The sequence below is a fragment of the Paramormyrops kingsleyae genome, chromosome 5 (assembly GCF_048594095.1).
Source record: "Paramormyrops kingsleyae isolate MSU_618 chromosome 5, PKINGS_0.4, whole genome shotgun sequence".
Lineage (NCBI taxonomy): Eukaryota > Metazoa > Chordata > Actinopteri > Osteoglossiformes > Mormyridae > Paramormyrops > Paramormyrops kingsleyae.
The window spans coordinates 25,949,941-26,075,812 of NC_132801.1; the positions used below are offsets into that span (position 1 = coordinate 25,949,941).

At 45.6% G+C, this 125,872-nt stretch overlaps 1 protein-coding gene across 5 annotated transcripts; it reads left to right on the forward strand.

Annotated features, from left to right (window-relative positions):
• The first annotated feature begins 9,674 nt into the window (after positions 1 to 9,674).
• On the forward strand, positions 9,675 to 112,640 carry thrab (thyroid hormone receptor alpha b). Of its 5 annotated transcripts, none has more exons than XM_023814264.2 (9): positions 9,675 to 10,033; positions 79,589 to 79,851; positions 90,000 to 90,061; positions 92,212 to 92,312; positions 92,986 to 93,133; positions 95,085 to 95,290; positions 99,189 to 99,335; positions 100,292 to 100,550; positions 101,828 to 112,640. In XM_023814264.2, exons 2-9 carry the CDS (start codon positions 79,796 to 79,798, stop codon positions 102,076 to 102,078), a joined length of 1,230 nt encoding a protein of 409 aa, XP_023670032.1. In that variant the 5' UTR covers positions 9,675 to 10,033; positions 79,589 to 79,795; the 3' UTR covers positions 102,079 to 112,640. The 5 variants fall into 5 exon arrangements, with proteins under 5 accessions (XP_023670032.1, XP_023670031.1, XP_023670034.1 ...); XM_023814263.2 differs by having other exon boundaries at positions 9,675 to 10,016; XM_023814266.2 differs by lacking the exon at positions 9,675 to 10,033 and adding an exon at positions 25,789 to 26,007.
• Positions 112,641 to 125,872: the final 13,232 nt, after the last annotated feature.

Sequence of the window (125,872 nt, forward strand, 5' to 3'; positions counted from 1 at the left end):
GGGGTAGAAGTATTGTATTACCTCGGTAAGCATCTTTTGCCAATGTCCAGTGCTTAAGCGGCATCAGCCCCCAGTTGTTTTGCTCTGAGCTTGTAAGGAAAACTGCAGAAGACAGTGGTGCCATTTTTGGAATAGAGCAAAGCTTTATCTGGGGATGCCCTTCACAGGCAAAGGTGAAAAACTGCAGACAGAGGCACAGAGACAGGACAGGCAGGGCAGGCAATGGCCAGGGGGGCCCAGCCTGAGAGGGGGCCCCCGAGGACGGCCGATTACATAGTACGTTACAACGACAAGTCTGCTCTCTTTGTGTATTCTGTTCTTTACGGAATTGAAAATAAAGTCTTGTGTTTATTAAATTCTTTTTGTTGATGTTGCTAATTTACACGTCACAGTAAAATAAAGGGTAATACATTTTACCATGCGAGGGGGTTAGGGGGCCTCACGGAGGTTTTTGCTTATGGCCCCCAGAGTCCCTACAATTACCTCTGACTGCACACTCAAGCAGCTTTCACAATCGATTTTTGGGACAGAGGCACTGGTCACGGGTTCCTGTCAAAGCAAAAGCAAAGCACACAAACACATCTGGACACCGAGACTGGCCAAGAGGCAGAACAGATCCATGCAAGCAGCCCAGTTACCTGAGGGTCTGTCCTGATACGGTCTCAATCTGGGCCCTTTCACACTCTGTTCTCTTATGTAGTTTCAGACTATAATGTGCAATGCATACATTAACTGAGTATTTTATAGCTTGCAACGCCATGACAGTCCTCCCACAGTCTGTGTGATTCTGCAGGTAAATGTGTGTCTGTCTGAATGCCTTAGATTGGGGCCCAGCTGTAGGGAGGACCACAAGATTCCCTGGGGTGGGTGTTTGAGGGAAAACGTTCACACAGCCAGCCATTAAAATAGTCTTCCTTCCCTCCTCTTTACAACAATAATAAAAACGTGATTGGTTGGCACGTGTCCAACCCCAAGAGTGGCTCGGCCTATCCCAGCCTCCCCAAGTCCCTGGGTCTGCTTGTGATGGACTGGAGTCGTGTCTAAGGTGTACCCCCACCATAGAACGTGTGCTGCCAATACCAGTGCAAACATGCGCAGACAAATGGTTCAAGAGAACACAAACCCTCCTCCCTCCCATGATTTCAAAAAGTTCCGAAAGGGTGGATAATTGGTTAAAAAAAAATAAAAATGCAATGCATCAGTTTTTTTATTTAATGAAGGAGTGAAAGTAATGTATTTGTCAGGTGGTATCGGATACTGCTTTGGGTTGCATTAATTTCACTTGATGGTGTCTGCTGACTCATTGACCATATTACTCATACTCATTCTTCAAAAGTATCGTGTACTCTCTTCTGTTTCAAGTACCCGGGATAATACAAAAATAAAACAGAAACAAAATGTTCTTATATGTTCTCAGAACAAAAATGTGTTTCTTTGATCTGTTTCTGATATTTGTAAAATTGCTTAAATACGAAAAATGCACGACCAGCCCCCACAATGATAAACTCCGTCTCTGAACTTTTCATGGACGATTCGCTGATGTTCCAATTAGTGTCTTGAAACAAATCTTAAAATCTGCTTACAGTACAAATATGCAGGTCTGTATTCACTAACGGTAATCAGTTAAACGCTGCAGTTGTAAACAAAATGACAGGAGCTGTAACCTTTTCAGACTTTATCAGGCCCTAACCCACTGAACCTGATCTTCTTCAGCTACACCCAGAACTAGGACTTGAAACCTCAAAATTCTTACCCTCGTATCATTTGTGCACAGCCGGTGATCTGTAAATAATATTTAACATTCACAAACAGGCTAAAATGACTTACTGCCTACTGATTTTCTGTTAACAAATATACAAATACCCCAAATCTCTCCTGAAGTAAGGGAATAACAACACTCTCAACATGGCCCCGAAGATCTCAAGATGGATAAGACATCTGCTTAAAATCTGTGGTTTTATGTTCATGCAGAATAACACATGAATGCTTTTAAAGAAAATCTCCATGCAGGGCAGGGCTTTTACGCTTGTAGTTAACATGATGAAGAGTTAAACAAAGACTTACATATACAACCATATTATTAAACCTGCAGGAAACCAACAGGGTGGCTGCAAATGCTAACAGACAAATTAGCCTAGATGTAGTCTATAGTATCACCAGAGACGGTGTGTATGGTGTATCGGGAAGATACTGCAATCACAGACTATCTGGTTTTCCATCTTCCATAGTCACCTGTTGAGAAGATTGTCAAGGTCTAACTGAAGTCAATTGGGCAGAAAGTAAGTGATATGAGGAAGGGGACAGTTTTATCTGATTTTACCAATACAATAAAAAAAACTCTCTCTCTATATATACTGTACATAGTGTGTGTGTGTATGTGTGAATAGATATAGATATATAGTGACATAATTAAATGGAAATAATGAAATAACTCCATGCATTTTTTTGTTTGTTTCTGCCCTCTATATTGATACAAATGTGATGAAATAAGCATGATATTTATGAGGGGTGAAATCAGGGGTGTTTCGACTGAAGTTGAAGATGAATAATAAAATACTCTGATTTCTGATTGAGGTAGATTGATTTTCCTTTGAAATGTGTTGGAGGAAGAAAAAGCGCTACCATGCTAGTAAGCCTAAGTATCACTATTCAGTGGGGTCAAGGCAATGCACCAGTTTGCCAGTGTTGTTAAAACCATGCAGTTTCGAACTTTGTATAATTTTTTATAGAATTTTTTTTAACCGTCAGGCCAGAATAAATACTGAGATACAAATGTAACAATTAATTTTACTGAAGGAGTACATGCATATAACTGAAAGAAGTGATGAAGAGCTGACCTCACTTCTTCAAACAGGATTGGGGACTTGTGTTGATCAGACAGGAGATTACGCTGAATAAGGTGTATATAAGTAATGAGAAATACATGCTCCTCTCTACTGGAAAAAAACCCTGTGCAGATGCAGAAGTATTCTGCAGACTATAGCTTGGGATTTCATGCACTAAATCTTTGCAATTCCCTTTTGCAATGTTATATTTTATCAGCTTACATTTGGGAGATGTTTGAGAACCTAAGAATTTCTACAGTGTCTTATGCCGGATTAATTCAACTAAATGGAGTATTAAAACTGCAGAAATTCAGCATTTGGGTTAAGACGTCTGTTGAAGAGGTCATCCAACAGTCATCTGTAGCAAGAGAAGTTCATCCTCTCACCATAAAAGGCAAAACAACAGCAGTAGCGAGAGAATAAAACAGGCAATGTAGGGCACAGATGTGGTGAAAAGGGTGAAGAGGAGCGGGTGATACTGTATGTAATTGGGACGGGAGCAGGATTTGTGTTTGGGAGAATGAGTCTCCTTTTCAGCTCTTATGAGGATTGGGTAGGAACACGATAGACAGCATTCAAATACACAAAAACAGGGAGCATGCGAAGAAGACAATGAGGGAGGGACAGGAAAGCTTCTCCATATAGTGTTACTTTTGCAGTAACGTCGGGTCTTTGGGTGACTAGAGGCAGAACTCATCAGTTTATATGCATCATATCGAGTGAAGGAAAGTCTGAACTAATCAACATGCCAAATCGTGGGCACCTGGCCCCCCCTCACAGGACTGCATGCCCCCCAGCTCCTCTCACACTTTGGCATTTTTCGCCGTATCCATTTCCATCTTATAGCACAGGATCTCTTTCCACAATACCTCAAACAACCCAGCTTTAAACAAGTATCAGTTTAGCCTGTCTAAGTATTAATTTGCTATATATCCCTTTCCGCTTCCGACCATCACATCCTCTCCACACTATTGTTTGATCCAGCCACTTTCTAAATACGCAGTTGCTGGTTTGTGCGTTTGTTATTATGACGGGTGAAAACCTGTCAGCAAGTTTATCAGTGGCCTGTACTACGAAGCGGAGTTACTGGTTTATCGGGGTAACTTGTCGGATTTAAGGTACCACAGTTTAAATGGACTTCAAATTCGTTCACTTACATTTTGCCCAGACTACCTTAAATCCGACAAGTTTCCCCGATAAGCCAGTAACCCCGCTTCGTAGTACAGGCCCCTGGTCCTGATCAAGCATAAACATGCATGTATGTGTTTTCCACGAGAGCCGTGTCTCCAGATCTTCCCGGCCAGTTTGCACGATTTCCTAGACCAGCACAGAAATCGGCATCAGAAGCTGCTGGTGACATTGTGCCACTGATAGCCACCAATGAGCAGAAACGTGACGGCCCCCAGCTGAGCAGGAAGTGATTAGGAATAGCCCAGCTTGTGTTCACCATGTGGTATGTGGTTGTCATTGCGTGACCCTCTCAAAGACCATAGTATCTGGATCTGTGACTCAAGATGACTTATCAAAGCGCTGATTCAAGTGCTGCTGTCAGATGGTGATCTTGTGACCAGTGCATGTGCAGGAATGGTGCTGCTTTGGCCCACAGCTAGCCTAGGGGGGGTAAAAGCCCAGATCCAAGCATGAGGGACACTGAAGATGTGCATGTGATGAAGTGTCGTGCTGCTTTGTAACAATATATCTTCTGGAAGGGCAGACCAGAACAACCATAAAAGCTGTGATGCTCTACTGCAACGTACGCTTCTCTGCCTATCCGGTGCCTGAAGAATATGACTGATGTTTACAAACCATCAAAGAGGCGGGGGCTCATTTTCACTAGTGACTATTTTCAGCTCCCACCATGCAAATCAGGGGTGGTGGGGAGGAAAATTCTGCCACTTTGGTCATCACATGATATGTCACAATACGACAGACTTGTCTTTTCATTCTCTGTACATGAGCTGCCAATTCCCAGTAACCCTTTAAACCAGTATTGCTATGCTGCATCATCACCATAGTGGGCTAACTACACACTGAACATAACAATCATCAAGGGATTGTCTGCTGAGAGAGCAGATGAGAAACTGTATGACAATTAGTTACTAACCAACAGCTTAAAAATATTGGCAAGACCGGAAAAAATATGGAGAGCCTTAGATGCCCATTTAACTGGCCTCAGAATGACAATAGCGAGCTTCTGTGAGTTTATGCTGTAGAGCCCAGGTGTCAGACTCCAGTCCTGGGGGGCCGGAGCCCTGCACATTTTTGGGTTTACCCTCGTTTAACACACCTGATTCAACTTCTTGTGCTAATTGCCACATAGCAGTTGAGCTGAATCATTTGTGGTGGAACAGGGAAAGAACTAAGCTACACAGGGCTCCGGCCCCCCAGGACTGCAGTTTGACACCCCTGCTGTAGAGTAATAATTCTGCTGTATGTACGTCTTTTGGGATATTAGTGTGTATGTATAGTGGGTCCCTCCCGCCGGGGCCGGTCCGTCTTGCAGGCGGCGTGGGCGTCCTGTGGGCGCGCCGGGTCCCTCCCGCCGGGGCCGGTCCGTCTTGCAGGCGGCGTGGGCGTCCTGTGGGCGCGCCGGGTCCCTCCTGCCGGGGCCGGTCCGTCTTGCAGGCGGCGTGGGCGTCCTGTGGGCGCGCCGGGTCCCTCCTGCCGGGGCCGGTCAGTCCTACAGTAAGTCCTATAGGCAACAAAAGTGCATACTTAGAGTAAGTTCTGAGGGGACGTTGACTTGCCAGACAATTTCACTTGAACGTCGACAGCGATGCTCAGCTTGGGTGTCACGTGGGCTAGGCCCTGCCTACCAAAGTCCGAAGACATGCGGCCAGTAAAATAATGCCGCAAAACTGGCAGCAATGCGTGTATGTCTGTGGGAAAGTGTGTCTGTGCCCTGTTAGGGTCTGGCATCCCATCTAGGACATTCCCTGCCTTATACCCTGTGTTCATTGTACCCAGGTGATCATTCTGCAAAGTCATCAAAATGTTTATCTTGAAACATGGAGGAAGGTGGCAAAGGGGCAGTGGTTTAAAATACGCCTCATTCTATAGCTGCGTTAATAAATGGCCAACTTGTTCTGTTGTGTGGTATAATAATCAGGGATTGACATAACTGGTATTCAAGTATGCATTTGCGGTTTACATGAGTAAATGTGTGGTCATTTCTTGTCATAAAAATGCAAATACGAGTAAAATAAGTACATATTTGCATTTTTATGATGAAAGATTACTGTACATTTAATCTTTTATACCACAAATGTGTACTTGCGTACTGGTTATGTCAATCCCTGGTAATAATAATTAATTCTGCTACATTACGTGTCCTATGATTACCATATCCCCGATTATTTTAATAGGAATACTGACACCTTAAGTCGTTTCTATGTATATGAAATCTGCAATCTTTAGTCAATATGAGGTCATAGCTAGCAATTCAGGTACTGTAGTGCTTTTTGTTATATACATATATATATATATAAACAAATCAGCTTTTTTTGCTTGAGTCTTCTGTGGGATTTGGACAGATTTTTCTTGCAAGAAATATGAGCAATGTGCTTTGAAGCAGTAAGAACTCTGTAATGCGGGGATCTGGATTGTATCATGGCAGAATAGAACATCGAGTACATTTTAATTTCATTCAAGTGTTGCTTATGCTTATGTTATATTGTGTGGTAAATGTAATACTGCTCTGTAAAGGGTCTTTATCTCACTTACTGTATTCCACGTACAACTGCAGTCTAAAATCAGTTATACGTCCTCATCCAACTGTTAAAACTTTAACAGAGGGCAAATGGCTAGTGACTGCACCTATTATGTATAATTACATGCTGATGAAATGCAGGTGTCTGAGAATGACCAACAGCATATTACCGATGTCTCACATGACTTTCTATATGAAAATTTTAAATCTCAGGTTTATAAATTATATGAATTCTGAAATTGTGGCCTAATGCCTTGAGGGCCGCGGCTTCGGATTCTGCCCCAGCCCCAAGTGCAGTTTGCATATACTGCCTGCGCGTGTCCTGTGATGGACTGACATCCAGCCCAAGGCTCTGTGCTTACTGGGATAGGCCTACATTGAATAAGCAGGTCAAGGAAAACGCATGGATGGATTATCGACAGGCCGCAAGCCTTTATGGCTTTGTTATGGAGTTTTCGAAAGAGACTTTTGCTATAAAACTGTCAAAACAAAGCTGAACAATGCAAAAAGCCCTGGCTTACAGCCGACGAAAGCTATGTTTGCTCTTTGCACTGAGAACATTTCATAAAGGACTTGTGCTACGTTGGTACAGGGGGGTGATTTTTAGACTTCAAAAAAAATCTAAGTGCTAGCTACTGTTCCTACAAACTAGATATTCTATCTATCTACTGTATCTATCTATCTATCTATCTATCTATCTAGCTGGGGAAGCATTCCAGGTGGCTACATCTGGAAGCTGTCTGAAAGAATGCCAAGAGTCTGCAATGTTGTCATAGCAGCAAAAGGAGGGTATTGTGAATAGTCTACAATTTGAGAAAATTTTAAGATGTTGAACACTTCTTTTGGTCATTACACTGCCTCAAAGCCTTTCATAAAGTGTTCATTTATATATACTGTATATACATATTGGAATTACTGACCTAAAAGGCTGTGTTGTGTACAAAGTGGTACCCCTCACACATACATGAATATGATATATGTGACATACTGTATAGTTATGAGCAGACATTTGGTCACATCCTCCGGCCTCAATGACTGCAGCAGTGTGACTTTTCACTAACATGCTGCAGAAAGGTGGTGGTTTCCTGCTCTAATGCGGCTTCAAGGCTTTTTGTTAGCTCCTCACACTCTGTGATAAATCCAAAAGACAACAAAGACAACACACGTGAGCCACCAACTGGGACTTCCAGTGAAGCAGCCCAGCTGCAACTCTGAGCAGTACTTTTTGTTTTTCCTGTGCTGAACATGTGCATCCCCCCCCCCCCCCCCCATTTACTGTAAGATTAGCCACATTTAGGGCATTTTGCTGGCTGGTTTCTTTGTGTATCTGTAGCCTGGCTTTCCCGGTGGCACACTGGAGACATGAGTCTGCTAAGGACAGTGATTCTGTTACAGGGTCACAGGGATTCAAAAGCTAATGGAGAAAGCTGTTTTTGAATGGAGAGAGAGAGAGAGAGAGAGAGAGAGAGAGTTGGACTGGACTGCATACGTCAGACATAATTCACACATCTCATGTACTCATAATTTCTAAATTTATTTAATAATTGCATCCATATATTCCCATCATCCTCTCAGCAATTTTAGCCTTCTCCATATTTCACGGAAAAGGTTTGTCATTCTCCTTTTGCCATGACTACAGCCAAAGAGACGACGTACAGGCATGTACTCAGCGGCAGAGCTGCTGCTAATGTTAGTGCCTTTATGGCGAAATGAAAATGTTTCTCATTCATTGCACTGAATGAATCAAGGAAATCCATTAGTAAATATATATACGGAATACATGGGAGCTTCCTGTTAATGTGACTACACTAACCTTAAAGAGCATTTAAGGGGAAAGTTCAGAAAATGGTAATGATGAAGGACCCTAAGTGTGTTTACATCCTGGTACTGAGTGGCATTTCTTGTGCTTAGAGCCCCACACTGAAGCTGTTAGTGTGCTTAGAGCCCCACACTGAAGCTGTTAGTGTGCTTAGAGCCCCACACTGAAGCTGTTAGTGTGCTTCGTGAGCCTCCGTCATTCATAGCTGACCACTTCTCGCTGAAAGGAAACCCAGGAGAACTTCACCACAAGCGCAATTTGGGGCATCAGTTCCAAATAAGACAGCAAAGGCATCTCATCTTCGGTGTTCAGGGAGCACTAACTTACATGCAACCCCCCCCCCCCCAGTCATACTACCCCCCAAATCAATACACCAGCACCATATCCAAGATGCAATTGTAGGACCTGCAGCCAGTGTGGCCTCCTGCCCACTGAGGCCTGTGTCTGGTACCTTAGGTGGGTGTGGCAGAAAGAGTCTAATCTTCGGGTTTGAGGGCGTTGATGACTATAAAACTACGCTGAACTAAAATAATCTTGCCTTTAAGTAAAAGGTGATTAAATATTTATAAGAAAAAGTGTTTAAGATATCTTTAATGAGAGTTAAATAGCTCACAGTCTTAGCCTTTTATTTTCATTTAGGCAGTTAAGATTATTAACTTGCTCAAGGGTACAACAGTGTTACTTCTCTCACACGAAAGCACTTGGGTCATAACTCCAGCTATTGCATTCCCTGCTGCCCATTAAAATGTACACAACTGAGAAACCAATGGATGTAAAATGATAATACAAAACGAGAGGTGTAAATAGGCTCTTAAAAGTGTTCGGTTTATGACAAAAAAACCCATTTAACATATATCTTTACAACCCAATTCATCTTTAAAACAGCGCTAACTATTTTGGCAGGTCTTAAGATTTTCTCAGAGGGCAACTGTAACCAAAAAGAAAAAAAAATCACGACATATATTTCTTCTTTTTTTTTTTAATTTTGTTTAACATATGAACAAGTATACACTAAAGAGGAACCACTCAGCCAGGATTTGGGGAAAAAAAATGAAAAATCTACAAATCAGAACAATCTAAATACAATGACATATAACATATAATGGTTGCACAGACCAATCATAGAAAATAAGATAAGTAATGATCAGGACACATATGCAGTCGTGACATGTTACAGTGCGTCCGTCATAGGCGGCCAGGGTACAGTAAGCGCTTTACGGTGTCGTCCTGTAGAGTGCAGTAGATAGTTTGATTAAATTCTTTTATACAGGCCTCTAGCTGTACGCGCCCACATACTGTACATAGGCGATGGGAGGGAGGGAGGAGCGTTCGTAGTATTTTGTTGATTTCCATTTCCCTGTCGTGGCAGGCGAAGAACACGGCCGGAGAGCATTTTTATTTTTCCCAGAGATATAGAATAAAGCCGCATGGTGTGCGACTCGCCTAAAACGCCATCGCGAAGCATTAATTTGACTGCAAGTCGCGGCCGGCGGAGGATTTTCGCTCGAATATACCTTACTGTGCAGTGTACGTAACTATTGCGCTTAGCGTGGATACGGCCGCTGCCTGGACTTTTTGCCCTTCTTTCTGTTTTTTTTTTTATCGCCTTTAATTGCGATAAAAAGCAGCAGATCGCGGCGATCGCGGACGCAGGGACCGCACGGTGAGTGCCGCTGCAAAGTACGTACTTTGGACATATCTATCTCAGCGGGGGCATTCTGCGTTTTGTGTGCTGGGATCTGTCCGAGGAAAGCGCCGCCAGTTTGCATCAGATAGCTAAGTGGTTTTGACAGATCCAGTGCGCTACATTGTGACATTAGTTTTGGATCGGCTGCGACACAGCCCGTATGCGGCGTTACTTTTGCATTCTGGCCATGTTCATGCACCGATATTTATAATTTTCTGAATTATTGACCTACATTTAGCGGCGTTTTTAGCCAGGATCATAAAATGTAGAATCACGCCGTGTCGCCCAGTTTTGAGCTAGTGAGCGAACTATTTGCACGAATGTGCATTAAGTAAGGATATATTTCTGCACTTCTTTCTGTATACTGTCTGCTTAACGAAAATGTGTTTTTGGTTTGCGCAGTTACTGTAAAGATTCCTTTTCAATGACATATTCTCCCTGTAGCTTTCACTGCTGAGTTTGTAAACATCGTAAAAATTTTCTGCTGCATCCGGACGGGCCACTGTAAAATGCCTGCGTCCACCATAACTGAATTACCAATTAGAAATGTAACTAATGCATCTATTAACGTTGATCCCACACTCTGGTTTTTATATATTAATCCAGAAATCGTAGTCATCTGTGTAAAATGTAATAAGGGAGGAATGGTTGTGCAAAAATTATTTGGGGGTCTGCAGCAGAGTTTCGTAATTCGCTGTTTTTAGTTTTAATTCCCATGCGTATTGCTCTGCAGAAAGCCATGATTGCACAGTTAAACAATAACATTGCTCAATTGATACTCTGATGCACAATATTTTCTAAATTATTCAGGAAGGGGAGTGCATTTGGAAAATTGCGTGCTCGTTTGTCCTGGTTTGTGTACATTTAATTCAATAGGCTGCACTAGAGAAAGTTTATATCGGGTCTCCCGCTTTCTGTAGGTGGGGAGACGAAGCTGAACAGGTGCGTCCCGTTAGCTTTCCTGAAACGCTTCATACTTGTGCCTCGACAACAGATTTATGAACGAAATCTTGGGCCCATTTCATATGCCCAGCCAACATTATTATCTCCTTCTCGTATGAAAACAGTTGAATGAATATTTTGTTAAAATATTAAAATATGTAAATGGCATGAAGGCTGTAGTTTGGCATTTGATGTGTACGTGGTTATTTGTAAATGATTATTAAATGCAAACAGTAGTTTTCAAAACATCACTGCAGGAATCAACAACAAACAGATCTCTTGTTCCAGATTGTAGTTTACAACTGATATCTGAATGAGCTCATGGAAAATCAATTTCAGGAGCTGCTTAAAAATCAGCCGGTCTCTTCCTTAATCATTATCTGCTATTTTGTTGCTTAACGCTGTATGGCCTATACTTTTTGTTTATAACTTAGTCTTGTTATTGGTTATGAGTTAGCAGCTCAGAGTATCCCTTGAGTTAGGGAATCCCCTGGTGCATAATATGAATGAAGCTGGTAGAAGCGGAGGGTAACTTGGTGTAAAAGAGCCTCTTGTCATTAGTGGACTAATGAGCAGCTGAATGAATGGGACACAAAGGGTGCCGTTGTCATCAGCGGCGTTTGTGTCCTCGATACCGCCGTGGGAGGTAGCCCGGTGCGCTCTCCTCGCTTTGGCCGGACCCACGTCCGCTTCTGCCAAGTTTTTGGAATGGCTGAACTCCTTTGGAAGGAAACCGGTGCCATTCTCTGGCTTTTTCTCCTGGTCCCTCCCTGCCGTCCTGCCCTGGGATTGCAGCATGGCTTGACGTTTGAAGAATGCGAGTTTGGTTATATAACCTGGCAATGCAGCTGATGTCTTGCTCCGAATTCACTGTATTATGATGTCACAGGCTGGAAGGAGCAGGCCTGATATTTAACCCTGCATCATCCCTGCATGACTGTGGGGGACACTTTGCACTGTAAGTCTTGGGTGGTCCTCACTCTGTGTTTTATGAATGACTTTTCCTTGAGCTTACCACTGCAAAAATTAATACACTTTTGCTACAAACAGCAATTCAGTTCTGCCTGTTAAATAAGTAAGGGAAAAGTGATACCAACAAAATATTACATTTGCATTAGTTTAAGCAGCCAGTACTTTTATCTGAAGTGCTGTATCACTCTGCAGAGTTATTCGTGCAAATAAATAAAAAGCGTATTACACATATACAGAGTACTTGTAAGTGTGGTAAAAATAATAATTAATATTCCCTAATTTGTACTTCACTCTTAGTACAGTAGTTGTGATTCATTTCATTTTTGGTTTTCTGACAGTAATTGAAAAACCGTTTCAGTGGTTGCTTTATATTTCCCTTTTGTTCTTCTTGGGACACTCCCAGTTCATAATAAAAGAACAAGTGGAAAGTGTATACATCAGAAATCCCATTTAAAGAATCATGCGGTTTTAATAAGATTCCCTGCCACATCGGGTGTCTATGTCTTTCGGAAGCGATATGGCTGACATTAAAGGCCTGAGGGCCTACCAAGGGCACCCTGCTAATACGTTAACTGTAGCTGAAGAACTATTAAAAAGCACTTTTCGCAGCTGCTTAAGGAAGTTTTACCTGTTAATTGCAGATTCTGGGAGTGAGGTCATCTGTGCTCAAGCCAAAGTCATTTTCTGTTGCGGCTCATTCAGTTAATTCTTCAATTTTAAGTGGTTTTCAATGAAAAAAAAAACTATTTTGACAATTGACTTTAATATTATTTTCACCTCACATAAAAAAAAAACTACTTTTTGCTTGATGTTTTTGCTTTAATGTATCTGGAATGTATGACATCATTTATTAACATATAGCTTAATGCTGGAATTCAATGGGTTCCCTTAGAACACGTTCTTTAGATGAAATGGAGCATATTAAAATAAGCAGTCAGTCAGACGGTAAGGCAGTGGTGCTGGTTTGCATGCCATTCTGCTGAACAACGCTGTATTTATCGCCAGCCGTTTGATCCCCTCATCTCCAGCGACCTGCTCTCTTAAAGATAACACAACTGCTTTCACACAGACCTTTCTCTCATGCCACACTCTGCAACTTTCCCATAATGGGTTTCTGCAGCCCCACAAGTGCTGTATGCTTCTCTATCCATCTTGGATATCCGTAGTTAGGCTTGTGGTTTTTCTACCCAGATTGTTCTCAGCACCTGTCTTCAGCTGTGATCAGAGCTGCTGAGAGCCAACGTTGGTCCTTTAAGCTGGAATCAAGGTCAAAAAGCATAAAAAAAAAAAATCTATTTTTGTCTGTGTATGAACACAGACAAGGCAGGACTTTGCCTGTTCAGGTCCTCCTTATTCATGCAAAAACATCTAATAGCGCTGTCCTGCACACAGGGGATTTTCCCTAATGGTCTAACGGTTCTGACTGTGCTTGGCATCCCTAACGTGAATGTTTTCTCCGGGCCTGATGTGCAGCATGTATTGCGGTGCTTGGCGGTTAGGAGCTGTCGTTATGCTCACTGTCAGCATGAAGAGGTGCTCAGGGGATTGTTTATGTGGCAGAGTGAAAACGAATTTGCACCACCAGTTAAATATCATTCATTTACGTTATACCATATACAAAAGTCCCTTTTTTCCCCCCAAATTTTATTGACTGCATAGGTGAAAAGTGAAATCAAACCTGCATTTATTCCAGATGCATCTTCAGTACAGAAGTAAAAATTAAGCGCACTGTCAACTGGAAACAGTTTGTCCTGTGGATTTAAACCTATATTTAGAGCTATTTAAATAAATGCAGGGATCTGCAGCATGACAAGCCTAGGAGTAAAGCTGCATGCAGTTTTAAAAGTAGTGAACTGCAGGCTCTTTTATGCACAATTTTCCGTGATATTTTCAAGTTTTATCTGTCTTTCATTTCACTCATGTATACAGTAAGATCTATAACGGCTTGCCATGATTGATGTAATAATGTCTCTTAGTATATGTTTTACCATCTTGCAGTTTTTACAGTTTATTCAGTAACAAACACACAAATTTACATGTAAATATATCCATTTTTTAACTGAAGCAGTTTCTGGATATCTGCCCTGGTCGATAGATTTTTTTGGATTCAAGAGCAGAGATGCTGGTGGGAGTTAAACAGAAACTGCTGAAGTTTACTGTAATTTTCAATTCCCCAGTAAAAAAAAAAAGAAAAAGAAAAGTTGTATTACAAACCGTTTGACGTGTAAAACATTTTTATTTGGCATTCCTAAATTGTTATTGTTTGTTTAAGCTGTTTGAGGAAACACATGGCCTCGTGACACATTTTAGGAAATTGTTGGACGAATTTCAGGATTGTGAAAGATCCCAGTTTTTTTTTTCTTTGAGCCAGCCCTTAACATTACCACAGACTGTTTTTTAAGACGATGGCTGAAGTTTCAAGGGTAAAAGACGTGCACGTTGGCTGGGCTTGCATGAAATCGAACAGCGTTGCATAAGAATATTTTGACGACCTGAATCAGTCCAAAACAGGAGTGGAAGAACATGACGCAGTTTGTAGACAGTGTGGTTATGCTAATTCTGGTGGGGAAATGGTCACTGTACTTCTGAAAGCCTTAAAGATTCCCTGAATAGCACATTCCTCTGCTGGTGTGTTCCTACTTCAGGCACTCATTGACAAACTCAAAGGTGGTCACCACCGTGAAGTAACAAGTAAGGACCTGTTTGCATCTGAGGTGCTAATTCATAGCAGTGGTTGTACACCTGCTTCACCTGCACAATTACTCAAGTGAGTGGTTGATTCAACGTTAGAAATTTCAGTTCAAATTTGAACAAATGGAGTACAAGAAAAAAAATAACGATCTGCTTTGAATCAATGCAGCACGTTGATAAAGCTTGATATTTTAAGTCTAATTATCACATCCAAAATATAGACTGACAATTAAATGTTAATTAAGCATTAGGGGGCTGCATGCTGATATGGCTTCTAATTCTGAAGGACAACGAGATGCTTTACATTGGTGGGCAATCTAAAGTATCCATGGCCCTCATGCTAGCCTGCTGCTCCAAGAAATCCCGCCACCGTTGGCGATGCAGCCCCCCCCCCCCCCCCCGGTCTGAGGGTTATGTGTCGGTCCCTAATGACCCTGTCGGAGGTTGCTGTGATAATCTCTCCGCCTACTTTCTTTTCTCAGGGGCGGCTGATGGCAGGCCTCTCTGATCCTGTTTGCGTTCTTATAGCCGCTAATGTTTTTTCCTATGTTATTTATCCTCGCCAGTGCTTTTTTGGCTAACAGCTAATAGCTCCGTCGCGCCAAACTCCGCAATGCAAGTCAGCATAAATCCTGCAAGATCCCACACCAGCAGTCAAATTAAGTATTTTGTTTGTGTATGTAAAACAGGAGCATGTTCAGTGAGACTTCCCAAAACAGATTTGCATGAAATGCTAGAAGTACTTCCCCCGATTTGTGATTACAGTTGCCCTCCTGGTTTTGCAAATTTAAATGTTTGTCGTTTTGGTTATTCGTGAGTTGGCTGTGAACAATTAAATGGGGATATTTTTGGAGCTTTCTGGAAGATCGAAGGAATTTGCCCACGATCAATTAACCGAAAACAATACAAAAAATTATTCAAATCACATAAAATATGTAAATGCTACAGACATTACATGCACATTACATACATGTAATATATAAATATTACTCTTACGTAATATTTGTTAGTTTTAGTGCACGCGGTAGCTTAAATATTAAAAGTTATTTTTGGTAATAAAAAATGTAAAAGAATCATCCTGGGATATGTGCATGTTGGCTTGGCTACACTGCATACACTCGTGTAGTAGCTGTGTCTGTGGCTTGGGAATGTCATGCTTCTTGTAGTAAGTTTTAAACTGATTGTGCTGCTAATTTTGCATTTTTAATAACTGGCCCAAGTATTATTTTTGAAGTTTCACATTTGCGTGCATCTTCCGCCCCTGACCCTCATGAATGCGCTTGGGTGACTGTATTTGTTTTGTATGGTAGCTACTGTTTTAATAATGTTAATAACCTTTTTCTGGTTAACCGGTGGAATGGTGTAAATGATATCTGCAGTATATCCAGACTGAAACCGTGAAGCTGCGATAAATTAATGAAGATATAAGAACTTGGTGCTGGATTCTGAATTTTAGCCTAGTTGAAGGTTTCCTTGCTTGGGATCCTGGCATTGAATGGATTAGTGCCACTCGAACCACGTTCATGCAATAGGAAGAGCGTCGTCATCGCTTCAGGTGCACAGCGCATGCTCATCTACACTTGTCATCGCGTGCTGATTGTTATCTTCCTTTGCACACCTGTATGGTCTATCTCCCCTCCCCCTTATACCCCCAACCCCAGCCTGGGCGAGAAAATTACCTTGGAGTTCTGCGTACATGTCACACAGAGTTACAATGTGATATTTAGACGCCATGTGGTGGAATCACTGCTAGCTGGGTAAGGGGGCATTATAATTTACACACGCCCAACCCTATTGACGTCAATGCAATTAGAAATTTTTTACGCTCAAGTTCAAAATAGCGATGCGTGTAATGAATTTTATAAAAGCAGAAGCAGGTTACTGTCTGTAATATTTTTGGGTAGATGCCATCCCAAAAAAAAAAAGAAATGAAAAGCGTTATAAAGGCGTAGAGACACCCTCCGGCTGTAATCAGATAGACGAGAGACTGATGACATGCATGCATTTAAATCAGGGTTGAGCAGGAACCTGTAGTTTCAGATTAAATCCACATCCCAACGGGTGTGACATGTCGGAAGCCATTTGGCTGTGCTCCTCCGCGGACGACAGTGACGTGGTCACGTGCTGTGACCTTGGTTTTTCTCTGACACATTTTCCGAATATCAGACCTGTTGAGCAAGCTGTTGGTTCAATTTTCTGCTGAAACGGTTTCCACTCTGTGAGCGAATGAATGAGATGCAGGCGACTAGGGGGTCTTTAAGCAGCTGGAAAGGAATTTCTGTTTGTGCGCTTGACTTCTGACGGTGTTCTATGGGAAATATTGGGGTTAACAGCTTAATCCTGGAAAAGGTCACCCTTTTTGGCCGATCTCACCGTTTTTTTTGTTTTTTTGTGAGAATGTGGGTTTTTGTCCATATGCGCTGGAAATTCCTTCACTGATTGTAAGATTTTTCATCTTTACACATCTGGCCCCCCAAGCCTATCCCTGTTCACCATTCAAGTGACGTGCTTGTGATCGATACTGAGAGTCTCTCAGATGTGAAGGCAGCAACGTATGTGCAGTGTTATGTACAGTAACAGTCACAAGGCTGGACGTTATCTTACCCATAGAGAGGTTTATTTGTACTATTCTCTGCATTTTAGAATAATTATAAAGACATTGAAACTATAAAATAACATACATGGATTGGGTGCTAACCAAAAAATATAAAACAAATGTAAAAAAATGTTAGGGGAGGGGTGAGGCTGCTCTGTGGGTTGGGAATCAGAAGGTTGCTGGTTCAAATCCTGGGTCAGCTGAATGATCCCACCATTGGGCCCTTGAGCAAGACCCTTAGCCCCAATTCCTCCAGGAACTGACTGACCCTACAGTCTCCCCTACTCCAGTTCCTTGAGAAGGCCTCCTGAGATGCTTTTCCAGCTGTCCTGAAGGTCACACTTATATGCTGAGCACTAATTGGCCGGTTTTCCTTCACTCTCTGGTCAACCTTCTCCAAAACCATCTCTACTGTGTTTAGCTCATGTGGCCAGGTCATGTGATGTGACACTCTATCACTGTTTTTCCAGGCGGTTTGGTGTGTCCCAACTTTTAACTGGTGCCATACTTCTCATAAAAGGGTAGTACTACAGTTTATGTCCTTACAGGTTTTTAAAAATTTCATTAAAGTACAATAGATGACAGTAAGCTGGTCTTTTAAGTATGGGAAAGCTGGGGTGAATCAGTGAGGGAATCCATGCGAGAGGGAGAGGTCCGGACTAACAGAGCCGTGATTAGCGGGCTCCCCGTTTGCAGCCTCTATGGTGGAACACAAATGGGTCTAATAAACAAGAATGATACTTCACAAGTAAGTGTCTCCTCTACTGGAAATTTGGGTCCGACAAAAAATGAGGCCTCTGTTCCAGTGTTACTGTCAAACCAAAAGACAACATACAGTAATACATGCCGTCACTGGGAATTGGGAAAAGGTGAAATGAATCACACAAATAGCTATGGGCCTCCTGATTCACCTTCCCTTCTTCTCCGTACCTAATAAAAAATAAACTGGCATAAAACAATGAATCAGGAGTGAGCTGGAAATTTATGGCTGATTTCGAGGTTTTAAAATAACATCACGGTCCTCAGTTCAGATCATAACTTGCACGAGTGACTGTTCTTTGGCCCTGTAAAATGGTGTGGTGGAAAAAACCTACACTATATAGAATGTAAAGTAAATATTGGACATAGCTTTTTCAACCATTTTTCAGACCACCTGTGATAGAACATTTCTAGCCGGGTATATTTTCGTAGAACCTGTGGATGTTTCGCTTGCAGTCCTGTGTTGTCTGAGTCTTTGCTGTACACTGCGATGTGACATTTGTTTGGAGGATTGATGTGAATTGTTTTGCCCTCATTGGGGCTTCACTACGCGAGTCCTCCTGCTGTCTCCGTACTCTGTGGGCACCATCAGTCTGTTCCTGCCCTCCTCTGCGAATGCATCAGCCCAGTCTTTTAATGCAGTCAGCAGAGTGGTGCTGCGGGTGGGGGTTCCACATATTCTGTATATTCTGTATATTATTCTGTACTGCACTGCATATTATTCTATACTTCTCCATATTACGTATGTATTTTAGTTAGTATTGTAACTTTGGTTATTCTAACTGTTTTGCATAACTGAAATTCTGTTTTTTTTCCTCGCACAGTCTAAGGGTCGTTCAGGGTACATTTCACTACATGTTGTACTTGTATAACCATGTATGTGACAAATGCAGTATCTTGTATCTTGTATCTTGTATCTTGCAGTGCCTCTAGCAACTGTACCTTTAGTTAAAAAAAAAAAAAGTGATGAGTCATGGGGCCGCCTGGTTTAATGTCACCGTAAAGCAGGCAGACATGCTAGGCGCCACGACCACGAGAGGATAGAGCGAGGGCCGTGGGGGAGGATGCTGAGAGCGATATCACTTACATCAAAAAGAACAAGAACAAGGAGCTGCGTTGTTTTTCGGTGCCATGATCACATATGATTTTATGTGATCTGATATCACATACAGCTAAACTCCTTGCTTCTCTCTATTGCTATGCTATGGAAATGTAGCGCCCATCTGTGCCGACCGCCGGCCCCTCTGCTGGGCAGCGCGGAAGCACCGCACTGTGATTTGCAGGCCTCCCAGGTCCTGCCGAAAAGGCAGGAAGGCAAGAAGCTGACGTGCGGGGGAATTGGGGGGCAGTGAAAGCAGCGATAATCTATGCCACTGCCGGGCAAGAAGTACAAACTGATTTTCTCCATTGGTGACACACGTAAAACTATGGCATACAATTCAGTATGTAGCTTTTTACGCCAAAAGCAATCGCTTAAGCGATCACTGCTTTTCTGGTTTTGGTCTGGAGAACACCAATAACACAAGAGATAATAAGTATTACAGAGCCACCATTAATCAGCAGATCGTCCCGTAACCGCAGAAAGAGCAACGTCGTTGACTTTGATTTTGGAGGGAGGGAGGCATAACTTAATAATTCTAATACAAAAGTCAGTTTTTGTGGGGGATGAATGAATCCAAAATTAACTGTGAAATTCTGTGAGTTAAAAGAAACTGTACCATCAGCCATCAGAGGCACACGTTAAAACTACAATGTCTATACCTACTGCACAACGCTGAAGACTGAAGAGCTGTATGAACGTTATGAAAAGGCAGCTGTGTCAGTTGGTAGCCAAGACTATAAAAGACCATAAGCAGTGCCTTACAACGAGGATGGTGATGTTCTTCAGCCTGTTTACCCTGCGTGTTGGGATGTACTGTATATGGCTGTCCGGACGCCGGAGGCCTGCCTGGCTATATTAGGGCAGGCCCACCCTAAGGTAACCTCAGTGTGACCTCGCATGGCTCCTCGCCGCTCTCCACGTCACAGCGTTTACCCCTCGGTCACTGCTCTACGTCAGGCTGGCCTCAGAGCCTCACCACACGTGACTCCAGCCTAAAATTCCCCTGGGGGTCTCCAGCTGACAAGCATGCTTGTGAGTCTCTGGGGAGGTTGTCTGAATTGGACATTCCTGCACCCCCCCCCCTCCACCCCCTGGGACTAATTTACTGTTAGAGGGTTTAACCAGGCCCGCCCCCAGAACAGCCTACCGTCTCTACTTAATCCTTTATGATTTTTGTTTTTTAAAAAAAGCGTCATTGTTTCATATATGACTACGTGTTTGCCATGCCGGTCGAAGGCGCGATATATAAATAAATTGAACTGAATCAAGCTTTTTGTTATTGAAGTTTGGAAGCAGAAGGCCTTTATTCTTTCATATCCTGTGCTGCCGAGAGCGTCCTGTAGGCGTGGTTCCCGATCAAACAGCAGCGTCCGCGGCTTCGCCCTCTGTGCTTGGGCTGTCGTTCACCAGCTGCCTCACCGAAGGCTTCTGAGGGCTGCATTCCTGCTGCATGTCCTGCCCCCCCCCCCACCGCATGCAAACCCAGATATGTAGCCATGCTGGGGCAGAGTCGGCCAGATGGAGGGCTCTTTGGGAATAGGTCACCCCGGGTGGGACGAAAGCAGGCGGAGAGCAGAGAAGGACAGAGCCGGTCCCTCCTCGCGGTGCCACGCTACCATCGCGCTGCTTTAACATTTCCCTGAAAGTCAGAAGTGCTGCGAATCCCTGCAGTTGCCATGGAATTGTTTAGTTACGCCCCTTTACAACCGTGGGAATGGGGAGTTTGACCGAAAGGTAAACTGAGTGGATTTGCATGCCCATGCAGGGCCCACCTAGAGTTAAAATGGTCTTTTATTTCTGCTGTAGAACATGGAGTACAGAAAGAGTGAATTTTTCCAGGTTTGAGCCAAGAAGGGGCCCATCTTGGCTTACAGCCAGTTGATCAATCCACATATTGGCTCAGTTAGTGTGTGCAGGAGTCTATTACGAGCCCCACTGTAAGAGCCTGTCTGATGTTTATCAGTATAACTGGATCGAAGAAGGACTATTTTTCAGGAGAAAAGTAACGCTGGTGTCCTGCTCTGAGGAATTAGTCCCCGCACAGCATCACGCAGTACATCTCTCTCTCCCCCCCAGTTAGTAATAACAACATTATGAATCAGAAACTCCTAGAAGTTAATGCCTGGAGAGAACCGAAAATTTGTTTAATCTCTGATTTTAAATTGTTTCATCTTAAAACAAATTATTTTGACTTCAGCTTTAGAAAGCAGATGTGACTGGCGTAAAATCGAGCATGACACAGTGGTACCGTCCACATGTCTTTGGCTGACAGTGTGCAGTGTGCAGTGTGCAGTGGGGGCTGTGTGTTGTACACAGGGCTCCAGTTGTCATGGCGTGCATGTGGATAGTCTGCCCCTCCCCCTGTGGGAGAAAATGACAAAAACTAACCTCTTTGAAAATATCACCCCCCCCATCTCCCTAAGTTGTTTTGTCTAATTGTCACACGGAAAGGTAAATCTCAACCAGTGGACTCCACAACACAATTTAACCTGGACCACACGACCCCCCCCCCCTTTGCGACTTTGCGAGCCTCAGCAAATTTTATCGTGCCCCCATCCCCCTTGACCCCCACCATCCCCCTTGAAATATTTTTACAACTCGACGCCTGGTTGTACATTTATACCTCGACCGCACCCCTCCCTCGGGCTCCTGTGAAGCGTTTCACCAGATAGGCCCCTGTACAGTTCTCACTGTTAGGTTCCAGTGCTAAGAAAAGTACTAATTAAAACACCGAATATATATTAAACTCTCTGCGGCCACTTTATTAGATATACCTGCTCATTAGCGCAAACAGCCTGCTCCTACAGACAGGGAATTTCGCTAAAGCTAAAGCAGACGGGGTCAAGAGGTTCAGTTACTGTTTGGCTGAGCGTTACGACGGCTAAGACGTGTGATCTAAGCAGTTTTTAAACGTGGTGCCATTATTGGTGGCAGACGTAGCGGTCCAGTGTGTTCCAAACAGCCGCCCTGCAGTGATTTCCACATACTGCACAGTCTAGGTTTTACGGTACCGTGAACAAAAAAGCAAACAAACAAATAATTGTCCGCATTTCTGTGGCCGAAAACGGATTGTTAATGAGGGACGTCAGAGGTGAACGACCAGACTTGTTAAAACTGACAAGATGGCCACAAGTGCAAAAATAACAGCCCAGTACAACCAGTGGTGTGTAGGGCGGCATTTCTGGAACCACACCTCGGCCTGCGGAGTTCTTCTGATGCTACGTGGGGTTACCTAAAGCAGTGGCCAATGAGGATATGTTGACATGATGCTCTGGTCATGTGACTTTCCTTTGACGTGTGTGCTAGCATGAAGTGTTAGTGAGAAGCTTGCACCCGCTGCTTCATTTGTGGTCGGATCCTGTACTGAAGGGAAGCGGACGCTGTTTATCTCTGCATCGGCAAGATGGTTGTGGTGGGGCCTCTTGTCTCCGCGCCCCTCTCATGCTCAGGTACGAATCCCCGCTGTCAGCCGGTCTCCCGAAGCGCCGAGCGGCGGAAGATGCTAGTGGTACGGTACAGACTTGCGGTTACACTGTCCCTCGACCCCCTGCTCCTTGTGTGCGCTGCAGCACGGATGCACAGGCTGCGTTTCTGATTGGCTCCCAGCAATGAATGACACGGCATCACCAGCCAACAGGAGCGCCGCACTGTCCTGGGTCCTGCTGAGGGTGGGTCTAACAGCAATGGCTCCATTCATTAGGACGGCTTGTTCACCTCTGGCCGCTGTGACCCTGTTTCCTATGCACGCCGTACCACAGGAAGCACGTTACTCAAGTAGCCAGCAGCCTGGGAGTATGGCGTAAGTGTCGTACTGCTGTCAGGTTTGGTAGATGTCTGTGTGTGTGTGTGTGTGTGTGTGTGTGGGTGGGGGGGGGGTGCTTACCATATTTGTTTATATAGTCCTGGCTCTTGCTATAGTCTTGGTAGAGTCACTTGTTTTGAAATCTTTTCCTGTTGCTACAACTATATAAAATTATTACTTAGTTGTTAATGAGGAGTTCATTGTTCATGCTGTCAGAAAATCCCCAATTAAAATGACCTGTATGGTAGAATTTCCTGTGGGGAAACAGGATGTGGTGATCTTAGGCATGCATGGTTCACTGCGATGGTCATTTTCTGTTTTTTTTTCTGCTCACATGACAGCAACACCGATCGTCAAGCTGCCAGCTCTCTGCAGAAAGTGTAAATGTCACCGCGTGTTTTCAGTAATGCCTCTGCGATTAACTTGATTGATATCAAAGTGTTACCCTTCTGTCTTCCTGCTCTGCCGGCGGTGCTGAGATAACTGGCTCCTGACCACACGGTGCCGTCGCGTCGCCATGCTCGGAGCGCTGCACCCTGGCGGCTCTCACGACTACACGCTTCAGGTTGCAGGTTTGATGCGTGGGTGGGACTCTGCCTCTCTGCTTCTGGTAAACACGTGCACGCATTCGCTGCAGCCAGAAGCCAGGCACGCAGATATGGCCTTTTAAAGCATTCCAGCCAAATGGCTTTTTCAAAGATTCTGGGGGAGTCAGAGTTAGCGGCAGGAGAAGTGTGCCGCTATCATGTTGTTATAGCCTCTGGGGAGCGTCGTTAATGTCAGACTGAAGGCCAGAGAAGCAAAATCAATGTTTTCCAGGTGTGTCCTGTGGTTTAAAGCCTTCAGGAGCTAAAGACTGTCAGTTTTGACCAGCAGAGTTAAGAAAAAAAAAAACCAAGAAGTTAATGGCCATATTGTCCATCAGGAACGCCTTCAGCCATCAGGAAAGGTCTTCATCAGAATATCATGCATCTCAAAGCGCGAGATGCTGAAAGTAGAGAATGTCGTCCCCTATTATCCCGTCAAATGCTGCTTCATACTCAGCTAAATTACCCTATTTAATTGCATTATATAATTTATTTAGCTGCCACCTTGGTGGTTTAAGCAGAGACCTTCAGCAATGCGCCGTTACGTCGCAGAACTAGACAGCAGGCCGTTTGGCCTCGTAGGTTACCGCCATGTCCAACAACGCATTACCGCGGCGCTCGGGAAATGAGATGTTTTTGCACATGAACGTCTAATTTTTCCAGAGATTGGATGGTGTTGCGCCTATATGTTGCCTTCAAACTAAGCGCTGCATTGCGTGTGAGTCAGGGCTTGTTCCTGGAGGAGCTTGACCGCTATGTGTGCAAATCTCCCCACCTTGCTCTGCCATTGGCTGATCCCGCCCTCGCCAGCTTTGTGAATGGCAGAGGAAATGCCGTACGCGTCCTAGTGCAGTGTGGGTCATCTTACTCACAGGGGCACGAGCAAACCCACTGGCACTGCTGTCAGAGACCCAGACCTGAGTTAATGTTGTCTGGCTTTGAGTGCAGGGCAGCTCCTGCACTGACTAAAATACTGTACGATATCGAGTAAGAATTCTTTGTGCGCGGTTGGCAGTTTTGGCTTAGTTATTGACATGGGTGCAGACCTGTAGGGAGGGCCTGCTTACGTGTGTTTGAAGAGCCAGGCGATTGCATCACTGTGGTAATTGCTGAAACCGCTGAGCTCAGGGATTTCACTTTTTAAAGAGCTGTATCACTCGAGACTCATGTAATATTCACTGACAAAACATTATCACGCTCCATAAAAACGGCTTTCGTAAAGTAAACAGATTACTACCCTTCAGTTTATATTGTGGTACTGCCATCCTCAGTTGGTTAGCAGCATCCATCGCCACCTAATTTGCCATGTAAATTAGGCTCTGTTGCCTCTTCTGAAGTCCTTAGTTACTAATTTCTTTAACCGTGTTGTGATTTGTTTTAATGATTTCCTCTGAAACTCATTCTGGATCTTCTGTAACGTGTTTTTATTCTCATGCCTGAGAAATCCAGTTAGGACCTTGACCCTTTTGCCAGGAATTATCTAGGACAACTGGGATGGCGCGGGCTGGTAATCAGCCGCAGGATTTATTCCCGCTGGGTGTGGGGAGCGGTGTGCACTGAGAATGTGCGAGGCGGAAGCCAGCAGACAACAGAAACACTGTGTGCCCTGCTCTCATGGCAGTGTGTGGCTAAATACTGAGCCCAGACGCTGAATCTCTGCAAGCTTTCTGTCCTAAGAAAGACACATCCCGCCCTTTTTATTCTGCGAACGCCCAAAATGCACCAGATATCATATGCATTGTTTCAGCAACGAGGAACAGGCACCAGTCGCAGAAGGACTTTTATTTTGCAGCTTTTCACTCACTTTGATGCGGGAGGAGAAGTATTTTCTGGGTATTTAACTCCAGCTCTGGAAAAAACTTATGAACTGTGCTACCTTTTCTTTCTGAACTTGTGATTTATCTGCTAATGGTGATTTACTGATTCCGGAGCTTACAGTTTTCTCGACACAGAAGGAAACAGGAGATCTGACAATGGTGCGAGAAACCATGCTAATTGTGGAGGCGTTAAGGAGACTAATTAGAAAAGTACAGATGAAAGTGTGGAGTAACTTCCCAACATTGATTTCATAATTATTTTAATAAAGGTTCTTCGAAGGGCGGTTGGGAAAAAAGGCCTTGCCTTGTCTCGTCTTGTCCCATTCAGCCACGGCCTGCTTTTGCTTCACTTCTTTATTTGACTGTTGCCCCAGGTATATAATTTAGGAGTCAGCAGCATCCACATAGTGCTTTACTGTGCTGAAGTTTCCAACTTCAGTCAGAAGTTCCTTTGAAGTATGTCTGACTCAACTCTGGGGTCCCCAGAACACTATGTTCTCTGATTATTACAACACGTGGTTTCATATAATTCTGTATTCCTTCCTGTACGACAGCAGTTCCTGTTTAGGTTTAGCATGAGAGGTCAAAGCCAGAGAGAATCGCTGCTTCCTGAGAGTGTTGCTTTGTGACGTAATGAGAGTAGAAACAGCCACGGCAGCTCAGATGGTTCAGGACCCTCAGTAAAGGTGCTGAAGGCAGGTAAGGTCAGTTCACTTTACTTTAACGTTGACAGAAGTCATATCCATGCCTGTTTATTTCTAGTCTGAAGTGGCAAATTGCCTTCGGTGAGGCAGCTGCTTTGGAGTTTAGTGCCTTCTGAGTGACCAAAACAAAAGCACACTCATCACCGTCAGCCCAATAGCCACTGTTTCTTTTATACAGTGCCTGATTAAAATGGCACTAACGTCATTGTGTGTCGATCTAATTGTTCAAAAGCAGTTTAATTTCGGAAAACGATGGCGACTTTTGTCGTTACCGTACTGTGTTCCGTCCGTACTGAATATTAACATGTAAACAGACACCGGTTTAGACTGGTCTTTTAACATTTTTGGTGCATTTATTCAAGTGACAGATGTTACAGCCCATACCAATCTGCAACGTATTCAAGGAAAACGTACAGTAATACAAAACAAAATGCCTAACGTCTCTATAAAACTATTTAAAATTAATTTTGTTATGCTAAAACCAGACCTCAAACTAACTCAAACTTAACTCAAACTAACTCAAACTTAACGTTCTTCAGGTGTTTTAAATTTCTTATAAAGTTGATGTTAAACTGAGGAACAGGAACTGGGGTTAAGGCCAAACCAGCAAAAGCAGACGGAGAAACTGGAATTGATGCTGATGCTTTTGGTAAAAGTGTCCAGTAAATAAAATGATTGATGATAGTTAACATTGGCCCCCCTAGATCTATCTGAAGGTAACATGAGCAGTCAGGCAAAGTGATACCAGACTGTGCCACGAGAGCGTTTTATTGAGCTCCTTGAAATACAGGATTGCTTTGTTTCTCCTTGGCATTTATCCTCAAGTTTATCATTGTTACAGAGTTCTGGATTTCATCTTTGATTGTACGCATTATAAAAGCAACATACAGAATACATAGCTGGGTAGGTTGTCTGACAGCTTAATTTTATTTTTTTTTACTTTGTCATTTTGCCATTAGCTGTACTTAATTACAATGGACTAGTTTAAATTGAATAGTACAATACTCAGTGTGTTCAGTTGTCTGTTGATTGCAGTTGTTGTCTGATTGAAGATCATATGTTGAGCAAACATTAGTATTGTTTGTGTGCAAAACAATGGTGGAAAACAATTCTGTATTACAAAACAAACACTGATTAATGTAACTTTCCCAGTTTCTGTATTCTGAAAATATGTCAGAGCTGAACCCTGGAATAAAATAACATAATTGCAAGATTGTATTCATGACACACTATTCTTAACATTCTTTTTACAGTATACATTTGTTGTCCTGGAAAACAATTTTACTATCTGTCTATATGATTATTTTTCTAGAATATAAGCTTACTCACAGATTTTGACTTTCATGCCTCACTTCAGCACGCGTCAAATCATGATTGTAGCTGCCAACGAGATACATTGTGAAAAGTCAAATGTGTAAGCTGTCCGGAGACAGAGAAACTGCTCAGAAGTGGGTTTGGGTGATCTGTCACGTTACTGTGGGGACTGATTACCAACCCCATTCGTACAGACACTTCAGGTAATAAAACCCATCTGGGCCCGATTGGACTAAGTGCCTTGTTAGGGTTTAAATGGGGTCACCTGGATGGACGGGGGGGAGTCCGCAAGGTGTGCCTCGGGAAGAAGCTAATGTGAGTGTGTGCTTGGAGACAAGTGCTTTTTTTGCCCCTTATAGTTTCTGTTTCATTAGCTTCCCAACAATAGCCGGTGTTAATCTTTACAGGGGCTTTGTTCCTCATTGCGATCATTTTTGGTGAATATCGATGACATAATTAGTCCGTACTTACAAAGATCTGATACCAGTTGTAGTGCTTGAAATCAATCCAGTGATTGATGCCATGGTTAAGATCAAGTGAGGGTCATTTAAAGAAACGAGGACAGTTCGGGTCAGGTCACACACTGTGGGAAAGTACTTGAGCTCCTAAATATCCTGCGATGAAAGGCATGATCTGGACCATGCTTGGTTTGGTTCACCAGACTTTTTAAATATTCGGTAAGGCGTTGAAATCACCATTGATTTCCCCTGTTACTTACAGGAAGAGTCTGATATTTTTGTATTTTTAGTTAGGCTGCATGATACCGCATGTGTTGGGTTGCTGTCCCTGCCAGCGCGTTATGTTCTCCATGCCCTATTCGTGCGCTGGTAGGCTGTAATCTCACTATGCCTTGCTTTGTATATGTGATTATAATGGCTGGAACGATACATGACACTGAAAAACACACAGTCTCTTTATGCACTGGCCACATGGAGTTATACATAATGGAAAATGCAAAGAACAAAGCAGACACGAGGTTAGAAGGATGTTTATGTGCGGGCCCTGCTACACATACATGACCGGAGTGCAGACTGTGTCTGGCGGCCTGTCAGGCGGCAGTGGGTGTAACATGATAGCTCGGTGGCCTTGGGTTGACTGATGTGCTGCTGTCAGGCATTTCAGTGACTTCGGGACTTTGCTTTTGCAGAGATATCAGAAGGAGCTGTGTAAAAAGCGATGGCAGGAAGGGTAGGTCACGGAAGCGTGTCATTATCAAACGAGGGTTCTGAGCACACCAACACTCAAAAAGAAAAAAAAAAACATATGCTGGTATGGCAAAATCGCCGACTTGAATTGCATGCTCCACATTTCCAAAATGAATCGTGGTCTTATTTCCTCCCATAGACCAGCAGGGTTGCCAACTCTCACGCATCCGGTGTGACGCTCACGCTTTCAGGCTCCCACGCTCACGCAAGAAATCTTATGGCGAATCTATATTATTCCATTGTAGACCTAAAATTAGCTACGTGAAAAGTGTTGGGTAGTTTGGAAACACCTACAGACTAAGGCAATTAACTTATTACATACACGTAAATGCGTGTGCAGACTTGTCTTGAATTGAAAATCTCATGCCAGCCAGTGCCAGAGACATACAATCAGATGAATTTGTGTACCAAAAGAATATTTTCCAGATAAATAATTCACATTTGGGACTCTCCCAGTCATTTATGGTAGCATTTCGATTGCTATACTATTAAGGAATTTATCGGTTTCTTGAAAAGTGAGCGTGTACCTTACTTGCAGTGTGTCTCTTGGGAAGAAGGAGTGAAACCCATAATGTGTCTTGGGATTTCTGAGAAAACCAGCCCCCTCTTTCCTGAGCAGGTCTTGCATTGGCGATGAGCAACACCTCATACTATGTAGCAAGAACCTCAGAATTGTGTCATTTCTTTATGGGCAGCAGTTCATTTTCTTTAGGTCTTTGCTTTCTGCACCTCCCTGCTTTATGTTTGAGTTTAGTACATCCTGGATGCACTATGGCTCTGCAGTGTAGGGTAACCTCACGAGGTCTTTAGAAGTGCACTCCACATAAACCCCGATTACGTTCATGCTGGGCACTCTGGCGGCTTTTGGGTGTTTCGTCGTTCATATCAGATCAATTCTGCCTCATAGGTGCCAGAGACTGCATTAGACTGTCATTATTTCAAGGCACGATTATGGGTTGTCACATGTCTTTAGGAGGCTAGACAGCAAGCCTGAATCTTATGAATTAATTGATGTGTGAAAGTCAAGTAATTACTTGCACAATTTTATATTCTATAGCTTTTAATGCTTCGGTAATTTTACATTCTCAGAACCCCCCCGGACCTCATGTTAAATAGTAACATGGAACATGTCTTATTAAAAGGACTTCAGTAAAAGTAACTGTGTAGTTAGATGGCGTGTTTCGTTATTGTAATTTCTGTTGTCATTTATTGTAATTTTAAATGCTTGAGTGATTGCAAAATTAAACCCTATTTAACCCTTTTGTTGGGATGACAGACATGGTATGCCAATTCATACAATGTGATACTGTGCGTTGTTGGTTCATTGGGTAAATAATTTTGGAAATTACATTCAAATTAATTTCAATATAAGACATAATGGCTGTTTTAGAGCAGTGTCCCACCTGTTTGTGTGACAAAATGACAAAAATCCTCAATTAATTTGCTTTTTGCGAACCACCCAAATGCAACACTGCGCCAATATGCATGGATATGATGTGAATGGTGATGCTAGACATTGTCTGGGGGCAGGTCAGGTGCAATTCGCTTATTTAATCGAGGATAGTTTGGAATTATATTTTTGTATTAGTTCCTGTAATTGCTGTCACTTTGATATTAATTTAGTCTAACAACAAACTGCTCTCTTCTGAAAAATGAAACTCACTTAAAACAGTGAACTCAGCTAAATGAAGAGTCTGTTTTTTTGGCTGAGTCTGTTCAAGTGTGAAGCAGAAAGTCAGATTGACTCGAAACCTGCTTCAGATAATTAATGAGCCATGATTCCATCATTTTGAATTTTATTTTTCTGCACTTGACTGGAATGGGAAGTGTCCTTATGTTGCAGCTCCTCAGCGTACCAGTCTACAGATAACAGACCCAATTACACCAGGACTCAATGTGTCTTGTTGCTGAGTGCTAGTAATGCTTAATAAACAACTGAGCCCTTTGCATTTTCGCCTCCTTTATGACTTTCATATCTAAGGCAAAACATTTGAAAGACTGTGTTTGATACACACTTTCTTCCAGTGTTAATTATAAAGGCAATCAGTGACTGAGGAGAAGTGAACATGGGAAATTTTATAGAAAGGCCTGCTTTAGCGATGACACATGTTTGCAGTTGCACTCTTAAGTCCTGTGATAGGTTCAGAGAGAGCCGGTCGGCTTTGGTAGAATCCACCCCAGAATAACTGGCTATTAATCAATTCCAGACATCCTTTTTAACAGACTAAAGATAGGGATTGAAGCGAGTGTAAGGACACTGGGGAAATGCTGAGGGGGCTGGAATGGGACCCGTCTTTCCTTGTTGACCACAAATATTTGGATCCCTGGGCCCTCATTTATAATCGTCCAAGAACGTGTCAGAGTTAAAACGTACACATGTTCGCACAAATGAAAAAATCCAATGCCACGTGTAGCTTCAGTCGTGTCAGTGTTTGTTCAGGTCTAAGTACAGCACAGGCTGCAGGGTATGGAGGCCGCTGCTTTCCTTTTGCACAATATAAGAGGAAGAAGTGAGTCCCGGCAGCGCGACGACTCACCCGTCCAACGGCACTATTCAGACGCAATTACGTGCGCCACACCTCCTTCTGTGTCCTTACACCTTAGTAATCGGATTTCTTATCTCCTCCTCCACCGTGTTTTTGGCTACTGGAGTGTAATCTCCATTGCATAACACGGCAGCTATAAAAAGTGTCTGGGTGCCGATTGGCAAAGCGCTGTTTTGATCTCCAGCTAAGGTTAGCCGAGAATAATCGGTGCAGAGGCCAAAATCATGGCGTGTCCTCATGCGCAGGCAGGCTGTCAGTCCCATGCTGGTCAGCCGCTGACTTCTCTAACGCCGCGTCCATTCTGTCCGGCGGATCTCTGACCCGCATACCACACATGCATCCGCTACACACCCTTTCTCCCTCTTGATTTCCCCACAGCGTCCTGCGCTGTGAGCTTTTTGAGCAATCCCCCCAAGGTCACCTCTGGTCAGAGTTGCGCTCCCCAGTGCAATCCGTTACCGCCGTTTGGTTGCGCAGCCTGCGCAGACTGGGACAGGTGCAGTGAGCGCGGCGATGGCAGGTGCAGTCACGTCAATCACACGTGGAAGGTGCTATTAATAGATACTGCTGAAAAAGCAAGTAGAGGCCCTTTGTAGATCTAGCTGGGCAGGTTTTGTGAATGGATAAATGGATTCCGGTGTAACTGGGCACATGTGACTTTAGACGCGGCTGCCGCCATTGGCTTGGGATGTCTCTGTCGTCGCGCCTCTATGAGGTCAGCATTGCAGCCGCAGCGGTATCGATCTGTCAGAGGTCTATGGGGCGGCCAGGCCGCTGTCCACAGCTCCAAAGTAAAAGTCCTCCGGCGTGAGGAAGCGGCGGACAGCATGATGGTGGCAGCCGGGCGTGGGTGAGTCGGCACTGGTTGCGTTCGCTGTTTGGTTTCCTTTTTCTTTCAGCCATTTCCAGCCAAGCATGGTTACTGCTGGAGAGGCCCAGACCTTTGGCTGACATCCAGGTCCTTTTAACTGCACTCTAATCCCATTTTATGATCGCGTTTCCCTATTTTCCTTTTCCCCTTCTCTCTCTCTCCCTCCCTCCCTCCCTCCCTCTCTTTCTCACTGTCCTTTTCTACCTTTCCTCTGTCTGTTTTTGTTTCTCTGCCTTCAGGAGTTCTAGTGAATTGTCTTTCGACATACTTCCAGTGTTTTAGATTGGAATTTGCTGAAACACAGCGCCTAATACCGGTCTTTAACACACACACACACACACACACACACACATTTGTATTCATAGCTGTGTGGGGATCGTGCACCTTAACCCCTACCCAGTCCTAACCGTAACCATATGTAACCAAACAATATACAAGACTTTTGGCATTTCTAGGTTTTTGATTGCATTCACAGATTTTTATATATTTGGTCCCCACAATTTGATATAGCCCCAACCACACACACACACACACACACACACACACACACACAAACACAGGTTTGTAATTATATCTTTGTGGGGACTCCCCATTCATTTCTATGGGGAAAACTGTAACCACAACATGACAACCTTAACCATAAGTAACCAAACAAAATACGAGACTTTTGGCATTTTTGGTTTTTTTTTTTATCATATTCACTTATTTTTCAATTTTCCCCGTAGGTACCAAAAAATTATCCCCACAACATCAAAAAATCAGGTTTTTATTACATTGTGGGCAACATTTGGTTCCCCACAATGATAAATAAACCTATTCCACACACACACACGCACAGACACACACAGGCATCTTTCTCCTTTTTCCCCTTCTGCATAGAGCTTTATGGCACGCTTTTGTGTTCACCTCAGGAATTTTTGGCCAAAGTTCAAAAACTCCTAAATCAGCCCCAGTGCGCACAGGCTTGCTGGTTCCCCCCTCTTTGTGCCCGTCGCTAAGGAGATGTGAGCTGAAACGCTGCTGGGGCCGACCCTCGGGCGAGCGGGGCCTTCCCTAAACCCCTTCTCTCACCGGCTCGCTGCCGTTAGCGCCTAGGCGGCTCTGTCCCTGCCGCCGCCCGCTCCTGTGGCTCCCGCTCTCATCCGATCGTACCCTTTCCTCCATGGCACTCCGTCTTGTCCATTTACAGCCGGTCGTCCTTCCGTCTCTCCCTTCCTCTCACTTACTGCCTTTGAAATGGGATCTGTTTTTGTTTCTCTTCACTTCAGGCCTCCCCCATCATGTCTCGGCCCCCCCTCCCTCTTTCCCTGGCTTGGTACGGCTCGCCTTCCCGCCTTTACCCTCAGCTAACCTTGAGTGAGAGGCCCAGGTCAGGGTTGCACGCAGTTTGTGTGCTTCTTGGGGGCCAGCCTTACTGTATCACCATGTGGAGGAGGAGAAATAGAAAAGACTAACAAAAATAAACTTGTTTTTTGTACTTATGCCTTTTTTATTGGAGTGTTCTCTCTTCTTCGAGTTTAAGTGACGCTGACGAACTGCAATGGATGTGGGTAATACCCTTCAGGCATGCCAGGAATCAGCATCAGGGCAATGGGTTACAAGACGCACAGACGTACATATACACCAATCAGCCATGACGTTAAAATCACTGACAGGTGAAGTGAATAACATTTATTATCTCATACAAAGGCACCTGTCATGGGTGTCATTATATATTAAACAAGTGAACAGTCAGTTCTTGAGGTTGATGTGCTGAAAGCAGGAAAAATGGGCAAGTGTAAGGATCTGAGAGACTTTGTCAAGGGGCAAATTGTGGTGACTAGATGACTGGGTCAGAGCATCTCCAAAATGGCAAGTCTTGTGGGGTGTGCCTGGTATGCAGTAGTCAATACCTACCAAAAGAGGCCTAATGAAGGCCAATCGGTGAACTAGCGACGGGGTCATGTGTGCCCAAGGCTGATTGATGTGTGTGCGGTGCAAAGGCTAGCCTGTTTGGTCCAATCCCACAAGAGAGCTACTGTAGCACAAACTGCTGAAAAAGTTAATGCTGGCTATGATAGAAAGATGTCGGAACACACAGTGCAGTGCAGTGCAGCTTGCTGCGTATGCGGCTGCGTAGCTGCAGACTGGTCAGAGGGTCCATGCTGACCCCACCACCGAAAGTACCTACAATGGGCATGTGAGAATCAGTGCTGGACCATGGAGCAATGGAAGTCTGTGGCCTAGTCTGAAGAGTCACCTTTTCTGTTACATCTGGTGGACAGTCTGGTGCATGTGCGTTGTTTACCTGGGGAAGAGATGCCACCATTTTAGGGCGATATGACCTAAAATTATTATCATGGTATTTTTCACTTTTTGGACGGTGACGGTATTATATCACGATATTACTTTTTTCCTAGTCCTGTCCCTTTATGTAGCTACATTTTTTAAATATTTTTTATACGTACACTTCAATTGCTATTACAGTTGGGTATGAGTGGTGTAACTTTGAAAAGATATAAGAAGTGACATAACTAATGTTTTTTCATATTCATTGCATAATTGTCAGAGTAACAGTGAATGATAAGCCGTTTCAGCCGAAAACAGTGTACAGTAAAACCTCGGATTGTGAGTATAATTCGTTCCGGAAACATGCTCGTAATCCAAAGCACTCGTATATCAAAGTGAATTTTCCCATTAGAAATAATGGAAACTCAGATGATTCGTTGCACAACCCAAAAATATTCATATAAAACTGTTTAATACAAAATATAAAGTAAAAATACATATCCAATGACAGCAGCTTTTGCCTGCTTTTCAATTTAGAAATGTGGACATTGCATTGTTGTTAAACAGATTAATCGCTTGCACTGCTACGCCCTTATTCGGGTGGTGCTTTTCTACTAAATATTGACTATATGAGTGAGGCACGCCGACTGAGACCGAGCATGGAAAACAATTACCCACATCAGCTCAGTTGTGATCACGGGAAGCTCGGCAGACAAAACGTATACGTAATACTCGTATTGCAAGACCTCGCTCGTTTATCAAGTTAAAATTTATTTAAAAATTTTACTCGTCTTGCTAAAACACTTGCAAACCAAGTTACTCGTAATCCGAGGTTTGACTGTATTTTATAGTTCATTTCAAATAAAATGCAGGGTTGCTAACATTAGTCATCTGGCTGGAATGAAACTGTACACACATGCACATGCATTTACATGTATGTAACAGTTTTAGTACCTTGTAAATAATCTGTAGGGTTTGCAAACTGTCACAATGTTTTTTATGTAGCTAATGTTAGGATTACAGTGGAATAATATAGATTTGCTGTAAGATTTTTTGCGTGAGCATGGGAATCTGAAAGCGTGTGTCACGCCAGATGCATGACAGTTGGCAACCTTGAAAACGTCCATTTTTTGTTTCACCGGAATTGGTTTGTATTAAAAATATCATTACTTTATACAGTTGTTTAAAAAACATAAACTTTGATGAACATGACATCACCAAAAACTATGTCTATTTATCCAAAACTTTATAAACTACTGTTATCAGGACACGGCATCAGAGTATTTTTAACAGAAAATTTACACAATGCAGATAAACCGGTTATATGTACTATATAAGAACAAATATTCAGATTATAACTGAAGCTTGGAAGAAAATAAAATGCTTTATATTTATTAATAGGCTATTGTATAATTGGGCTGTTGACTTCTCGCAGTGTTAACAGTGTTGTGCAAATCCATATCGTAATGTACAATCACACCGGTAATAACTATGATACTGGTCTACCACCCACCCCTACCAGGATGCATTGTGGGAAGATGGCAAGCCAGTGCAGGCAGTGTGCGGCTCTGGGCAATGTTCTGCTGAGAAACCTTGAGTCCTGGCATTAATGTGGATGTACCACATGTCAAAGTGGCTTCATTCAGCAATGGGAGTGGCTTCCTTCAGCAATGGGAGTGGCTTCATTCAGCAATGGGAGTGGCTTCATTCAGCAATGGGAGTGGCTTCATTCAGCAATGGGAGTGGCTTCCTTCAGCAGTATAATGCACTCTGCCACACTGCAAAAATTGCTCAGGAATGGTTTGAGGAACATGAAAATGAGTTCAAGGTGTTGATTTGGCCTCCCAATTCCCCATATTTGAATTCGATCAAGTATCTGTAGGATGTGGTGGGCAACAAGTCTGGTCCCTGAAGGTGCCACCTTGCATCGTATAGGACTTATAGGGTCTGCTGCTAACGTCTTGGTGTCAGATACCACAGGACACCTTCAGAGGTCTTGTGGAGTCCAGGTCAGAGCTGCTTTGGTGACACAAGTTGCTTTTTATGTTATGGCTGACTGGTGTATATGCAGTACCAGTCAAAGGACTGGACACACCTGTTTATAGTACATGTGTCTCTCATTTAGCTGTTATTCACCTTATAGTAAAAGGCCTCAAGGCAGTGAAGTAATACATATCAAATATTGCGACGACCAAGAGAAGTGTTCAACATCTCAAAATTTACTCAAATTGTAGACTTGTCAAAATAGCTCCCTTTTGCTTTGGTGACAGCATTGCAGACTCTTGACATTCTTTCAATCAGCTTCCAAATGTAGCCACCTGGAATGCTTCTTCAGCAGTCCTGAAGGAGTTTCTACAAGTTCTGGCCACAAGTTGGCTACCTTGCACTTACTCTTGAATCCAACTCATCTCAAAACAGCTGTGTATGATTTCGGTTAGGGGATTGTGGGGACCAGGTCATCTATCGCAATACTGCATCTTTTTCCTCGTGCACAAGATGATATTGAGTGGCTCTTCAGGCTAAGTCTCTGTACTCATGATCTATACGTGGCCGGTTTGAGCCCTGACCATGACAGAACAGTCACATGTCTGTGGGCCCTTGGGAAACAGCCTTAACTCTGAGCCACACAATGGTTGACCTTGTGCTGTGACCCTGAGCTACGAAGAGCAAGATGAGGTAGCTGAAGAGATGAATTCCTATATACCTGTCCTCATACTTGTGCAATGACTAGTAAAGGGTTATTCATACTACATAATCTTGAGGTGTGCTTAGGGTCGATTGCTTGTTGAAAAACACATGATTTCCAGTAAGTGTTTCCAGACTTTTTATTAGTACTGTATGTGGGTACATATATCTATGAGAACAAAGATTTGTTCCGAATATAGCTTTTTCTGTGACTCTTTATGGTTTTTAACGATAGACAGTGAAGCAGCAGGACAGGAAGAGTATTGATGCCTTTGTACTTCAGTGCTGGCATGGAGCACAATCATCACAACAAAGGAAATGCCAATGGGAGGCCTGAAGAGGCAGATGGAACATTCTGAACAGTGTAGCGGGGTGTATGTATGGTATCGTCAAAATTGTATAGTTACTTCTTGCTGTCATGAAAGAACTAACTCAACTCTGTTGGCGTCCTCCTTTGTTAATGCATGGATTTCCCTGCAGCACTAGACCCAGACTCCGTACCCAAGATATTATCAAACGCCATTTTGCAGCAGTCCACTTTGTTTAATATTTTAGCGATTTCCAGTGTTACAAATCAGGAACATATGCCTGGCCATCAGCCTCGAACTCAGTGCACCATTTTTCTACTTCTTTGTCAGCTTAGGACAGCAGTTGAATATGCCCCTTTGGTAAACATATCCAAAAAAATTAGGAATGAAGGTTTAACAATGTGTGTACCTGAGGGTGTATTTTCTCATTTGACGTATCCACTCATTCAACACTCTCCAACCGGGTCAAATTAAGGTTTTGCCCCTAGTTGGCATGGTGATTTGGCACTCTGAAAAAAGCAAAGTACAGGTGGAAACCAGTTGTGTCGGGTATCAGCAAAGAACCTCTAAATGACAGCTGCCTGAAATGTTTGCTTTTATTGCTTTGGAAGAAAGTAGCTAGTCAGATTGGCAATGCGGAGCCATTAGTTGTGATAGCTATCGGAGTGTTGTCATCTCTGCGTTTGTCCCTGAAATGTTGTCACGGCAAGTGGTGGAGGATGCCTGTGGAGAGCGGTTGTTGTGTCTGGTGGACCTGAGTGCGAACGGCGCCAAAGGTACTTCCTTTAAAACTGTGATGAAGCTGGCCATTGTTAGCAACAGTGACTGAGCGATTCAACATTGTTTGTTGTTTTTAATTGTAAACAAAGCATTGTTTGTAGCTTATGATTGCCCACATAGCCCCTGCGTCTGTATGTTCGGTTCATTAGGTGCAGGGATGTATCATTGAGAAGAATAGAGGAGCAATCATTCCTTGAGGTCATGACACATGTCTCCCATGCTCCTTTGTGGAGTAGCTACAAAAAAACCCTACTGTACACATAAGGCTCTGGGTGAAACTGCCCTCATTATTCAGATTGTCTTTTTTGGTCAGCCTGGCTGGCTGGTGTGCGTTATAATCTCTGTGGCTTGGTTTTGGAGAGAGCACCCACACGTGTATAGTCGGGAGTATCTGGCATTGAGATCGTGGGAGAGGGCCAATGTTGACGTTGTGCTGCCGGGCGTGTGTTTGTTCTCCTGCCAACCTACTTGACTGTTGTTGTGGTTATATAGTGGGGGGGCTGTGTGTGAAGGCTGTGTCTTCTCTTTGATTAAGCCCGTTCAGATCTACTATAAAAAGTTGGCTGCCGTGGCTTCGCTGAGGCCAAATTGCATACTGTAGTAACCCAAACTGGGAGTCACCGCTGCCTGGAGATAAGGGCCCTGATCTGCCCCCCCCCCTTATAACTACATGGTTAAGTGTATCATGTGTTACTGGTAGGTTGCATTCTCAGGATGCGCAGTTATCCACTATGTAGTTGTGTTAGTTATTGTTACATAGAACCGATAACAGTGCTTCCCTAAAGTAGTCATTTCATTTGCTGGAAAAATTAAGTGAGTAATGCTCGCAAGGGAGTCTAGATGTGTTAGCCTCAAGTGGTCTGGAGGAAATTAAAAATACTGAAGATTAAGGAAAGAACAACATAGACTTTATTTCCCACTTGAAATATGGCAGGGAACCAAAAACCCAACAGTAAAACCTTCCGAATGTGGTGGAACCATATTCAACCAAACTGTTGCTATGGCAGCCCAGTTAAGCCACTGCGTTCTCATGTCTCATCATCAGTTATTGCTTGCCTGAACCCCAGGGCAGTCGTTTCTTAGGTTGTTGTTACAGCTCCTCAAGATTCAAACGTAAAGTATCCATGAAATTAGCCAGTCACACGTCTAAGGAGTCAGCCATCATCGAAACCAGGTAAGGAGGTCTGTAAACGGGCAGTTTCAGCTTAATGCTATTATGCTCAAATTGTTGGCTCCATATCAAACCACACCTCCCCGGCCTCACAGCCAGTACAGCTAAACAGGCTTGAACCCGGAAAACAAAGAGAGTCTTGTAATGGGACACGGTAGGATGCTCCCCTTCATTTGCGTTACACATCCAATGGTGTGGCTTCTCTTCCAGGCCCATATATTATAAGTAATATACGCACAAACACGGAAATTAGGTTATGTTTATGCTTGTCTTCTGAATCACAGGAATATGGCAGTTGACCATATGGCTAAACGTCATGGAATTGTATGTTATGCTTGTGCAAAGTAAATGAGATGAATGCATCAATAAATAATAAAACTTACATCAGTATAGTCGCTGCTACTTCTGAGAATGTGTACCTCTCATAAACTGCAATTACACAGTAAAAGCAGCATTTTGTATTTTTCCTATCTGGCTTCAAGGGCAGTAGGTATAATGCTTTGTTTCCTGAAGTGCAGCTGTTCCTGTCGCTGTCCCCCCACCACGCTTGACAGAAAGGGACCACCCCCCCCCCCCCACCTTCCAAAATGGCCATGTTTATGGGGAAGGGGAGACACTGTGAGGACATTTCTCTCTCCTTGCCTGTCGATTACTCGAGGGGTAGGTCATGTGGGACGGCACGGGGCCGATCACTCGCCCGCTCTCTCTGTCTGTGAGCGACATGTGACTGGTCTGTCACGTTGCAGAGCAGCGGAGCTGCTGACACGCGGAGGGCGATGCGACTCGGTGTGCATGCATGCACACACACGCGCATGCACATACATGCACACGCATGCAAACTCCATGTCCATACAGCCTCTGTGGTGTGGGGGCTACAATTTCTGTTCACTTTCCTGCTCTTTTGGGCACCAGTTGGAGGGGGGGGGGGGGCGGGGGTGGGCACCACGCATAAGGAGGGGGTGTCTTCCACGCATCCCAGGTAGTCATTCATCCATTTGCCTGGTTTAAAGTTGCAGATGGAGATGTTGCTGTTTTCGCTGTTTGAACTTCTGCAGTGCCTGAGAAAGGCTTGGGGTGAAGGGAATATGCCCTCTGACCCCCGGGCAAAGCAGAGAGAATATGCCCTCTGACCCCCGGGCAAAGCAGAGAGAATATACCCCGACCCCCGGGCAGAAATGAGAGAATATACCCCGACCCCCGGGCAGAAACGAAAGAATATGCCCCGACCCCTGGGCAGAAATGAGAGAATATGCCCCGACCCCCGGGCAAAGTCGAGAGAATATGCCCCGACCCCTGGGCAGAAATGAGAGAATATACCCCGACCCCCGGGCAAAACCGAGAGAATATACCCCGACTCCCAGGCAGAAACGAAAGAATATGCCCCGACCCCTGGGCAGAAATGAGAGAATATGCCCCGACCCCCGGGCAAAGTCGAGAGAATATGCCCCAACCCCTGGGCAGAAATGAGAGAATATACCCCGATCCCCGGGCAAAGCCGAGTGAATATGCCCCGACCCCTGGGCAGAAATGAAAGAATATGCCCCGACCCCCGGGCAAAGCCGAGAGAATATGCCCCGACCTCCGGGCATGCAGGACAGCCCCCATGACACTCCCACCTGAACGTTACTCGTCTCTGGACCACGCTGCAGGATGCCAGGCTTTGGGTCTAGATTTTGAGTATTTGGCAGCCATTTTGGTGATCTCTTCCATGCTGTACACCACGTACCTTTATTTAATCTTGCAGTGCTCGGAAAGTGCCTGGTCCAATTCACTGTGCCCCCCCACAGTCGGTGCAGTGCCTCTTTTCCTTTTTTTCGGCATGGGGATTTTTCAAGCTGCGCTAACATCTCCAGTGGGCCGTGGTCCAAAGCCCTTAGCTGTGTAGTGAGTCCTGGGGAGTGAGGGCTTGTTTTAATGGCATGACTGCACACAGCAGCCATCTGTTTTAATTATGTAAGAATGCTGCCCCGGAATGCTGGACTGCTCCGTTTTGCTCTTTGATTTAGCCCCCCTCCCCCCCACACATTTGAGGGCTGACTTCAGAGGAGCTTCGATTCGATTTTCTGTTTGGCCACTGAGTGATCCACCTTTCGTTCTTGTCACCTCCGTTAAGCACCAGGCCATGGTAGACGAAGGCTTTGGTTTAGATGCATCTTAGTTCAGATGCATCCAGAGCCAACCGGTGTAGTGCTTTCTAGGATTTTTTTGAGGTTGGGGGCATAAGAAGGGCTAGAATTTATACAGAGGGACCAGCTATATCATCAGCTGATGGTTTGAAATTGGTGAGGTGGGGCACTCTGGGAGCCAACCAGCTTTCAGCTGGGGCCAGTGGCCCCGCCCCTTTTTGCCCCTACCTTCAAGCCCGTGTACAGGGAGCATGTTGTCGTCGGCCTTGCTGGTTGGGGGTGTGGCCTGTATGGGCTTCTGGCAGCCTCCTGCATCATCACATTCCCAGTTAGAAAATGATATGTAGCAGCCATATTGGTGTGTCAGGACTCTGGTGTCACCTCCGTGAGCACGGGGAAATCCCCGTGGAGAGGAATATTAGGCATGGCTAAAGGTGTCATTGCCTTACATTCCCCTTGGTATTTATTATCCGGTGCCAAAGTGGCGGCCGAAATGGCCCCCATAGTGTGGGATCATGTAACCGCACATGCGTGTTTTCGCCGGGTGCTTCAGGAGGGGAGGGGGTGGCAGCTGGGGCATGGCTGTGAGCCGCTCCGATGGACCGTCCAGCTGCATGACGCTTGTTTTGGAAAAGCCTCTTCCTCGGTTACACAACAAAAATAAGAACCACGAAAGGGTCCCTCTGCTCCCCGCACTACGGTTTCGAATCCGACGCGTGTAGGCAGCGGGGAATTCCCGTCTGTGCGTCTGCCGGCGGGAAACGGACACAACTGCATGCCGCATCAGGATGCCCTGCCGTCCCTCAGAAGATGGATGCTTGGAGGTGTCCTTAATGACCGTGCTCGGTTATTATGGGCTGTCGTCACAATGGTGGATAGCTGAGATGCCCCGCCCGTTGTTGCACGCTGCTTATTGAATATCTTCGCTAAATCATAAGCCTTGATAATCCCAAGAACTCCATTGAGTGTTTGTGCAGTAATTCAGCGTGTGAGCTTTCGGCTGCAGGAATTAGGTTCGGCTGCACCGAGCAGGTTCACTCGTGAGTCAGGCTTATAAGGATTTATTTCGTCAGATACATCCGGCCCTAAAAGAAACTTGATCAAGGCCTTAACTCAAACCCCGTATGTGAGCCAATGGGATATTCAAACCATTAAAACTTTCAAAAATCACAAGCCCATTATTGTTAAGAGAAGCTGAAAGGCATCAAACTTTGATCTAATGGTGCTTCTAAGCCTTTTCTCTGCCTTGGAATGTCTTTATCTCTTTTGATGTAGTCGTGTATTTAAGGTTAGCAGATATGCGCAGCCCACACTGGGGGCCTTCTAAGATACGTGTACAAATCGTTCTGGCTCAGCCAACACTGTTGCATGGAGCCACACTTGCTGCATCCTCAAATCGATTCAACAATTGGTGCATTTCAAAATAAGTTGACCCGGGTGCTTCCTCTCTAACAAACCATCTGCAGACTGGCGAGCTCTTCTGGTGTTTCACTGCTGGACTGGCAATAAATTCTGAGTTTTGACAAGGCCCGCCGCATTGTTTTCTGGGTGCTGAGCTGAGGGTGTCGCACAGCTGTGCTGTATATTATCAGCCTGGCCTTGTCCTAACCCCCCCACCAGGACAGGGCTGCTCTCTGTGCGCTGAACTTCGCGCCCTACCCTGTCAAGGGAATCGCCCATTTTGCTCTGCAAAAACGGCACCGCGGTAAGAACAACACTCCCAATATGCTTTCTACATGGCGACCTGAGGGCCTTGCCTGTTGCTTTTGGGCATGCTATATGATTTCAAAACCTGTTCTCTTAACTATCACCTGGGGAGGGTTGGTGGGGGGGGTAGAAGAAAAGGCTTCTTTTGTGTACTGGGGGGTGTGACCGCGATCGAAGGCCGACAGATTGAAGATTTAGTGGGCTCTGACGCATTCCAGCTGCGAAGATCGGACAGGACGGGAATTACTGCTGTGGCGCCATGATGCCCAACACACATCATCCGGCACGGTGAATTCTTTACAGCTCGATGTAGGGGGCCCTAGACTTCGTTGGTCTTCTTAAAACCCTCTTCAATGTCTTTGTCCTCATGCAAAGGGGTTCTGGGTATCTTTGGAAGCAGATGATGTCATCTCAGCAGGGAGGTACTGCTCTGCACCAACACCGAACCTGCACTCCTACCCACCACAGATAATACAAGTGCCGGGGCTTTTCGCCGAGCCCCCCAGAATACTCAGCGAGACTCGCACTGAAGTTTTGCACCCAATTGCTAGGGCACACAGCGGCCATTAATCATCCAGAGCCGGCCTCAGTTTTATTTACACCCCGTCTCTACATCGGGGCAGGGCTAGATTCAGGCCTCTATATTAAATCTCTGCAGTCTGTATATAGATGGGGCACAGACTGACTGATTGCACTCTCCTGTTTACGGTATGCCAGAACAGTCCGGTTAGTCGTTCAAGGTCATCCGTCGCTCTGACAAAAGAGACCGGTAAACCGGCACTTCTCACGTCTGTGAAAACGTACGCGCGCTTGTATTTGTGGAAACTGGGAAATATTTCTTTTCCGAGTCTCGAGGTGCCAGTGCGGAGCATCATCTGTGTCGTTCCTGTTTGTGGGTGTATGCAGTGTCCTATTTTATAATCTAAATAATCAGGCTACTATAACTGGCAGTGCCGGCCTAGCGTGTGCGTGTGAGCGTGTGCGTGTGAGCGCGTGCGTGTGTGGTTCTGTATACAGTAATGTCTAACGGGCTTGTTGCTGCGGGTGCCAAGGTGGCAGATGGGGACGCTGTGCTCACGCACGTGTGCTCACACGTGAGGCCGCTACGGCCGCCATCGCTAGCAGCGTGGGTCAGAACGGCGCTGCTGGGAAGGGTGAAGATGGGGGCAGTGGAGGCTTCCCCTCTCTTTCTGTCCTGCCCCCCCCACCACTTCTCCCCCTCCTAGTGGCACCTTCCCCGCTAACTTTGCCCCTCTACTAGTCACCGGTATTTACTACCCCCGAGTGCCGCGTCCCCACAGCGTAGCTGCAAATAACCGTTAAGGGCTGATTCGGGGTGAGGGGTGATTATAGCCCCCCCGTGTGAAATAATATGCAGCAGTGGTGGGAGGGGGCGGCTTCCCATCTGTCCATCGGCGGGGCAGTTATGGGAAGGGGGCAGGTTTTCCTTCGCCGGAGTGTTGGGCCTCTTCCTGATAGGGATTTCTTGCCTTCTCTTGTGTTTCTAACCTTAACTGACCTGTTGGGAAGTGGAAACATAGAACAGACCGGCACTATAATTTCTTTCAGCTTATATATTTGTGTGTATACAAGAGGAGCCCCGATTGTCATGAGGGAGCAGGTTTTTCTACAGTTTGCTGGTATATAATGTGACTAAACGGCACGTGACAGTGGCAGTGACTGTCACACGCGTCTCAGTGACGTGTAAAGCTGTCCTTATCTCACAGGGACCTTGGTGTGGATCTCGTAACTCCTCAAATCAAAATGGGGAGAGACTCAAAGCTAATAACAGTAATAACTGATCAGGGTCTGCTTGGTGTGGCTGCGGAGGATCGTCAGGGGACTGACAGAGGCGTCTGCACCCCCACTGTCCCCCGGGCGTCATTCCCCCGACGCTGCAGGCAGTTTCATTTCTCGTAGTTGTTGATTTGCAGCACATAGCAGCAGAGCCAGGGTCCCGTTCCAGTCTTACCTTCTTTCTGTGTTGGGGACACCAGTTTGTCCATTTCATAGCCTAGCGGCCCCTCACCAGCATTATCACCCCAGTGCGGAAATGCCAAGCAGGGGCTGGAATCTTGAGCTGCACCAGAGTCTCCTTGGAGGTGTCCTCTGGCCTTCGCGTTTCCTGCTGTCTGGTCATTTCACACGTGCCGTGGACAGGGGAAAGTGGGGGTCCTCTTACCGCTCACATGAATGGCTGCTTTACTCCTGTGTCATTGCTGTGAACGGGGTCCTCCGCGTGGTCGAGCTAAGCTGCAAGCCGTACAGTGTGGGAAGTCTCTGAGAGCACTGCTGCACTCCATCATCTTTTCAGGCATTTCTCTGCTCTTTCAGTTGCCACCCATGTCCTGATTTCATCACAAATTAGGGCCACAGATGATTTTGTGCGGAGGAATCTGTTATTGTTTGCTGCCAGGCCTGGGGCCTGCTAATGGTTAGTGTAGTTAGCACAGTTTGCGCAGTTATCACAGACAGTTAGCACAGTTATCACAGACAGTTAGCATGGTTAGCACAGACAGTTAGCATGGTTAGCACAATTATCACAAACAGCACGGTTAGCTAATGCAGTTATCACAGACAGTTAGCACAGTTATCACAGACAGTTAGCATGGTTAGCACAGACAGTTAGCATGGTTAGCACAGACAGTTAGCACAGTTATCACAGACAGTTAGCACAGTTATCACAGACAGTTAGCATGGTTAGCACAGTTTCCACGATTAGCACGGTGAGCACACTTATCATAGTTAGTGCAGTTATCAGGTTAGCGCAGTTAACACAGCTTGCACGAATAGCACAGTTAGCGAATGAGCTTGCTTCGGCTCTCTGGCTGAGAGCTCAGTCCTCAGCGGCAGCGTCGGCTTGTGACAGGAAGCCTGGTCACAGCCAGGGAGACCTTGTAAATGTATTAGCACTGCTCTGACCCCGAGCAGTCATAATTTACATTGTTATGTGCTTTCGGGGAGGGAGGGCGGCTGGGGAGGGTGTTGGTTACTCTCTTTTGTGGAAGAGCTGGGGGCTGCTTTTGATTCAGTCCCTGGCGTTTCATCGAATCGTGGGATTAGCTAAGCGGGATATGGGGGCGGGGGGCCGGCCGGGGGGATGGCGCGCTTCAGAGCAGATCTCTGTATGATCCGTCTCGTGTTGCACAATGACTCAGAGCAGAAGACTGATTGCCTGTGGATGGGGCGTCTTGCCCGACCGCACTGTCCTGTGGATTCTGATTGGCTTACCTGGCACACATCCTGCAGCCTCGCTTATCCCTGGAACGGTGACCAAGGAAAGTGATCCAATCTAATCCCGTTCGAGTTTCCATCTGATCTCTTGTAGGTGTCCCTGCCCCTGTCGTCGTGTTCCTTTATGTCTCGCGGTAGAACAGGCTTCTCGCAGTGCGTGAGCCGCTGCACCGGGGCCGCTGTCCGGCTCGCAGGGCCCAGAATTAGCAAGCGTCTGGAACGTTCCTGTCTATTCCTGTTTTGTTCCCTGATGCAAGCACTAAATCCGGCAGTATGGCTACTGAGGGGGGAGGGGCTTCCTTGTTTATGAACTGAGGAGGCAGGGGAGGGCGTCTGTCGCTTAGGACGGCGGGGGCCGTGGGCGGCAGCGCCAGCCGTCTTTGGCGTGGGCATGTGAGCGGTGGCCCGTGTCTCCGTGACCCCACAGAGGAATCCCGCTCCCCACTCTTACGCCACACTGGCTCTGAGAGGCAGCGCCCTCTTTGGTCATAACAACCAATTGCAGGCATGAACCCCATGGCCATGGGTGGGGGGGGGGTTTAATCATTTGTGCTTCTGAAGATGCTTCTCTCCTCTTTCCCTACCCTCCCCCACTCCCCCAACATGAGTTATTGCTGGAAAAAAAAACAATACATAGTGCTAAAAATACAAATCAAAAACTCTGAACATAAAAGAGTCAAATATATAATAGGTATAATTTACTCCAATTGTAATGAAAACTTACCCCTATTGGGCAAGATTTTTTTTTTTACCTGTTTCCTTCTTAATTGCACTATGGCAAGTTCAAAGCATGTACATTAGGGCCTGTAATCAAAGAGCCACTAGCCTGCGCTACACATTTTAGCTGCAGGCAGTCTTTAGGGACTCCTAAATTAGCCCGATGAAAGACCTACATGGTTCACATCACGCAGAAGACAGGTGTCAGCCTTGAGTGGCCTGCTGGCTCCGCGTGCCTTGCCGTTGTTGTGGTTTGATGCCGTCGTTGCCCGTCGCTTGGGGGCAGAACCATTTTTGTATCCCCTTACTCCATGTCTGAAACCCCCCCCCCCGCCCAGTTGCGTAAATAACTCAGGCAGTACAGAGGCAAAGGAAGCAGTGGTTTGCGCTCTAGAGGTGAGGCACTCTGCAAAGATTGCAAAGATTTTGGGCACTGCATACATATATGGTGAAAATATTATATAATGAACCTAGAAAGCAGTGGTGCTACTTTAAACTGGCTAGCAATGGATATGCAAGTAAACGGTTGCCTGCTGTGTATTATCCCTTTGTTTTTATTATTCCGGATGATTATCAAGAAAAACACATGTTGTATTAGTTGTGGCCTGCTTGGGGAAATCAAATGCCAAGCTGTTAGTCGAGTGTTACTAAATGGTTAGATTGTCTGAAACTTTGACTTGGAAATAGCCACATATGAGGAGTGTAGCAGCTTGTCCCCTGATCCCTGGCAGCACAGGACATGAGGCAAGGGACAGCCTGGAAGTGATGTCAGCATCACAGGGCATAAGCGCACACGCACACATACACACGCACACGCACACATACACACGCACAAACAAATGCATGCAAGCGCGCACACACAATGGGCAGTTTAGACACATCAGTTTGCTTTTTTTGAGCCTGGGAAGAATAACAGAACAGCCAGAGGAAGCCGATATGAACAGAGAGAACATTCACACACGCAGAACTGGGGACAGGAATGGAACCCGCTGAGGTTCCACACTACTACTCAATAATACTTTGCATAAATTATTTCTCTCATCCTTTATTAATAAAGCCTCTTTATGTATTGCTGTTAGAAGGTTTTAGAAAGAAAACGAATGAAGAGGTTAATTCTCTCTTTAGAGCTCCAAAGGTTTCACCAATGAAGTATGTCATATGTAAAGAATGTTAGCAAGCGGAATTGCAAGAAATATGCGTTTAGGGGTCAGCCAGGGGTCAGAAATGCATTGCGAGGATTCTGGTCTATCCAGACTCCATTGCTTTCCGGAAGTTCTGCGAACATGCTGGTGGCGTATCTGGGCATCAGATAGGCTGTTCCATCTCATTACACAGATGCTTGGCTGGTTTGAGGTCTGTCGATCATGCAGGCCTCCACAGGATCCCAAATTCACGGCCATGTTCCAGGAGCTGCCCTTGGACAGTCCTGTGCTGAATAAGCTTTCGGAGAATGGAAGGAAGGACCAATCGCAGAGCCATTTTGTTGATATTTTGTTTTGCGTCAAAATTCCTTATTGTTGCTCAAGCGGCAAGCAACAGTATCTCAAATACTGTCAGAAAAAGCCTCTTTTCGGTTCCGTTCAGCACCATGGCCCCCACTCACATCCTCCATCTGAACACATACTGAAAGCTAAAATTTATTAGCGTAATCTGCTTACAACCAGTAACGTTTTAAAAAAAATGTTTACATTTTTACAGCCGGGCTTGCCTTTCCCTTTAAGAGCTGAAATACAGGAAAGGAATTTCCTCTTTGAAAGTCCTCAACAGGAAGTGTGAGCCCCAGAGAGGGCTGTCCTAAGCAGTGCCTGTCTGTACCATCTGCTTATGTTACTGTACCTTTGGCAGACAGTATAACATGTTCATGCAAACCCCGTCTTTCATATGAACGCAAATGTAAAATACATGTGTGCGTCCACCAGCTTTCATTACCGTAATTTGCTTTTTATCCTCAGTCCTTTGTTGCTTTGAGTACATTTGAGTGCATTAACATTTGTGGCGATTTGCCCATGAATGATCCACAGTGAGCAAACCTATATGAATGCACTCAAAATGCCGACACACAAGGATGATGTAGTAATTACAGGGCATGAGCCTCAGTATAAACTTGATTCAATATGGCATCACTTTGCGTGTTTGAAATGCACTGCTTGCATGTTTGAGTAATTTTTGGCAACAATCCTGGCCACAAAGGAAATAATAACCTAAAACAGAAGTATTTATGATAACTGGCTTTAGTAGTGCTGTAATATAAGGTATAAATTATGTAGCAGGTGACAGGCCATGTATTAATGATTTAATTGATAATGACAAACACACATGCACATAAATTCTGGCAGGCTCTAAGGGTGGTGGCTGGCTGCTGATTTGCAGAGAGGGTGAATCCCGGGACAGTAATATGGATAGCACACATGAAAGTGTAGGTTTTTGGAAACAGACGAGCCTGTGGAAATCCACCTCCTCCTTCTTAAATGCGTTGCAGATTCAAGCCGAACTTAAGGAATACGGCTGAGAGGAAACGGAATACTTCACAGGGTCCTCGTTTCTTACATGTGGATCATCTGTGGTTATTATTCTGAGAGAGCGTCCCAGATTTTTTTTTTTTTCATGCTTTTTACAATGCCTGCAAGGGAAGAACATTCAATTTAATCATTGTAGAGATAATTTGGCAGTAGGATTTCTGTGACAAGACACAAAGAGACTCATTCACCCACTACCCACCAGGGCTGGAAACCTTCCTAAATATAATGCATCTGGAATCTGCTGAGCATGATCTCTGTTAAAAAATATCCCTTGCATCTAACAATTTAGCTAGAAAAACAAATAAGACTAATTTGAAAGTTAGGCTGATTTAATAAAGTCTCTGAGTGGTATGTGAAATGAGAAGGAGCTTTTGATCATTACAAACACGTGCCTCTGAAGGAAAGACCGGCAAGTCTTTATTCTGTGGAGAAGAACAGCCACTATTATCTTGCTTAAGACGTGATGATTCTTTTCTACAATATCTTCTTGCAATCATTATCCAAGCTAACTCTAATTCCATGTTTCTGTTGGTGCGGCAAGGGTCGGAGTTTGCTTTGGATTTTCCCAAGAGAAGAAGTACACATGTAATCCGGGATCAGCCCCCAAAAGCTGCCTCGTGACACCCCATGTACAAACTGTGAGTCCCACAGGAACGAGTTGGTCTTTGACCCGGCCTGACCAGGCACATGCTAACACACCCCTAGTGGCTCAAATGTGCGTTTGCTTAGCATTTCAGCACATCGTGTTTGCCCAGGGGTCCCATCTCCGCCTACACTCTGACCCCCTTCACACTCCCCCGACCCCACCCCCCCTTATGGAAAGATAACTTCATTACTGGCTCCTTGTGTGAGCACATCTCAGTTTTACAAGAGAGGAAATTGTTTCATTAACTTGCCGAACAGAAAAAGAAAATTACAAAGGCCCGCTGAGAGTTGATTAGATAACTAGTTTAACCCTGTCCATTACCATCTAGTTGCTGGCCAGACTCTTGCAGTTCATAGCCACACAAAAGCAGACAGGAATGTCTGTATTTTGGTTTTGCGAGGCAGCCGTGCGCGGCCGCGATGTTACTTCTTCCTCAGAGCAGCCGTGCTTGAAGAACTTTGAGAGGATTCAGGTGGTAGAATTCAAATATAGCTAGATGGGGTGATCTCTGCAGGCAAAGGAACAGCAAACAAGCAGGTTTTAACCTGCTGCCGATTTTGGAATGTTTCAGCCACAGGATGCCTCACTGACAAGGCATCTTCTGGAGGAACCCTGAGGGCGACGTGCGGGACTAGCGATTCGTGTTTGTAAGAAGTGCGCCCGCGATCACAGGGGCGTCAGGAATTGCCCTGTAGCTGCCCCAGTTCTCCTTGCCGATGTCTCATTCTCTGGATGATCCTCTGTTTGTTCCCCGTTGGCCAGGGTTCAGCCGGGGCTGTCAGTAGGAGACCTGGGAAATCATTAACGAGAAGCAGAGTACAGGACACCAGCAACGTACTCCAGTTTCTCTTTTTCTTCTGTATGTACAGTAGGCACCATAGCCCAAAGCCCTCCGCAGGGAGGATTGTGTCCCTATTAAAGTATATAGGTGACCACAAGGACGAATCCGCATCTGCTCTCTTGGAATAAATGCTCCTAAAGTGGGTCTTATCCCACACCCAACTGCGGAAATATGCTTCTCCCTTCTTTCTATTTGTCTGTTTTTCTTTCCTTTTTTTGTCTGTCGGTCATGCTCTGTCTGGCAGTGAAGCAGGCCAGCACTATTAGGGCCGCGCTTCCCGTCGGCGCAGAGCAGGAAATCAGAGACGCACATTCCCAGCATTCCAGTCTGTGTCCCTGAGCGAGGCCTTGTGTCTGACATTCAGTTGTCTTGATCTACAGTCCATGATCCATGGATCTATATTAGGGGTATGAAAACTGCTCGTGTAAAGAACAAATCTCAGATCTCATGGTCGGCTGGCCATCCCACCATTGGTGCAGACGGAGTGAGTGGACAGTTTGTTGTGATCACTCGAGACAAAGGGCATCCATCGGGTTGTCATGGGGACCATTTTGCTTGCACACATCCCATTTCCATCTCATCCTTTTAATTGGTCCTTCTTCTCCTCTATCCTTTTTCTTGTGCCTGTCTGAAGCCTCTTAAGGACAGAGACTGTGATTAAACCCCAATCAGAGGCAATACCAGAAAAGGCAATGTTGGTCATAGCTAAACACAGCACTCAGTGGGAGAAGATATGCGAAATACTAAGAATGTAGCAGAAAATAACGCTTGTGTTATCCTCATTTTCTGAAAGATTCCTGAATGTCTGGATGTAGCAAAGTAGCATTAAAGGGTGAGTAATGCGTAGAGGATTCTTAATAGTAACATATATTTTTTCTTGCTATTCAGTGCCACATAATTTTTTCCACCAGGCCTAGAATCTTTGACGCCAAGCCAAAAGTTGAGAACTCAGCTAATGCATTACAAGCTGCTTTATTTTAACATTATATAGTGTGCCTTTTTATACTCCTTGTTGTGGTTGTGTTGATCTGCTCATAGAGAAGCAAGCTACAAGGATTACCACTATTAAAAGATACAGTTTCACTAGGCCTGCAGTTATTACGTACAAAGTATGTTGTAAATAACAGCACGCACATTTCCCAACAGTCAAATTACTTGTACTCATTAACCTCATTAACATAAATTTTATTAGCGTTGTAGTGAATATTGTACATGTAGAGTATTTCTTGTTAACTGCTGTTCAGATTTGTTGTTGTTTACACGGTGCATATACGTTTAGTCATTATTAAGTTTAGTTTTAAGTTAGTCTTTTTGACCAATAAAATGACAGAATTGCATCTGAAATTGTTTCGTGTCTAAAAGAGGAGGAGCCCTGAAACATTACCTGAGCTCTTGTGAAGCTTAGTAGGTTACGGGCCACTATCAGGACTGTTTTACAGCTTTACATTTACAGCTAGCTGGCTAACGGTGAGTAGCTGAGGAGGGAAACTCCGCCAGCAACATCCGGGGCACGGAAACCGCCGAACGATCAAGCTGAAAACTGGTCAAGCTGTTTGTCCCCAAAATAGGAATAGCTATTGCGGCCCGTGAAGCTGTCAGTGTCAGTCCAGCGTATCGGAATAATCAGTAGCTTATAGTAATTAATTAAGAATGCCCACCCACACAGACACACACACTCACACACACACACACCAAAGGAGATTAAATAGATTAGTCTAGCTGTGAAAAGTTAAATGCCCAGAACAAGTGCTGCCATTATGGCGCTAAGCTAAAGGTCATTCCTCTGCAGTGACCCAAGAGTGCTCTTCAAGATGAAGGACAATTAAAAACTCGTTAAGTCTGGCCATGAGGCTGAAGGAAACGGTTTTTCTGATAAGGCCAGAAGAGGCAGTGACTCTATGCCATTGTTGTCTGATGTCATGCGAGCAGTCGTACGATCCAAAAGGGGCGAGAAGGTGCCGGACTGCTAATCAGCTTAATACGTGATGGTACAACGTCAACACTGAACTGGAGCATCACAAATTTGGTAATAAAAATCTGCTGTGTAAAATCTTTCTGAAACACAGAATTTTTTTTTTATGTTAATAAAGTTATAAGAAATGTGGCTCATTCTAGATGTTAATGAGCGTTAATTATATAAGCAATTTGACACAACGGCTAAGCTGCGTATTCATGCATATGCCACGCATGACCCCGTCCCGCCCGCACGCTGCACTGAACCTCAGCGGCGCAGTGTTCTGTTAATTAATATTCTCGTGAAGTCCTGTCCGGGCAAACGAGCCACAGTCGCCGTTGTTCCTGAGCTGTATTTTCAGTTGGGGCCGGAGGCCCAAGCCAGTGTGTATGGGAAAGAGTTTCGGAAGCGGGGATGTCTGGTGGGACCCGTCTGGCAGTTTAAGTATCAGAGACCCTTGTGATTTAGTTTGAGCGGGGGGCAGGATGTAGACACAGGCTACCTCATGCGGACACGCATTTACAGCACTTCATAAAGCCCACCTGGTGTAGCATTGATGAGGTCTGTTCACCCCCCTGCCAGTCACTGGACACGTCCTTTCTGTATCGTGATATGATTCATGTTACATTTCAGATTGATACTGTATAACACTGGGCTTTCTGCCTGAGTGCAGCTGGACGATAGGTGCACATTAAATGAGGCAGAGCGGGTAAATGACCGGGGACCGAGCTGTCAGCTCGCTGTAGAAGACGCGATGGTCACGGAAAAGGCGAGTTTCTCATTTTAATGGATGGCTGAGTATTAGCTGTCGCTGTCACCGGCTCCACTGAAGTGTTCCATCTTTCGTTGTTATCGTTGTTAGTTTGGAAGTAAAAAATAAAAAAAGACAAATGCAAGGAAGGCAGTGATGGCATCTTGGCAGAAATGTTGCTGGTTTATGGCCAAGAAATTTCCGGTAACCCATGTCATTTCTTGGGCGAGTGCAGCAGCGGTGTAATAAATGGCTGACTGTTTAAAGACATAAATACCCTTCATCCATCTAGCAGTATTCAAAAGGTGGAACATTATTTTGTATCCGGTTCTTTCCTCCCCATTTTTCTCAAAGTTCAGAAATTACTTTTGAAATAATTTCAAAGGTCAAGCTGTTCTCAGTATTTGTGTTTATCACCCTGAAGAAGCAGATAAATGTTTTGAAAATATTGTGATTGCTTCATGTGGAGCCTCTGAGAGAGTTTAGATAATATTGCGGTGAAACGAGTGTCTTGTCCCACCCACCTGATTGATTTGCCATGTCTCTTCTGCTCAAACCACTCCTCGAGAGATGAACTCTTTATTACAGTACATTCACTTATTTTGTGACTGTGGCCTATTTATTTTACCAATTGGTCTAATTCTCCACCCCATTTGGCCACTTCAGGGTCACAGTGACTAATTGAAATATAAAATGTCAGTTGATGTCCAAATATTGTCCATTTTTGGATTTCCATTTCGATTTCCGTTCTCATTTATTCAACCATGCAGTTGCAGAGACTCTTAAAGACCAGGCAACATTTGATCCAGAATAAGAACTGCGGGCTGGGTTATAGTTCTTAAGAATATGCCGGAAATTGCTGTCCTCCCTGTGACTCCGCTGCATGGTAGCGAGCTTCATTCATGCTGTCTAACCGCTAACCATTTCATTGGATGTAACCTACGAAAAGCATAGCGAGTGTGTTACAAATGGGATTTAATCTCAGTTTTTGCTTGCTAAGCATATGTAGAGTCCAGAACAAGGCCAAAGTGATATAACTTATTACATTCATTTTGCTGCTACATCACAATCTTGTGGGTTTAGAAAGATAAAAAAGCAGTAATTGATTCAGCCGTTCTGACAGACTCTGGAAGCCGGTATCCGCAGTGGGGGGCTCTGCCAAGATGGGCTCTACATGGCCAGTTATGTGGGCTTCCGGATATTAAATGCCGGGCAGTTGCTGAGATGAGCTGCGATCTGCATACTGACTTCCTGCGGACAGCAAGGCTTTGCTGCCGCCCCGTGTGGCAGCGCCTCACGGTCTCGAGTCACAGGGCGAGATGTGCATGCAGGTGCCCTGGGACGGCAAGCGTGTTTATCAAAGACGAGCTGTGACTCCTGGTGAGCAGAGAGTCAGGGCGTGCGATGGTGAAAAACCACGGCCTAAGAGGCACAACTCTACTGTGAAAAGCAGGCCGGCCCGACCCAAAGGATTCCTCCGCAGTCACGACGTCGTGTTTGTATTACGTATTACGTTACAATTCCCAGAGCTTACGATTTCAAAGGTATTTTATTTGCGATGCTCTTAGACGAGAAGTAGGACTCGGCAGTGCGAATTTCACGTGGGCCGCTCTAAAATTAATTTCCCGTTCTTATTCCGAGCAACGCTTCATCTTCACTGCCGGTAAGGGCTTTGCGGCTTTTACTGCAGCCTCTTCCATAAGTGATCGACTCATTGGTTAGTGGCTTCATGCCAGACCAGACTCGCCCTGAAAGCCTGACGTTCACCGCCTGTCACATCCAGCTCTGGTCGGGCTCACATCCCTGCCGGACCGTTTCTATACCCCTCGAATGTTCCTGTTAGTCGGCGGGTCTGCCACTGCCCCCTCCGCAGTCCATCACTGCCTGATGGTGTGACACCCTGTGACAGGCAGTCCAAGTTTTTGCTCCTGGCAGGGAGCTGGGAGGGAGCAAAAATATGGACCGGCTGTGAGTCCCAGAGGACCGGATTGGGCTAAAAGCTCACGTAGGGACACTCCCCCCACCCAGGGCCGGGTGTCTGGGCAGGGAAGCTCGCCTCTCCCCCTTTGCTCATCCTCCCTACCTGTCTGGGAGGTGCTCCAGAAAGAGAGCGCTGTCCTCAGCCCATTGTCGTTGGCATTTTTTTAGGTCGTGGGGGAAAGGCGCAAGTCTCTGGGAGGAATGCAGGTATAAAGAGATGAAGAGTCGGCAGACAAACTCCCGCATTCTGCCTTCGTGCTTCCAAGGTGACGCAGAAGCGGCTGCAGGAGACGCCCTCGTCCTTTTGTTTTGCATGTAGCTCTGCAGCTTTCAGGGAGGGTTTATGAGTCTGTGGTCCATGGGGAGGGACTGTGTGTGTGTGTGTGCGCGCTTGGATTATGTTAATATTACTGTATGTTGTGGGGACCAAATGTTCCCAACAATGTAATAAAAACCTGTTACTTTGACTTTGTGGTAGCCATTTTTCAGGTCCCCACAGAGATCTGAAATCAAAAAACTGCCAAAAGTCTCATATTTTATTTGTTTACTTATGGTTAAGGTTAGGGCTGGGTAGGGGTTAAGGTCATGTTGAGATTAGAGTTTTCCCCATAGAAATGAATGGAGAGTCCCCACAAAGACTGTGTTTGTGTGTATGTGTGAGAGAGAGAGAGAGTGTGAGGTCATTTTCAAGGTCCATCTTAGCGCCTGTGCGCTGACCCCCACATTCTGCCGTAGAAGCTCTCCATGATCATGCCTGTAGATGCCTCCTACAGTGAGCGAGATCATCATCGCCGTGCCGATAGACCGCGGTTGTGGTGTCACCCTGGGAGATGATTCATCTCCCCACTACGTGTGGCGAGAGGCAGCCGATGCGATAGGCTGGAATGGCTTCTAGCAGTGGTTTGCACGGTTTGTGTAAAAACATCCACCAAGCGAGGGCTTTATCAATGGTGGAATTGCGTGTCAGATGGATGAGAGGATGTCGATCTCAGATTAAATGCAGTATTCTTTATCGAGGGGGCCACATTGCTCGCTGGTGTTCGGAATTTAACGCAGCGTCACGCCTGGGGAGTGAGTTTGCGCCAGGTGACAGAGGTGCGGCAGCCAGGGAGTGTTTGCCTTCACACCTCCCCCCCCCCCCACCCAGCCTGCTACATTTCCACGGTTTCGCTTCTGTAACTAACAGCCACCCCTTAAACTCCATGAATTTGAGTCATGGTTCCCATTAATCAAAGTCTGTCTGCTGCCATTACCTATTTCTCATTGTGAAGCCATCCATCCATCCATCCATCTATCCATCCATCCATCCATCCATCCATCCATCTATCCATCCATCCATCCATCCATCTATCCATCCATCCATCCATCCATCCATCAGCCTATCCACCCATCCATTTTAGTGGAATGTGGAAGATTAGCACAATGACGTAAAAATAATTTTTTAATTCTGTTGAGAACAAAAGATTGATCTGTAGGCCACATTTAATAAGGAATTATAAACATTTTGATGGCCGGTACTTGGAGCTCTTATAAGTGGTGAATAAGCTTAATAATCCCTTGTCCTTCACTAAAGCAAAGGGCTGACTGTCACACGCAATAATCCCCATTATTTTAGTAGTTATGTCTTTAGTCTTTAGTGATTTTTAACCAATTTCAGCGGTTATCAGTATGTTAAACAATATATTGTGCGTCTCATTGTACAGAAATTTGAAAAAAATTAAATTTGTATGTGTATTTTATACATATAGGCTTATAATATTTTACAGCATTTTAGAATCCTGTGAAAGAAAGGGATTCGACAAAAACTCAAACGGTCCATTTCTACAACAACTGTTAGCAATGTGGGTAATAAGCATCCCACACTGCACGCTGTCGCACGACCAAACCACGGGGGGGGGGGGGGGGGGGGGGGCTAATGCCACCTTATTCCCCAGGCCCTGACTCCCTCCCCAGGCTCCCCGGGAGACCGTATTCATATGAATAATCACTGTAAATGTCAGGCTGACCGTGGCGATGAGTCCGATAAGACGGGCGCTCGGGTTCCGTAGGCCGGGTGGCCGTCGAGCCGCTGGAGCCGAGCTTAGCCCCGGATCCCCGGCCTGTTAGCGGCGCGATTAGCTTCCCTGGCGCTGCCAGGTGGGCGCCACCCTTCTGTTGCTACAGCAGATAATCACAGGGATTAAAGTTAGCCTAGCCTCCCCTTATCAGTCACATTAAAAGTCTATTTCTCTAATCAGGTAATTACAGTGATTACGGCCTCCTTCCCACACGCTGTGGCAGAGGCAGCCTGAATCAAACCATCCGCACCCCCGACCCCCACAACCCCCCCATGTTCTGCTTTCAAATTAGGAACACATTTCCTTTCTAATTACTGTAATCAATGACTACAGCTGCTCTGTTACCAATGTACTCCCAGCATGCACTGTGGCCCCATCTGAGTGAAATAAAAGTTTACAGTTTGCTAAACTGAATTGTTACTCGTAGGAAGGATTCACTTCCATTGTGGTTGTAAATATTAGCACAAAACAATTATTTGTGACAATTATTTGTTCAGTTATCACTGTCTAGTTTTACTTGTTCGTCTTTAACAGCCCAAACAGTTAAAACTTGCAATATTAGTTCAGATTTCTCTCAAAATTCACTTCACATATGCCTAAATGCAGGATATTTTTTTTTATTGATTTAGAACATTCTTCAGTTTCAAAGGAGGTCACATGTTCACAATATGTTACTCATTTTTTAACTTCCAGATTTGCTACAGTGGAGATTCCACAGAGAACACCGTGTACTGCTCTCCGCCGAGCGTTTAATGTGAGCAGAGCCCCGTTTCTCACTAAACTGCCATGATGGAGCTTTCAGGACTGTAGTATTTAATAATTAACTCAGATACCAAATGCATTACAGAATTGCAGAACTCGATTCTGCTTTTTCAGCCATCTTCCATAGGCAGTTATCTGGTGTATCAGTCGTTAGATGCGGTGGCAGTTTGGGGTTTCACTCGATGTGAGTCATTTGGAAATATCATTTCTGTGTGTTTTCGGAGAATGCGAGGGGCACACAGAGCTGGGTGGAAATGAGGACCACAGCCCTGGGAAGTGTGAGGCGGCTCTGACACCCTATTCTGTCCTTTCCCTTAATTTGCGTGACTGAGGCGGAGGTTACTGGGAACTGCTGATGGCAGACTGGGCTTGTGGAGCATCATAGTCCTTCTGGGTAATCCTCGCCAGGGCGAATGGGACCCCCCTTCATCCTCCGGGGCCCCTGCTGTCGCTCGTCAGCGGAGCGCCCTCCCATCGGCTGCGTGCTGGGACACAGCCGGCTGCTCCTTCCCAGGGAGAGTCGCCTTTGGGAGGAGCAGCGGTCGACCTGTGAGGAGCAGGATCTGGGAGTCAAAGCCCGGTGCCGCAGCGTCACTCGAGCCTCTGGATCCTGCTCCCTTTTTAATCGATTACGTAAGAGGAGATTACAAGCAGCTTTGCCAGGGAGGAAGAGCGTTATCTTACAGACTGCAATATCCCGAAACAGCATTAATATAGCGGGCAGCTTGTCGTCTGGAGGGCCACCGCACGGTCGCTATGTTTTGGAAAAGCTTTTGCAGCTACACCTTGACACCCACTGCCCGCTTCGCTGCCGTTTATCAGAGCCTCTCACCTCCGCTGTGCCAGAACAGTCTGTTCTCTTCAATGTCCTGAGTCATACCGCAGCTACGTGACGTGTTTGTGTACAAGTCGCTCTGTTTTGGTTTGCCTCGGCAGTGCCGGCGATGCTTATCTGCCCGTGCCTGTTTCTGAATGGTCCTGCGCCGGAAGGAGCTGCGACAGCAGCCCATCTGTCACTGCAGCAGCGATTGTGGGAAAGCATGCATGTTTCAGAGGCCGGGGCGGGGTTCTGGCAGCACCCGTGCATTCCTGAGCACGTCGATGGTGCTTCTGCTAAGTGTGCGTGGCGGCGATGGCCTGTTGGCATGCGGGACAGCCGAAAGGTGAGCCACGCTGAACCCAGCCGGGCAGTGACTGTACTTGTACTGCAGCTGCGCTCTGGGCGGTTACTGTCTTTCATTTTCATGTAAATAATGTAGATAATGTTGTGACTTAAGGAAATGGCACCGGGTCCTGAACCTGTGCATGAACTTCTGGACAGAAAATGGATATTTAGTCGAATTAAATTGTTTATATGGATTCAACAGCTACTCGTGCTGGTACAAGCATTATCACCCTGTCACCACTGGAAAGGCCCTGGGTGCTGCCGCTGTCCTGGCTGTGTGTGTGTGTGTGTGTGTGTGTGTGTGTGTGTTTGTGGACATATATTACATTGTGTGGACCAAATGTCATGTATTTTGTTTGGTTTGTTTGTTTGGTCATGTTGTGATAAGAGTTTTCCCCATAGAAATGAATGGACCGTCCCCACAAAGATATTTACAAACCTGTGTGTGTGTGTGTGTGTGTGTTGGGCCTCAGGTAAAGTGAAACGACCTAGCAGGGCAGACAGAGGTCAGCTGGAGTGGGGCGTTGTGGGGGGGGGGGGGGGGGAGTCCGATGCTCTGAGGCTATTCCTGCCTCACACTACTCTGATATGGAGCCAGGGCTCCCCCCCTCCCCAAACCCCTTCCGCGCCTCTCCCCCAAAGCGAAGTCTCCCGGCTTATCAGATTCTCCTCGGCCCTGGCTTTGCATGTGGCCACAAAGGCCGCCTTTCTCCTGGGCCCTGGCCGCCTCTGGTATTTCCTGCTCTGTGCCAGCTCTGCCCTGATTAGAGGAAATTGAGTTAATGGGCTCGCCTCTGAGGCTCGAGAGGCGATGCCTAGGCTGCCGTGGCTCTGCAGCCGAAAGGCGGGATCGGTGGGGGGGTACAGAACGTCTGCTCTGATGCCCAACATCCATCCTTCTGTTCATCCAGTGCAGGAAGCACAGTGTGTAAGGTGGGGGACAACCTGGCCTGGGTGTCTGTCCATCTCAGGGCGCAAGGCGGGGGACAGCCTGGCCTGGGTGTCTGTCCATCTCAGGGCACAAGGCGGGGGACAGCCTGGCCTGGGCGTCTGTCCATCTCAGGGCACAAGGCGGGGGACAGCCTGGCCTGGGTGTCTGTCCATCTCAGGGCACAAGGCGGGGGACAGCCTGGCCTGGGTGTCTGTCCATCTCAGGGCACAAGGCGGGGGACAGCCTGGCCTGGGCATCTGTCCATCTCAGGGCACAAGGCAGGGGACAGCCTGGCCTGGGCGTCTGTCCATCTCAGGGCACTAGGCGGGGGACAGCCTGGCCTGGGCGTCTGTCCATCTCAGGGCACAAGGCGGGGGACAGCCTGGCCTGGGCGTCTGTCCATCTCAGGGCACAAGGCGGGGGACAGCCTGGCCTGGGCGTCTGTCCATCTCAGGGCACAAGGCGGGGGACAGCCTGGCCTGGGCGTCTGTCCATCTCAGGGCACAAGGCGGGGGACAGCCTGGCCTGGGTATCTGTCCATCTCAGGGCACTAGGCGGGGGACAGCCTGGCCTGGGCGTCTGTCCATCTCAGGGCACAAGGCGGGGGACAGCCTGGCCTGGGCGTCTGTCCATCTCAGGGCACAAGGCGGGGGACAGCCTGGCCTGGGCGTCTGTCCATCTCAGGGCAAATTCCACTTCCATACCTCATATAGTGTCACTTAGATGTTTCTTATACTTTTGTAAGCAGGGATGTCCATTCAGTTTTCAGACTGACTGACTGCTGGATAATGAGCATAGTCCTCTGGGTAGCCTCACTATGGACCTGCACCTCCACGACACACCAGTCAGTAGACAGCTTAGAGGCACTAACTTGACCAGAGAGGAGCCAAACTGATTGGGATTCTGTCTGGACAGCCCTTGGTTTCTGGACATGTGCTTCCTGGGTGAACTTGCTGATGCCCCTAGATTCAGACGTCTCCTTGGGCAGCTCGGTGTTGGCACCTTGGGTGGCGAGACTCAGTGTGGGCGACGGTATGTGAAATACAGGTGGTATGTCAGCTTGTGTGGACGCTGAAAACAGCTGATCTGACAGCTGCTGCAGCTCCAGCGCGATGCATTTAAATGTGATTGGTGGAGAAATGCAAAGGGCTGGCGGAGGGAAATGAAATCATTTTTGCCACTTTAAATCAAGAACATTTCAAAGTATGGAGAAACATATGTCAGCATATGTCATCAGCAAATATATATGCTATGTATGTAAATGTGCATTATAGACAGATGGATGGATGGATGATGAAAGGATGGATGGATGGATGGATGGATGGATGGATGGATGGATGGATGGAAGATTTCCCAAGGGAAAATTAAAATGCAGAAAGTGGGTGCATAAAGCATCCAATTATGCAGTTACAAAATGAAAGCCAAGTACCACAAGGTCAGAAGTGAATAAAGGATAAACAATGCAGATATGAGAATGCATTTTCCTGTAATGTTAGAGTGTTACAGAACATTATAATGTCATATTTTGAATGTCTTTGGCATTTTGTGATTGCATTTCCCTGCATTAAGTGACCAAATTGCATGTATTCATCCATCTAACCATCCATCCATCCTTTCATCATCCATCATCCATCGAGCTGTCTATCATGCTCACCTAGAGCCTGTCTCAGGCAGCATAGAGCACAGACCCCTCCCCCAATGGACAGATACACCACAGATGGGAGGGAAATGCATTGTGGGGCACATACAGGCACCCACCCGCACACCGTGGCCTTGTTTGAGGCACCACATAGCTGAACTGCATGTTTTTGGAGCATAGGTGGAGATGGGGCGGCAGTTACCCCATTCGCCACAGTGCCACCCTTTGTCTGTGCCTTAATGTGCGGTATATATAAATTAAATATTAATAACATTACTGAAACACATACGCTGAAGCTAAAACAGTGGAGCACCTTAAATTTCAGCTGTTAGCTGTCAGGTTGTTTAACTGTGACTCCCATGCTGGTGACAAGAATACTACTGGTTGTTAGGGGATGATGTTTCTATCTCCTTATAAACCGTCACGTTCAGCTTACCCATCTCGCTGACGGTTACTTATGCATGTGTACGTCCGCGCGTTTTAAATATGTTTTATCTATGTATAGATGTTATTGAGCTGTTGACTGCGAAGTGATCTTTTTATCGTTAGCGTCAGTAGCATTTAGGATCTGGCAGTACAGACGGGCTGCCGCTTTGTCAGACGTGGGAAATTTCAAATGCTTCAGGGCTCAGTGCCAGCCACCGGCTGCCCTGAACAGCCCCCTGAACGACGGGCTGTGAGGAAGGAACAGAGTCACTTAGACTATCAGGTCTGATACTTCCAGCACCTGCTCAGCACCCCTGCCCCTGACTAGGCTGATTAAGTCAGCCATCTCGAATGATTTGCAGTGTTTTCATTTAGGATTCTTATTGCGTTAGGATACTGATATTCTAATATGGTTGCATGTGAGCAAAACGAGAAGCACCATTGTGAAAATGTATTCAGTAGCGTTCTGCTTTAATATAATTTGTTGGCCAGGGTAGGTGTGCGTGTGTGAGTGAATGGTGTGTGAGTGAATGGTGTGTGAGTTTGCCATGTGATGGGTTTGGTGACACATCCTGGGTTGTTCCCTGCCTTGTGCCTATAGCCACCGAGATAGGATCCCCCCCCCCCCCCACTACCCTGAATAGGACAAGCAGGAGGTTCAGAAAAAGTCTGGATAGATGGATGGATGGATGGACGGATGGATGGATGGATGGATGTTTCCCAGGGTGGCTTTATGATGCCATCCAAGGTGTCCCCTGCCTCGTGCCACCTGCAGGAGGCTTGTGGCCCCATATTGAATAGACAGTCAGAAGATCAATGAATAGGTGCATAGATGGATGCATGGATGGATGGATTTTTTACTAGCAATGGCAATGCTTATTGGGGCTTGGTCATCCTGCACAGGATAAGTGGTTAGAAGATGAATGGAAAGTTTATTGCGGGTGTTTAATTCTTCACCATTAAATGGTGTCAGTTATTATACGTCTGGTATACGGCATTGCCTTGTGCGTCTCTCGCATGTGCATTAATCGTGACACTTGTAAAAGCCATATCGCCACAAAACAAAATTATGTGACAGGTCTATAAAGCTCCATTTCAAGGCAGCCTTGCAGAGTCGTCCTTCAGCCTGTTGTGGGAGGAGAGTAGCATTAACATGAGATTGCACATGCTGCTGTATTTTTATGTACACACTGGTACTGCATAACGGAACCTTCTTAGGTGTTAGTTTTTTAAATGTTTTCCCTCTTTAAAAACTGTAACACTTTCAAAAGCAGCTGCAATTTAGTGATTTCTACGAGCGTTATGTACGTAGATGGCGCTGTGTCTTTAGTTTTGTAACAATGTTTTAAGTGGCATCTGGTATCATGAGAATGGGGTGGTCTGTTACCGCTCAGTGAAAAATACAGACGCTCCTCTACTTGCGAACGAGATACGTTTCCGAACGGCCATTCGTAACTTGAAATGTTCCTAAGTCGTTATTCAACATTTTAAGGGCATACGCAAGTACAAAGAGCTAGGATGCTGGGAGTACGCACGCTACGCTGCTGCGCGGGTGTGATTTTTATTATATTCCTGAAGCTGTACTGATTTAGTTCTGTGGTTTCTCAGTGTACGGTACATGTCTTTAAGGAAGCTCCACCTCGATGTCGTCAATCTAACGACTTTTACCTGAAAGTTACCTGAAACTCTTTAGATGCAGCGAGCCGTACGTGCCCAGCCAATGGGATCTGCTCTTGTCCCGGAGGAGGGAGGAACGGCTTAGGGTGTGGAGCATGTGTTTACCAGTGGTACCCCCCTCCCTCGGTGGGGGTGCCCGAGGCCTGTGGCGACTCCTTAGGGATGCCATGCGTCGAGTGTTGTCATGGCAGTAGCTGGGGGATGCTAGGCAGTGGGTGCCCTGCTGGCACGAAGCGGCATCGCTGCCAGCGCTGGAATATCCTCCCACCGAAAAGAATTATGTTTCGCTATCAGACTGATTCTGTTTGCTCATGGCGTTCTTTAAAGGGGACGGATGATCATGCAGGATGATAAGGAGAATGACGGTACCTGCATGCTCTCTAACTATGGGATGGGTAGTGTTTGCTGGATCTCACTGCCGTAGCTTTTAATTGCTGTAATTTATAGTATTGTTTTTTACTGAAGTCACTACGCCTGGTCGTGTCGTCACGTCACCGTGGGTCCCTGTGACCTTGTGTCGGCGGCCCCCGGCCGATGTGGCGCCGTGACGCGCAGCTCGGAGTGTGTGGCACTCCGGTGCCCAGGCGATGGATAAACCACAGCGCTGGTGTCGCTGTCCCAGCCGTGGACCTGCTCCGGAGGCCGCCGAGAAGCCAGGGCCGGCCCTCAGCCAAGCTTTCCGCCTGGTTCTGGGCGACTGTACAAAGGCAGGGATGTGAGGCCGAGGGCCCGTCCTTCCTCTGCCCCCGCTGCCTTTATTCTGCGGCCAAGCTTCGGCCCCCTCCCAAACTCCGGCTTCCCATGTTCTGCCACCTGTTGGGGGGGGGAGGGGGTCAGACAAGGTCACAAAAAAGACAAAGGCCTAAATAAATATCTTTCCATAAATATCTCTTGGACGGGAGTCGATGGGCGACACGTCTGCTCGTCCCACGTTGGGGGGGGGAATGAAGATCTGCCGGCGTCACCACAGCCTGGCGTGTTTCAGTGGTATTTTAGGCGTGAAGGTGTGAAACGCGTGAAGGTGTGAAACGCCATGCTGTGTCGCGACACTCTCCGCGTCGGCTGCTTAATGAAGGACAAGGTGGGGGCCATGTTGGAACAGGGTGGGTGTCACATGGTGTTTAGGGCCGACGCTCATTCTGGGCTGGACAGCGTTTTAGGATGGACCACAACACCGCTGTCCGTGTATCTGAGCGTAATGGAGAATGAACTCACCCAGTCCAACCCCCCCCCACCAGGTTTGTGGTGAGCCAGCACTTTGCATGGCAATTAAGGAGCTGGCCAGATAAAAACAGGCAGATTTTTGGGAGGGGGGGCATGATCTCCACGGTGACTGAAGGGGGGGAGGGTGTCTACGTCAGAGAAGCAAACGATAACCTCCCCGGCCTTGTCGGTAAGCCTCCGTCAGCGCGCTCTTTTCCCAGCTGCCCCGTGGCAGTGCTCGGGATTTAAATGCGATTTCCCTGCCGGCAGCTACATGCACCTCATTGAAGCCTCATGCCTGTGCCATTAGTGGCATTACCCCAGGCTGCCACAAATCTGAGCAGAGGAATCATCTCCTAACGGCATTTATCTATAAAGAGGTACCAGTGCCTCTTTACAAATGTTTATTCATCACGATTACAGGCAACTGGTAGCTGCTTTAGGTTATTATGAGATTTGCTTATTAAAATGCCCATTCGTTTTCAGTGTAAGAGCGTTTCATGTGTTTCACAGTGGGATGTGTGCCCCCCCTCTGCCCCTGACACCCCAAAGGTGCGTACTTCTGGGACACTGTGCCGTACCCGCCATGCCCACTGGTAGTCACCATTTCCCCTCCGGTCGTCCCAACGCTCTCCACCTCACAATGAACTGCACATGTGATTGACAGCTGAGCTCCCCCTGAGCTGCAGTGACCCCTACTGGTCAGGTCGAGGTATGGCACTTACACAGCTGGAGTCCTGGTGGCTTCTTCCCCCTCATTCCTGACAAAACGGCACCATCGTGGCCACCGTGCAGCTGAGACATCGAGGGAGAGCGTGTGTCGGCTCGGCGATAACTCATGTAGTCCGCTGTCCTTTCGACAGCTTCTTCCTCGCCTGACAAATCTGCGATTTAGCTTAGCCTTTAGCTGTGATCTGTACTAAGGGGATTGGTTGTTTTGGCCCTAAGCCCGAGTCTGTCTCTCTGGCTCTGTCTTTGTGCTATATCAGCCCACTAAGAGCTCAAACAGTGAAACCAGCACAGTCAATATGAAAAATGTATTAATGGGAAGGAACTGGAGAGGGCATGACTTCCTAGCTTCCTGCACTGCTCTTTCGATTGGACGTGTTTTATACTGAACATCCAGCTTGTGTTGGCCTCTGAGTGTCGTGTTCAGTGCTCATGCGTGTTTTCCTAACCTTGTGTGAATTACCCACGTGGAACAGACATTACGGGGTGGGGGAGGAGGTGGAATGAATACTGCCGTGTGAAGGGAAGGCCAGGCGTGTGGGTGTTTGGCTGTGACCGTCTCCTTCAATAGCTCAGCTGGCACAGCAGAAGACTGTAGTGGAATATGAGCTGTGATGATCCTTAGGTTGTCGGTTCAAATCCGGCTTGAAGGTTGTAGGTTTTGGGGGCCTGGTGTGTGACTCGGTAGGTTAGGATGCTGGGGTCAGAAGGTTGCTGGTTTAAATCCCAGGTTTGGCAGAGTGACTTCACTGTTGTGAGAAAGGCCCTTAGTTGCTCCAAGGACTTGCTGATCCTGCCAACTCAATTGCACGTACGGTATCTTTGGACGTAAGCATCTGCAAGATAAATGTGACGTGACCGTGTTCATGTGTGGTGACACTGGCGTGGCCCTCAGACAGCTGCCTCAGCGTGTGGTGGGAACCAGCATCTCTTATCGATCGATGATGAGTGCTGCTTCTCGTTAACGCTGACAGACTCTCTACGGAGACCAGCCCAACATCCTTAAAGCTTCCCCAGTGCTTAAAAGACCTCCCCCCCGACTCACGGAAAGGGGTTTTAAGCTGAGGGAGGTACAGCGTGGTGGTGAGCTGGTGCACATTTGGTTTTTCACGGCGGACCTTTCTAGCACTCTTTGGCTCCCCAAAGAGCCCCTCTGGGTTATTCACGTCACTGAATTGAGGACCGCGGCCGGTAGCCAAATCATTGATTTCTGCTGAGATTCCTCCTGGTACAGCTGTAAGGAAGATCCCGTGCCAATCTTTTACCTTCTCATGGCAGAGAGCAGCCGAAGTGTGCTTCGGCACGCTGAGTTCAAAGGTCATGCCGAGGACTTTGGCACGGTCAAAGTCACAGGTTTTGTCCCCACTCTGAAGGGACCTATAGGGGCTGTGGTGGGAGAGAGAGGGCCTGAAAACACATACGATTACCTGAAATTGCTGCACAACTGGTGCAGAGATGATTACCCCCAGAATCTGTGGCTGTTCAGGATTTGCACCCTAGGATTTGTGCCAAAGGTCTCACTGCAGTTTCACCATGGTTCCATCCTCCTGCTGCAAAGGCTGCACCTGCATTTCAGCTGCTGTGTGAAGGTGTGGCCCGGCACAATGGCGGAGGAGTAAGAGCCAATCAGAGGAGCCAGTCAAAGGAGGAGGTACAGCCCAGCCTTGCACCCTGAACCTGAAAGCAGCCTCTTCATCAAGAGACCCGCAGGGGAGGGACTGCACTTCAACATGCCGCACTTCTTATCGCAGGGAGACCGCAGAGCCGGCGCAGGGAGGCCGAGCAAACAGCCAGCGCTGCACATATGCCCAGCACATGCGCGTATGTCTCCCCCCCCCCCCCCACCACAGGCACACCGGAGGGGCCCCCACTGAGGCGGGGGCTGGCCTGGCCCTCATTCCTGCTCCGGAGCTCACAGTGCAGAGTGGGGGGGGGGGAGTCTGGAGGAAGAACATGAAATGAAAACAAGAAAAAAAAGTTTAAGGAGCTATTCGATGTTACAGTTGGGGGTGGCTCGCCATGCGGATACATCCTGAACCCCCCTCCCCCCTATCTGTCTGCTCTCCCCTCCTTTCTTCTCACCCATCCCCTCCAAACCTCCCCTCCTCTCCTCTTCCTTCTCCTTTATCCCCTCTCCTCCCCTTCTCTCCTCCACTTTATTTTCTCCCTTCCTGTTTTATCTTCCCGTCGCCATATTATTCAGTTGAAGACGTTCTCGACCGGCCCGTGGGGGAACACAGAGGGTAGGGGCGGACCGGAGATAGGCTGGAGTAGGGGGGGTTTGCAGACTTGGGGGCCCATAATTGGATCCAGGACCACACAGGCGCCTGGGATTGGTCCGCCCCAGTCCAGGCCAGTGCCAAGAAAATCACCTACCTTCTACTGATGCTCTCTGCCAAGTCGGTCCTGCATCTCCACTTTCGCTGCACGCAATGTGTGCCCTGGGGAGGACAGGAGCCCTACCCACGGATCCCGAAACATGGGAGCTCTGGGGAGGACGGGAGCCCGACTGTGTGTCACAGAACATGGGAACTCCGAGGAGAACAAAAACTTCACCTGCTAGCAGAAGAACATGGGAACTCTGGTGAGGACAGGAACCAGATCCATGGGCTGCAGAACATTTGAGTTCCAGGGAGGACAGGAGTTCCACCCACGGGCCTCGGAACATGGAAGCTCTGGGGAGGCCAGGAACCCGACCTATGGGCCTTGAAACATGGGAGCGCAGGGGAGGATGGCAGCCTGACCTGCCGGCCGTGGAACATGGAAGCTCTGGGCAGGACAGGAACCTGAGTCATGGGCCTCGAAACATGGGACCTCTTCAGATTTTCCATCTCTGATGCCCAAGCTACTCTGAGTAGAGTGAATGCATGCAAGGCTGCTGACCCTGAAGGCATCCCCGGGCATGTGCTTAAGGTATGCGCTGGACAATTGTCCAACGTCTCTACTGACATCTTCAACCTTTCATTGGCCCTGGCTATTGTTTCGATGTGTCTCAAAACTACAAGCATTGTGCCCATGTCTCAGCTATCCGCTCCAGGGCGCCTGAATGACGCCGGCCAGTAGCACTCACCCCCATCATCACCAAGTGCTTTAAAAGTTTTCACTCACCTCAAGTCCAACCGACGTTCCTCACTAGTTCACTACCAGTTTGCCTACTGTTCCAACAGGTTGACTGAGGACGCTGTATCCACAGCTCTGCCCTGACCCTTCTGGACAAGAACAACTCAGAATGTCAGAATGTTATTTATTGATTTTAGCTTTGGGTTTAGTACAGCCATCCGCATTAACCTGATCAACAAACTCAAGGACCTGAGCATCAACAGCTCCTTCTGCAACTGGACAATTGACTTTCTGACTAACAGACCCCAGTCTGTTCGATAAAAACAGCATCACTTCATTCACTCTGACCCTGAACACTGGTGTCCCATAGACCTATGTGCTCAGCCCTCTTCTCTGTTCCCTTTTCACCCATGACTGCGTTCCCATACATGGATCAAATACCATCATCATATTCGTGGTAGGTGGTAGGAATGGTGGTAGGACTGATAAATGATAACGATGAATCTGCCTACAGGGAGGAAGTCCAACATCTGGCAGTATGGTGTACCGACAACGAGCTTGTCCTAAACACCAAGAATACCAAAGAGCTCATTGTGAATTACTGGAAGAACAAAAGCAGTGGACATATCCCCATTGACATTAATGGTACTGAGGTGGACCATGTTCACATCTCTGAGGATCTTTCTTGGTCCCTTAATTCTTCCAGCCTGGCTAAAAAGGGGCAGAAGTGCCTTTATTTTCTGAGGAGGCTAAAGAAAGCCTGCCTGTCTCCTCAGGTCCTGGTGAACTTCTACAGATGCACTATTGAAAGCATCCTGACCTCCTGCATTGCAGTATGGATTGGCAGGTTCTCCAAAGGTGACAGGGAGGCTCTGCAACAGGTGGTGAAAACTGCCCAACACGTAATCAGCACCCTGCTCTGACCTCCGATCTGTGCGCTGTCTGAGATCGGAGATCCTTCACACCCCAACCATGGACTGTTTGCTCTCCTCCTATCAGGAAGACGGTACAGGACTCTGAAGTCTCATACCAACAGGTTCAGGAGCAACTTTTAACTTATACCATCACCATGCTTAACTCTGAAACCCATCTCAAGCAGCAAATAATTTTTTGTCCGTACGTACTTCATGTTGCATAAAAAATGGATATCATCCTAGACACTCCTACATGTAAATATTGTCTCAGCAACACTTTTTTTTACTTTGTAAATTGTGAATGTTGCCTTGCCAGCCATTTTCTTCCAGTCTGTATGTATTTTGTGTTTCTGGATGACTGTGCCTCAGTGCACAAAGCAAGGTCCGTAAAGACATACTTGGGTGAGTTTGCTGTGGTAGAACTTGACTGGCCTGCACAGAGTCCTGACCTCAACCCCATCAAACGCCTTTGGGATGAGCTAAAAAGGAGATTGTGAGCCAGGCCTTCACATCCAACATAAGTGCCCGACCTCACAAATGCTCTTCTGCATGAATGGGCAAAAATTGTCACAGACACTCTCCAAAGTCTTGTGGAAAGCCTCCCCAGTAGAGTGGCAGCTATTATATCTGCAATGTGGGGAGCAGCTCCATATTGATGCCAAATGGATTTAGAACGTGATGTCGTAAAGGTTCCCGTGGGTGTAACGGCCAGCTGTCCAAATACTTTTGTCCATGTTGTGTATTTTACTACATATATAATTTACCTTAAGACAGTTTGCACCAAGGCAGTGTCTTTCCTCTGAAAATGGGAAAATTAAGTTCACAAATAAAATTGCATATTTTACTAAGTATTTTAAATATTTTAAATACATATGTGTACTTTAAATACATATGTGTATTTTGTTACAAATGACATCATGTTTTTTTTCTCGATAAGTAAATTAAATAAACTAAACGGAATAAAATAGCAAAATACAAAATACTCAAAAGTAATGAAATATGCATTTTAAATAGATTTTATTGAGATTCTGCCCATCTGTGCAGGTGGGCAAGCAGAGGAAGTTGAATCACAGTGCATGCTTTAGGCGCGCTGTTTTACTAAAGGAGAGGAACAGCAGTGGTGGTCCGACCGGCAGTCCAGCCAGACCCCCCCGCTGCCGATTCCGAGCACTTGGTCGTGATTGAGCCGGAGCCGGGGAGCAGACGGTGCGGGTCCCGTGCGCGAGGAAGTGCTGCGCCTCCCCGGGCTGGAGTGCGGCCAGGCCAAACCCGGTGAACCCGGCCTCTTCCCCCCTTTTCTGCATAAACATGCCTCTCCTTATTTCCGCGCCTGCGTTTGCCAGCATGCTTGTGCGTCTGCCAGGCTGTGCTTTGGTTTGTTTGTGCCGCCGCCCTCAGCCCTTGGCACTGGCACTGCGACTGATAACTTGACGACGCGGGCAGGGATGGATGTGTGTGTGTGTGTGTGTGTGTGTGTGTGTGTGGTTACGTGTTGGTTATGTATTTATTACATTGTGGGAACCAAATGTCCCCCACGTTGTGATAAAAACCTCCTTTTTTCCCTGGTCTGTGATTGTCATCAATAAACTAAAAGTCAATAAACTAAAAGAAGTCTTGTATTTTGTTTGGTTACTTAAGGTTAAGGTTCGAGCTGGATAGGGGTTAGTTGTTGGGATTAGGGTTATGCCAGTAGAAATGAATGGAGAGTCCCCACTAAGATATGAATACATGGATTCTGTGTGTGTGTGTGTGTCTGTCTGTCAGAGCAAAGAGGGTTTGGTCATCATCAGCCCCAGGCTCTCCCGCTCGCACTTTCTGGGGGGGGGTGGGGTGAGGTGTCACTTGAGAGAGCTGAGCCACCCAGGCTCTGATGTTAGCGAGGGCCTCCCCCATCTGTGACATCACAGCACAGCTGGGGATTCCCTCGCCTTTGTCCGCACAGCTGTGTGGCTTGGCGGCTGCTGCAGTAATCATAGTGTACCTGGCAGCCTGAGCCTCTGCCAAGGCTCCCCCCCCCCCCCCCCCCCCAGGGAGGGCAGGGCTAAATCACTCATTCCCCGCCCCCCATAGAGCCACACGGCCAAGACTCTATGCTCGCTGCAAGTGACGCCTCCCCTCACCAAAATGGAGACGTACTTTTCATAAGCTTTTAGCTTTTCATAATCAGTCGAGGAAGGCAGAAGTGGAGATCTGCATGTCTTGCGGGGGGGGGGCGGGGGGGGCATCCAGTGGGGCCCAAATGTGAGGCTGAACACGACCCAGTTCCCCCCCCCCCCCACACCCCCGCCTGATCCCAACCCACATTCTTCCCCCTCCATCTTCCTTCATGAGCTTCTCTCAGAATTTTTTTTTTTTGCCTGAACTTCCCAGATACCTCCCAGTGGGGGGGACTTTTATATATGTGGGGGACGGACAGCTGTGTCCTCTGGGGGGCACTGGTGCAAGCTCCTGGTGCCGTATCAGCATGCGTATGCTGCAGATATGCCGCTTCTGTCAGCACCCTGCGCACGTGCTGGTGGCAGGTGATGCCTGTTCGCAGTCAGACAGGAAGGAGCGTCGGGAGGACGGAAGGAGCGTCTGGAGGACGGAAGGAGCGTCGGGAGGACGGAAGGAGCGTCGGGAGGACGGCGTCTCCAGAGCCAATGGCGAGGAGCATGACCTGCTGCCTAAGGAGGGCCGCGGGGGGGAGCCTGGGCTCCCGGATCACGCCGGAGACCGCCGGCGCTCGGTGTGCCAGGGAAGGATAGCTGTTATACCTTTTGAGAGGGAGGGGGGACCAGCACAGCCGAGAGGGGCCTAATTTGTTTTTCAGACACGGTCACATTCTTGGCACTGTCTAAGCTTGCCTTTGCCAGGGGGGGTTGAATGGGGGGGGGGGGGGAGCTTCACTCGGGTTTTGACAAATACGCTCAGTGTTTTGAGGCTGACCTTTCCCCTCTATGTTAACCTATTCACCCCCCCCCCCCCCCACACACACACCTTTTTATTATTGCCCCCCATGGCCCTATCACTAGTCTTCCTTTTCTGCTTGTGCCAGCTTCAGGATGTGGAATGCATGCGTCCCATGATGCCTTGCAGATGAACTCCACACGGCCTTGACACCCACGACGGGAGCGTCATGGATCAATAGCCCTGGCTTATGTTTAGGCTGCTTTCGCTCTCTGGATCTTGTGGGGGCTGGGGGGGGCGGGGGGGGAATGCAGACTTTGCTTTTAGTTTCTGGCCTAGCGTGGAGTGGCTCCAGTTTATTTGATCACACACATCAGCACTTCTTCAAGGATGGGCAACGTAAGCTGGTGGCAACGTAAACGTGAGATGCCGGCAGCCCCCCCATCCCCAGAATAATCCCACAAAAGCGGAGTTTGTGTTGCAGTCCATCCCACGCGGCCCTGTCTCCCCACGACAAAACTGGCTCATATTTTCAGAGCAACTGGCATATCTGGGGAGGTCAGGACGGGGTTAGCCCCGAGCGTTCCCTTGCAGCCGCTGTCTGACCGCCTGCTAGCTGGCCGGCGGAGCGCAGGATGGTGCGAATGGTGTGAAGAGACGCTTGTGGCCTCCACATGGAGAAGCAGTGCTGCTTGACAGTCCGCTGTTGCAACGTCTGGGTCTAACCTCCATATGGGGGAATCGATAAAGAGGCAGACTAAAGCTTGGTATGTGATAGCTGCATAAAAATAAACAAAAATAAACACATCGCTTTCTTGCTGCTCTATACAAGTAAACATGTGAAATCTTTTACAGCAGTAGTGGTTGTGTGAGCTGTGTCTGCCTGTCCGGTCATGGGTTGGCTCCCCATCCTGGGTTATACCATGCCTGGTGCCCATAGCTTATGGGATAGGCTCTGGACCCCTGCAATCGTGCAAAGGACAAGGGGGTGTAGAAAATTGATGTATGGATGGATGGATGGATGGATGGCTGTTTGTGTGCAATACTCACCAACTCACCAATAATAACACATGAAAAAGCAACATAAATTTCTATTTGGTATGTTTAAATCCAGTCATGTGGGTGTTTCTGTTTTATTGCAAGAATGTGGTAGTTATAGAATATTTCTGGTGATAAATAGTGAGTTTTTGGCAGATGCATACAGTTGGGGTTAGATGTATATATCCACCATAATTATTGCCTTCGGACCAGGTGCAGTTGGAATACGGCATTCGATATTGCATAAGTTTTTAATTAAATTTCCTGGCCATCAGGTTGGAGAGTTTCTGATTTTTTTAGAGGAATTTGTAGAAGTTCAGCAGAGGCTACTGGCACTGCCCACTTCCTGCTGGAGAGGCATGTTTAATTCACTGCAGAGCCACACTGCCGAGCCACACCGCAGAGCCACACCGCAGAGCGCCACGCACGAGGTGCCACTTCCCTCTATGCATTTTTAAAAATGCAATTAAGCAGCGCTTCGACGGAGGGAAGCAGAGCTATTTAAGAGTGCGGAGTGAACCAAGTGGCGGCGGAGCAGGGGGGTGATGTGTTGTGGCCCTGGGCGTGTTCGGACGCTGGCTTTGCAGGATGTTTTGGTTGTAGATTTCTGCATTGTTAGACCTCGGAAATGACCCCCCCCCCCCGGCAGGGTTCAGCAGTTAGCAGGGAATCTCTACGTTTTTCACATTCTGCCCTTCACCTTCCTATTTACTTTCTGTTCCTAATGAGACACAAATGAGCTCTGTTCTCCAGCGAGCAGGGGCTACCTGACGAGGGCTACCTGACGAGGGCTACCTGACGGGGGCTACCTGACAGCTGCACCTGCCCCCGCTGGGGTTCTTGTGGACGCCGCCAGTCAGGCCAGCTCATCCGGCTCTGCTTACCCACATGTGTTGGCTCTGGTGTTCATTTTTGCCGACTTAATTTTGTTAAGGATTTTCATGCCTCGCTTACGTTCGGCATCTCTTATCTCCATCCTCCTTCCGTGATTCCTATCCTACTCTGGGCAGCAGGGTCCCGTTAACCCGCCTGACCAAGGCTGCAGCTGTCAGCCGCTGTCTTCCCAGGGCTGTTTCAGTACCTGCGTGTGATTGGCCGCTCCTGTTCATGCCCCGCCCCTGACTTCGACTTGGCCGCTCCTGTACCGCCATGCCCGTTCACAATATGCGCGCTTTATCTGGGTCCCTGGAAAGGCAAGGCTGCAGTCACAGAGCTGCTCGGGTGTGTGTGTGGGGTGGGAGGGGGGTATTTTATAGCATCCTGGGGGAGTGGGACATTCTATCTCCTTCACAGATGGCGCTTTGTCACGACGCGAAACAAAGGTTTCACTCAAAATGGCAGATAAAAGGGGGGCATTTGTTAGGAGTTAGTCGCCCCTTTGCCTCGCCGATGGCGAGCTCTGGTCAGGGGCGGTAGAACACGCTCTTCTTTGATCAGGGAGTCTTCGTTACCCCGGGTTACTCCTCTCCTGCTGGGTGTCACAGTAACACAAACCCCCAGATGCGCCGATGATGCCGTGTGAGTAACGGCACAGTACTCAGTAAACGCTTGGGCCCCGAAAGGGGGGCGGGAGCCACTTAAATTCAGGCCCACACATCTGTGGCTGTGAATGGAAGGGGATCAAAGTTTGCTGGAGACATTCATAAGAGCGCAAGAGTAGGGCTGAGCCGTACTTGGCTCTCGGAGTCGCCCACAGGCCATTTGAAAAACCTCAGAGAGGACGATAGAAAGCCATGATTATTTTAATCATTTGCCACCAAAAAAAACCAATAAAAAAAAAATCTGCATTGTGTAATTTGACTTTTTGGAGCCATTATAATATTTAAATATTTTTTGAATTATAAATATCTTTATACATTTCAATATTTAAATACATGTGAGAAGAACCTACAATATATGGAGGTTATAATTGTAATAGTCTAAAAGCATAATTAGTTAAAACATCATTAGTAAAAAGAAATCATTGACTAACCCACTGCTTTGGCTAGGACCTCCACCAAAAAGTTTGTTTGAAGGCATGTTGCTTTCAGACTGGGTTTTATGAAGTAAGCTGTGATGGACACGTGAGGGTCTAAACCACCTGTCCATCTTTGGTAATAAATAGTCTGCCTTCCTGCTAGCCGTCTGTACCTCTGAACACAGCTGGGGACGGTAATTTCGCAGAGTACTTTGTAGCCTCACGTGTCACATGATGCTCAAATGTGCCAAAGCTCGACATTGTGCGAACTTGCGATTTTTATTGCAGTCTTGTGTCTCGTAATCGCATTTGTGCATTCCTTCTATCTTAAACACTCGTGTTCTCTGTCGGTGCTTTAATGGTTAAAGGTTTAATGGCTGGCTGACCTGAGTACTGGTCACTGTAACGTAGGCTTACTTATTCATGTGAAATGAGATGGGTTATGAGAGTAAAGGCTTGTGCTGTCACCCTCTTTCTTTATGTACTTTATGCACATTGTGGCTTGTTACTTTAGCTGGCTCCTAAGCTTGGGCGGTGTCTGATTTTTCGTACCATCATACCCATCCAGGCATCGTGCGGCATTTTGACCGTATCTTCAAAAGCAACTCACTCCCAGTATTTAGAAATCTTAGCGATAAACATTTGCTGAGCGGAGGGGCATATGACACTGTTTGTTGCCAAGATTTCAAAATACCGCAGTATATCGTGTTACCATGACAGCGCCCAAGCCTACTGCCGGAAACCAAAAAACCGTCACGTGACTGCAGTAGTCTACTTCTCCTTAACCAGGTCACTCATCTTCGCTGTAGAAATTAAGCTAATTGCTTCACTAATTAATGAAGTGAATGTGAGCTCCACTAGGTCTAGATGTAGGGTGCCTTTTCTTCACATGGCGGGATTTTTTTAGTGCCATTACATACAGAAGTGTAGTTTAATGGTGGAGTAATCAATTATCGTTTTGAAGCAACAAAGGGGTAAATATTGCAGTGTTCTCTTGGAATCGCCTGAGCCTAGTGGGGGGTCCATACCATGTGCAATTACGACCTCCCAAATCAAGCAGGATTACGGCAGGGGAAGCTTCTTCACAGCTGTAGTGATTGGGCGCCATTTTGCCACATTCTTTGTTGGTCTCTGTGGTTTTTCTCTCATTAGCAATATGAAAGTATCCAAACACCCAGAACTAGACGTTTCAATAAAAACTTGTGTGGTGGCTGGATCGTGTGGGTCTATGTTCTCCATGACACTCCTACCTTTATGTTTTAATGCCATGTACCAAGACAGAGCACTGATGACATAATCGCCTCCATTGTTTCTGGAAAGATCCACAGTGAACTGCATCGAGCAATGAATGCAGACTTAAGAACTTAAGAGGCATGCAGAAATACTGACTGCATTTATCATGAGTAAATAAAGGTAACATTTGTAGATCACCAGAACTATAAACAGCGCGGATAACTGTACAGACGTCGTAAAGCTCGCACCAGTGCATCAGTCTGCCAAGTCCTAGAAAAGTTCTGCTGCTGGGGCTGTGCAGCTGAATCCCTTCTTTGATGACCTCGGGAAGGTCAGCGAGGTTGTTACCCATGGAGGCATAAAAGCCTTATTTTTAGCAAGTCACTGACAAATTTCTCCACTTTAGTATTTGTGCAGCACCACAGGGAATCCAAAACATCACCACCCCCCACCCCCCCATTCACTCGCCTTGACTTTTAAGACAGACGGTGCCCTTGTAAACCTCACACAAAGAAAGAACGTCTGGCAGACTTTGCCTCTGCTATCCAAGTGTGATTCCTCCCTCAAAGTCAGGGAATCAGGTTGTGTTCAGGGTTGCCCCCCCACCGCCAGGATGGGAGATACGCAGTCTAAGCAGCCTTATCACCAGCACATGCTCCGGGAACATCCTGCTGCCTGCTGGAGTCGCTCCCCCAGCGGCCATGACGGGAGCCGACACTCTTGGCGGTGTCGCGTCTCCCTGAGCAGCACCATGGCCTCACACCTCTGGGGCTCTGGCTTTGATTCCCACCTCCGGCTCTGCGTGTGTGATGCCTGCATGTTGCCGGCACTCATGTCTTCCCACGGTGAACCGGTGTCTCTGAACTGGTATTTTTTGTGCGTGAGTGTGTGCCCTGTGGCAGACTGGCATGCTGCGCAGGATGTCCCCTGCCCGACGCCTCTCCTGGGACAGCCTCCTGGCTGGGGATGTCATGACACCAGACGTTTAGTAGTTGGTATCGATACGACTGAAATCTTTCAATTCTCAATACCTAATTCCATGCCATAACAAAAACTAATTTTCCATTCAACATACATTTCTTTATTAAAACTAAGAGAATCAACAGAAGAATATAAATAAGAAATTAACAATAAAAGAAGTAAAGATATTTACATGGATGGATGGATGGTCTGTCTTTCATGTTCTTAGTGAGGTTTGACGTATCATTTGCTTTAGTTTGAAAAGAATGCTGACATCTTTTGCAAACAGGATTTTAGTGACTATGATTCGTCCCTGAAGTATTTCCAAATGTAACTTTTGATGTTTATCAAACAAATGTTTTTTATCAACAAATGTTTGTTGTGGTGCAGCTGCTGAATCTCTGCTATTTTGAAAGTTTGTTTATCTTTAGGTGTCGGTGGGCGTCCACAAATTTGTTTGCAACATGCAGTGGCTGCTCAGAGTCTTAAATCACAAACTAGATGTAGTCTTCTGCTAAAGATTATTATTTTAAACAGCATGAAATTTGGTAAACACACCCTGTAATCTTTTTTTTTCCTGTAATCTAGCACGGAAACAGTGTGATCTAGTGTGGTAACAGTGTAATCTAGTGTGATCTAGTTCGGTAACAGTGTAAACCAGTGTGATCTAGTGTGGTAACAATGTGATCTAGTGTGATCTAGTGTGGTAACAGTGTAATCTAGTGTAATCTAGTACGGTAACAGGTACCAACTTTTGATTGGATACTACTGACACTAGGGAAAAACTGGTACATTTTGTGTGCTTTGATTCTGATTTGGTACCGAAAATATCAGTTTTGGTGACATGATGACTCCAGGCAAACCACAAAGCTGTGCTGCATAAGCACTTCTGGAGAATGGATGGTTGTCTGAGAAATTTTTAAACCTGTTATGAATAAGCATCTCAGCATCGTCTAGCCATCCAGAGTTTTCAAAACTACCCTCAGTTACTCTGTTTTTTTTCCTGTACACTACAATACGACTAAGAGGGCAACCTGTCATTGAATTTCAAAAATATTCAACCATTCATATAAAGCATAAAATAAAGAAAACTAATTTAAAAAGAGTCATAGCCATCTACAGTACCAGACAAAACTCCTCTAAGACCATTTCTACTGGATTTTGCTCAGATGGCCAGGTCATGTGATGCAACATTATCACGCTCCTATGTAGACGGCTTGACGTATCCAGACTTTTGCCTGGTACTATATGTTCACCTACAGAAGTCTTGCCATGACATTTCAGTACACTAACATCAGTTACTTCTATTTCAGGTGCCTCTCCATTCTCTCTGAATCCCTGAGCACTAGAAGTCAGAGTCAAAGCATCCGTCTGATGTCACCGGGAAGGGTTGCCGCGGAGACCTTGGCCGCTGCGTGATGGCCGACTGACTCGGCGCAACCTGCGAATGCCAAGTACGCATCCGAGGGTGGGGCCTGCCTCAGTCTCGAACGATTGGCTGCTGGATGGAATTGAGGTGAATGGAACACATGCCCAAGGAGCAGGACCCTAACTTATCAGAGGGGGAAGAAAAACGGTATGTCCTGCCTATTGCCTGTCCAAAAAACAAAAAGAATCAGCTGGCTTGTGGATATGATTAGTTAACCCTGTCCATCATTAGTCTGATTTGTCTGTCGTCTTCATTTGATCAGCCTCAGTGTTCACCTTCACCCTGCTCGCTTTTAGCTAATGACTGCATTAACCGCTACTGCATAATTCATTTGCTTTTTCAGCATTACCAGGCACATATTTCATTCAGATGGTAGCCACATCCGTTTTTTGCATAGCTTGGCCTAACTGAGGAACATGACAACAGCGGCTCCTATTCAGGACACGATCAAGATCACGTGGGATCAGCCTCTTTCCCACTGGCCAGTCATAATTCCTGACGCAGACATGATAAACCTCACTGCAGTGAGAACGGTGATATGGGAGATTTTAAAAACCTGCACGATGAGGTGGGAACAGTAAGCCATCAAAGGAAAATGGTGGGGTCCTTAACCTTGTCACCTGGGGGTCAGATCATGGTCAAAGTCGTTGACCGGTGGGAGGGGAGGTTGCAACGGTGAAACTTGCCGACTTGATTGATTCTCCTTTCATGTCCACTCAACAGCATGTCGTCATTTTGTCTTTGTATGGTTTGGGCTCCTGGCAACCCATGATATTTACCTCACAGAGCTACGAGTGTTGAAAGACATGAGCCTCAGGGGTAAATCATGAGACTTGACACCCATGCCGACAAGTAACCAATGATGACTTCCAAGCACCCGCTCCCACTCCCGCTGGCCTGATGGACTGGCTGTCCATCCAAGCAGTTACTGCTGTGGACCATACCCCAGTCAGCACATTCACAATGGCAGTCAGTCTGTTCAGCAACAACTAGACTCCATTTGCTGTTCCCCTGTATAGTCATTTGGATGTGAGACAGTGTTTTCCTTTATGTTTGTCGCCGCATAGAATCAATGATGGCACTGATGAGGGCCGACCCACACATGCAGACTTAAGCCAACTTGAGCCACTATACTGCCTTGGTCCTATCGTACTTGTCAAAATCCTTGTCATATATTGTTCATGGGTAGCTGCTTCATTAAGGAGTTTGAGCACTCTTTGAGTAGACCATCAACCCCCCCTCCCCCAACTTCATCTCCTCTCTCCTTTCTTCTTCTTGCATATTCTTTCTTATCTCCTCCTTTCATCTCCCTCCCATTCCCTTTTCTAACCGCTCCACTGCCAGCTCTCTCAGGGTGTCTCACCCTCCTTGTCTCATCACCATAGCATCTCTGTTTCTCTCTTATCTCTGTTTTCTACTGGCCCCATTTTTGCACTTAAGGAGATGTTTGGATGCTCCCAATTTGTCCCAGCATTGTGCGGTACCTGTTCCCACCCTCTTCAACCCCCCCCTCCCCAACATTTGACTGATGGGTCTTTTTCTTCTAAAACTCCTCAATTTAGCCCTTGCTAGGTTCTCCACACAGGAGATAAGCCCTACCTTATAATTCATGTTGCATGTCAGCTTCTTCTGAATAGCCTGTAGTTTTCTTGAAAGCTGATGTTAAAACCCGTTTTCTTGGAACGTTCTTTGATCACAAAGCTGGAGATGGGGTTGCTTGATTGAACGGGTGAAAATGCTTGTTGCATAATAATTTCCGGGCTCTCCCTGCAGAAAAGCTCTTCACTGCCTCATGTAAGCAGCGTCTGGCAAAGCAGAGTCTTAGGAGAGCTTATAGGTCTTGGTGAGCACCATGGGGTCAGTCACCTCCTCAAGTCTGGAGAAGACGCATGCAGGCCACCTGCTCTACAGAGGCTTCATTAGCATAGTATTTGTTGGCAGCACGTCCCTCAGGCTGGAGGGCTGGACGATTAATGGTGCTGATTTGGTAGGTGTGGTTTATCCTGTAGGTATGGGGAGTCCCATATTTTGCTCTATGACTTGGTCCTTTGCCAAGGCATTGACAAGTACTTTCCGGAATGTAGAGTCAAACTCTGTCAGCACTGACCAACCAACCAGGATGAAAGCAGATCTGCTGAGGCTTACTTTGATTACGCTGCAGCAACAGACACCTGCCACCAGATCAGCGGTGCCCCCGCGGGATCGGTGACTGGAACGAGTCTCCTGAATCAAGCACACTGTCATCCGATGGCACCACGCGCAGTAACTTCTTCCTGCTGATCATTCAGGGGTTACCAAGCAGTAATTAATCCACGCTGTCTGCACTCAACTAGACTCAGGAACCACATTTTTTTATTTGTTGCCTTGATGGCAATCAAAATGACATAAAAGATAAATGAGTTTTAAAAATTACTCCGAATTCCTATATATATATATATATATATATATATATATATATATATATATATATATATATACATATATATATATATACACTGTACAGTATATATATATATATATGCACAGACACAATACTGTGCAAAATTCTGAAGCAGTCAAAGAAAATGATGCTTAAATGGTCTTCCTGTTGGAAAAAAGTATATTACATCTGTCAAAAAAGTGAGTCTGATTAGTCACTTCAAGACCACTCCTGAAATCACACAAGTACGTGCAGAAACCGTCCGATATTCAAACCCGTGTATTTGTTGACTCGACTGCTAGCACACTGTGTTTGGCTAATCAGTACTTCATCAAATAATTTAACTGATTGATTTAATTAATTCAGAGAGCTGGTGGTGATATTTAACAAATACGTGGAATGGTTAGCGCGCATCTGAGAGGAAGTTTGGGAGCTGAAGTATTGGTAACATTTTGAGGAACAGAAGAAATTTATATTTTTTGTTGGGCTCAGAATATATACTCTAATGTTTATGAGCAAATATACAGTACTCTTAATTATCCATGCAGATAAATGGCTTTCTGCATTTAATTTGACTGCCTAAGACAGCATTGTGTATATAGGTTAGTTGATCACTGAGGGCTTCTGCACTGTGCAGTGGTGCTGATCCTCTGCTGCATGGCGGTAGGACCTAATGGACAGGGAGGTGAGGGATGGAGAGAGGATCACAGGCGACTGTGATCAGTGCGGCTTTGGCCTCTTCCCTGCGGTGAGGCACGTGTTCCCGCCGGGCGCCTGAGACCAGTGCGTATGGAGGCTGGCAGAGGCTCCAGTCTGAATCTGTGACTTTGTCCCAAACAGATTTCCTAGTTTACAAGGCAACAGCGGACAGGGAGGGGGACTTGGAGAAAGCCTGGCTGTTCAGCGCAGGCGAGTGGTTCTTTTGAACCACATGCCGGACATCACCATCCCCCAATTAGCTTTAAAAACCGAAAACAGAAATAAATCTCAGATGAAGCAGCTTGCGAAAGCCATACTCAGAGTCTGTTTTCATATATCTTCATATATGTTTAGCTTTTTCTTGAAGTTGAAAGCAGCCCCACCAGCACATAAATACAGTGGGCATGTCGAATATTGAAGTTCAGATGTTTTCATCCTCAGCATCAGGTTAGTGTTCCTGAGAGATCAACACCCGTGGACATCTGAGCATTTGCTGTGGACGCTGAGAGTGCAGAGAGGGGACCTCTGCTGTCCGACGGATCCTCCGTGACACTCGATATCCAGGCGGCCCCCTCTTATCGGCGGGAAGCAGGTGTAAAACCGGCGCAGCTGCCATCCGGGGGGCAGCTCTGTTTCTTATCCGGCGAATCCATCTCTGGGAATGACGTCTGCTAATTATATGTCAGGGAGCAGGGAGACGGCTCAGCCTCCGCGGCGAGGCCTTTGTGTGCGGCCCTCTGCTCCCAGGGCTATAAACACAGGAGATATATCGAGGCCTCATGGAGTTATATGATAATATCATAAATAGATAAATTAAAAAATTTGTTAAAATGTATTGACTCTTTGCAACAAGCGTAAAATTAAGAAGTCCGTCCATCCATCCGTCTGTCCGTCCATCCATCCATCCATCCCAACATTTTCTATATCAGATTGTCCTATGCAGGGTCACAGGTGTCTGGAAACTATATTAAAAAGTCATGTTTTATATTACATATTATAGAAATGTAATATAAAAATGTATATTGTATATTTTAAGCTCTGGACCCCCCGTGACCCTGAATAAGATGAGTGGTTTCAGAAAATGGATGGATGGATATTTTATATTTGATAAAGTTTAACGTATTTTTAAATTCTAACAGAACCTGGTCCTTTGCATAAGTCATACAGATATGGTTGGGTCATGGGTGGTGGTGCTGCCGCTGATCCTGCTTCTACCCCGTGAACTGTGTGCTGACAGTGAAAGCAGGCCTGCCCAGTGAAAGCAGGCCTGCCCGTTTCCGGTCTTGGCCAGCCCAGGCAGCACACGGTCCATGATGTCATGGCAGCTGTGTGCAGGATTTAGCCCAAGCCTGAAGTGGGACATTTAGAGCAGGGAAAAAAAACTCCAGCGGGCAACTCTCTGGTGAAATTAATTCATTGCAGGCTGATCTGTTTATTCAATTCATCAAATTTAATTAATAAATCCGAGCTCTAATAATCAGGATGCTGTTATACAAGATCTTCCAGCAACGCAGATGCAGTGAAATACTTTAAAGCATTCTTAGATTTACTTCAATTTCTGGGGTCACCTGGGGATAAGGCTGTCATTGCTGGGATTAGGGTTTTTCCCATAGAAATGAATGGACAGTCCCCACAAAGATATGATTACAGGTGTGTGTGTGTGTAGGGGAGGGGGGTAGGAGGTTATGTTTATGTTACATTCTGGGGACCAAATGTAATAAAAACCTGTTATTTTGATGGGATGGGGACCATTTTTAGGTCCCCACAAAGATCTGTGATTGCAATTGAAAAACTAAAAATGCCAAAAGGCTCATATTCAGTTTGGTTATATATATATATATATATTCTCCTCCACTTCCTCTCAGCCAACCTCAGCAGCATTCAAACACCACGCCAGCCTGAATGTCAGCTCTCAGCAGCGACCCAGCGCTGCTTTAAAATCACCAGCTAACTCTCACGATGACCGTCTGTCCCCACCCACAAATATGTGTGTGTGTATATTTACACCCATACATACACACACACACACACACATATATATATATATATATATGTGTGAGTGTGTGTATATATATATATATATATATATATATATATACACACACACACAGACATACACACACACATATTTGTGGGTGGGGACAGACGGTCATCGTGAGAGTTAGCTGGTGATTTTAAAGCAGCGCAGGGTCGCTGCTGAGAGCTGACATTCAGGCTGGCGTGGTGTTTGAATGCTGCTGAGGTTGGGTGAGAGGAAGTGGAGGAGAAGACAGAGAAGAAATCAGGGGGTAAAGATGAGAGTGAGAGAGAGCGGTACGGGGATGGTTTTTATGGACAAGGGGGGCGATTGGAGGAGGGACCAGAGCGGGATAGAGAGATCGGTGATGAGGGAGGGAGAGAGAGAGTGAGAGGCTCAGAACAAAAGCCGCCCGACTCTGGAGGAGCTGTCAGAGAACACGGCGGGCGCGAGAACTCAGGGCGATTGGAGAGGCGTGGGCGACTGACCTCAGCATGCACATCCTCCAGTCCCACTGCGTCATCAGGTCAGCATCCCTGCGCCATCCAGAGCGTCCTCCTGTCCTGTCCCGTCCTGTTCTGCACACGTGTCCGTCTGTGTTTCTGTGGGTCTGTCTGTGCTTCTGTGGGTCTGTCTGTGTTTCTGTGGGTCTGTCTGTGCTTCTGTGGGTCTGTCTGTGTTTCTGTGGGTCTGTCTGTGCATATTTTGTCATGAAGACGAACCTTACGATGCTTTGCTGTGCCATGTGTGTTTCTCGTGTGCCACCAGGAGTCAGGTGACCTCGCTCTTCCTGTTGACCCTGTGGAATTGCATGCTAACAAAAGCCAGGATGATTAACAAAATGTTAACTTTTTTCTAGAAATTATGGCATGTAGGGCATTCAAGCTGCTAGCAATTAAATTGATGTAAATGAAGCATCCTTTCTTATTATATATTGAACACAGTTTTTAAACAAAATTTAGCAAAAAAATATTATTTTGTCCTCTGTCAATAATAATGCTATTATTACTACCATTCAAGCATTATTTTGATTCGTGAAATAAAATGCTCAAATAAAAACAAAAAGTGTTTATTCCCGCCGGAAATACTGTTTGGATCACTTGATCTTAATGAGCAGGACAGAATGTCTGTTTTGTTCACTATTTAGAATCACCAACCTGTAAAGAATTATATAGTTTCCTAACGTAAACCCTAAATAGCATCCACAGATAGCTGCTTGCTAATAAAAAAATAAGACTGTATAATTCATACCTCAGCACCGTGTGTGAGTCTGATATAACGCTGCCCTAACCTTAAACGCTATGCTCCTTCGCTTTTCAATTACACTGCAATCCAGGGCAAGCAGCCACACAGGGCATAAGCACAAAACAGCCGGCTTGGCCAATTTTAAAATGACTGTCTTAGAAAAGGCAGGGCAGACACCGGCTGAATCCTCACACCCGAGGTGGCGGGGTGAGACCTGCCCCCCCGTTGTCGCCCACCCCCCTACATGTAGATTTGCTCACACTCTAATTTTCACAAACCTGATGCCGCTGCACATATCGCAGTTAATTTTAATATTGTTAATCAGATGTTACACTGGTTAAATGCTTTGCATCTGATGCGACAGTGCTGCTGCAGACCGGTACGTATATTGGAGCACAGCAGTGGCACGTGAAGCCGGTCTGCACGCCTCCCTCGAACCCGACCTCCTGCCATAGCACAGAAGTGAGGCGCTACCGCCTCCTAATGTCGGTCTTCTGTAGCTGGTCCGTCCCTGTGAGGAATAATTGATGCTTCGGAGAGCAGGGATTGGCTGCTCTGCCCTGCTGTCTCTTCAGCGGCCGTCTCCCATGGTGGGGGGGGGTTGGGGGTCATAATGCAGATCGGCCCCTTATTTCCTCGCTTCTTCGTTAATTACCTGGACGCGCTGTAGTTTAGCGCGCCGTGGCTCCCCTGGGAGCCCCGGCTGGAGCTGGTATGAAGGCGACGCTCATTTAAGACGCCTGTGTTACGTCAGGGGCTGGTCGGGGTCGCTTCCCCGTCACACAGCCGCTGTGTTTCCATTAAGCCATGCTCCGCTAACTCAATTAGGGGGTGGCGTGGCTCGTGTCCCGAGATTAAAGTGTGACAGATAATACAGCTGATAACTGACCCAGTGAGCCCCCCCCCCCACCCCCATGGATAGGTCTATGTCCCCTCCATTCTGGTCTAGGTAGCAGAATACACAGTGGTGCTTAAAAGTACCTAGGAGCTTGAAACACATTACAGAGATTCCTAGGGAGGTTGATCGGAATGTGTTTGATGTGACACCAGCTCTTTCCCCCATCCGCCGTGGGGAGGGGGGGGGGGGTGGCTGGCTTCGCCTGTGTCCCCTGAATGGTGGACAGCTGCCATACAGCTCCGATGGCCAGGAGGCGAGATCCCGGGCGCTGATCCGGCCTGAGCCTCCTTCTGAGAGCTGTCTGAGGTGCTGAAGCAGACGCGTGGGAGCTGGGCTCTCGTAGGGCTGCGGCGCTGACCTGGCACTCCCCAGCCGACATAGGAGCGACAGAGGCGTCCTGTTATTACAGCAGTAGCTATAACTGCAGCACTGTCAACTGTCATGTGGCCTTGAGTTGGTTCAGTCGTCTGCTCGACTTGATTGTGATTCAATGTGCCGTTTATGAGACTGCAGTGCAGCACAATCAGTCTGGCTAATCTAGGATGCTGCATCTGTTTGCAATTTGCATTTAGTTGCAATTTGTTTTGACAGTAAGCCTCAAACTTCTTATCAAGCTTGACCCACGTGAGCTGATTGTGCAATTTAACCCTTAAATCAGGGTTGTCAAACTCCAGTCCTGGGGGGCCGGAGCCCTGTGTAGCTTAGTTCTTTCCCTGTTCCACCACCAATGATTCAGCTCAAGAGCTGTGTGGTAATTAGCACAAGGAGTTGAATCAGGTGTGTTAAATGAGGGGAAACTCAAAAATGTGCAGGGCTCCGGCCCCCCAGGACTGGAGTTTGACACCCCTGCCTTAAATGGACTGTAATTGATATAATCTTATTGCATAAAAGGGCATGAAAACAAAGGTTGCTGTCATATAGAGATGCACTGCATCCAAAATCGAGTCTGTGTGTCTGCATTCTCTCTCTGTGACAATGTAGGTCTCTTTTGGGCATTCCTCTTGTACCCACAGTCAAAAAAAAATGCAGTTAGATGACTTGTTGTCTTGTGTGCCGTGCGATAGGCTGGCAGCCTCATGCCCTGTGCGTCCTGGAAGAAGCTGCAGGCTCACCCTGGTCCTGTATTAGGCTGGCACTGATGGAAAATGAAAGTCCACTGTTACGGAAGAACTTCCAAGCACTCAGGAGATTTACTGCTTTTGTCTGAATTTGATGGAAAATAGATGGCTGATTGTATCTGTCTAACTGCCTGTGACATCACACCCTTTTGTTTTTCAATTCATTGTGCCACTGGCTATGCTCAGAATAGTTTATTTATTTAAAAATCTGCTTACTTTTGTAAACAAAAATGCTGTTATGCCATCTATTTTCTGAGCAGTGACTTGTTAACAGACATCACGTTCTCACTAAAGTGTGGTATACGTGGAGCATCACAGTGTACATCTGTACCCTATGATTTGCACTGCATTGTGGGTATTTTGTAGTGCACTTTATAATGCACTTAGATTGGCTCTTGATATTATGAACAACACGACAAAACGACTGATGCTCCTTATAGTGCCCTATTTTTGTTATAGGGTGCAATCTCAATAACAATCGTAATAAACATTCATTAATCAGTATTTATTTTGAGCTTTGTGTCAATTTGCGATGAGAAACCAGTGAACAAGGGCGATTCTCTCGAGGAATTATATTTAGTGCGTGGTGAATTTTTAGGACGCTTTCTGTTACGTAAAGGTTGCTTGCAGCCATCCCCAAGGACTAAAGAGCTAGCAAACTACTTTTAGCGGCATGCTAGCTAAAGGCTTATCACTCTCACAGAACCAGTGTCCCCATTTGCCTTTTGTCGCCCTCCCCCCCCCATACTGAGACCCCCATTGGGTGACACAGTACTTGTGGAGCACTTAGCTAGCCTCCTGCTTTTCAAAATCACAGTGAAAGGCTGTGTATCATTACATCACTTACTTACTGTGGGATACAGTGTCTGGTAGTGATGGGGACAAGACCACATATATCCAATAGAAGACTAATACAGGACTAAGACTTTGAGAGTCCAAGTCAAGACCGAGACTTTGGGGAGGTCGAGATTGATGCTTTGGGGGATGTGAGACCGAAAAAAATCAAATCCATTTTCAAGAATATGGTTTAATTACACTCATTTACTATCAGCATCACCCCTGGCAATATTTGTAAGTAAAGGCATAGTCAGTAGGGTTGCCATTTTCAGTCTAAAGAAATAACACACACTACTGACTACCAGGATCCCCCCCCTACTCTGTGTCCCTGACAATAAAATGTGCTGGGGGGCTGAGGGTTACGAAATGTGTGCGAAAATACAGGGCAAATTGCATCCTGTATTGTTTCAAAAGCTGTCACAGCTTTTTATTTATTTACACTCTTTCTTTTTGGTGCTGTAATATATGGGAGGGGTGGCAACTCTAATGGTGGTAAAGACTGTCAGGAGAAACGCTTCAATAAATGACGGAAGGAAGGCGATCCTTTGATCTGAAACATAAGTATTTTATCACAAATACCCAACCCGATACCGATGCTAATCTGATCAAATATTCATGTGAGTCACTCATATCTAAAAGTTCTCATACAAATAAATCAAAGAAAGTTTTCATTGGTTGTACTGATTGTTTTGTGATTAACGTACCCAAACCTATTATTGAATGAATTAACTGATATGTTGTCTGTTCTGAGGAAATTTGTTGCACTATGGGACAGTCTTTTCAAAAACAAATAAAATAACATCACTACACAGTTAATAACAGAAGTAGTAGATGAAGGAGTAGAAGAAATCAGAAAGTTTATCACTATGGTGGGAAAAAGAGATCTTGCATCTCCTTCTAAAATTAAGTCCAAATCATAGATACTCTTGTTGGAGACCGATTCAAGATTGAGTAGAAATGCTTTCAATTTCTAGACACTACAGAATAAGTGAAAATGGGGCCCTCAGTGATGATATACATAACTTCCTGTTTTGTCTCTTCTATCTGTTTCTCCTACTGCAGGTGGCTCGATGGCCCAAAAAGGAAGAGGAAAAACAGCCAGTGTTCGGTGAAGGGCATGTCTGGTAAGAGTCCACGTGGCATTCTCACAGACAGCAGGAAGAGAGATGGGAAGTCTTACAACATCCTTGAGTTACGTGACACCAACTAGAAGCTCATTGTTGGGTGCTCGAGATCATTTTGAGGCCTTCGACAAGATCTCTTTGTGGCCCAAACAAGATTTTTGAAGGGCGATGATTTGTGGAGGATGACAAAAGAAAGTAAAATGAGTTCAAGGAAGAGGCTGTCTGCTTAGTGACTGTAAGACGTCTCAAAAGTGTGGCAGCCGAGGACCATTTGGACTTGATTGCATCTAGAGGCTTCACTTATACAGGAAAATGTGTATTTTGGTGTTTAAGATGGAATACATAAGGTATTCCCTAGTGCCATATTGTAGCCTAATTTCGTGTTGCGGTTGCCAGCAGGGCAGATAAGTGTCATAATCTTGTTGAGCAGGTCCAGAAGTCGATATGTAGAGGCAGGGTGCTGAGTTTTGTTTATCAGGCGAAAGTAGAATGGTGCTGGAAGAGTGCTGATGTTCTCCAGAAGCCCTCAGAGTTCATTATTAAAGTGATACAGACGATAACGAGCAACAACTGTTCGCAAAATATTAGGGAGCCTTTGCTCTACTTGAAGACCAACGAGGCAAAATCCCAGCAGGGTGAAGGATGAGTTTGTGCTCATTTTACAGCCAGAAATATAATCCTATCTCATTAGTATCAGCTCGGTTTTTTTGTTCTGTGACATCTCTGTCTTTGTAATCTGCCTCGCTTTTGATTGATTCTACATATTACACTCAATAAGAGGGTCAATGCGTCCTTCATGTTTTCTACCTCAGATGGAGAAATTGTGGGTTTAGTTTTTTTTTTTTGTACCTTAACCTGCAAACGTAAAACTGTCTTCAAGGTCTCCTGATGCTCTCTTTTAATGGTATAAAGAGGAAAGACAGATTGCTCTAAATAGAGAAGACACACACTTACTTTCTGTATCCCAAGTCTCTATTTGCACTCTAGTTGATTGCTTTAGGTTTGCTCACTTTTCTTAATCATAGTCTAGTGCTGTTTCTCCATCGGATGATCGGCTGTTCGTTTTATGAGCCCTGGTGGAGCTGGAATGAGGCTCCAGCCCCCAGTTTCCAGTAAGGGGGCCTTTACTTGTTCTGTAGGAGATGTGCTGAGGTGTCTGCCAGTGAAGGAACATTGGCCACGGCCTTGAAAGTGCACCAAAGTCCACTGTCATGAGAGAACGTGGGAGAAGAAGTTTGTAATAAGTTTGCTGAGTTTCTGGGTTTGCTGCGTAGCCATGGACCGAGGACAGTGAGGGCGGTACGTGCTGGCCAGTTATACAGCTGCACATGTGGCATCTGGCCAGCAAGGTGTCACCGCTGTGCATGGGTGCCCCTGTCATTGGGGGCATGGGAATGTGCTGTGGGTGGCACACTGTTAGTGTAGCACGTATCCATGGCTACACACACGTCTGTATTGCTGGTGGGAAGGTGTAGGGGGCGCTCTGTGTTGACCTTCTGCTTGCACTGGCGTTCCCATGGCTGTGCACACATTAGGGGGCGGCAGACTGCCCGCCGTGTGCCGTGTCGGCCGCGTGCTTCCTGTACGTGCGCCCCACGTGCTCCTGAGGAAACGTGTGAATGTAAGCGATCGCCGATTTGGAGACCACACGCTCATTTCACATCAGGATGCCGTCATTCCCTTCGCCTGAGGAATTTTTCTGCTGCGGAATTTCGAAATGGCGTCTGTTTTGATTCGCAAGATGTATGTAACCCCTCAAGTCCCTCCTTATGTGACCTTAATTTGTTCCACCAACACTTGCTCCTAAGTTTTTACATTTACATTACATGTTGATTATATTACCTATTTCATCCCATGACAGAAGAGGTCAGACACTTCTTCCCATATAACCGGATTGCACAGTAAACAATGGGAAATTAATGTATATATATGATATGATATGATATGATATGATATGATATGATATAAATGCAGTTTATTGGTAGATTTCAAATGTGGGTTTGTGCACTAGCAGTGCAGCGTGTGCAGGGCAAAATCTTCGGTCCTATGTCACATGACCACAGACAGCCATATTGGTGCATGGAAGCCCCTCCTTTCTGAGCTGTCTGTCAGATGCAGCCACCCACTAGCGCTGAGCCTCTCTGTTGCAGGGTACATCCCCAGTTACCTGGAGAAGGATGAGCCATGCGTGGTATGTGGGGACAAGGCCACTGGGTACCACTACCGCTGCATCACCTGCGAGGGCTGCAAGGTGGGTCACTCCCTGCACAGACAGACAATCTGGGGGTGAGGTAATGGCTGGGAAGAGCAGCCTGGTGCACTAGCGCTCATCTCTGAGTGCCTCTGGTTTTCGAGATGGGGCGACTCACCACAGGAAGCGGAGGATGTGGCTGGTCCATTTAGAAACCAGTACAGTAGATCTGGAGATTCGTTCTCCGGGGAACGTACTGTATGGTGAGAGCCGAGTCTGGGAAGGCAAAAACGCGGAGAGCTCCATATGAAGTGAGGACTGTTTTACCATCTCCAACATCAAGCCCCATCTCTGCTCCATCAAGCCGTCGAGGCAGAAGCAGTCAGACAGCCCCTGCCGCTTGCTCTCTGACATGTCTGCACATATCGCCGACCGCCTCTGCTTCCCACCGTCGCTCTCTGGCCCTTAATCGCCCCTCACCGCCAGCTCTCCTTCTGTAGCTCTAACTGTGCTGCTAGATGGCATGTAAAACAAACCCAAAAATATGCAGCGTTCCCTGAAAAGAAGGTATCAGCCGGAAAACCAGAAAACAGAGACGTTGCGTAGTTCCCCCGTGTGAAGTGCTGGTCTGTGTCACTGTGCCCAAACTCTGACTGGCTGCAGCGCTCACTTCCCCTCGCTCTCTCTCATCTCGCTTTAATCCTCCCTTCTTCTCCTCTTTCTTGGCCTCTAGGGCTTCTTCCGCCGCACCATCCAGAAGAACCTGCACCCCTCTTACTCCTGCAAGTATGACGGCTGCTGCATCATCGATAAGATCACGCGGAACCAGTGCCAGCTGTGCCGCTTCAAGAAGTGCATCGGAGTGGGCATGGCCATGGACCGTGAGTCGCCTCACCCGCGCATGGGTGCCTGCCCTGGCATCGACGGGAACGGCGGCAGCTCTCGCACATCCGTCCAACACGCGAGCATATCAGCGCAGCACAGATGCAGCAGCCTGACCCATGCTCTTTATCCCCGGTGCCATGTGATGAGTCCTCCGCCTTTGTAATCCCGACCGTACAGACCCACGTGTGGCCACACTGCACTGTAAAATGCTGTGGTGCCGCAGCCAAAAGCCCAACTCCCACTGCATTGTCATAGATAACGGGAAAGTAAAACAGTTTTTTTGACTAAAACCAAAAATACTTGGTAATACTTGATAGTACACAAATGCTTAGTAGTTACTCAGTTACTACTGAAGTACAAATTATGAACAAATCATGAACAAATATAGTTCCTACTTGAGATAAGATGCGTCACGATTCATCAATGATGAACAAACATGAGGTCAGTATTTCACTTGTTATTCATTACTTATTCATTCAGTAGTTTCTTCAGTAGCTCAGAAAGGTTTGCAGAATTAACAGTATCACATAGTAACTGCTTGCGATGATGCACGATTCACAATTCATTAATGATGAATTAACATAAGATCAGTATGTAACTAAGACTTAGTCTGTGGTTAATTAATACATAAGTAATTGCTTAATACTACATTATTCGGCCCTTCCCAAGTAAAGTCTTACCAAATACTTTTAGAATTAACCAAGTTATTTTTATTTGATTACTAATCAGAATACAGGGCACAGTCAGAGAGTCTGTATTTGGGCAGGATGGATTTTGCTCCTTGAATTTCCATTATCTTTTGGTATATTATAGTGACATAGACTGCTTAGAAATTTTGTTGCATTGTGCCAGTGTTTCACATTTTGATTTAGTCACAATTCTATTTTCTGGATATCATTCTTGATTTACATTTTCCATTTACAGGTAAAGCAAAGAATCAAATATCGTTAATTTATATGGGAAAAAATAAGCTACGGAATCATACCAAATAACACATAAAACCTAAAATTACACTAACATATAGTAAAAGCAGGAATGATATGATAACTACAGAGCCTATCTAACATGCAAATAATGTATGTGCAGTGCAGTTTCACGTACCAGAATCAATACAGTAATGCACAGCTTAAAAACAGGGATATGTTCTAAGAAATGCGTTATTGGGCGATTTCACCGTTGTGAGTACAGAATCGAGCATACTTACAAAGCTAGGTAGTATAGCCTACTACACACATAGCCTATATAATAATGATTAAAAATCACATTATAATAAATACGTAAAGCAGTAACATTTTTGTTTATTATCATTATTATGTGCTGTACATAAATGTGCACTACTTTTATATAACTGGCAGAGCAGTAGCTTTGTTTACACCAGTGTCACCACAAACAAACACATGTGTGTTTTGTTATGACATTACGGTGCCAACGATGTCACTCCATTATAATCTTATGGGACCACTGTCGTATATGTGGTCCATCCTTGACCAAAATGTCAATTTGTGGCGCATGACTGTATATTTTTAATGGGTTCGCTGATAAACAAATGGTAAACGTTTTTTTTTGCTATTCTCCATTTTCATAAAAGTGAAAATCCTGTTTGGATTTTTTTCGGTTAGCAAAACCAGGTGCTAATGTGGGCCTTTCGTAAAAGCGAAGTGACGTAATGCAAAAATCTGTAACGAACGGGGGATACCTGTACATTTATCTTCAAAATGTCCATTTTGGCATATTGCAATAATATGCATTGGGTTATTATTGTCCATTGATTCAAAGAATCTTGCCAGGGCTGCATTAAGCAGAACCTCCATTAGAAGTGCAACACACACTCTTTCTGAAACATTTGATTTCCGGGTGATACCTGCAGCCTACTGTACGCACCAAATCTGTCTCCGCATAAGACGATTCAGGCAGGGCTTTAATAAGTTTTCTCTGTCTCTGTCACAGTGGTGCTGGATGACTCCAAGAGAGTGGCTAAGCGGCGGCTCATCGAGGAGAACAGGGAGCGCCGGAGGAAGGAGGAGATGGTGAAGAACCTGCAGAACCGACCTGAGCCCTCCAGCACCGAGTGGGAACTGATCCGCTTGGTAACAGAGGCCCATCGCCACACCAACGCCCAGGGTTCCCACTGGAAACAGAAACGCAAGTTCCTGGTGAGCAGGGACTCCTGTCCATATTTCTGTCATCCCCTGATTAGCTGATTTAGGGAACGTTTACCTGTCTCAATTGAAGTATTGAGGCTTGCTGTTTCTCTACTGTGAACTTGGGTAGGTTTTGTGAACTTGGGTAGGTCTAGGGAACTTGGGTAGGTTTAGGAAACTTGGGTTGGTTTGGTGAACTTGAGTAGGTTTAGGGAACTTGGGTATGTTTGGTGAACTTGGGTAGGTTTAGGGAACTTGGGTATGTTTGATGAACTCGGGTAGGTTTAAGGAACTTGGGTAGGTTTAGGGAACTTGGGTAGATTTTGTGAACTTGGGTAGGTCTAGGGAACTTGGGTAGGTTTAGGAAACTTGGGTAGGTTTGGTGAACTTGGGTAGGTTTAGGGAACTTGGGTAGGTTTGGTGAACTTGGGTAGGTTTAGGGAACTTGGGTATGTTTGATGAACTCGGGTAGGTTTAAGGAACTTTGGTAGGTTTAGGGAACTTGGGTAGGTTTTGTGAACTTGGGTATGTTTGATGAACTCGGGTAGGTTTAAGGAACTTTGGTAGGTTTAGGGAACTTGGGTAGGTTTTGTGAACTTGGGTATGTTTGATGAACTCAGGTAGGTTTAAGGAACTTGGGTAGGTGTAGAGAGCTCAGGCAAGTCTGAAGACCTTGGATGGCTTACTTATAGATAGCTTCAGTACTTTTTTGGAATAATTCCAATTTAAATGTGCTACAGTAAATAACATCTAATGATCTAAATGACCATTTGTGTACTTCGGTTCATTCATTTCGTTTTTTTTCCTATTACTTTTCTTCTTAGTAAGGTTACTAATACTGTACATAGTTGTATTGAAACAAAGACTGATATATATAACAAAGACTCATATTTTGTATAACTTTTAACACAATCCCATGTTCTATATTTCGTCTTTTTGGTTGATGTTTTAGCTGAGTTGTTACATTTGATTAGTAGGACTTCAGTTTACAGACCTGAATTTATTTTCCTGGGCATTTTGCATTTCCTTATTAACGTTTTGTATAAAGCATAGCTACACAGACACGACTGCATAAAGCGATGGAGTTTTAGCTGAAGGTTAATTAATACAGGCTGTCAAAATTGTGCTGGCTAATTAAACATTGTAATGCTCTCGTTTGCATTTAAGTGGCATTTAACATTCTGGGACCATTAACAAATGCCACTTGAAGTTCTGATCTTCCTTCTGTCTTTTAAATTACATAAAGCTAAATGAGTAACTGATACTGATAGATACTTTATTAATCCTAAAGGAAATTGCAGGCTTACACATATTTAGACAGAAAAAACACATTAAGGTATCAATGTAGCACGGTACTGGAGGCAAATACGATAAATAATTATGAGATATGGCATCCAGTACATCTGGTTTCTATGTGTGTGTGTGTGTGTGTGTCTGGTCCAGGTATACCTTACCTTGTGGGGACCTAATGACCTAAATGACTATTTATATACTTCAGTTCAGTCAAATGTCCCCACAATGTGATGAATACCCATTTCCTGGTCCCCATATCGGAAAACTGTATTTTATAAAAATCCGTGACTGCAATGAAAAAACTAAAAATGTAAAAACTCTTGTATTTTGTTTGGTTACTTATGGTTATGGTTAGGACTGGATAGGGTTAAAGTTGTCATAGATAGCATTAGCATTTTTCCCAAAGAAATGAATGAGTGGTCCCCAAAAAGATATGATTACACGACTGTGTGTGTGTGTGTGTGTGTGTGTGTGTGTGTGTCTCTATGTGTGTGTATTTTTAAAGACATTCACAAACACACTATGGCAAGAAGTTTTGTCATAGGCTTGACATTTGGGTGGTGATGCTATGGACAGAGAGACCTTAAAGTAACTTGAAGTTTTATAATTAGATGGGAAATAAGCTCCTTTTCAGCAGAGGACACCAGTATGCCGAGTGACCTGAATACTGGCATCACTGCCCGGCACCTTGGGCCAGCAATCCGTTTCGATTTAAATAAAGCCATGAGCTGCTAGACGTTTCAAGATCAGCTGTGTCAGGCAAGAATGTCAATGAGGTAACTCTGCAGCACGCATTGTGTTTGCAGCAAAGCACTCCATGGTAGTAAGGTAATAACGGCCCAGAATGTTGTGATGTAGGAAGTGGTGGAGGAATGGTCAGCGTTACCATGGTAACAAAAAAAGTATGAGTCAACGACTAATGTGTAGCCAGACCGTCGGTTTCAACAGACGTGGGGAAGCCTCATTGGCCGATCCTGCAGTTTTAAAGTGCCGACTGCCTATGCTTCTCGAATGTCACGAGTCTGCCGGAGCTCAGGCAGAAGCAAACACCTGCACTGAGCTCTCTCACCTGTCCTGTCCACTTTCGCAGAAACACAGACAGCCTCTCCAGACTCATATAAACCAGTGGGTGAAAAATCATCTTCAGCTGTGCACTTATGCTCCAGAAGGAGATAAACAAAACAACAGCAACCCTCAGCACAAAGCCACAGTCCATGTGCTTATTTAAATGGTCATGACCATTTAGGTTGTATCTAAGCACCCAAAACCATAAACCAAATATTTGCAATAGGCTTCTCTAATTAGGTCGGCCAGTGCCGCAATAACAGCTCCATAAATCAATAAATAGTCTAAAAAGTACCGTAAATACCTTGCTTGACAATGCAAACCTGCAGCAGTGTGATATGCTGGCTGGCCTTAATGTGCTGTGTTGTTATGAGGGAAGGCCCAAAGGTTACATTTTGCAGTTTTTTTTCAAAATTCTAGTAGTCCGTTCACCCCAAGAAGCCCCAGGAAGTGGCAGGTGTGAGTGCCTGCTGCATTTGTGACATCAGAGGAAGGGGTTGGGAATTCTTCGCCAGCCAATGAGAGCGCAGGAGTGCAGAGATCCTGCAGCGACCCACAGTACATGCATTGCAGCTTCTGCCCAAATACTTAGATACCCTTGGAAATGTCTGGTTTGCTGCACGGTTTGATACATTTAGTCCTGCTCTAAATGCTCAAATGCCCTTTCAAAACCATTCTCTTGATGTTTACCAGAACTGCTTAATGAATTCAGCTTACAGAATTGCAGTGACCATACGGCAGGATGCGCTTGACGCGGGACGGCGGTCCTTCACAGTGCTCTGACGCATAAACACAGTCATATGAGGCATTTTATCACTAATTCAGTTGAAACCCCTGCCTTTTGACTGGGGAAACCCCAGTGCCCAGGAGAAAGCCTATGGAAACACAGCCGGAAAGTGCTAACTGAACACCCAAAGCAGACTGAGCGCAACCCCTGCCTTTAACTGGGCCATGTGACGCCCCTTCCACTACGTCATCTGTTACTCCGCCCCGTATGATGAGTTCCAGTCAAGGCACCTACATCTGGCATATTCAACTATATGTAAACATTTACATTTCAATTACATTCCAGGCTGTTTTGTCCAAAGTGACGTAGATTACAATCATGCAGCACAATACAAACAAAAGTGGATTAGAAATTTATTATAGCCATCTGTGCTACACTTTTTTCCACTCATATAGACATTTTAAAATCAGACTGCATTTGAGACGGTATTCGGTCATTTTTTCCTAATTCCAGTCAGTTATTTAAGCTGATGGTTAAATGACGCTAAATTTTCATTAATACTAAGGCAGTGTATAACATTTAATGCAGGTTGATAAGGTACCACCTCCTTCAGCGGAGTTAAAAATGTTGGAGTCATTAAAGTCATTAAGCGGCATTTCTGTCAGGGAGAGCTTCCCAAAGTCTGCCACAGCCTCACTGCTTATTGCTGCGGTATACAGTACTTCAGTCCTTCCATCCCTTTCTGCTGCTTTATTATCCTTTAAAAATGTTCTGTTTTGAATTGGCAGCCCTGCCGACCCATGACCACTGTCTCGCTTTGTGTAGCCGGAAGATATCGGCCAGTCCCCCGTGGCCCCCACGTCCGACGGGGATAAGGTGGACCTGGAGGCCTTCAGCGAGTTCACCAAGATCATCACCCCCGCCATCACCCGCGTTGTCGATTTTGCCAAAAAGCTGCCCATGTTCTCTGAGGTACGCCTGTGCTGGACCGCAGAGCCGCATGTGGGTGGTTTTTCGTCGGCCGTTGGTTTTAGCGAGGCTGTGTAAATCCGGAGAAGTTTATCATTCATTGCTGGCATGTGCTTGTTTCAGTCCGTCAGCATACCTCCCTGAGCCTAATTGACTAATTACTGTTTGCTTTGATTTCATATTGTAATCATCTTGATGGTTTCATATCTTTCTGGGCCTGTAATTACTCTTCTTCCGGAGCTCTAATACCTCAGCAAGGACGGCTCTGCTTTCCTGAGTGGAGCGAATGAGAGGCTCAGACTCAGTCTGCTGGAATCATTTCACAGTTCATGACGCTGAGGACCCAATGCATAGTCTTACAGTGTCGTTTGTTTATATAGGTGCTTTACACATTTTCCTAGCAGATGTTTTCATCCAAAGCAGCTGGAACACTTTATGGTTTCATTGTTTTTTGTGAAGTGGCACAGAGGCTCGGTGGATTGAGGATTGAGGTTTTGAATCCTGCCCGCAACTTTGTGTGCGTGTGTGTGGAATCTGCATATTCCCTGCATGTCCCTTTCCATGACCCAGCAACATGAGGCTAGCTGGTGTCTCTAAGTTTCCTGTAGAATGTGATTGTGCCCCCTGTTGGAGTGGCATCCCATCCAGGGTGTCTCCCTGGAACATGGCATAAGCTTCAAGCAGTTGTTGGGCAATTCAGGTCCATAAGCTACAAATCCAGACCAGGATTTTGTTTCTGCCAACCAGATGAGTAACTGTGATTCTTTATGCTCAACTGGTTGGTAGAAACAAAATCTCGGTCTGGATTTGTAGCTTCTGGACCTGAAATGTCCAACGCTGGCTTCAGGTTCCCCATGACCTTGCACTAGAAGATTAGCTAGGGAAGGTGGGTGGATAGGTAGATGTACATTGTTGGTGTGCTTTCTTCAGCTATTCATCTCTCTTGCCGTGTCTCCTAGCTGCCTTGTGAAGACCAGATCATCCTGCTCAAAGGCTGCTGCATGGAGATCATGTCCCTGCGGGCGGCTGTACGCTACGACCCCGAGAGCGAGACGCTGACCCTCAGTGGCGAGATGGCGGTCAAGCGCGAGCAGCTGAAGAACGGCGGCCTGGGCGTGGTGTCTGATGCCATCTTTGACCTGGGCAAGAGCCTGGCGCAGTTCAACCTGGACGACACGGAGGTGGCTCTGCTGCAGGCTGTACTGCTCATGAGTTCCGGTGAGGGCTCTCGTATGGGGGGGCGTGCGGGCTGTCCGGAAATGGTAGGGCTGTGGAAGACCCGTCTGTAGTTTGGAGCCAGCAGTGATGTGATCAGGCCAGGAGATGCCTAAAAAATCAAAGATGTGTACTCTCTGTAACCCCCACACATCATTGCATGCTTTTAATAAGATAAGGTAATATATACTTCATAGTTCCCGGGGGGAAATTCCTTTGCAAGTAGCAGTGAGGAACATTCGTGTGTGGGGATTATGTATATATTACATTGTGGGGACTAAATGTGATAAAGCCCTGTTAATTTTTTTTTTTTTTAGTCCCCACAAGGAGAAACTCAATTTTATAAAAATGTGTGACTGCAATCAAAAAACTTGTTGTTTGGTTACTTATGCTTAAAGTTAGGCCTGGGTAGGGGTTATGGTTGTCATGTTGGGATTAGAGTTTTCCCCATAGAAATTAATGGAGAGTCCCCACAAAGATATAATTTGCTTTATCTAGCTATCTACCCCTACATCTTTTTCTGTTTGCATTGTTTACTATAACACAGTGCTGCATAGTGATAGCAAAAAAATGTTAGCTTTGACAGTTGATACTGTTAGTCCGATAGCTCAAAAACTATTTGAAGGATCTTTTTCAAACTTTGCAGACTTATTGTATGGATGAACAACTGGTACTGATAAAATTTTGAGACAAATCACCCCAAATGTTGGCCAGGGTAATTGATCCAACCTTTGACCTTGTGCATGTGCTAAGTTCAAAAGTATTTTATGGATCTTATTCTATTTATTGTGTTACTGCACATGTACCTTAACTTACACTTTCACCTTAATCTATACTTCTGATCTGATTTTATGTGTTAATTTGTGTTCCACAGGAGGACACGTAGAGTAAGATTTTCTTAACATAGTGGAACCCATGTTTACTGTGCACGTGACGAGTAAACTCTTGAATTTTGAATACAATTTTAAAAACACAGACAAAGTTAAAAGACAGTATGCATAGTGCAAACAGATTTGGAAGGTATATACAGAATATTCTGAGCATATGAACATAAATAAATATTAATTATTTCCTTCTCACTCTCAGCCATCAGTAGGCTTTCACCTCTCCTCAGGCCATTCCTACCCTCACCCCAATGCTCCCCAATGCCCTTCTGCCCCATTGCCCCCCAACCCCAATGCCTCCCCATGCTGATCCCCCCACCCCAATGCCCTCCCTTGGCAGAGCCTTTCTGCATTATCTGTTCTATCAGTTCATTGATGATTGACGCCTCCCCCCAGATCGCTCTGGCCTCACCTGCACAGAGAAGATCGAGAAATGCCAGGAGACGTACCTGCTGGCTTTCGAACACTACATCAACTACCGCAAGCACAACATTCCTCACTTCTGGCCCAAGCTGCTGATGAAGGTGACGGACCTGCGCATGATTGGGGCCTGTCACGCCAGCCGCTTCCTGCACATGAAGGTGGAGTGCCCCACCGAGCTCTTCCCCCCACTCTTCCTGGAGGTCTTTGAGGACCAGGAGGTCTGAACCAGGGAAGCTGGGGGCGGGACGTGGGTGGCAGAGGGGGTGGAGTCCGAGGGGATCGGGGAGAACTCACCCCTTGAACATCAGATGTCAAAACACACCAGCAGCAGTGCTCATCGGGATAAAAACGGCCTCTTATTATTCGATTCAGTCAGGCTGCCCTTCTGTCTTAAAGTTTCACCTCAGTCCAAGCCAGCCAACCCCACTCAGACACACACACACACACACACACACACATACCCACTATGGCCTCAATTCTCAATTCAGCATGCTCATCCCATTCATATGTATTTCATTGTAACCAGCTGTAGATCACTGCAGCTTTGAAGTCGTTTCTCCATTACAACGCCCCTGTCATTTCCCAGAAGCGTAGTGCTCCGGTTTCAAAGCTGAACATTAATAACATCCCGGGAAGTGTATTGGGTCCTATAGATACGTACACCCTACAGATGTGAAGACACGACATAGCCCCGTCGGCGGGCCCCCCAGCGTGGCGGTACAGCGGAGCTCTCAGCACTTACGCCCCCTCATGGAGACCAAGTGCGTTGACACACCTGCTAATGTCATCCCGCTATTTTTTAATTAACATGACACTCGACTGGGGATGCAGGGTTTTTTAAAGACAGGTCTAGAGTGGAGTTTACAGAAAGCCAATCCCGCGAGCCGTTCCTCAGGTTTGGTGGTTTGGGTCCCGAACCTGTACGCTCTCAGTCTCACGGCGAGGACACCTGACAAGTGACCGTGTGCGTGGCAAATGAGACAAACTCGCTCGGAATGTTTGTCTTCACCCGCCGCTTTCGCTTACTCGCCCGCGCTCATTGGCATCACCCCCATCGGCAGTGGCGAGGGTGGCGGCTCCAGAATGCCAGTGAGCGGGATTTTGCTGCGAGAGAACCAGACGGGGGGGGGCACAGGTCCCCTTCGAGGGGGCTGCTCCGGCATCGTCCTCTGGTCTCAAAGGGAAGGCTGTGCACACCCAGCAGTCTCTCTGCTCCCGACCTGCGTGAGTCCATGTTATCTTTAGCTTAGACACGCCCCCTTCTGAAAATTGGGCGGGGAATACCGTGATGGCTGTCGTTTACCTCGGTGTGGGCGCCTCAGGCTGTGGTTCGAGGACTGCCGCTTTACTGACAGACTCTACCTCACCTCTGGTCACAGGGCAGCTGCCCACAGCCCTCATCCCACACACACACACACACACACACACACACACCTAAACACATACACACTCATACATATTCAGTGCTGAGACCTTCAAACCTTTCAGACATAATACCACTGAAGGCAGAGGGGCCTCCTCACTCGATTTGTCTTTTGTGGATGTTCTTTCTTTACCAGACTATTTGGGGGGAGGGGCGGGTATTGATTAAGGTTGATTTTTGTAAAAAAACAAAGAAAGTAAAAAAACAAAAAAAGTAAAAATGAATATGGGATTGAGTGTCACTTTGGTGATGAGCAATTAAAAGGATGTGGTTTTGAACCTGAGAACCAGCACCAGATGGGCTTCGAGCACTGTTTTTGAGGAGAAAACGTAAAAGACAGCCTCACTTTGAATGCTATGCAGTCGGCGGTAAGATGGTTGGGGGGGTCCCCATCCAATGGCTGGAGAGAATCAGAGGCGGGCCTCACTCAGAGCCCCACCCGCTCACTCGTTGGTGGCCGCGGGGCCCCCACATGAAGATGCCCTCGCTCCCTGGCTCTGCTCTCCCACCCTGGATGCTCCGGCCCCCGTTTCTCCGTGAGGCATGGAGCAGAGATGCCAGCTCCTAGCTCGCCCAGCACGCAGCCAGCCATCGGTGCCACCTGCCCTCACCGGGCTGCGACTGCACCTGGGTGGCGGAGCCCGCCTGTCAGTATTAAGCATACAGGAAACGGCCGCTGCCACCACACCTTGCAGTTCTCACTTTCACCACGAGCGCGGTTAGCACTAACGCTAACGGGGATCCCAGCTCTGGTGGCGGCAGTGACGGCAACTCGTCCCCAAGCTGGTGTGTGGCAGCCCACCTTTCCCCACACACTACTCCGCCCTCCTCGTTAGACGAGACCGGTTGGCCGCGCCCTTATATGGAGAGGTGTCACCCAATGAATGTAGACAAGACATGGAAGCCTAGGTCTGAAAGAGAGAGAGAGAGAGTGACTTTCCGGAAGACGGGGAGGGGCACGTCGGGGAGGAAACTGCGTTTACTAATAACACGAGGTTGGACTAGGGCAGCTGGAGGGGGTTAAAAACCCTGCAGGCCGTCCCAGCATATCAAGTGCAGGCACTCGATTGGCATGCCCCCCCCGCCTCGCCCAACCCCCACCCCTCGACCCCCCCTGGCCGCACTTGCCTGGATCTCCCCACCGTCGGCACCTCCCTCGCCTTCCTCCGGAGAGAAAATGACATTTCACCTGACTGTCGATAGAGCAAGAATCGAGATGGCATTCCATTGATGCGGGTACGGAACTTCTTAACGGGAGATTTAAAAACCAGAAATGTAAGAGTTTTAAAAAGAAAAAAAAAAACAACAAAAAAAAAACAAAAAGATCTTACAGTGGTGTTATTGTGAGCTGATTGGGTGCGTATGTGACACTAGGGGCTACAATGCTGCTTTACCTTATGAGTCTAATTTTATTTTATTTGAGAAAAAAAGAAATATTATAATGAAAAAATTAAAAACCCAAAAACAAAAATGAAAAGATGACTTTAAAGACTCCAGAACAAAGTTGAGAACTTGGAGATTGAGCTGTTTTAATTTTATTGTTTTTTTTTGTTGTTGTTTGTTTTATAAGTTTCAGTTTATTTCAGTGTTTTTTTTTTTTGTTGATGCTTAACTGCTCTGTGTACAAAAACAAGACGAAAAAAAAATGGCCGTAGTCACCTTTTGACCATGCGTGCAGTGTAACCTAGACAAGAAAACTCATCTCTTCTTCACCTCACCCCTAGTTTGTGTTAATAAGACGACTGATATTTCGTCTGTGTCTGTCCTATTGTCCGTCTCTTATATGAGGAGGAATTTACAAGAAGCGTAAACAGAAATATTTTCTCTTTTCATTTTGTTTCCTTTTTTTAAAAAAAGACTATAAAAACACAAACAAGAAAAAATAATGCAACAGTAACTGAAAATACAAAAAAATAAATAAACCTGACTGAGACACAATCTACTCATACCTCACACAACACAAAACTCAAATGGACTTGGGAAAGAGTTGTGATACGCATGCACGCATGACGCCTGTGTCTGCATGCACGTACGTAAAGGTTCCTCCAGCGTACGTGGGCGTACGGCACATGCGTTTCCAGCCACTACAAAAATAACTGTCCACAAGCTGGGTGCCTTTTTGGAGCAGCAATAACATATCTGTTACTCATAGCAACAGTGGCCTCTCCCATCTGGGATACTTGTGTTTAACATTTATGAACAGTATTAAAGGCAGTGGATTCACTTCAGCGTCTTCAACATGAATCTCACCCTCTGTACCTTGATACATCCCTCGGCCCTCCAATGAAGAGAGTGCAGGCTTCCCACAGCCCTCCAATAAAACAAGAGCAAACCTCCCAAAGCCATCCAATGAAATGAAAGCAGGCTTGCTTCCTCCCTCAAATGAAACAAGAGCAAGCTTCCCACAGCCCTCCAATGAAATGAGAGCGGGCTTCCCACAGCTTAGGCTGGTTATTTTTGTAAAGGCTGTGTGCTTTGTGGTGTTGAATGTAGCTGATGGTACCGGGCTAAATCTGAGCCCGGCACTCAGAACCTCACTTCGGGTCACCAGCAGAGTGCAGTGGACAGTGCTGTCAAACTGACATTACATGCAACAAACTGAGAATATTGCCCAACTGCAAGGTGCAATACTTTTGTTTTTCTGTTTTTATTCTTTTGTGCTTTTATTATTAATTGTTTTATTTTCTTTTTGTTTTGGCCATAACCAAGGATGTATAGAAAAAACTATTAAAAACATAACAGCTAGGAACATACATGGATACATTTATACATTCTGGTTCTGGTTCATTGACTCTCTACATATTTAAAATCAGCCATGTTTACACACATACACACATGTACATACGACCATATTTGAAAGCGTTCCAACAGGTTAACAATCACCTGACTCCTTCTGGTAATTTCATTTTTTTCCTGAAGCCTGCACCCCCTCCCTGAATAACATGCCACATACATGCACACACGCACACACATGTTGTTCACTAATAGTGCGGTGTCCCGATTCGGGACTAATGGATGGCATATAGTGATATGTGAGTGGTTCTACTTGCAGGTTTCTTTGTTAGTGTGTGAGGCGGAGTGGGAGTCGGAAGGGGGTAGAGGATTTTGATAAGGATTTCAAGAGTTCCAACTGCCAGAGGACACATGTTCATGACTGCAAAAGAAAAACAATCGATGCAAGAAATATGTTCACAGTTTACTCTGAGGCGGGAGCGTCCAGTCATGGCCACCGCACACAAGCAGACACAGAAAGGGTGACATCATATGTGTCTCCTCATTTTTTGTATTTCATTTACAACCGGATGCCAAATGTGGAGTTTGTTTGCAGACCAAGTCCTCTTCGACACTTTGGCAGTGCCCCCCCCCCCCACACACATTACAAGTGGGCCATTCCAGTAGCCATTTTGAAATGCAGTCGCTGCTTTTTTATGGATCCTTTTGGTGTTTGTATGGCGTGAATGATTCCCAGTGTTCCCTGCTTGCCTGAGAGCTGAGGCCTGACGACTGACAGAGTCTGAGACGAGGAGGGCAGTGAGCTATTTGTTGAGGGAGGTCCATGGGTCTGCTATGTCATTTGTAAGGGATTGGTCCCCGAATCGCACTCAGCTTGGCAGCTCGCCCCACCATTGGCCAAGGCCCACCCTTCGTACATCCATTGGGGACACAGAGTGGCAGGAGGGAGGTTCCGAAAGGGTATGAGGAGAACTGAATAGAGCCTAACAGTTGTGCTCACTCTCACTGGGTGTGTGAAACAATGGAGAGGTTGTAGACACTGACTGGGAAGGTGACGTGCACATGTGTGTGGTTTGTGTGTCTTATTGATGGAGTGCTCTCGCTTTGTCAAATTGATGCTCTCTACGTTGCTTAGTGGGGAAGACGGCAAATTTGTTTTGAATAAATATAAGGAAACCACTCCCTGGGATTACCAGTAAAAAACAAATTCTAATATATACTGTATATTACATTTTTTTAAAGGGTTAGTAAGTAAATAAAATGTTAGGGCAAGTTTGCATATTTCCAAGACCGCTGAGCTCCTGTGAGTGCCCGGTTTTGATCTTGCCCCCCGACACCTGTTTATTGCAAACTGAAGCACTTAGCTAACTAAGGAGCAGACATATTTATGGGGGTGTCCCACCTGTGCGCACTGGAGCAGAATTTCTGCTGCGTAGACCAGGAGTCTGTCGATTTTCCTTAACGTGAAAATGAGTGTAATTGCAGTCAGAAGACACAAGCGCGCATGTGACTTTTAAAATCCTGTTTGTTGGATATAAGAGCTTCTGTGATGGAAATGGGTCCATTTCAAATATGGCCACAGTTATAGTAGGATTTTGGCTGACGTTTAGTGCCTGTTCAGACACTGATTGTTTTCATGATGATGTTTACCAAGCCTGTTCTGTCCCGCTCATCCATCGAGGAAACCATCTTAGGCAAACGGGGTACAGAGCAAACATCTGAAAGGTCAGTCACCGTGTGTACACGCTGTGCATATCGCCTTGCGTCTCGTCAGTGTAGGATGTTTGCTAAGGATAGTACTTAAGGAAGTGGGCGTGGCTTCAGACTCACCAGTTCCTTTATTCTCCCCGGCATCTCCATGTCATACGTCTGTTTGGTCGTCTGGTTGTTTCCACAAGCACAGCAGCTCAATGCATTATTTATTCAGTATGAGGCACTAAGAGGAACTGCCGCTGTACTTTAGCATTGACAAATATCAGATTGAGGCAGCTGAGTTGCTGAGTGGGGGGGGAATCAGACGTGCCTGTATGTGGCCCCCTGGATTAAAGCCATGAGCATCAATTCTTGAAAACTGACATAAGAACACATGTAACACCTGTGCAACCTGATTGAAAGTTACTGAAGGAATATCTCAGGTAAAAGTTTTTTTTATTATTATTGTTTTTTTTTTTTATATAAAACACGACTATACAACCAATGTTAACTCATGCTTCTTTCCTGGCACTGGAGTATGCGTCATACTTTTCTATGCGGTCTTGCTTTAGCGCACTTTGACCTTTCACCTTCACTCCTCTACTACCGGGTTCTACTTTCATGAGTTGTGATTGGTTCAGAGAGGGGTGTGGCGGTATGATTTCCGTTTATCCATTTTTTACAAGCTATTTGTTAAATTGCTTAGCAAACTATTTTATGTGGATCAACTTACCTGCATTACAAAGTCAGTGATTCAGGTTACGCACTTTTTTTACCAAGGGTACAACAGTAGAGAGATGCACAGCCCTGCTCTTAAGAAAGTCTGAGCAAAACCCGCTTGCATCTTCACTGGTCTAATACAGAACATGTTAAAGGTTGCTTAAGCTGGAAGCCCCTTATCGTTTAAAATACAATAGCCCTGGATACCATTTTTGGAGCTTGTGTTGATAAGATGTAGAATATCTCACAATGTAAGACAGATGTTTATTTTCCTTTTTAAGTTCTGTTTCCATGTCCAGATTTTAAAGCAGAAATTGACACCATTTTCGTTAGATATACTCTGTGCTCACAAGGACCTTGGTATCCCATGTAGCCTAAGAGGCAAGTTGTGTGTGATCTCATATTGCCACACCCTCGTCTGTATCTGTGAGTGAAAAAATTTAAGCAAATCCAATGAGCAAAGATGTATATATTTACAATTGTATGTAAACACAATAAATGGACAGTGGATTTTATTTTTTATCTCCTGTTTTTGGCAGTTTGCTTTCCTCAAAAATCTTTTGTGATGATGAAAGAGACCCCAGCACCTTGGACTGATCTGTGTTGTGTCTGTAGGGGGCGCCGCCTAGTCCCAAAGAGCAAAAGAAAGGCATGTCCCTTTACTCAAAGATGTTAACTTGGGGGTTCTCCTTTTGCCTTCCTGCATTTTTGTTGTTTCAGTTTGGGCCTCTGAGATCCTTCCTCCCTGCCTGTTGCGATGACAGTGTGTCTTGCATGTGTTTGTGTCCAGTGGGTCCAGACGGGACTGAGTCTGGGCCGTCCGATGTCCTTTACAACCCAAAGCACCTTTTGAGGCTGGGCGACGAGAGATCACTCTGAGAGCGGGGGCTTTTCAATGCAAGTCCCCTCCTCCTGCCTCTCCCTTTTGAAGGAATGTATCCCATAATGCATGGCAAGGCGTGGAGGAATGCGAGCTTTATGTATTAGTCTGCCTCCAGAAATGGATTTTGTTTTTTGAGCTCTTAAAATTAGTGCAGCTTTTCCCTGTAAGTTAAAAACCAGACAAAATTCAGTATATGCTCTGCTGTTTCACTTTGTCCTTTGAAATAATTAGCACTGTTGTGTGTTTTTAATGTGCCCTACTGCAGCAGGCCTTGCTCAGATGTCTGAAAAGCCTTTGCTAAACTCCTTTCCCAAGATTCAGCAGTTGATCCATAGGGCATTCAGAAAATATAGTGAATGTTCAGGTTTGACGGGGGTCTTATCTGGGACAGCAGCAGGTAGGCTTAGGAATGTTCCTGAATGTTCCGTCATGGAGAAGTATGAGGCGGGACACTCCTTAACCATAGCATAAACCCGCAGAGCTAGTGTGTGTGTGTGTCTGTGTGTGTTTGTGTGTGTGTGTGTGAGCGGGTTTACCTATCCTTATGGGGACATAATGTCCCCATAACGTGAAAAATATCTGTTTTTTTTCCCTTATGGGGACCGGTTTTATAAAAATCGGTGACTGCTATGAAAAGACTAAAAATGCAAAAACTCTTGTATTTTGTTAGGTTGCTTATGGTTATGGTTAGGGCAGGGTAGGGGTTAAGGTTGTCATAGTTAGCGTTAGCATTTTTCCCATTGAAATGAATGAGCGGTCCCCATAAGGATATGTTTACCCTACATGTGCGTGTGTGTGTGTGTGTGTGTGTGTGCGTGCGTGCGCAGCTGCTGCAGTGTAAGAGATCAGGCTGGCCATGCATTAAGCAGCATATTCATCTGCAGGACACAGGTCTGCAAAGCCATGGCCTAAAATCCTATCTGCAGACGAGGCTTCAAAGCAGTCCTAAAAAGAGGGGGGCGGGGGGGTGAGGGGTCACTTGAAAATGAACATAATCTGCCTTAGTGTTGGGAATGGGGCAAAGTATGACCCCAGATGGAGATTAAGCCTTCTTCTTTACCAGCCAGGTTTAGGCAGGAAAACCGATATTGAGGTGAAGATGATGATGATGATGATGACGATGATGATGATGATGGTGGCTGATTCTTGCCTCACTGGGAGTTTGTCACACAGTAGCCAAACTTGCTCGTGCGCTACAGAAGAAAGATGGTGCCAGTGAGGGAGTTTACTTCACTTTTGATGGTAATATGTAGCCGATGCAGACTGAGATTATTTTTATACACCACATACTGTGGACAACATGGTATGCATAAGACAGAAAGAATTGTAAGCGTTTAAGAATATATTTGGTAATAGGTTTTGGTATTTTGTATATAAATGTATAATAAATCAAAATATTATTATTATTAATGAATCTATAGTTATATTTACATATACAGCTTCTTTGTCCTTTGGGCCAGGCGGATCAGATTTTCTCAGGACTGAGAGGCCTCAAACGGTGCTTAAACGTCCCCCTTTTCCTGTGCTGAATCTTCACTGTGTCGAAGACTTACTGAAACAGCGACATCACAGGCTGCTTTACACGCACCTTTTAGCAGAGTGTGTAAATGTGACCACACATCATTTCAGTCACCCGTTTAGTTCTGGCTACACAATACATAAATTAAAACCATCTGTCTCTATCTCTCTCTCACACACACATGTGCATTTTCTCCACTTTGGTCATGAAGCCAAACAGAGGGATCAAAGCCGTTTTTGATGGGTCCATTGACGTACCAAATGACCTTGCCAAAGACAGCAGTTCAATCTGTTTATCCTCTGGAAGGATGCGTGTAAAAATGTGCGTTGCTGCATCGCCGCTGTTCTGCAATGCTGAGAGCAGACCCAGTCTGGCCTTCTAGGTCAGAGAAACCTGTCATGTTATTTCTGAGCTGTTGGTTTTTCCAATCCACTGTCCAAGCCAGAGAGAGGCCACCAGTGCCCCGAGGATTGTCAAACACCCACGCTTCCGTTCAGACCCCAAACATCTGACCAAATTAGGCCTGTGGCACAGTGACATCATTGTCCTTACTCTGGCATTTGGTTGCCTTTCTCTGGTAAAAGCCATTTTTATGTCACTTGTTGTAATTTGTACGGAGATGTGAATTGTTTTTTCCACTTTTAAAAGGTATTTTCCAAAAAAAGAAAACTAGCAGATTAGCCAATTGATCTGTATACTTGTGGTCATGAATAAAAAGTAACAATATACAGTTTTTAAAAAGACATCAACCAGCAGAAAATCAGTCTAAGTAAAAAAAAATTAGTAAAAGGAAATTAAAAAAAAACTCTATAACTACTATTACTACTAATACTACTACTCGTTATTCAGTTTTTAATCACTCTTTGATCTTAGTTACTTGGATCACTGTGATTGCAGAGGCTACTGGGAACTGTGCGCTGCACTGATGCTCAGGGGTCGTGACCTTTGGCAAGGATCAGTCTGTTAGACTGAGCAGCCACATCAGAGGGTCTGCTGAAGTTGAACCTGCCTAATGACATCCCTTGGCCATCTGCTTTTAAGCAAGCAATAGAAAGTTGGCACAGTCTCAGTATTCCATAGGGTCTATACAGCTTCAGCAAGCTCTCACTGTAAGATTGGGGGTCTTCAATACACAGTGGTCTTCAATACAGTCGAACCTTTTGGCTGTAGCTCAACTTTGGGACTACAGTGTCACAAAAACAAAATGTCTCGCAGGCAGGACTGTAGTCTTAATCAGATCTGTGACTGGTAGGTGGAGGAACACAGGTGTACCACATACCGGGGAGGAAGATCAGAGCCGGGTCAGAACACACGCATACACTCAGACATGCACACACACATACACACGTGTTCACACTGTTGCAAGAACCTAGCGAGAAACGGAAGAGACATTCAGTTCTGTTCAGATTGAGCAGACACAACTCCATAGTATCGGAGCAGAAGCTCCAAGCGGAAGTTACAGATACACACACAACACCTCCGAATATCTACTGTGATCTCCACTCACGCCACCCAGCCCCCGTCCTAAACCCAGCCGAGCGTCCTTACCCACCCGCAGCACGCAGTTTATGCTTCTCACCCGTGTTGACCGTGTACCCCCCCCCCCTCCCCAGGACAGTCCAGTGGGTGGTGTGATGTCAGGATTTTGTGGTGGGCTGCTGTTGACAGGTCCAGACAATCAGCGTGTTTGTTAATGTCAATGTGTGATTTTCAAATCTTTGTTTATGGTCAGGATTTTAAAGGAAGATATTTTTATGGTAATTGTCGCTGGTCTATTTTACTATATATTTATGTAATAAATATGTGATTAAATTTACTTCTTGGACTCTTTGATTTCTTCTGGCTTGCTGCTCTCTCCTTCCCCTTCATGTCCCTCTGCTTCGTCCTCGGTCGGTCGTTGTCTGGGGAATAACGATGAATAGAGAATTCGTATAATGTGTTGGGTGATTCCTATTGTCATGCCACGTGAGTCCCTTTAGAACGCTCCAGATCGCTGTCACAATGACGGTTGAAAAAAACCCTAAAAGAAGGAGAGAAACACTGAGAGAGGACGGGGAAATCAGAAGGTCCAGGTGCAGGTTGCGTGTCTCTGTCTTCTGCAGGAACTTCCCCTCCTCTGGCCCTTTCGCAGCCAGCATTGGGCCCCCTGGCCCAAACTACAAATACTTCACACTCGTCTATCTCACAGGAGCACGTGGGCCCGGATTGCTGTGACATCGAGATTGTTGTCATCGCGCCTTTGTGACTAATGCACATCCTGCTTCTTCCAAACTGCCAACGAGCCGGAAATACGGAAAGACAAGCTGCTGCTGCTGTCTGTGCTGGCTGACAGTAGGCTGGATGATTAAGGACAATTCGATTGTTATGTAAGCTATAATAATAATAATAATAGTTACAATAATACTGTTATTGGGTAATATGGTCTGCCCAGAGATGAAGGGGCAGTGGTCCAGCAGGCCAGCTACAGCCGCCTCTGTCAGCTTTCATCTGCAACATGTTATTGCAGCATATGGAAATTTATTGCACTAAAACATCTTGAATGAAGCGCAGCTTAAAAATAAGACCAAGTACAGTGCAGCGTTGTACAAAGACTGATAAACACTGGAAGAAAATGTTCCATTTCATTTGCCAAGTTCAAGTTTCCTACAACTACAGAAAACAGGACTGAGTGATGGAAAATTATGGATTTTCATTATCCTAGGCAGTTATATATTGATTTCTGGCACAAGAAAACAACATTTTTTTCTGATGTACTCCAATTAAATAAGTTTAAATACGTTTACAATGTTCTTGTGTAAAATTAAAGGTGTTGCTATGTTTTCGGGAAAATTATCCAACTGTTAGCCTGCTGTTCACATTCAGATGGAGGTAGTTGTCTCTTGATGTGAAAAGGTTTAAAGCTTGTTGGGTATTTTAACTGGTAAGTGCTATCCAGATTTTCAGTACCAAACCGAAATCTTCGGCCTATCGTGATTAGCTCATTTCAAACATTCCCCATTCTCTGTCTCTCTCCTTGTCCCCAGAAAGGCATCCAGTTTGCCAACAAGAGGTTGCTGTGGAATCTGGATGCACAGTAAGGTTAAGGTGAACTAGATAGCTGGACGAGAAGCTAGATATGTAGTTATTTCACCGATTATCCCAGCCAGCATATTTCTATATTAATGAGTCAAAAAATCTAAATAAAATCACTCCTGCACACATACAAGTGGTTATTTAAATGCTGGTGTTTTTTTTTTTGTTATTTGTATAACAAATCTGCAAAAGTGAATACAACTGTCACTCAAGAAAAGTTATTACTGCAATAATACTACACATAAATCTATCATTCTCTGCCGTATCATCATGTAGTCTTTTTATAATCCCATGACCCCATGTAACATAAGGGCTTAGAAGATTGGTGGATGTTTTTTCCATGTTGTGAAGATTATGCAAGGTTGGGCGGCCCATACATAACCCACAAGGGCAGCCAAAAAGTACATTGTAATTACAAGTAAAAACTATTTGCCTTTATCCTATGGAAGGAAGATAATGTAAGACGACAGGTTAACACCAGCAAGCAGACCGAGGTGGGAGAGAATTACATAGTATATTTTTCCTGCCTGTTTTATTATTCATTAATCCATGCATTCTTGAGAACTGCTTATGCAGTTGGGTTCATAGCCATCGCCCGGAAATGCAGAGCATGAGACGACACGCTGAGGCTGCCATCAGTCCGCTGCAAGCTATATTCGAAGTGCAGTCTAGGATCACCAATTTAGCTAATTACTTTGGGAATGAGTCCTGCACAATGAGATCATGCAAATCGTATATACACAGAGCTGGGGTCAGATTCAAACCCACAACCAAAACACCAACGCTTGCCACTGTGCCATCTGCTTTTCAATAAAAGCTTTTGTAATTTGCATGTAAATTACCCAATACCTCGGCAACATAATCACTTTAGTCAGACCCTAGGAGCATAAAAGTCTGTCAGTAAATAGTAATGGTCCTTTGAGTGATGTCATTAAGTGGACTGTTCTGAGTAATGTCAGTTAGCAGTGTTTTAGTGAGTTATGCCATTAAGTGGTCTGCCATTGAGTCATGTCAGTAATCTGTCTTTTTTGCATGAGCTAGGTGCATGGTCTATTTTTTAAGGATGTCACTAAGCAGATTGTTATTGAGTGATGTCAGAAAGCAGACCCTTCTGAGTGATGTCAATGAGAGGTCAGTATGTAATGTTTTATTGAGTGATGTCATTAAGTGATAAAAGTAAGAAGTGATGTCAGGAAGTGGTCTGCACATTACTGATGGTCACTGATGTCAGTAAACAGTCTGTTGTGTGATGAATGAGTATCTTTCTCAGGTCCAAAGTGCCCAAATCAGTCCCTGTCCTGGACCGTATGCCAAAGTTGCCCCCAGGTATCAACTGATTCAAGATTGAAGATTCTTTATTTGTCACATACATGGATGTACAAGTACAACATGTAGTGAAATGATTCAGTCCTAGGACTGTGTTAATTAATTGATTATGGTTAATTGAACATGCATGGAAAACATTGTTTAAACTCTTTACAATGAAGATCTGTAAAGTTATTTGGATTTTTACAACATTATTGTTGAAATACACAGTCCTGAAAAAGGGACGTTTCTTTTTTTGCTGAGTATATATATATATATATATATATATATATATATATATATATATATATATATATATATATATATATATATATATAAATATAGACACACACACACACACACTCACTTGTTGATGTAACTACACCTAAGACCACATCCCAGTACAGGATCTCACTGGAAACAGGAGAAACACATGCATCCCACAGAACCATTCAGCACAATTCTACTCCTATTCCAAGCCATTTTAAATAGATTAATCATTTTTCCCCCTGAACTTACTCCAACCCCTCCAACAACTTCTTATACTTACTACAGCCAGATTCTCATTTGTCCAGCATCTATTCTGCTCTATAATCCTTCATCACTAAAACTACACCTGCTCACAAAAGGATTAAGCGATTCCTTTATACTAAAAAGATACTACTGTACAACTTATTAGTCGTAGTAATTGGTCTATCTATTTACCATTACTGGATATCCAATAAGAGTCGTTTTGAATCTAGACTATACTGTGCAGGTCACAGGGAAAGGGACAGTGACCTGGGAGGAAGCCTGTCACTATTTAAAGAGGACAATTCATCTACCTGGTAATAGTTGTGCAGAAGTACAGGCAGTACATGCAGCCCAGAGCCTAACAAAACACTGCTGCTGGGTACTTTCTGGGTGGGATTTCCTTGCCATGTGTCACACAGTCATAGTACCTGTATTGCCATAAAATTAAAAAAAGAAAAAAAAAAACATTTGGGTCCCCCTGGTGGCAAAGAGTAGCTATTGCCTACTGCTTCAAGGATCACATGTGGCTGAAGGAGTCAAATGAGACTGAATGGGAGTGAAGCACATTTACTGTTTGTGTTCTATGTGCTTTTCCTGCATATTTTCACCTGTACCTCTTGGGACAGTTATAGCTGTTGAGCCAAGAGCTCCTGTCTTTAAATCTCGAATTCCCCTTAGTTAAAATGAACACCCAGTTTAACTATGCTTGCTTTTATATTTTTGTATTCCAAGCCTGACCGCAATCACAAAGCGTGATTTTCAGGTGCCCACAAAGAATGCAATCAAAAAGCTAAAAATCTCAAAAATCTCATATTTTGTTTGGTTACTTATGGCTAAGGATAGGGGGGGTAGGGGTTAAGGTCAACATGTTGGAATTAGAGTTATCTCCATAGAAATGAATGGAGAGTCCCCACAAGATATAACTACAAACCAGTGTGTGTGTGTGTGTGTGTGTGTGTGTGTGTGTGTGTGTGTGCGCATACAGCTGATGAATGGACAGGATTTTTTCTTTTTTCTCCCATTGACACCCCCCTCCCCAGGCCCTCAGCCCGTTCTGGAGCCTGTGATCTCGCAAAGGCAGCTTCTGAGTTGACCAGTCCCCCCCCCCCCCGAGACAGGCCCCGCCCTCCCCCTCACTCTCCTCACACTGAGCCGGGGCTGGAATTTTCCACTCAGGGGCGGCCTGACAGGCTAACGTCGCGGCCAGCTGTGCGGCACATGCGAGCGGGACGCGCTCCCTGGCTCGCTCGCACACGCATTAACACTCCTGCCGCCGAGAGGCACACGCGTGCCCACATACACGGCAGAGTTAGCAGATCCTTGCAGGCCTCTGTTCAAACAGCCCCCCTGCCCCGATTCTCCCTGCCAGTGAGCCCTTTAGTTTCATTTCTGAGTTAAAAACAAGTAGGGAATAAAAAAAAAAACAACCTTGCTCACCCCATCCACAAAATTGTGCAAAATAACCACACATGTGAAGACGGTCAGATTTCAAGTATGAGGCTTTTAAACACTCCTGATATATGCATGTGTTTATATATCTGTTTCAGTGCAGACACAGGTGAATCCTGATGCACAGACATCATGCCTGAAGCGGCAGGGATCCAGCGGGGCCCCCTGGGAAAATGGCCCGTCACGGTCACATGTGGCCACACACGACTCCGTCCGATGGCTGACACCCGGACGACGGCGCTCGCTTGTGCACACGCTCGCATATCCACATACGCTTAAAAAAAATAGGAGAGAGAGGGAAAAAAAAGGGTTACGTAAGCAGTCACCCAGCCTCTCCCCTGCTATGTCCTTGATTCCACTCAAGCAGGTCAGGCGAGGACAGAGAGGGAAAGCTGGGGCCTCATTGAGGACACGCCCCCCCCCACGGATCCCTTTCAGAACTCAAATGACGAACGCGGCGCTGGGAATAATGGCTCTGCCTCTCCGGCAGGGGAAAATGGGACAGGGGTTTTGGATTTGCGGAGGGGGGCACATAGCATTGGGTTTAAGGTAGGTATGAGGGGGTGCAGGCGAGAGTTTTGGTGGAGGGGGGGCTTCGTTTTAGCTGGACATGATCTGCGTGTGGGACTCTGAGGAGGGCAGGAAGGAAAAAAGCAAAACCTGAGCAGCACAATTAAAGGAGAACAGAACAGACAGCTTGAGTGTTACAATTGAGCTTAATTGCAAATCAAAGAGATAACTGGACATAAAATGCACCCATATTAAACAGCTTTAATCCAATTATTGCCCCTGTAAGTGTGCAATAATAATTAAAGAAACAGAATCCTGACAGCACTTACTGGCTTCCGGGGTTAATGCTACAGACGCAGATGTACTCCCAGAATGAAAGTGAATAAGGTTCAGAGCAACAGTATTTTCAAAGAACATGGTTCAAAGGCCCAGGAGCGGGCAAGCACCCAGAGGCAGTGAAGCAAGGGATTGTGGGTATGATCTGGGGAGGGCCTCTGCTGTTACACGGGGAGATGCGGCAACCTCTGTCGGGTCGCATCTCTTTTGCTGAGAGCACGCCGCGGCCTTACATAACCCGCCGCGTGCACTTTCCACGGCGTCGCTGAAAAGGTCATCCTGCATGTAGTCACTGCTTCACACGGGGGGCTTTGGTGCAGCGCATGCAGGGGCGCCGTTAACATCCCAACTGGAACACCAGCCTCTCAAATTTTTAAGATTTGAATGGAAGTCGCGGCTGAGACCCGCTCGATTGTGGTCCGATGTTAGTGTTTTGGCATATAGCAGGCCAACCTCTTCCATACTTTTATCTGTGACAGGTGGCAAGAATGACAGCTTTGTTCAGAATGAGGGTCACCTACGGCGAGGATTTCCAGTGGTAGGGGCAGGAATGCAGGTATAAACCTAAACACTTGTGTAGGAAACTCATAAAAACTCTCAAACACATAAAACTCTCAAACCAGTCCACAGTGGGTACTTACCATCAGGTTGTGGTCATAGGGCATCTTACTGGCATTGAAACTGACCTGACAACTAGTGACTCAACAGTTAGTTAATGGCTACAGTATGGCAACAGCAAAGGGCACAGAATGCTAATTTATTTTGTAAATGTGTAGATTTACTTTATTTAGCAAAGTAATATATTTCTTACCCAATTACCATAATATACCCTCAATTACTACTCCATTCTTTCAACTGAGACATGAGTGCTTCCTGTCCACCTTCTGGTACTTCAGCTGGCTCTTTAATGGTTATGTATACAATGTTGCTGATTATTATTATCCATCCACTCATCCATTCTCTTTAACCGCTCATCCCATTCAGGGTCACAGGGGGTCCGGAGCCTATCCCAGACACTACAGGCACAAGGTGGAGAACAACCCAGGATGGGGTGCCAACCCATCGCAGGGCACACTCACACACTCACACATGCATACCTATGGGCAATTTGGTAACTGCAATTAGCATGTTTTTGGACTGTGAGGGGAAACCGGAGCACCCCTCCATTATCGTGTTATTTAGCGTGCATCCCTCCATGAGCGTGTTATTTAGCATGCATTCCTCCATGAGCCCGTTATTTAGCTGGCGTCCCTGCATGAGCATGTTATTTAGCGTGCATCCCTCCATGAGCGTGTTATTTAGCATGTGTCCCTCCATGAGCCCGTTATTTAGCGTGCGTCCCTCCATGAGCGTGTTATTTAGCGTGCATCCCTCCATGAGCCCGTTATTTAGCATGCATCCCTCCATGAGCCCGTTATTTAGCGTGCATCCCTGCATGAGCGTGTTATTTAGCGTGCATCCCTCCATGAGCGTGTTATTTAGCGTGCATCCCTCCATGAGCCCGTTATTTAGCGTGTGTCCCTCCATGAGCCCGTTATTTAGCGTGCATCCCTGCATGAGCGTGTTATTTAGCGTGCATCCCTCCATGAGCGTGTTATTTAACGTGCATCCCTCCATGAGCGTGTGATTTTACATGCATCCTTCCAAAGAACGGCAGATGTGCAAATAACTGATGTCATGTGACACCAGAGCACTTTGTGGCTCTCCTAGCTGACATATAATTAGGAGTAATGGCTGAGCTGGAACAGTAGTTGACATGTGCATCAGCCTAGACCTGACAGGAGCACAACGTCCTGTGAGATTCAGGCTAATAGGTAAATTGGGCCTTTACAATTATTACTTAGTAGTGAGCCACACACCCACCATCATAACGACACTGAACAGAAGCTTTGTTTGTTAAATAAGATACATTAATCATTGTGATTCTGAATTTTATCCATGCTCTATCTTTCATCCCATAATCTAAACTTTTAAAAATATCACGTTAGCCTTTTGCGTAGATTGTTTAGTGAACTAGAAATTGCAATATGTTGCTAGAAACATTTTACAGCAGGTGCGTCTGGGTTAGATAATTGAAAGAGTAGTATCAGGAGGTCACAGAGAGCAGCTGTTAATCAGACAGCAAGTTCAATAGTGCTGCATCTCTGATTACTCTAACCTTAAATTCTTTATATATAACATGAATGAAATGTACCACGATTACATTAATGATTATTATCACAGGGGATTGCAACCCCGATTATCAATAGTAACGTCGCTTTATGCCTCCAATTTAGTTTGCATTTTTAGAGCATGAGCATCACCTTGTGGTTAACATGATTACTGCAAAGAGACCTTAAATGACGTGTTGTCTTCTGTAGAATCATGAATCAAGTCATTACTGAAACATAAATAGAATGAAAGAATATTGAAACGCGCGAAATAAAATGCAGCAAAGGCAAATAGGCCTAAATGAATTCATGGGGTGTTATTGGGTTATTTTCTCCGTTTCGCCTGAGGGGTATGTAACAATCGATTACCACACTGCGAATTCGTGGGATTTTATCAATTCTTTTAAGCTGCAGCACACTCTTACTTCCTTAAACAATTGTACACATGTGGTATTAACAGCCGCCCATATAAACATTGAGCTGTTAAAATAGCACAAAATGGTAAGCTTGACTAAGCATCTACAAAAAAAAAACACGTGGCGATGCCTACGGATGACCACGTGACTTGGTTCTTCTGCAGTTGAATAATTTATTTGGCATGTACAGTATATTTTTTGTATAATGATATCCAAATGGTACATTATAGACAAAACTCAAAATAAACACAAAAATAAAGCTGGATTATTAAGGGGCAACAAAACTAATTTCAGTATGCACTGATGTCCAGACTTTGGCCCGGATTGCGGAATAAAAAAAACACAAGTAAGCTAAACTGAATTAGTCTAAATACGTAAGAATCAAGGGTTTTACTTATCACATGCAAGGTATAAGGTCCAGCTATAACTTGCGTCGAAACGTGATGGTGAATTTAAAATATAGTGAAAGCAATAAGACATGGAAGTAACAGTATTATAAATAGGCTATGTAATAATAATTAAGGGACAGGAACGTTACACTGGGGGGGAAAGGGAAACCAGGGATGTGAATCGACAAGATGTGCGAAAGTTTAGAGTTTGGACGGAGCGAGCGGGCTCCGCTGTAAGATAAATGTTTAAATTGTTTTTAGAGCAACACACGGCAACGCGGATAAAGAAACGCTTTTCCTGCGAAAGGATGAAGATGTGTTTCTTTGGGTTTGGAATTATATTGTCAACTGCTTTTGTTTATTTTATTTTATTATTAAGATATTATAGGGTTAATGCATTGCATTCTGCTATTATGTTATTTAGGTGTCATATGTTATAAAAACAAAACTATTAAAAAAACAAGTCTGTATTTTATCAACAAAAACAAAGCTCTGTATTGTATGTGCCAGAAACGTTTCATTTTCACTGCCACATTGATGTATGTTTTAAGCTTTATTTAACCTCCATTCTTTATGCAGTATGTCAGCATCGATGTTGCAATAGTTCTAAAATTAACAAACTACTACAGCATTTTATGTAATAAAATAGTTCAGAATAACGTCTCCCTTTAGATACGTAATGTGGCCACTGCAACTGATAACGTGCGGGAGCAGAGATCATCACAAAATGGCTCACGAAAAGGAAGAACAGCTGCCACCGAACCAAAACCACAAAATGTGACATTGTGACTGAGTCATATTTATGCATTTAGGAAAATTTCCGTTTGCATTATATCTTACTGGAAATAATTTCAGTCCTCAGTATTAGCTTACACCTCATGGAAGCTGTGGGCAGCAATTCAATTAAAGGTCACTGGTTGAATTAAGCTCATATAAATCTATTCCTGATGTTTAGTGCATAGGCAGTTCTTGGCTGCATTTTGGGGGGTGGGCAGGGGCAGATTAAGGTGTACAGAGGCCCCTAGGCTACAGTAGTCTGTGGGGCCCCCAACCCCACCCCCCTCCGCACCAATGTGGGCCCCCTTGCAGGCTGGCACATGTGGGGCCCCTAGGCTTAAGCCATATCTAGCCTGTGCGTTAATCTGCCCCTGGGGGTGGGGACTTCAGCCACCAATTTTTTTGTGTCAAGTGCCCTGGAAACTTGGCATCCGGTATTTCTTCAGATTGAAAGTGGCAACCCTTACTCGTCTAGGGCAGTGTTTCCCAACCCAGTCCTCAGGGAACCCCGGACAGTCCACGTTTTTGCTTCCTCTGCAGGTCTGTCTGCAGCTGACGTGACGTGGAGCGAGATCTGCCGGCGGCTGCAGGGGTGGAGTATAAACTGACTTCAGCCAAGTCAGACAACTTCTACTCCTCGTAGTCTGTGAGACCTGACTGCAATGGCCGCACTGCCAGAAGGGTGTAGATAAATCTATACAAATATCACCTGCATGCACATTACTTCTTTTACAATAACCAACTCCTGATCCAAACCGTTAGCAGTGAAAAAGTTTTGATTGTCATTTACAGAGTACAATGCAATTCTTACTTGAATGCCTTCTTCACAGACTGGACAATTAAACAAAGAAGCACAACATTACAGTAACTAACAATAAATAAACAACTAACTTACGTGAACTATTAGTGCAGACGAGTGCGGCATGACACATATGTGGAACTTGTGGGGTTTTTTTAGCTAAAGGGTGAAAACTTTTAATTGTATTCATTATGCCATATATAAGTAGCCCAACTACTCATCAGTTCCTTCATTGTTTCAGATTTTGAGAAAATGGCCATTCCAACTATATCAAGATGATTGTTGTAGTTTGCACTTTATGAAGAATGTAAAACAGAATCTGCTTATGAATAAATGAACATTACATTTATATAGCACTTTGCAAGACACCCCAAGCAGTTTACAGAACAAATGGGGAGATAATTCAACCGTAACTACTGTGTAGCTCCCACTTGGATGATGCAACGGCAGCCATTCTGCACCAGTACACTCACCACACAGTTGCTAAGGTGGTGAATGGAGATATAGGGGATGAATGGGAGGCCAGATTTGAAAAGGCCACAGTAGACCGTTTTAGCCAGAGCAATGGGGTACCAGGGATCTTTTATGACTTTAGAGAGTCAGGTCCCCAGTTATACATCTCATCTGAGGGATAGCCGCATTTTACAGCACAATGTTCCTATCACTGGGACCTTGGGATCCACATAGACCACAGGTCTATGCAGCCACACCAACATATTTTTCAGTAGCAGTTCACCTTTCCTAGTTGGTCTCCCATCCCACTAGGGACCAAGCCCAAACCAGCTTAGCTTCAGACAGATAACCTGGTCTAAACTGCAGGTTGTATGGCTGAAATAAGGAGCTGTTTTGAATGCAACCAGGAGGAAGGGAAAGGAATCAGGAGTTACAGGAGAAAGGCCATCGGGTCCAGCCCATCCTAGATATCAATACAGATTCACAATAATACAGTAAAGCAGAAATGTAGAAATAGAAATGTTCAAAGGAATGAAAATACTGAAATACAGAAAATTCAATGAGAAAATGTATGTACCCTTTATCTTTGGCACCATAAGTGTATCTAAAAATAGCAAACTTGAATCAAATTACAGCTAGTCAAAACATCTAGCACACACCACAGCTTAGCTAAATTAAGCTTTTGGTAAGCTTTTACAAAGACCCTCGTCTTAGATCACTCTTGACTTATTAGTGCCTAAGTTGTCTATGACTTTGTATTAAAATTATTTCTCTTGAAAACTGTCTGCATAGTGCATGTTTAAGACTTTTGCGTCAGCCAATTGATGACTGCTCCCTAGCTGTGCCATATGCAGGTGGATATAAGACAGCGGACCCTCCGACCCTGCAGCATTGCCCACTGGCGTCGATGAACTATGGGCTGATATTTGCGCCACTAGAAACTGAATATGAATAGTGTATATTTGAATCTGCAGTTGTTGCATTAAAAAACTGAATCTGAATTTATTATTTTGAATCTGAATTCCGATAACTTGAAGCTGCATTTATCCTACCTGGAAAATGTGACGCTCTACACTTACAAATTCTCTTTTTCCAATTCAATTTCAGTTCGCAAATTCAATTTCAATTTATTGAGACGCACAATCTGGGTCCTTGAGGAAAAGTAATCAACCGCAGGTTCACAACGCAACTCATTTCAATGTTTATGACAGTTCTGCAGGTCGGGGTAAAGAGGAGGCATGTGCCGGGATGTCAGAAAAACAAATGCTGGATTTGCAGGTTTGTCATTACCTTATGATACATATGAGAATAAGCTTTATATACACAAGCGACAGCATAAACATTAACCTCCCCCCAACAATCACGTCACCTCTTAAATGGATGGATACCTCAACCCCCCAAAGTTCAAACCAAAGTTACGGCCTTGATATCACAAATAACACTGGAAAAGACAGACATAGATATCCCACTTTTATTAATTAAATGGAATAATAGAGGGTCCCTACCAATACTGTGGGAGTACCGTGTGTTTAGGGGGGCGGGGGGTACGGGGCTGTTTTGGTTCTTACCAATGTTGAGACCAAAACTACACCATTCTGTTTATTTATTTATTTTTATAGCGCCTTTCACAACAGAGTCACCCCAAGGCGCTTTACAGGGTTGTGTTATGATACATTCCTGCATCATTTATACAGAATAATTAAAAAATAGGGAAAGTGGAAGACATGAAAGAAAGAAAGAAAGAAAGAAAGAAAGAAAGAAAGAAAGCTAGATGACAATGGAGGAGAGGACCCAAAAGCAACCATGAAGGGAGAAAAAAGACCTCTGGGGGGCCCACGGTCAACTGTCTGCTCAGCATGCTGACGTTATAAAAAAGAGATAGAGTGGGCTTGCTTCCTGAAAGCAAGATGTAAACTGTGGTTAAGGTCAAAGCTGAAGTCCATCAATTAATCAGTTCTCCACACCGGCCAGTGTAGGGTGGCAGATCAAAGTCTGCACCCACGATGTTACAGTTTGTAAGTCACATCCATGATGTCACCCTTCCCTGGGAACCAGGACTCCAACTTGGGAGAGGGCACCATCCGGACATGTGGGAAGGAAGGCAGAGAGCATGGGGGGTCAGAATATGCATTGACACACTAATGGACAAGCATAGTAGATAAAAATGGCATGTACAGCAGCAGCCATAGTTACGGTGTGTTATGTGTTACATTGTGGGTAAGCTAAACTGTATTAGGTCTTCAACTGAGATTTATAGACCGAGACCAATTCAGCATCCCGAACATAGGGCAAACCATTCCACAATATAGGGGCCCTGTAGCAAAATGGCTTTATTTATATGTGGAATGGCCAGGAAGTCTGTTCTGTGATCTGAGTGGACGATGTGGCTTGTAAACTTGAAGTAGTTCTGTTAGGTAAGCAGGTGCTAGACCAGGAGCTAGGTGCCTTATATGTAAGCAGGAGAACTTTGAAGTCAGTCCTGAGCCTAACAGGAAGCCAGTACATGGAACAAAGACCAGGGGTCACGTGTTCCAACTTCCTGCTCCTAGTGATAATTTGAGCTGCTGCATTTTGAATACACTGCAAGGTGTTTAATGTGATGTGCATGTTCCCATATAATTGAGCATTACAGTAGTCAAAACTACTGTATACAAAAGCATGTATTAGTTTCTCAGTGTTCCTTTCTAGTATGGAACGTTGTAGTTTTGCAATGTTATGTAGCTGCAGGAAGCACACCTTCAACACTACATCCATATGCGATTTGAACGAGGCTTATATCTAAGGTGACGCCTATTAAGTTACAGCAAGGTTGCCAACTTTAGTCAGCTGGCTAAAGTTTCTCTATTCGACACAAGTCTGCACATACATTGTACGTAGGC

What these genes read in the sequence shown, in the direction of transcription:
- thrab (XM_023814264.2), top strand. Translation starts at nt 79,796, where the DNA reads ATGGAACACATGCCCAAGGAGCAGGACCCTAACTTATCAGAGGGGGAA. An exon ending in AGTGGGCATGGCCATGGACC is followed by an intron (nt 93,134 to 95,084) that starts GTGAGTCGCCTC and finishes TCTCTGTCACAG; the next exon opens with TGGTGCTGGATGACTCCAAG. An exon ending in AGCTGCCCATGTTCTCTGAG is followed by an intron (nt 99,336 to 100,291) that starts GTACGCCTGTGC and finishes CGTGTCTCCTAG; the next exon opens with CTGCCTTGTGAAGACCAGAT.